General features: G+C 44.3%; 5 protein-coding genes and 1 long non-coding RNA gene across 10 annotated transcripts; 5 read left to right on the top strand and 1 right to left on the bottom strand.

The window, feature by feature from the left end:
- Positions 1-2,990: 2,990 nt before the first annotated feature.
- LOC311098690 lies at positions 2,991-4,469 on the bottom strand. Its single transcript, XR_014609657.1, has 3 exons — positions 4,322-4,469; positions 3,859-4,179; positions 2,991-3,090 (listed from the first exon to the last, which is right to left on the bottom strand). It is a non-coding gene; the product is annotated as an uncharacterized lncRNA (long non-coding RNA).
- Positions 4,470-7,977: 3,508 nt separating this feature from the next.
- On the top strand, positions 7,978-18,592 carry LOC311098669 (protein phosphatase 1 regulatory subunit 7). The gene is made up of 10 exons (XM_084139203.1): positions 7,978-8,054; positions 8,853-8,948; positions 9,516-9,571; positions 9,677-9,742; positions 9,904-10,034; positions 10,276-10,438; positions 13,553-13,669; positions 13,895-13,999; positions 14,385-14,471; positions 16,219-18,592. Exons 1-10 carry the CDS (start codon positions 8,015-8,017, stop codon positions 16,393-16,395), a joined length of 1,038 nt encoding a protein of 345 aa, XP_083995329.1. The 5' UTR covers positions 7,978-8,014; the 3' UTR covers positions 16,396-18,592.
- A 327-nt stretch (positions 18,593-18,919) lies between these two features.
- On the top strand, positions 18,920-25,922 carry LOC311150748 (UBX domain-containing protein 7-like; the record flags this gene model as incomplete). The annotated part of the gene is made up of 11 exons (XM_084188272.1): positions 18,920-19,019; positions 20,491-20,644; positions 20,833-20,900; positions 21,057-21,122; positions 21,272-21,384; positions 21,586-21,732; positions 22,437-22,527; positions 22,627-22,760; positions 22,923-23,460; positions 23,773-23,852; positions 24,138-25,922. 11 exons carry the CDS (start codon positions 18,920-18,922, stop codon positions 24,297-24,299), a joined length of 1,653 nt encoding a protein of 550 aa, XP_084044398.1. The 3' UTR covers positions 24,300-25,922.
- An 8,854-nt stretch (positions 25,923-34,776) lies between these two features.
- On the top strand, positions 34,777-43,342 carry LOC311150476 (serotransferrin-1-like; the record flags this gene model as incomplete). Its single annotated transcript, XM_084187975.1, has 13 exons — positions 34,777-34,797; positions 38,605-38,713; positions 38,897-39,088; positions 39,973-40,037; positions 40,080-40,144; positions 40,419-40,474; positions 40,837-41,000; positions 41,455-41,605; positions 41,678-41,841; positions 42,560-42,650; positions 42,763-42,783; positions 42,929-43,069; positions 43,260-43,342. 13 exons carry the CDS (start codon positions 34,777-34,779, stop codon positions 43,340-43,342), a joined length of 1,323 nt encoding a protein of 440 aa, XP_084044101.1.
- A 12,037-nt stretch (positions 43,343-55,379) lies between these two features.
- eif4g1a (eukaryotic translation initiation factor 4 gamma, 1a) lies at positions 55,380-87,943 on the top strand. Of its 5 annotated transcripts, none has more exons than XM_084188363.1 (32): positions 55,678-55,768; positions 58,085-58,203; positions 58,387-58,473; positions 58,697-58,729; positions 59,402-59,422; positions 59,631-59,810; positions 60,086-60,185; positions 68,580-68,740; positions 69,579-69,668; positions 70,254-70,332; positions 70,500-71,561; positions 71,693-71,781; positions 72,249-72,429; positions 72,751-72,884; positions 73,123-73,278; positions 77,341-77,739; positions 78,599-78,745; positions 79,066-79,299; positions 79,496-79,600; positions 79,912-80,253; positions 80,569-80,698; positions 82,311-82,413; positions 82,569-82,840; positions 82,952-83,076; positions 83,243-83,415; positions 83,672-83,797; positions 84,011-84,092; positions 84,211-84,309; positions 84,934-85,071; positions 85,208-85,289; positions 85,706-85,846; positions 86,381-87,943. In XM_084188363.1, exons 2-32 carry the CDS (start codon positions 58,129-58,131, stop codon positions 86,560-86,562), a joined length of 5,328 nt encoding a protein of 1,775 aa, XP_084044489.1. In that variant the 5' UTR covers positions 55,678-55,768; positions 58,085-58,128; the 3' UTR covers positions 86,563-87,943. The 5 variants fall into 5 exon arrangements, with proteins under 5 accessions (XP_084044492.1, XP_084044489.1, XP_084044488.1 ...); XM_084188362.1 differs by having other exon boundaries at positions 58,357-58,473; XM_084188364.1 differs by lacking the exon at positions 58,697-58,729 and having other exon boundaries at positions 58,357-58,473.
- A 26,234-nt stretch (positions 87,944-114,177) lies between these two features.
- On the top strand, positions 114,178-118,091 carry LOC311150475 (uncharacterized protein; the record flags this gene model as incomplete). The annotated part of the gene is made up of 4 exons (XM_084187974.1): positions 114,178-114,265; positions 114,630-114,815; positions 117,045-117,179; positions 117,592-118,091. 4 exons carry the CDS (start codon positions 114,178-114,180, stop codon positions 118,089-118,091), a joined length of 909 nt encoding a protein of 302 aa, XP_084044100.1.
- Positions 118,092-122,922: the final 4,831 nt, after the last annotated feature.

Raw genomic sequence — 122,922 nt, 5'->3', positions numbered from 1 at the left:
CTCTCCTATCTACCTAACTTCCCCTCACAGTCCCTTCAGTTTCCCTTAAGTCCCGTTAGTTTGGCTGCTCAGCCTACCTAAGTTACCCCTCTCCCATCATAGCCCTGCCATTCCCAACCAATCAGAGTGCTTGGAAATGCGCATCTGGACACTGCACCCGCCCACTCAGGTCAGAGTGTTATCGTTGTCCGAAGGGAGAAGACGCATGTTTCTGAGGTCTTTTTGTTGTCGACAGTAACACGAATGTCTAAATGTTGTGCATGTATCGAAATAACCACAACAATAAGATTCAAAGTCATTCCGATTAACAAAATCATATAAACATCTTCAAAGGAAACAGCTGTGTCTGTGTGTGTGTGGTGGTGACTATCAAGAGTACAGTGATGGGCCTCAACATCATGTTCTAACCGGACAGCACTATAGAGGGCAGAACCAAACCAAACAGTTATACAGTGCATTCGGATAGTATTCAGACCCTTGAATTTTTCCACATTTTGTTACGTTACAGCCTTATTCTAAAATTGATTAAATAGTTTTTTTCCCCTCATCAATCTACACACAATACCCCATAATAACAAAGCATAAACAGGTTTTTAGAAATGTTTGCAAATTATTTTAAAATAATAAACGGAAATATCACATTTACATAAGTATTCAGACCCTTTACTCAGTATTTTGTTGAAGCACCTTTGCCAGCGATTACTGCCTCGAGTCTTGGGTATGACGCTACAAGCTTGGCACACCTGTATTTGGGGAGTTTCTCTCATTTCTCTCTGCAGATCCTCTCAAGCTCTGTCAGGTTGGATGGGGAGCGTTGCTGCCCAGCTATTGTCAAGTCTCTCCAGAGATGTTAAATTGGGTTCAAGTCCGGGCTCTGGCTGGGCCACTCAAGGACATTCAGAGACTTGTCCCGAAGCCACTCCTGCGTTGTCTTGGCTGTGTGCTTAGGGTTGTTGTCCTGTTGGAAGGTGAACCTTCGCCCCAGTCTGAGGTCTTGAGCAGGTTGTCATCAAGGATCTCTCTGTACTTTGCAACATTAATCTTTGCCTCGATTCTGACAAGTCTCCCAGTCCCTGCCGCTGAAAACATCCCCACAGCATGATGCTGAATCCACCATGCTTCACCGTAGGGATGGTGCTAGGTTTCCTCCAGACGTGACGCTTGGCATTCAGGCCAAAGAGTTCAATCTTGGTTTCATCAGACCAGAGAATCTTGTTTCTCATGGTCTGAGAGTCTTTAGGTGCCTTTTGGCAAACTCCAAGCGGGCTGTCATCTGTCTTTTACTGAGGAGTGGCTTCGTCTGTCCTCGTCTGTACCATAAAGGCCTGTTTGGTGGAGTGCTGCAGAGATGGTTGAAAAAAAACAATTTAATCAATTTTAGAATAAGGCTGTAACCTAACAAAATGTGGAAAAAGTCAAGGGGTCTGAATACTTTCCGAATGCACTGTATAAATATATATGGGGGGTTGGAAATTATGCAGACAATTACACTGATTGACGCCACAATCGATCTGCAATATTAAAGCTGATCTACCCCATAAAAAAAGACAAAAGAAGAAGAGAACCCAATGTACATATCAAGGTTGGATTTACCATTTAGTGGTGATGGAGGTGACATGGATGAAGATGCAGGAGACATGGTGGTCACCGTGGTGGTCTTGGGTGGCGCTAATGGATATGAGAGTCATAGATTGTCAAGAGACAACACCAAAAGACAACACAAATACGTTGTATACACTATTCATATAGACATATTCATATTCACATATACAGTCAAATTCACAATTAAATGAGATGTTATTTGTCTGTTTTTTTTTAGCTAAACTTGCTGGGCCCACATACAATAGAGGAATATTATAGAGGTGCAATACATAACATCTTCATATGCAAATCGTACTTGATTAATTTTTTATATTTGTAGTGCGCACTAACTTGACGGTAAACATTATTTGTTCACAACGTCTCCTATGAGAACAAACTATAAGCAATGGAGTAATAGGCCCACAGTTCCCTACACTCTTAGAAAAGAATGTGCTATCTAGAACCAATAAAGGTTCTTCGGCTGTCCCCATAGGATAACCTTTTGAAGAACCCTTTTTGGTTGCATGTAGAACCCTTTTGGTTCCAGATAGAACCCTTTTGGGTTCCATGTAGAACCCTTGAACCCTTTTGGGTTCCATGTAGAACCCTTTCCAAAGAGGGTTCTACATGGAACCCAAAATAGTTCTACCTGGAACCAAAAAGGGTTCTACCTGGAACCAAAAAGGGTTCTACCTGGAACCAAAAAAGGTTATCCTATGGGGACAGCCAAAGAACCCTTCTGGAACCCTTTTTCTAAGAGTGTACTATTGTAAGACAGTTCATTGGTTGAAATGACCAATAGGCTAAGTAGCTGGAAGTGTTAAAGAGTGTGCTTTGATAGTAAGTCGTTGGCATCATAGAGCAAAGATTACAAGCTAATTGTAAAGTGGACTGCCAAAATCACCAACTCCTTCACAGACCACAATGTCATGACTAAGCATGCCCAGATCTCACAGCTAGGTCACCACAAAGAAACTCAACACAGGAAGTGACAAAAGGAAGTGCTCTTTCCCAATTTGTCTTTCCTTGATTCCTTGCATCCTTTGTGACCAAGATACTAGTAGGCCTTGCTCCATAACCTGGATGGTATTACTATTTATCTTTTGTCTAAAAACAAAATAAATTGGTGAAAAAACGGTGCTTGGAGTACATGATATGAATAACAATGCTTACACTCACCATTAACTATGAGTCGTACTTCAGTGATCAGGGTGGTGTAGACATTCGTTTTCCCACCACACCAGTATACCCCTATATCGTCCACAGTCAGGTTGGTGAAGGTCACAGTGAAGGCTCTCTCCTCTCTGTTATCAGACACAAATAATCGACCATGTTTGTTTAATATTTTGTCAGATTTGAAAGTGATCTTGGATTTGCAGATGAAGCGATCATCTTGTTTGCAGAATTACTTGATGCGATTCACATGGTCCTCTGGATACTGGCAGGTGATGGTAGCGTTTCCCCCCAGATAGGCTGTCATCTCTGTGACTGAGTTCTTACAGCAGTCATCTGTCAAGGGAAACACAACCTCAGCCTTTATTACCTCAGTCTCTCCTAAAGTTTTACAGGTGAAACGTACATGCAGCATCTGCATACCAACCATTTGATCTCATATGCATTTAGATCTTCTTGAGTTACACAGTGTTGTTTGAAGTAGCCTACAGTGTTGTTTTGAAATATGTACTGTGGGCGAATTTTAGAGCAGATGGTGTTAACAAACTATAACATAGCCCGTATGTTTATTTTGCCTAGTGGCACACGCTGTTGAGTTTTGGCCACATGAGAGAAAAATGCTGTGGTGTTTTTGTCTTACAATAACTATTATATTCAGTTCTGTTATGTAGAATTCTATCATTATGTCATCTTGCAGACATGGATTCAGCTTTGATCTAACTTTATTCTAGCACCATTCGCCAGAGTAGCCTGTTCTTTACGAGTAGAGCAGAGAATATAATATATATACAGTATGTAAAGTAGCGAATACACATGCGCAGAACGTGATCTGCACATGCAGAAGCTTCGGAATCTTTAGTTCTGAAAAAAAGGTATTGGAAAAGTTGGATCTACAGCCACTTTTTTACTTTGAATCCTACCCTGTGATGTCACAGAGAAGCATTTTTTAGGACCTTTCTTCTTATAATTTTAACCACAGATCATAGAAACACGCAATTTGCACATATGTAGACACTGGTTTGGTGCTGAAGATAATGAATATGAGGTTGAAAAGTAGCGGAGTTAAATTCATTTTTTGGCCAAATTAAAGTCAAAGTCTTTCACCTTCCTTTACTTTCAGCTCCACCTTAGTAAAATGGCCACTTGGTGTATCTGGTGTGTTCACTTCACATTTGTAGTTCCCTTCATCACTTTTATCCAGTTTTCTGATGGCCACTGTGAAGTGATCCCCGTCAGTGTCACACAAAGATCATCTATTCTTGTTCTCCCAGGTGTTCTTCATCCCACTTCTTATTTTCTCCTCACAACTTTGAGTTGACTCCTTGCAGAAATATTTCTGGTTGGATTGATATTTGACTGGGTATTTACAGCTGAAGATGACAGTTCCTTCTGAGAGTCCTTCCACTTCAAGGCAGCTTACACAACCTGAGATGACATTTGAAAACAGTGGTGGCATCATCATATTATCCATACACACTGGTATTCCAGACTCTTGAGTAGAGGTATTTTAAAGAATACTAACTGGGTGTTATTACATTGCTATAGAGTGATATAACAAGCGTATTACCTGTCATGAAGGACAGGATGATGAATATCAGTAGATTCCTCATCTTATGGGTTCTGGGGTTCTCAGCTCTCAGTCAGAGTGTTGGACTCAGTACCGTCTGGTTGGTTCCGCTGTCTCAAGATGTAGTTCCTGATGTAATGCTATGTGTATTGAACTCATCCTGTGCTCTCTCTACTTCTCCAAACTTAAGTGCAAACGTTATGTAATTTCCTCCTCTCTTCTGAACCCTAATTCTCTCTCACTCTTTGCACTCAAACAAACTATTTACTTCCCCTTTTCTGCATCTTTCTCTCTCTTCATTTCGCTGCATGTTACATGTTACATGTTGCATGTTGCATGTTGAGTTTATATTTTTGTTCAGTGTAGCAACTTTGCAACTACTTAGCATGTTAGCTAACCCTTCCCCTTCCCCTAACCCTAACCCTAACCCTAACCCTAACCTTAATGCCTAACCTTAACCCCTAACCCCTAGCCTAGCTAACGGTAGCCACCTAGCCACCTAGATAACGTTAGCCACAACAAATTGGAATTGGTAACATATCCAATCAAATCAAATCAAATTGTATTTGTCACTGTCACGGATTCAGCCTCCTTGCTCGGGCAGGCTTCAGCGTTCGTCATCACCGGAGTACTAGCTGCTACAAATCTATGTTTCTGTGTTCTACTTGTTTTGTCTTCATTGTACACACCTGGTTCCCATTAGGCCTATGATTAGGTCCCTATTTAACCCTCTGGCTCCCACTGTGTTGTGTGCGTGTTTGTTCTATGTTTGGTGTTATCGACTGGTGAGCGGGATTGTCCTCCCTGCGTGGAGTTTATGTTCATTTGTTAAAAACTAGTAAAGTACGTTGTCTACTAGCTCTGTGTCCTGCGCCTGACTCCGTCCTAATGCTACACACTGACGCCTGACAGTCACATACACGTGTTTAGCAGATGTTATAGCGGGTGTAGCGAAATGCTTGTGCTTCTAGCGCCGACAGTGCAGTAATATCTAACAAGTAGTATCTAACAATTCCACAACATATACCTAATACACCCAAAACTAGTAAGGAATGGGATTTAAGAATATATACATATATGGACAAGCAATGATAGAGCGGCATGGACTAAGATACAGTAGAATATTATAGATGCAGTATATACATATGAGATGAGTAGTGCAAGATATGTAAACACTATTAAAGTGACTAGTGTTCGAATTGCAATCTGTAAAATATCATACAAATTGTAATTCGTAACATACACGAAATGGAAAATGGACGTCCACAAATGAATACATACCATACGAAACGTAATATATCAAACTAATTGGAGGGAGACAGATTTACGTTTACTATGTTAGGTCTACCCCTGAGTCCAGGATGTAGCTACCCTCTTCCTCCTTATGAGCCTTAAATAAAGGTATGAAGCAGCTTTTGCTGTTGAACTTGGAGATTGGATATGGTAAGATCGCTGGAGACTCTCCAGTTGGAATCCATCCTATGCCAATGTCTCAACTTTTCAATTTCTCAGCAAGGTATCCTTCAAACATACTTGGTTAACCATGTGTGGATTGAAGAGCATTTTCATTCATGTTTTTTATGACCATCTGTAATATCTTTGACTCAACCTCAAGAACTGAGCCCAGTTTGCTGTACAATGCCACTTTCATGTGTACCATCCCAAGAGCCATTAGCTGACCATTTACACGGTAGCACAAATGGTCTACTACAATTCACTCTGAAGATTATGTTCATTGTCCCTTCTCTGTTTCTATGTGATTAATCTTGATCATAGTTTGTCTTGTGTTCTGCTATATTTCTACGGTTTTAATAATCACACTATAGTAGCCTACACACTACTGCCAAAGTTACATTGTATTCCATCATTTTAGAGCATAAGCCTACTTTTATTTTGAAAGCAGTTACATCCCACTGAACATGTAGCTTACAAGAGGGAAGATACATAGTAGAGGAAGTACCCCTATCAAACCACAGTGCTCAGTAAGTGTGTGCGTGTTTGCTCTTGCTCTTGCTTGTGTGTGTGTGTGACTCACCTGTGTTATATGTTACCTGACCTGTTGCAGTAGGCTATTTACACTAATTATGTTAAGACAACAACAGTGAAGTGCATTGTATAACAAGACAAACAAAATAGGTCAAGGAGGCAGCCGCTCATATGAAGAAGTGTTCACAGAGCATGATGCATGATCTAAATGGAAAGTATATTATGGTATCCATGTGATACACAGGGAGTATATCAAAGATTGATCCCTCATATGCTTCAGAGAGTTTTGCCACTGTGTGCTTCAGACAGCACTACACTGAGTTGGGAGTAAAGTAGTCCCATTCACCAGCAGTGTGTCTGAAGAGACCCTATAATGCCTGGCACGCAATGGAGGGGAATATTGTTTTGGGTGTCAACATAACAAGAACAATAGTGTCTCGGTTTCACTCTGTGTACTTCACTTCAAATGGAAAACCAGAAACCAGACAGGAAGCGACTTTATAAACATTGCCTGAGAGAGGGGGCAGTAGGTAGCACGAGAGAGAAAGGAGCTGAGGACAAGAGAGGGGGGAGAGTGTGAAAGGATAAAGAAGGGAGGATGGGGCAAAGAGAGAGATAAAAGGAGAGTGAAAGGGGAATAATGAAATACAGAAAAATACTGAACATGTTTCGTCACAATCTATGATTATTACAACTGCTGACATTCCCATGACAGACCCAATAGAAAAACTGCATTTTGGGCTTTGAAAAACCACTGTATTCGAATGAAGCAGTGTCAGGGGTTAACTTTATGACCTTTTGACTTTTGGGGACTGTTGATGGAAATGTATGCATCAGTTGCTAAAGCCAGTGAAGCCACCAAAAGGATAGTTCGCCTTTACATTTTAGTCATTTAGCAGACGCTCTTATCCAGAGCGACTTACAATTAGCGAGTGCATACATTATTATTATTATTTTTTTTTTTCATACTGGCCCCCCGTGGGAATCGAACCCACAACCCTGGCGTTGCAAACGCCATGCTCTTCCAAATGAGCTACATCCCTGCCGGCCATTCCCTCCCCTACCCTGGACGACGCTGGGCCAATTGTGCGCCGCCCTATGGGTCTCCCGGTCGCGGCCGGGAACGTTTGATTTCATATCATAAAATGGAGCTCATGCTGGAGTTGTGCCAGGCAGGTCATGCCATATCATGTGCATATCCTTGTAGGTATTACTGTTTTCCATAGCCCAGGCATGGTCACACAGGCCTACCAGGGAAGTAGATAAAGTACATCAACTCATTGTTTTGAAAATATACACCATCCACCTATAGTATGTTTCTGATATGGATGATTGTCCCTGGAACACAGTATTCTTATTCTATTTATCTGTCCTTGTTGAGGGGCTATGTATGTCCTCTTGCGCACGTGTGATTGTGGTGTCCTGTTGTGCAGGAATATGTGTGATTGGCACCATCCTGTGGTCAAAAGGTGCAATTAAGCTGCTCTTTATGATAGTGTCGCAGTTCTTATATTTTCCATGGTAAACCTGAATGGTTTGTCTTTCTTTATGCAAATGTATTCTTGAATATCGCACACAAACGGATAAATGGTATATTGTGGCCAGTGACGCATCCCTTCTGAAGGCAGAGCCCGCACCAAATATGCAGCCTGCTGATTGGCTGAGGAGTTTGTCAATGTAAAAAGGGAGGGTTATCAGGAAACAAATATGGCTACCCTGTCTGTTGGAGAGCCTCAAGAGATGGAAGGTGAGTGACAATCTAATATATGGCATCGCAAATAGTTTATCATGAGGGTGGTTAAATGTATATTTACCTATATATTATTGAACCTTTCCCCCAAACTGTACGCCGCAGGGGATGTTATTTTGTGCTACTTTGCCCTTCCCTCCCTGGTCATGCTAGCTAGCTAATGTTGTTAGCTATGTCATTCAATAAGAAGTTGTTTACGTTTGCCAGCATTTATCTAGCTACTAGCACTAGATAACTAAACTAACATGTTTTTTCTGTACCTAGCTAAATGTCATCCTCCTGTGTTTATTGTAGTTAGCTAACATTAGTTAGATAACAAATAATGACCGACTCATCCACTTAATACAAGCAAGTTAGCCTAGCAACTGAGTGTGGTTGAAATGGGAACATCAAGCTACTCTAGCTAGCTGGTTGGTCCTTGCTGGCCAGTCAGCTAGCGTGGAAAATTTACTTTCAATATTGTCAGATTCTTCAACATCTAAAATCAAAATGTCAGACAGACACAGTCGAAAATAGCCTTACTAGTTCCTGTATATAGCTTACTTCAAGACAAGGTGTAGCTAAATATAAATATGTTGCTACTGATGAACGTGCTACTGATCAGCTAGCAGTAGTTTGCAGACACAGCCATCCATAGGAAATTAAGAGGCGTCAAAGCAGGTCAGATCATGTGAGCCTGCTACTACATGGGCGCTTTAGTTTTATTGACTCCTCCATGGCTACAACTGTGATAATGTCCAAACTACATTGAACTGATTGACCAGGGCTGTTCCTTCCCATCTGTTCTGTGTGCAGTGGATCGGAAGGGAGAGTCAGAGGAGTCAGGAGATGATGAGACCAGGAGGAAGAGCATCAACGGGGAGGTAGACCCCAACCAGCCTCCTGCCACAGGTGGGGGCTATACACAAGTTATACCTTAAGGCCCTCAAGGGTGATGCACCCAGCATGCTCCGTACAATCATCAGACTCAAACAGCCTGGTCATACCAGCCACAACCCTGCACAGCATGGGTGACAGGTCCTTCTCACATGTTGCCCCTCAGCTCTGGAACACTCTACCTGTACATGTCAAGGAGGCAGCTTCAATTTCCTCATTTAAAATGTCACTAAACACCTACCTATTCAAGCTAGCTTTTACTGTTCTATCACTTAATTTGCCTAAAGTCTCTTTTGCATTAGTAGTTAATGTATTGTGAGTTTTTCTACTTTTTGATGTATTGATGCTGTTTTTGTTATTGTTTTATTTTTGTTTGATACCTTTTGTGCAATGAATGTGGGAAATTATGCAAGAATACAGGGTAAGGTTAAACACAAGTATAGTGTCACATCATACTCAGGTGGCACAAAATGAAGAAAACATGTTGTACTGTGGTAGCTAGTACATACTAGTCTAGTTAGGCCTAGATGCTGTGGCTGTGTTAAAAATTACCTCTTGAAATGTCTCTCTTTTTGTACACAGTTAAAGAGGAGTCTCCCGTTGATATGGATACCATAACCCTGGACCCAGAGGAAGAGGTGATGGAGGGATGGAAATTAGTGTTGCCATACAATTAGCCTCAGGGTATTATGAATGTTGTTCCAATTTAGTTCTCTACCTAACACACCTACCTCTCTTCACAGGATGTTGATCTTGTCCACTGTAGGATTGGGAAGATTGAGGGACTGGAGGTGTTGAGGAAGGCTAAGGTCAGTAGGTTGACTATTGTCTGTCATTCACCCATATGATTGTAAAAACATCATATAGCTATTTATAGAAAACATAGATGACAATCACCCTGGAGTAAAGGAGACTGTGTCTGCACAAACAGTATGACTAGATTAACTCATGTTTGTGTGTGTGTCTCCAGACGCTCTCTCTAAGGCAGAACCTGATCAAAAACATTGAGAACCTGGAGACGTTAGTGACTCTGAAGGAGCTGGATCTCTACGACAACCAAATCCGCAAACTTGAGAACCTGCAGACCCTCACAGAGCTGGAGTGAGTCTGATGGGACCACATACATACATGGATGTATACACACCGGTGTTCCCTCCCTATCAGCTGACCTTGTGGTTGCCTCGATGACCAGCTTTTACTAACCATTAATAAGTGCATTCCTCTCCCCATTTACACTGACAGAACTGAATGAACTGTGTTACTCCATGTACTATTTTACACAAAATGTTTCCTCACAGTAAAATTGAATTAAACCTGAATGTATTTTGACTCTGATCTCTAGCCAGCTGGACGTGTCCTTCAATCTGCTGAGGAAGGTGGAGGGTCTGGAGCGTCTGACGGGGCTGAAGAAGCTATTCCTACTGCACAACAAGATCAGCCACATTGCCAACCTGGACCATCTCACAGGCCTGGAGATGCTGGAGCTGGGCTCCAACCGCATCCGGGTGAGACAGAGGCCAAGGGTCACGGATCATGTGCGACTAATTACATAGGGTGGCTGGAGCCTTTGACAATATTTAGGGCCTTCCTCTGACACCGCCTGGTATAGAGGTCCTGGATGGCAGGAAGCTTGGCCCCAGTGATGTACTGGGCGGTACGCACTAACCTCTGTAGGGCCTTGTGGTTGGAGGCCGAGCAGTTGCCATACCAGGCAGTGATGCAACCAGTCAGGATGCTCTCGATGGTGCAGCTGTAGAACGTTTTGAGGATCTGAGGACCCATGCCAAATCTTTTCAGTCTCCTTAGGGGGAATAGGTTTTGTCGTGCCCTCTTCACGACTGTCTTGGTGTGCTTGGACCATGTTGGTGATGTGGACACCAAAGAACTTGAAGCTGTCAACCTGCTCCACTACAGCCATGTCGATGAGAATGGGGGCGTGCTCGGTCCTCTTCTTTTTCCTGTAGTCCACAATCATCTCCTTTGTCTTGATCACGTTGCGGGAGAGGTTGTTGTCCTGGCACCACACGGCCAGGTCTCTGACGACCTCCCTATAGGCTGTCTCGTCGTTGTCGGTGATCAGGCCTACCACTGTTGTGTCCATGCAGGCCATGCAGTCATGAGTGAACAGGGAGTACAGGAGGGGACTGAGCACGCACCCCTGAGGGGCCCCCGTGTTGAGGATCAGCGTGGCGGATGTGTTGTTACCTACCCTTACCACCTGGGGGCGGCCCATCAGGAAGTCCAGGATCCAGTTGCAGAGGGAGGTGTTTAGTCCCAGGGTCCTTAGCTTAGTGATGAGCTTTGAGGGCACTATGGTGTTGAATGCTGAGCTGTAGTCAATGAATAGCATTCTCACGTAGGTGTTCCTTTTGTCCAGGTGTGAAAGGGCAGTGTGGAGCGCAATAGAGATTGCATCATCTGTGGATCTGTTGGGGTGGTATGCAAATTGGAGTGGTTCTAGGGTTTCTGAGATAATGGTGTTGATGTGAGCCATGACCAGCCTTTCAAAGCACTTCATGGCTACAGACATGAGTGCTACGGGTCGGTAGTCATTTAGGCAGGTTACCTTAGTGTTCTTGGGCACAGGGACTATGGTGGTCTGCTTGAAACATGTTGGTATTACAGACTCAGACAGGAAGAGGTTGAAAATGTCAGTGAAGACACTTGCCAGTTGGTCAGCGCATGCTCGGAGTACACGTCCTGGTAATCTGTCTGGCCTTGTGAATGTTGACCTGTTTAATGGTCTTACTCACATCGGCTACGGAGAGAGTGATCACACAGTCGTCCGGAACAGCTGATGCTCTCATGCATGTTTCAGTGTTACTTGCATAGAAGTAATTTAGCTCATCTGGTAGGCTTGTGTCACTGGACAGCTGACGGCTGTGCTTCCCTTTTTAGTCTGTAAATTTGTCTCCCAGTGTCTGTTGGAAAGCAGACTGAACCAGGTTTTACTCTAGGATTTTGCCTGTGCATAGCGCTATTCAGTTTATTTAATCATAAACTCCCTAGTCCTTGCCGGTGACAAGCATACCCATAACATAATGCAGCCACCACCATGCTTGAAAATATGATGTGGTACTCTGTGATCTTGTGTTGGATTTGCCCCAAACATAGCACTTTGTATTCAGGACATAAAGTTCATTTCTTTGCCACATTTTTTGCAGTTTTACTTTAGTGCCTTATTGCAAACAGGATGCATGTTTTGGAATATTTATTATTCTGTACAGGCTTCCTTTTCACTCTGTCAATTAGGTTAGTATTGTGGAGTAACGACAATGTTGTTGATCCATCCTCTGTTTTCTCCTATCACAGCCATTAAACTCTAACTGTTTTAGTCACCATTGGCCTCATGGTCATTGATGAAATCCCTGAGCGGTTTCCTTCTTTTCCAGCAACTGAGTTAGGAAGGATGCCTGTATCTTTGTAGTGACTGGGTGTATTGATACACCTTCCAAAGTGTAATTTCATAACTTCACAGGGATATTCAATGTGTGCTTTTTTCTTTACCCATCTACCAATAGGTGCCCTTTGTGAGGCATTGGAAAACTTCCCTGGTCTTTGTTGTTGAATCTGTGTTTGAAATTCACTGCTCGACTGAGGGACCTTATAATTCTCTGTATGTATGGGGGACAGAGATGAGGTAGTCAGTCAAATCATGTTAAACACTATTATTGCACACAGTGTGCAACTTATGTGACTTGTTAAGCTTTTGTTAAAAGCAGACATTAAATATCCCTTTGAGCATGGTGAAGTTATTATTTACACTTTAGATGGCATCCTTCCTAATTCAGTTGCCGGAGAGGAAGGAAACCGCTCAGGGATTTCACCATGAGGTGATTTTAAAACAGTTTAATGGCTGTGATAGGAGAAAGCTGAGGATGGATCAACAACATTGTAGGTACTCCATAATACTGTAGATCATTGACAAAAAATGACAATAAAATCAATTTAATCCCACTTTGTAACACAAACAAATGTGGAAAAAGTCTAGGGGTGTCACTTGTTAAATCCACTTCAATCAGTGTAGATGAAGGGGAGGAGACCGGTTAAAGAAGGATTTTTAAGCCTTGACACAATTGAGACATGGATTGTGTATGTGTGCCATTCAGAGGGTGAATGGGCAAGACAAAATATTTAAGTGCCTTTGAATGGGGTATGGTAGTAGGTGCCAGGCACACCAGTTTGTGTCAAGAACTGCAATGCTGTTGGGTTTTTCACACTCAACAGTTTCCCGTGTGTATCAAGAATGGTCCACCACCCAAAGGACATTCAGCCAACTTGACACAATTGTGAGAAACATTGGAGTCAACATGGGCCGGCATCCCTGTTGAACGCTTTTCGACACCTTGTACAGTCCATGCCCAGATGACTTGAGGCTGTTCTGAGGAGGGGTGCAACTCAATATTAGGAAGGTGTTCTTAATGTTTTGTACACTCGTTTAGATTTGGATTAAGCAGAGCATGTCTCACAATTGGCAGCCACTTGGAACTCGTGAAAAATCTGTCGATGTGCCCTTGAGCAAGGCACTTAACCCTAATTGCTCCTGTAAGTCGCTCTGGATATGAGCGTCTGCTAAATGACTAAAATGTAAAAATGTGTGTGGGTCTTTGTTTTTCCAGGTAATCGAGAATTTGGACTCGCTGTCCTCCTTGACAAGTCTGTTTCTGGGCACCAACAAGATCACACAGTTTCAACATCTGGAGGGCCTACACAACCTGACAGTCCTCAGCATCCAGGTACACACACATACTGTGGCTTGATAGTTTCTGTGACTTCCTCCATCTTAAGTTTTGTGTTCAGTGTGACAACGAGTCATATAGACTGCAGTATTTTTTACACACAAATGCTTGTGTTTAGTGAAACTACTCAGTAGAAGTACATCTACTCATGAAGACAGTACAATATAAAAGACAAGTGGATGTTTTGGTCTCTGAGTATATGTTGTGTTGTCTTTCCTCCAGAGTAACCGCATCACCAAGATGGAGGGTCTGCAGGGTCTGGTCAACCTGAAGGAGCTCTACCTGAGTCACAATGGCATCGAGGTCATCGAGGGCCTGGAGAACAACGTGAGTCAACGGCAACCTGCACGACTGTAGGGCCATGCACATTGCCATGGCGACCAATAAAATCAGAGCAGGAATGCAATGTTTATGGATCCCTAATGAATTAATGTGGTGGGAGTCTGCTAGATGACTGAATGTAATGTAAATGTTGAGCGGCTTCACTGCAGGTAGATTGTATGTTAAATATATATATATATAAAATTCAATAATACATTTTTTTATAAAATATGTGGCATAATGCTCCAAACGTAGTCAATACATGTTGTCATTGCGATTATATGTAGTTATTGCAAAATCAAGACTTGCCGTGTCTGCGTGCTAGTTTAATGGCAAGTATTTAAAAATATTTAAAGTGGTGACTAAATTTATGCTGTTTGTCCACATACAGAAAAAGCTGACAACTCTGGACATCGCAGCCAACCGGGTAAAGAAAATTGAAAACATCAGCCATTTAACAGACCTACAGGAATTCTGGGTAAGAGGGAAGGAGAGATTGAAAAGAGGGATGTGGGTCGCATGGATGAGTCATTTTAAAGTAGATCACTGTCAGTTGTTTGAGAAATGGATATGTCCAAGGTTGCAGATAGGAAACTTCTCTATCATACACTACCGGTCAAAAGTTTTAGAACACCTACTCATTCCAGGGTTTTTCTTTATTTTTACTATTTTCTACATTGTAGAATAATAGTGAAGACATCAACACTATGAAATAACACATATGGAATCATGTAGTAACCAAATAAGTGTTAAACAAATCAAAATATATTTTATATTTGAGATTCTTCAAATAGTCACCATTTGCCTTGATGACAGCTTTGCATACTCTTGGCATTCTCTCAACCAGCTTCAACTGGAATGCTTTTCCAACAGTCTTGAAGGAGTTCCCACATATGCTGAGCACTTGTTGGCTGCTTTTCCTTCACTCTGCGGTCCAACTCATCCCAAATCATCCCACTTTGGTTGAGGTCGGGGGATTGTGGAGGCCAGGTCATCTGATGCAGCACTCCATCACTCTCCTTCTTGGTCAAATAGCCCTTACACAGACTGGAGGTGGGTTGGGTCATTGTCCTGTTGAAGACAAAAAAGATAATCCCACTAAGCCCAAACCAGATGTGATGGCGTATCGCTGCAGAATGCTGTGGTAGCCATGCTGGTTAAGTGTGCCTTGAATTCTAAATAAATCACAGACATTGTCACCAGCAAAGCTCCCCCACACCATAACACCTCCTCCTCCATGCTTTACGGTGGGAAATACACATGCAGAGATCATCCGTTCACCCACACCGCGTCTCACAAAGACACTGCGGTTGGAACCAAAAATCTCCAATTTGGACTCCAGACCAAAATACAAATTTCCACCGGTCTAATGTCCATTGCTCATTTTTCTTGGCCCAAGCAAGTCTCTTCTTCTTATTGGTGTCCTTTAGTAGTGATTTCTTTGCAGCAATTCGACCATGAAGGCCTGATTCACACAGTCCCTTCTGAACAGTTGATGTTGAGATGTGTCTGTTACTTGAACTCTGTGAAGCATTTTATGGGCTGCAATTTCTGAGGCTGGTAACTCTAATTAACTTATCCTCTGCAGCAGAGGTAACTCTGGGTCTTCCATTCCTGTGGCGGTCCTCATGAGAGCCAGTTTCATCATAGCGCTTGATGGTTTTTGCGACTGCACTTGAAGAAACTTTCAACGTTCTTGAAATGTTCCGTATTGACTGACCTTCATGTCTTAAAGTAATGATGGACTGTCGTTTCTCTTTGCTTATTTGAGCTGTTCTTGCCATAATATGGACTTTGTCTTTTACCAAATAGATCCATCTTCTGTATACCAACCCTACCTTGTCACAACACAACTGATTGGCTCAAACGCATTAAGAAGGAAAGAAATTCCACATATTAACTTTTAAGAAGGCACACCTGTTAATTGAAATGCATTCCAGGTGACTACCTCATGAAGCTGGTTGAGAGAATGCCAAGAGTGTGTAAAGCTGTCAAGGCAAAGGGTGGCTATTTGAAGAATCTCAAATATAAAATATATTTTGATTTGTTTAATACTTTTTTGGTTACTACATGATTCCATATGTGTTATTTCATAGTTTTGTTGTCTTCACTATTATTCTACAATGTAGAAAATAGTAAAAATAAAGAAAAACCTTTGAATGAGTAGGTGTTCTAAAACTTTTGACTGGTAGTGTATATCAAATCTCTCTTTCTCCCCCTCCCAGATGAATGATAATCAGATAGAGAACTGGTCAGATCTGGACGAGTTGAAGAATGCCAAAGCCCTGGAGACGGTGTACCTCGAGAGGAACCCCTTACAGAAGGACCCCCAATACCGCAGGAAGATCATGCTGGCGCTGCCCACCGTACGCCAGATCGATGCCACCTTCATCCGCTTCTAACCGGCCCCCGCCCGCAGTGCCACGACACATCTCGCTCCCCCACTTCAGTGTTCCCCCACCTGCACTCACCGTCCTTCCCCCGCAACCGCAAAATTAACCTCCGCTCACTGCACTAATTCCCCACAGGCACACACATACTGATACACACAGACAAGGGTGCCCTTGTATACCACGCACACACACATTCTGACCATCACTTCTCTCCTTACCCTCTCTCATACACATGTGCATGCACGCATGTACACACTAACTCACGCGCACCACTTGACCTATGCTATTGTGTGAACGTTTATTAATTTATTCCCAGAATTGGACTGGATACGGGCTAGGAGGAGTGGGAGCTGCAGGGATGTCAAAAAGACCCCATCTTTCCCCACTGTCCTCCCTCCCCTCCCTGTCTTTTCTCCCGCTCTCCTCCCTTTTCCTTTCCATGTGGAGTAGGGAATGATTGCCCCGCCTGATTGGCCTTTGTCTGGATGATAAAAAAGAGAAGGCAGGCCGTTTTCTATTTGTTATTGAAATTACTGCACCTGGCGGAGAGGGGGATGAGGGTCTTTTTGAGTGGTCGTGCGAGTGTTTATCATATTTTCTTCAGGAAGGTCTACTACGCTCACCAGATATCAAAGTCTTATTTTTTTTATATTCTTTTAATGAATTTTAAATGATCAAATGTGTAAAAAAAAAAATAACATTGACTACTGTAACTGCTGTCCTCTGGTGCTGACACAGGGTCCATGTTGGTGTATGATACTTAGTGTTTGCCATAGGGATATTTAGATCATAACACTGGACTGCTTACATACTGTAGCTACATTACAGACACTGTCTCGTGCACGTGGTGTCTTGTTCAAAGTGAAGGAATTAACTTAATCCCCACCCTGTCACATCAAAGAAGCGTACTCTTTGTACTCGATCTGAAACTGGTACGTCTTGGGACAATAAGGCAAATGTACTGTTCTGAATGCTAATTCATGGTCACCCGAAGGAACAAACCAGGTTTTTTTTCATTTCACGCAAAAAGAAAATTTATGATTTTGCATTGGACAAGTTTAGATTGTTTCACTCTGTTTTGTGCCGTTTCTTGCCTAATGAACATTACCCAGTTACCATAGACTGGAGAGTAGGACCACATGTCAAGGGGGAGGAGTGGGATTTTGCCATAGGATTTGCCCTCAACGATTTAACTTGTTTTTGTGTTATTGATTTCTATTAAGTTTCTTTTAAAACATTTTTGAATGGTAATCCTTGGGCAAACATCCCCAGGAGATCATCGTCTGCTTTTGATTGTAAATAATCAAACTTTATCTTAGACTTTGACTCAACATCCTAATTCAAATAAGTCTGCAGTCTGAGCTATTAATCCATATGTCAATCTTGCTGCTGTAAAATGCAACTAACATTCAGTGATGGTGGCATTCAGCACTCCTTTCTTTTCAGGCCATGATCCTAAAATATTTGAAGTTGGGAGATAATGTAAAGAAAAATATGACAATCTGTTATCATATTTCCAAGTCAATACTCCATGCATATACATGTATGGAGTAACCTATAGTTGTACACTTACAGGGAAAGTTTAACAGAAGTGAACCGTGGTTGTGAACAGAAATGGACTCCGATGACCTATTGACCTGAATCAGTGGGGTCTGTCAGAGTGAAGGTGTGTGGTATGTGGAAGGGAAGGAGTGTGTTTGTGACGTAAAGCGCTTTTAATCACATTGCTCAGGACCTTACTATCGCCATGTAGTGGACCAACAGGCTCAGAAGTTGCCCCTAACCACAGATCTAGGATCAGATAACCCTTCTGTACCCCCAATCAGATTTGAACCTTAATCAATAGTGTAATGACCCTGTATCAATGGTTAGGGAAAATGTATATTCCCTCCTGCAGAGCGAAAGGTGACCCATACAACTGGGACTTATTCAAGAGGGTGCAACATTTAGAATGTTACAGATAAAAATGCAATGTATATAATTTCAACTATTGACTCCTCCCGTTGCTAGACAAGTTGGCAGTTCTATACATTACATTTTTATCTGCCCCACTTGTCCCAGTCCCTCAGATGGGTTCAGAGAGCAACGCTACACAACTCAATTGTATTTTTTTGCTTGTTTTTAATTACGCTTGGCAAAGCGCTTGGTTGACCGTTCTTGAACTGAATGTATTATTAAAGACTAAAGAATAAAGTTACTTAAATTACATGTTTTCCCACAAATGCTTACACCACTAAACTGACATATTAGTGAATAGATTGTAACTACTATTGCATGCACTGTATAAATTAGATTACATGTATTGACTAAAACTACTGTACTATTGTCAGTACTGTGAAGAGAAGAAAATATAACTGTTTCACTTGAAGGGATACCCTTGTATGGGCCACTGGTTGGGGCGGCCTACTACTCAGCCAACGTAGTCAAACCAGAGACAGGGCAATGAAATACATTACCCACAATCCAACACGAGTCTGTGTGACGCAGGCATCCAGGCAAAGCTCGCGAGTACAGAACGGCGGTACGCACGCGCATGATTTGTGTTGTTGTTGGTGGCGGTAAGATGGCGGCGCTCGGGGACGCATCAACTCCGGGGGTGAATGGGTTAATTCAACAGTTCACATCTATTACAGGTAAAATGTGTTACCTTTTATTGTTAGAATGTTCATTTTTCATGAGTTATCTTCCGAAAATAATCATGTCGCCCCAGTATCACAGAAAGCTGCGCAGGAAAATCAGACGGGGCATCAGTGCTTACTTACTGCCCCCTCTGTCATACAAGGGAAAATATTACTGGAGGTAGCTAACTAGCAAGCTAACGACCGTCAAGTGTGTGGTCACCAGAATGCAACATTAACTTTTAAACATAAAATGACCCCCAGGAAAGACTACTCAGAATTGTCCTGGGATGATGTCTGACGCAAAAACGGCTTTCTAGAGTTTCCCCAAAAGTCATTTTGAGTACCTGGAGGTGCAATAACTAGCCTTATTTTCTCTCATTTCTGTGGAATGGACGTTGGGTGCAACATTTTCCTCTTGTCGAGCTAACCTAGCCTAGGCTCCACCTAACCATGCAATGGTGGCTGAAACATCTCCCGCCTGTCATGTTCAAGTGATCGGAACGGAAGCACCACACCAGCCTCCCTCTGCTATCATTACTGTTACACAAAGTTTGCGTTCAAATTGTAATTTAATTATGCTATGTTTAATGTTATATAAATGTAGATAGCAATTTGGCCAAATCCATCCCATTTTTTGTGTGATCCTATCATGTTCTGTCGAGAAGACATGAAAAGTGAAACAGACATGCGCAGTAAACATGACAAACTCTAACCGTCTATATATGCAGCAATGCTTGCATGCAAGTTTAGATTGCATGTAAATTGCACATTATTTTACGCAGTTCTTGATTACAATGCATGGAGATAAAACGTATAGTGAAAGTGCCATTATCCTTCTGCCAGTGCGTTTAGCTCTAACCGTTCGCTGCAGCTAGCGACTGGGACGAGCTGCAAAGAAACACTCAAACTGGACAGTTATCTCCATCTCTTTTTAATTCAAAGACTCAATAATGGACACTCTTACTAACAGTTGTGGCTGCTTCGCGTGATGTTTTGTTGTTTCTACCTTTGTGCTGTTGTCTGTGCCCAATAATGTTTGTACCATGTTTTGTGCTGCTACCGTGTTGTGTTGCTACCATGCTATGTTGTTGTTTTAGGTCTCTCTTTATGTAATGTTGTGGTGTTTCTCTTTTCGTGATGTGTGTTTTGTCCTATATTTTTATTTGTAATCCCAGCCCCCGTCCCAGCAGGAGGCCTTTTGGTAGGCGTCATTGTAAATAAGAATTTGTTCATAACTGGCTTGCCTAGTTAAATAAAGGTTAAATAAATAAATAAAAACAAGACTAATGCATGCACATAAATCAGGTTTTTTTGTGAGTGATCCTAGTTGGGGTTCAGATCTCGTAAAACATTTAATAAAATGGCTTATGTCAACCAACCAATAAATTATTAAATGCATCAAAATATATTTCAGATGTAAAACATCAGGTCACTTTTTGTGTGTGTGTGTGTGTCATCCATATTATTTATGACCTTTCCCCAGGTGCCACAGAGAGTGTGGGGAAGCATATGCTAGAAGCATGCAACAACAATCTAGAAATGGCAGTGACCATGTTCCTGGACGGAGGGGGGATCACAGAGGAGCCCAGCACCAGCTCCAGTTCAGCAGGGGCCTCCAGCAGCAAAGCCCCCGCAGAGTAAGTCAATGGCCTGCTCCACCACACCAACCACTGCAGGGTCCTAAGAGATGGAGCCGGTGTTGAAACAAACCCAAACTTTGAGAGATCGCCAATCCTGGTCCTGCTGTTTTCATTGAAAGCACATTAATGAGAAAGAAAAAGGTCTCCTGGAATTGAAGTTGAATATTGTCTGTCTGTTTTTGCAGTGACGAAGTGCGGGCGCCTATCCCACAGAAGCAGGACATACTGGTGGAACCAGAGCCTATGTTTGGAGGTACAGTACTGCAGAGCAACCCCATAATATAGCCTACCTCACTACAACTTAATTGTAATGGATCTCAATGAAGAGCCCATCTGCTCCCTCTGTCTCCCCCTCTCTGTCTCAGTCCATCTAACAGTCTCTCACTCTCTCTCCATCTATCACTCGCAGCGCCAAAGCGACGAAGACCTGCCCGCTCCATATTTGACGGTTTTAGGGACTTCCAAACAGAAACCAGTAAGTAGCCTACATGTGTATGTGTCTTTATGCGTGTATGTGTTTGCGTAGAAAATAGTGCCACTCAGGCATCAGGCAAAGCACTACTTGTGTTGTGATCATGGTCAGGTTGTGGTATATACACTATCGGCTTCTCTGCCCTCTTTAAGTCCGCCAGGAACAGGAGCTGAGGAACGGCAGTGCGGCGGACAAAAAGCTCAGCACCCTGGCGGATCTGTTCCGGCCCCCCGTCGAGCTCATGCACAAAGGCAGCTTTGAGACGGTGAGGAGCCCCCTCCCCCCTGGACACCCAAGCTCCCTAGACCTGGAGGACTGTCAGTCGACCCTCATCCAAACCACCCTTAGCTGAAAGGATAGAATAGGTCTCTAAGCAGTACGGCAACAATTCCACCTAGCCTGCCAGAGGGCAAGGTGGAGCTTTTACCATATTGATTATACCTATCTGGCTCCTTTCTCTCTCTAGGCGAAGGACTGTGGTCAGCTGGAGAGCAAGTGGCTGATGATCAACATCCAGAATGTGCAGGACTTTGCCTGCCAGTGTCTCAACAGAGACGTGTGGAGCAACGACGCGGTCCGGACCATCATCAGGGAGCACTTCATATTCTGGCAGGTATGAATGTGCACTCACACATGAAATATCACCTTCCCATTCAGAAAAAAATACTTTGTGGTTCAGTAGCTAGGTTTCCATCCAATTTGCGACAGATTTTCATGCAAATATTCAAAAATCTGCATAAAACATTTTTCCACCAGAGATGTGTTTACATCAAACAGACTTTTTGTGGATAAAAGGCTGTGCGTGATGAAAAAACGGTTTTATAGCAAATGGGCCCATTCTGGTCTTTGCACATGTGCTCTAGCCAACAGCTTGCAGATACAGTGCGGGTACTCTACCTACATTATAAGATTATTATGGATAAGAGCAATATTATTTGAAGTTGTAAAACGGCAGCCAAGCATCAATCATCATGTCACCAGACTAAGACCCTCAATATTTATTGGAAAGGAGCATCAAGTTTTTTACCTTGCACATTCACCACCCTGTGAAGTTATTCATAAATTATTTCATCTGTACCGGCATTTCATGTTTCCATCAGCCCGGTTGTGACTTTTTCCATGTCAGGTAATTCATCTGCATGAAATGGTTGGATGAAAACGTGGTTACTGTCACAAAGTTTTTCTCCTTCTTGTCATAACTGTACACAGTACACACGCTGTCACTTACACACACACACACACACACACACACACACACTGTGTGCCGTAGAGGCGTGTTGAGAGGAGCTGACCTGCTGTGTGTGGGTGCGTTGACAGGTTTACCATGACAGTGAAGAGGGACAGAGGTATATCCAGTTCTACAAGCTAAACAAGTTTCCCTATATCTCCATTTTGGACCCCCGCACAGGTGAGGCCTGCTCTGGGTTTCTGAGTGCTTGATCAGTTACTAACACTAAAAAGGTTTTGAAAGTCTAACTGACGATGTTCGTGTTTGACTGTTCTGCAGGTCAGAAGATGGTGGAGTGGAACCAGTTGGACGTGGCTTCATTTCTTGAACAGGTGACGGGCTTCCTGACGGAACATGGCCAGCTAGACGGCCCGGCGTCCAGCCACCCGCCCCCTGCCAAACGTGCCCGCTCCGTGAGTCACGGTTCACTCTCTTTTTCACTCTCTCTCTCTCTTCATTTCATATTTCACTTTCTCTTCTTTGTATTTTCTTAAATAATGTCCATATTGCTCATTCCAGTCACTCTTTCACACCTCTGTTTGATGTATTCTCTCTCTCCTCTCTCTCTCTCTCAGGAGAGTCTGATAGACGCCAGTGAGGACAGCCAGTTGGAGGCAGCCATCCGAGCCTCTCTCCAGGAGACCCACTATGAGTCATCCTCCGCCCCCGAGCTCCCTGACTCCCCCCATTCTGCAGATGCAGACTCGGACGGAGACTCAGAAGCGGAGCCCTTCTCTGACAGCGAGGGCCTAATCTCTGTCGACGGCTCGGACAACGAGACAACAGAACCCAGGGAGGGTAGTTCCTACTCCACGGGCGGACACACCCCTCCGGGTCCAGCCCCTCCCACGTCTGCAGCCGCAGCCCCCCAGCCCCCGCCACAGCCGGACAGTCCCCCCGCCCATCACAGGAAGTCCCCCCACAAAGAGAACAGCCACAGGAAAGAGGAGAGCAAAAAGAACCACCTGGAGCCTCCGGCGGCCGCCATGGCCCGCTCCCAAGCCGACCCAGACTCAGAGCATCGTTCTGGGGAGAACCATCGCACCTCAGCGGGCCAAAGCTCCAGATCTGTTAAGACGGAAACCTCTGACCTCGACTGCCTTGATGACAATGGTATTAAAACTACTGTGTGTTTCTGCGCATCATGTTCAAGTGTGTGGATGTGACTGTTACTCTGAGATTGTAGCCTAGCGGTTAAGAGCATTGGGCCAGTAACCAAAAGGTTGCTGGTTCGAATCCCCGATCTGACTAGGTGAAAAATATGTCAATGTGCCTTTGAGCAAGGCACTTTAGACTAACTGTTCCTATAAGTCGCTCTGGATAGGAGCATTTGCTTAATGACCAAATGTAAATTGTGTGTATATTTGTGGCTACGTCTTCATCCATCTCTACCCTGACTGCATTCTTCCTGTATTGTGTCGCCAGGTCCCAAGGCCAGACTGATGCTGCGCTACCCAGACGGACAGAGAGAGCAGATTGCCCTATCGTTCAAGGCTAAGCTTATGGTGAGAATGTACTCTTGTGTTAGGTCTTCAGTTCAATTCATGAGCTGAAATAAGTCTGCATAGAAAATCCTGGTCAATTTTCAGTTCAAGAATAGATTTTCAATTAATCCTCTGAGTTGAAATGCAACTGACCCCAACTCCCTGGGACATTAACATATTATAGGACATTATAAAGGCTCATACATGCCTATAACTAATTATAAAGCCGTTATAAAGCATTATTTAGTAAGCTGTTACCATGACTTGTTACTTACCTTCTTCCTCTGTGTCCTCCACCCCATCCAGGCTCTGGTGAGACACGTCCAGTCGAAGGGTTACCCCAATGAACGCTTTGAGCTCGTCACAAACTTCCCCCGGCGGAAGCTGGCCCACTTGGACTATGAAATCACACTTCAGGAGGCGGGGCTGTGTCCACAGGAGACTGTATTTGTGCAGGAGAGGAACTAAGCCCCGTCTTTTCTATCTCTTCAGACCACGCCCATATCACCAATGACCCAGGAGGACGTTACAGGCCGCGACCCCTGACCTTTTGGAATTACACCATACCCCTGTTCCGGGACACCGAACAGTGGATGGACTCAATTACCCATCATTCCACTGGGAGGAAGTTGCTGGCCTGTGTACTTTGTTAGAGGGCATTGTTGTTCATCATCAATTACCGAAGGCATTCTATTCTGATTTTAGTTTTATTCTGAGGTAATAAACCAATCGGAGTAGAATACATTAGAGATACAGTTAGAAATAAGCTGAGGGCCCGAATAATAAGCAGAGCTGGCATCAGAGTTGGCTCAGGAAGACTTAGCAGACAAAATACTTTTATCCCCCCGAGTTGGTAATACTTCTTTTTTTGAGTCATGGACACCTACAGCCGGGTAAAGGAGGGGCTTGAACTCTGACCCTGAGCTCAGATGGGTCCCAAATTTGCTCTTCTACGTGTTGATTGGGCGAGGAGGTGTTGCAGCAGTGACCGTGAGAAAGTGGGTGATTTTGAATATGGGAATTGATGTAGAGGGGAGGAGGGTCGTTCAAGGGATTTTGGGGGAGGGGGATGAGGTGTCCTTAACTGTCAACCTGCACTGTACAGGGGTGGTGTAGCAATTGACATTTAGTCTAGTTTTTTTCTTATTTCATTAATTTTTTTATATGCTGCCACATTTCCAAGAAAAGATGCTGATGCTTAAATATAATCATCAAAACAAAGGGAACTTTGGCTTGTTTGTTCTATTCCATTTCTACCATGTTGTGTATCTGCAATCTGTCTATGTGACCACGACCTCAGAAGTATAGTGTTAGTGATGATGCAGAGAAACCCAAATTGACCCCTTGAATCTACAATATCACTCAGGTATTTCTTGATACCCCCACCCCAATGACCTGAACGATCTGGGTAGGTGTAAACAATGGGTTGTGGTGTTATCACTCTTTCTAGCCCAGGGCTGTTCAATGTTGGTCCTGGAGGGCCAAAACACTTCTGCTTTTCATCCTCTCCTTCTAATCAGGGACTAATTCAGACCTGGATCACCAGAGTGGTATAATATGAAGCAAGCTAGATCTACTCAGGCTTTTTTTTAAAGCTAACCAGCTTCAGTTAGCTTCACATTCCAGGTCAGGCTTTATCCGTACTACGACGGTAGATATTTCTCGTTAAGCTGCCAGCTAACTTTTGCAGGCTTGTAACTGCGCTTTAATGACGCACATGGCTAGTCGAACACTAAACTCTTCATTGAGACAATGCTGAAACATCAATCCATGGGCGAGTCAGTGCCACATTTTCATTGGTGCCGAAATCAAAATGAAAGAAAAGTTCTTAAATTCAGCAGGCTATGGGGTGAAATAGGCTTTTAGACTTTACGTCTTTATTTTATTATCCAATCACTCCTTCTATCTGTGGAACAGCTTGTTGCATTGTGGCCATACACATATAACCCATAGAAGGGTTTTTGAACCTCTAACCCTGCCAATTTGACTGTTAAACTCATGGGTACACTAGCAATGGCTGCCAGTCTTGGCTTGAATGGGAAATGCCATCCTATGGATTATACACTGCTCAAAAAAATAAAGGGAACACTTAAACAACACAATATAACTCCAAGTCAATCACACTTCTGTGAAATCAAACTGTCCACTTAGGAAGCAACACTGATTGACAATACATTTCACATGCTGTTGTGCAAATGGAATAGACAACAGGTGGAAATTATAGGCAATTAGCAAGACACCCCCAATAAAGGAGTGGTTCTGCAGGTGGTGACCACAGACCACTTCTCAGATCCTATGCTTCCTGGCTAATGTTTTGGTCACTTTTGAATGCTGGCGGTGCTTTCACTTTAGTGGTAGCATGAGACGGATTCTACAACCCACACAAGTGGCTCAGGTAGTGCAGCTCATCCAGGATGGCACATCAATGCGAGCTGTGGCAAGAAGGTTTGCTGTGTCTGTTAGCGTAGTGTCCAGAGCATGGAGGCGCTACCAGGAGACAGGCCAGTACATCAGGAGACGTGGAGGAGGCCGTAGGAGGGCAACAACCCAGCAGCAGGACCGCTACCTCCGCCTTTGTGCAAGGAGGAGCAGGAGGAGCACTGCCAGAGCCCTGCAAAATGACCTCCAGCAGGCCACAAACACCTGCTCAAACGGTCAGAAACAGATTCCATGAGGGTGGTAGGAGGGCCCGACGTCCACAGGTGGGGATTGTGCTTACAGCCCAACACCGTGCAGGACGTTTGGCATTTGCCAGAGAACACCAAGATTGGCAAATTTGCCACTGGCGCCCTATGCTCTTCACAGATGAAAGCAGGTTCACACTGAGCACATGTGACAGTCTGGAGACGCTGTGGAGAACATTCTGCTGCCTGCAACATCCTCCAGCATGACCGGTTTGGTGGTGGGTCAGTCATGGTGTGGTGTGGCATTTCTTTGGGGGGCCGCACAGCCCTCCATGTGCTCGCCAGGGTAGCCTGACTGCCATTAGGTACCGAGATGAGATCCTCAGACCCCTTGTGAGACCATATGCTGATATGCTGGTGCGGTTGGCCCTGGGTTCCTCCTAATGCAAGACAATGCTAGACCTCATGTGGCTGGAGTGTGTCAGCAGTTCCTGCAAGAGGAAGACATTGATGCTATGGACTGGCCCGCCCGTTCCCCAGACCTGAATCCAATTGAGCACATCTGGGACATCATGTCTCGCTCCATCCACCAACGCCACGTTGCACCACAGACTGTCCAGGAGTTGGCGGATGCTTTAGTCCAGGTCTGGGAGGAGATCCCTCAGGAGACCATCCGCCACCTCATCAGGAGCATGCCCAGGCGTTGTAGGGAGGTCATACAGGCACGTGGAGGCCACACACACTACTGAGCCTCATTTTGACTTGTTTTAAGGACATAACATCAAAGTTGGATCAGCCTGTAGTGTGGTTTTCCACTTTAATTTTGAGTGTGACTCCAAATCCAGACCTCCATGGGTTGATAAATTTGATTTCCATTGATATTTTTTGTGATTTTGTTGTCAGCACATTCAACTATGTAAAGAAAAAAGTATTTAATAATATTATTTCATTCATTCAGATCTAGGATGTGTTATTTTAGTGTTCCCTTTATTTTTTTGAGCAGTGTATGTCTATGGTTAGTTGTGGCTTTGGCAAATTTTAAAATACAATCGAGCAAAAAACGTACAGTTTGGAAAGCAAATGCTGTCATTACTAAATGTGTGATGTGATTAGGTATTTTAATATTACAATTTTTTAACACAAACAGTTGATTAATAAAATATTTAATCAGTTGTCTTTCTCAAATGAAGGGGATGATGACGTGCTTTCCTGTAGCTCAATTGGTAGAGCATGGTGCTTGTAACACCAGGGTAGTGGGTTCGATCCTCGGGACCACCCATACGTAAAAATGTATGCACGCATGACTGTAAGTCGCTTTGGATAAAAGCGTCTGCTAAATGGCATATTATTATGACACAATATTTGCGAGAGGGAGGGTATCTGAGTTAATTGGTACGCAGTCACTTTATTCAGGATAAATTGAGTTTGCCCTGAGTTAGCCTGCCCCAGAACAGGTTAGTTCTAAACGGTTTGTTGCCATTGAAATGTACCTGGCTAAAAGGTGAGCCACTTTCATTGTACCGATTTATCCCAAGTTGAACTTAAAATTGACCAAAGTTGCCTCGCTAACTCCTCCTCGAACCTGATTCGTAGTATAGGGCTCAGGTGAGTGCAACTAACTACCAGGTAGTATCTAGCCCAGCAGATGGTTCGCTAGGGGAAGCTGTCGCAACGTAACTAATATCTATCTAGTCTAGTCAGATATTAGAGGGAGAGATAACAAGTAGCTTGTGATTGGGGGCATGTACAATATCACTAATCTAACTTTGACCCTTACTCACAGTTTGGATTTGTCTGTCACAGGGTTCATCAACTTTGCAGTTAGCTAAGAATCTTAAAAGTGGGAGAGCTATCAAGCTGTTGAGTTCTGATCTGAGTAAGTAGTTTAACATGGGGTCTTGTTGCATACAACTGTCCTGAATAAATGTTGGCGTATTTGTATGATGATTTCTAGATTCCCAGAACCCATGAGTCCATTTAATTTCACCCAAATCTAATTAAAATCTGCTGGACAAGGTTAGTCATTTTGGGAAATCAAAATCCCCACTTTAGTTATGTAGACTACCCAGAGGTTGGGCCTCCATAGAAATACTGCAGAGATACATACACTATATATACAAAGGTATGTGGACACCTTTCAAATTAGTGGATTCAGCTATTTCCATTGCTGACAGGTGTATAAAATCGAGCACACAGCCATGCAATCTCAATAGACAAACATTGGCAGTAGAATGGCCTTACTGAAGAGCTCAGTGACTTTCAACGTGGCACCGTTATAGGATGCCACCTTTCCAACAAGTTAGTAAGTCAAATTTCTGCCCTGCTAGAGCTGCCCCGGTCAACCTTAAGTGCTGTTATTGTGAAGTGGAAACTTCTAGGAGCAACAATGGCTCAACCGCAAAGTGGTAGGCCACACAAGCTCACACAACGGGACCGCTGAGTGTTGAAGCGTGTAGCACGTAAAAATCGTCTGTCCTCGTTTGCAATGCATTACTGAGTTCCAAACTGCCTCTGGAAGCAACGTCAGCACAAGAACTGTTAATCGGGAGCTTCATGAAATGGGTTTCCATGGCCGAGCAGCCGCACACAAACCTAAGATCACCATGCGCAATGCCAGTGGTGTAAAGCTCGCCACCATTGGACTCGAGCAGTAGAAACGCGTTCTCTGGAGTGATGAATCCCACTTCACCATCTGGCAGTCAGAGGGACTAATCTGGGTTTGGCGGATGCCAGGAGAACGCTACCTGCCCCAATGCATAGTGCCAACTGTAAAGTTTGGTGGAGGAGGAATAATGGTCTGGGGCTGTTTGTCATGGTTCTGGCAGACCCCTTAGTTCCAGTGAAGGGAAATCTTAACGCTACAGCATACAATGACATTCTAGACGATTCTGTGCTTCCAACTTTGTGGCAACAGTTTGGGGAAGGCCCTTTCCTGTTTCAGCATGACAATGCCCCTGTGCACAAAGCGAGGTCCATACAGAAATGGTTTGTCGAGATCGGTGTGGAAGAACTTCACTGTCCTGCACAGAGCCCTGACCTCAACCCCATCGAACACCTTTGGGATGAATTGGAACGCCGACTACGAGCCAGGCCTAATCGCCCGACCTCACTAATGCTCTTGTGGCTGAATGGAAGCAAGTCCCCACAGCAAATGTTCCAACATCTAGTGGAAAACCTTCCCAGAAGAGTGGATGCTGTTATAGCAGCAAATGGAGGACCAACTCCATATTAATGCCCATGATTTTGGAATGAGATGTTCGAGGAGCAGGTGTCCACATACTTTTGGTCATGTAGTGTATATATACACTATCTAACTTCTGTTACATCCATAATTCTATGGGCCCCCCAATGTTGATACTTTTTGGCCTTTCAACCCTTGTTGACCTCCTTGCACCTAGTTTTGTGAGAGCAAAGGTCAGAGTTGAAAGAGCGGTATCTGCAGCTGATCAAACAGGTGAGGTTGTTGACCTTACTTCACTCTTTTTGTGCAGGGAGTGAAGGGCATCCCTTACTTCCCCTCTTCTCATTTCTAGGAATGGAACAGTGCCAGATTGAGAGGACTGAAGGGAGAGGAGGCTGATGCACACAGGAGCAAAGAGAGAGAAATGAGGATATCCTAAATAGGACATCGTTTTATAGGACTTGAGGATGTCCAAAAATTTACACCAGAAACACGCTCTTACCTTTATGACAACATTATTTCCATATCTAAGAGACCTGAACACTATTTGCAGGTAATTCAGTAGAATATGCCAAGTAGACAGGGCGGTTCAGTCATTCTGTCTCCAAGCAAGTTGATTTGCTGATTTTAACCATTAGACTTTCAAATAGCTCTTTGTTGACTGTTGCTGGTGTTATCGTCCACCATCAGCACCGGCCTGTACCCTACCTGCCCTAAGCTCTCTCCTGGCCCCTTACACTAAGTCTGAATTTGTCCTGCTAGGTGACCTAAACTGGAACATGCTTAAACCACCTGACCAAATCCTAAAGAAATGGGACTCCCTAAATCTTTCTCAGAGTATTACCAATCCCACAAGGTATGACTCCAAACACCCAGAAAAGGCTACTCTCCTTGATGTTATCCTCACAAATCATCCTGATAGGTATCAATCTGGCGTTTTTGCTAATGACCTTAGTGATCATTGTTTTACACCCTGTGTTCGTAATGGCTGCTCAGTTAAACGACCTGTCCTGATTTGTCATAGACACTTCCTAAAAAACTTTAATGAGCAAGCCTTCCTTCATGACCTGGCCTGTAAATTGGTATAGAATCAGCTTGATCCCCTTTGTCGAAGACACTTTGACCTTTTTTTGATATTTTTAGTGGTATTGTTAACAAACGCCCCCATAAAGAAAATGAGAATTAAAAACAGGTTCAGCCCCTGGTTCAACCGTGATCTGGCAAAGTTACTCCACCTCAAGAATTCCATTTGGCGAAAGGCTCGGCACACACATACTCAGGCTGACTGGCTCTTGTTCAGGCAAATGAGAAATAAGTGAACTCAGGCTATCCAGAAGGCCAAAGTTAGTTACTTTAAAGGAGCAGTTCTCTCTCTGTGGGTCTAACCCCAATGAGTTCTGGAAAACGGTTAAAGACCTGGAGAATAAATCCTCCTCCTCACAGCTGCCCATGTCCCTTAATGTTGATGATGTGGTTGTTACTGACAAGGAGCACATGGCTGAGCTCTTTAATCACCACTTCATTAAGTCAGGATTCCTATTTGACTCAGCCATTCCTCCTTGCCCGTCCAACATTTCCTCATCTCCCACCCCTTCTAATGCGACTAGCCCCGATGCTCCTCTCTCTTCCCCCAGTCCTGCTACAAAGTTTCTGCCTGCAGGCGGTCACTTAGTGCAAGGTGCTAAAGGAGCTCCTTAAAATTGACCCCCAAAAAACATCTGGGTCAGATGGTTTAGACCCTTTCTTTTTTAAGGTTGCTGCCCATATCATCGCCAAGCCTATCTCTGACCTTTTTAACCTGTCTCTCCTCTCTTGGGAGGTTCCCATTGCTTGGAAGGCAGCCATAGTGCGTCCTTTATTTAAAGGTGAGATCAAGCTGATCCTAACTGTTATAGGCAAGTTTCTATTTTGCCCTGTTTATCAAAAGTGTTGGAAAAACTTGTCAATAATCAACTGACTGGCTTTCTTGATGTCTATAGTATTCTCTCTGGTATGCAATCTGGTTTCCGCTCAGGTTATGGATGTGTCACTGCAACCTTAAAGGTCCTAAATGATGTCACCATTGTCCTTGATTCTAAGCAATGTTGTGCTGCTATTTTTATTGACTTGGCCAAAGCTTCTGATATGGTAGACCATTCCATTCTTGTGGGCCGGCTAAGGAGTATTGGTGTCTCTGAGGGGTCTTTGGCCTGGTTTGCTAACTACCTCTCTCAAAGAGTGCAGTGTATAAAGTCAGAACATCTGCTGTCTCAGCCACTGCCTGTCACCAAGGGAGTACCCCAAGGCTCGATCCTAGGCCCCACGCTCTTCCCAATTTACATCAATAACATAGCTCAGGCAGTAGGAAGCTCTCTCATCCATTTATATGCAGATTATACAGTCTTATACTCAGTTGGCCCCTCCCTGGATTTTCTGTTAAACGCTCTACAACAAAGCTTTCTTAGTGTCCAACAAGCTTTCTCTGCCCTTAACCTTGTTCTGAACACCTCCAAAACAAAGGTCATGTGGTTTGGCAAGAAGAATGCCCCTCTCCCCACCGGTGTGATTACTACCTCTGAGGGTTTAGAGCTTGAGGTAGTCACCTCATACAAGTACTTGGGAGTATGGCCAGATGGTACACTGTCCTTCTCTCAGCACATATCAAAGCTTCAGGCAAGGTTAAATCTAGACTTGGTTTCCTCTATCGTAATCGCTCCTCTTTCACCCCAGCTGCCAAACTAACCCTGGTTCAGATGACAATCCTACCCATGCTAGATTACGGAGATGTAATTTATATATCGGCAGGTAAGGGTGCTCTCGAGCGGCTAGATGTTCTTTACCATTCGGCCATCAGATTTGCCACCAATGCTCCTTATAGGACACATCACTGCACTCGATACTCTTCTGTAAACTGGTCATCTCTGTATACCAGACCCACTGGTTGAAGATTATTCATAAAACCCTCTTAGGCCTCACTCCCCCCTATCTGAGATACCTACTGCAGCCCTCATCCTCCACATACAACACCCGTTCTGCCACTCACATTCTGTTAAAGGTCCCCAAAGCACACACATCCATGGGTCGCTCCTCTTTTCAGTTCGCGGCAGCTAGCGACTGGAACAAGCTGCAAAAAACACTCAAACTGGATAGTTTTATCTCCATCTCTAATTTCATGGACACTCTTACTGACAGTTGTGGCTGCTTCGCGTGATGTATTGTTATCTCTACCTCCTTGCCCTTTGTGCTGTTGTCTGTGCCCAATAATGTTTGTACCATGTTTTGTGCTGCTACCATGTTGTGCTGCTGTCATGTTGTGTTGCTACCATGCTGTGTTGTCATGTGTTGCTGCCATGCTACGTTGTTGTCTTAGGTCTCTCTTTATGTAGTGTTGTGGTGTCTCTTGTCGTGATGTGTGTTTTGTCTTATATTTTAATTATTTATTTATTTTTAATATTTTTAAATAATCCCCTGTCACCGCAGGAGGCCTTTTGCCTTTTGGTAGGCTGTCATTGTAAATAAGATTTTGTTCTTAACTGACTTGCCTAGTTAAATAAATAAAATTATGCCACGTAAAAAGGGATGGCGACCCCGTTCATCTTGACGCAACTCCCAGTGCTTTCTCAGAAACCAGTCAATGGATGTTAATGGCTGTGTTCGAGTGCATCAAAACCATAACGTATCATGGATTAATTGTGACCGACTGACTGATCTACAAATAATATTGAGTAGTTATTTATGATGACATATGGAAGCCACATGTTTGACTCACTTCCATTCAGTCCATTACAGCCATAACAAAAAGCCTGTATTCCTATAGCTCCTCCCAGCAGCCTTCACTGGTGACCACTGACCTGTCTGGAGGCTGAGCAGTTCAGTCATACACCCACCACAGGAGCAGCTCAGACCAACACAATCAGATATATTTTCTAGGATCAGATTAACCTACCCACAATCCTAACCTTAGCCTTTAGGGGGATAAAAGTCCCTAGGGGGCAATTTAGTTATAAGTTCAGTGCAGGTAGAGTTTGCAAACTCCGGTTTCAGTGTTGCCAACCCATGCACTACACTCGAGCAAGAGGCTAGCTTGTCGCTACTGTGACCATAGTTGACTTCTGGTCTTATCTTTTTCTCATGAAGGTGTCTCTCCATGGACTTTCATCTGTGAACAGTCCCACATTTTTCTGAGAGAGAAATGGATAGATGAACACTGTTCGGGTAAAAGGTAAATTAAGTGCATCACATGTAACATGCTTTCCACAAACTCGTGGCTGTATGTTGTCTATGTTAGTGATATCTATTTGCCAAGAAGAGCAGAAGGGTATACTACAAAGCAGGATCAAGGAGTTAGCTAGCTAACTTGCCTAAATATTCTCATATTACTTTGTATTTTTTAGAGAAATAATCTTGAAATGGGCATGGTCTATTTCTGGTTGCTTATCAAAGTTAGCTGGCTAACTCATTGATCTTGCTCTGTAGTATGCCCCTCTGGTGCCAGCAGGTACGCCTTGCTGAATACACACTATGGCTCACATTTGCCATATAATAATATACATACAGCACTCCCTACTCTGCTCATAAGATATCCTTGTTGATAAGCATATCTGGTTCTGTACAGTCAGAGAGGCCTAGTGGACCACTACTTTTAGACCCTCCTCTCCCACTCTGCCTTATAGTTAAACAGCGGGATGACGCAGCAATTTCCCTTCATTATGTGCACATGGACATGAGCCAAAAGTTGGTGTAGATGAAGAATAAGAATAAAGAGTCAGTAAATCTTTCAGTGAAACTCGAGTTCTATACATGGAAAGGCTGTTCTCCATGTTGACCCAGAGCACCAATTAATGGTGTGAACTTGTGCAAGTTGGCCCAGTAACTAACATAAGTCTTTATTGCTGGCCGTGTACCAGGAGCTGTCACTGCACTCTGACACTGCTGACTACTCAGAGGTCACAGGGTCAACGTTCACATGATACTGTGTGTGTGTGTGTGTCAGAGAGATAGCAAGAGAGTGTGTGGGTATTTGTCCAGCTGTGGTTATGTATTTGACCAGCCACTTGGTTCAAATCAATGGTCATGTCCTTGTCAGAATGTTTATAGTTTGAGTGTTTCTTTCTCAGAGTGCACTGCGGACACTGTTATCCCAATCCCCTGAGACACACCCATGGATAGGTTGGAGCACAAGGTCAGTCGTAGTGCAGCACGCATGGTGCAGTTTTGCACAATGGCCCTTGGCATCTAGGATTTAAACTGGCAAACCTCTGATTGCTGGCTCTAACTTTTAGGCTACCTACATTAGACTAAAGAGCCCTGGATGTCTCTAATTCCATGGTAGACCTTGTTTTCACTGGCCAGTCCTCTACATGAATGAGGAAATAGGGCATGGGTAAAGAAATACAGTATCTGTAGCCACTGGCCACTTTTGATTATTGAGAGGCCAGAATGGAAAGCCCTGTCCCATTTCAGGGCCCAAAGGGTGCTGATCTAGGATCAGGTCCCCCCCTGTCCATATAATCCTAAAAGGCTAAACTGATGTTATATCAGCATTCCTACTCCAAGACTCTTTATGAATACAGGGCCAGAAGGTGTTTTGGTGAGGGGGTTGTTTGTTTTTGTTGTATTTTTCTGCAGCAGACTTGGAGATTCCAAAATGTCACCACTTGCTGCTCATCCAACCCCTCCCAATACACTCCCATACTATGATAAAGATCTAGGAAATAAAGGCACTTCCAGTCAAGGGAGGTTATAATAACACTGACCCATTGTGAAATAATAGTTGATTTTAATAAGTAAGCGTTGGCAGAAAAGGACAAAAAAGATTGACAAAGGCAGGTGCAGGACTTCAGAAATCAAAGGCACTCCCATATAAAGTCGTTTTTGATGAAAATGAAAACGTGTCACTTTCATGTTCAACTACTTAAGATATTGTCTCGAATCTAGGTTGTGCCTTTAGGTTTGGAGAAAATTAACAACTAAGGAAGAACTTTTCACTGGTCTCATTGACTTCTCAAACCCCAAACCCGATTTGGTCTGTTTCGCAAGCGATCCCAGAAGTCTCGCGATGTTGCGCCTCTGGGTTTAGAAACATAATGGTAAGAGTAGGGCGGTCCTAAGGATTCCGGATAGCGCCAACCATTTCTTCTGTACTTAGCTACAGCGTATGCTGCCCCATCTGAAGAAAAGGTGAAATGGTGCGTAAATTCGGACCAAGAGTGGAAGACATGCAACCGCCTCACAGCCAAGTCGCCAGTGTTGCCATGTTCGCTGTTTTCCTGGAAATTGGGCTACTTTGAAAACATTGTCGAAGGTGAAAATGTATTGGCCGCGAGTTGCGGGTTTTTGGGCTATTTCTAAATTGCACCGCAGCCCCCATGACATTTCTCTTAAAATATATATATATTTCACTGTGACAGTATTCCCTCCCAAATATGCACCCCTAGACACAACTATGACAAAACAACCAACAAAAATGGGTCACAACTCCTGCAGCTCTGTCGCATGCTGGGTCTGAACATAGTCAATGGTAGGCTTCGAGGAGACTCCTATGGTAGGTACACCTACAGCTCATCCCTTGGCAGTAGTACTGTAGATTACTTTATCACTGACCTCAACCCAGAGTCTCTGAGAGCGTTCACAGTCAGCCCACTAACACCCCTATCAGATCACAGCAAAATCACAGTCTACCTGAACAGAGCAATACTCAATCATGAGGCATCAAAGCCAAATTAACTGCACAGTTTTAAGAAATGCTATGGATGGAAGGAAAGTAGTGTAGAAACCTACCAAAAAACAATTAGGCAACAACAAATTCAATCACTTTTAGACAACTTCCTGGACAAAACCTTTCACAGTAATAGTGAAGGTGTAAACTTGGCAGTAGAAAGCCTAAATAGTATATTTGACCTTTCAACTTCACTATCTAAAAAATTCAAGCAGTCAACATAAGAAAATGAAAAACAATGACAAATGGTTTGATGAAGAATGGAAAAACCTAAGAAAGAAATTGAGAAACCTATCCAACCAAAAACATAGACACAGAAAACCTGAGTCTACGCCTTCACTTTGGTGAATCACTAAAACAATACAGAAATACACGATGGAAAAAGAAGGAACAGCACGTCAGAAATCAGCTCAATGTAATTGAAGAATCCATAGAATCTAACTAACCACTTCTGTGAAAATTGGAACACACTAAACAAACAACAACACAAAGTGTTATCTATCCAAAATGGAGATGTGTGGATAAACCACTTCTCCAATCTTTTTGGCTCTATAACAAAGAACAAACAGCAAAAACATATACATTATCAATTACAAATCTTAGAATCAGCTATTAAAGACTACCAGAACCCACTGGATTCTCCAATTACATTGAATGAACTACAGGACAAAAAGGCCTGTGGTGTTGATGGTATCCTACATGAAATGATCAAATATACAGACCATAAATTCCAATTGGCTATACTTAAACTCTTTAACATCCTCAGCTCTGGCATCTTCCCAAATATTTGGATCCAAGGACTGATAACACCAATCCACAAAAGTGGAGAAAAATTGGGCCGTGGTATATGCGCCAACAGCAACCTTGGGAAAATCCTCTGCATTATCATTAACAGCAGACTTGAACATTTCCATAGTGAAGACAATGTACTGAGCAAATGTCAAATAGGCTTTTTACCAAATTACTGTATGACAGCCCACGTATTAACCCTGCACATCCTAATTGACAAACAAACAAACAAACAAAAACAAAGGCAAAGTCTTCTCATGCTTTGTTGATTTCAAAAAAGTTTTTCACTCAATTTGGCATGAGGGTCTGCTATACAAATTGATGGAAAGTGGTGTTGGGGGAAAAACATACGACATTATAAAATCCATGTACACAAACAACAAGTGTGCGTTTAAAATTGGCAAAAAACACACACATTTCTTTCTACAGGGCCGTGGGGTGAGAAAAAAACTATACATACCTCGGCCTAAACATCAGCGCCACAGGTAACTTCCACAGAGACAAGGCAAGAAAGGCCTTATACGCCATCAAAAGGAACGTCAAATTTGACATACCAATTAGGATCTGTCTAAAAATACTTGAATCAGTTATAGAACCCATTGCCCTTTATGGTTGTGAGGTTTGGGGTCCGCTCACCAACCAAGAATTCACAAAATGGGACAAACACCAAATTGAGACTCTGCATACAGAATTCTGCAAAAAATATCCTCTGTGTACAACGGAAAACACCAAATAATGCATGCAGACTAGAATTAGGCCGATTATCTTTTCTCTTGCCACATATTCAAATTCCTTTATTACGTCATGTCATACCATAGCTTGCAGTAATTATTATTTTGAGGAAACCCGAGTTTTGCTTCTAACGACGTTACAAGTTACTATGATATTCCTTCTTAATTAGCTCGATAACGTAATGGAAAAAAGGTTTAGTGTATAGATAAGGCAACACCTCTTTTGCTGTGAATTTTTTTTCAGGCCTTTTGGGTAGATTTTGAGTGGTCATTGGGCTAGAAATTTAAGCTTGACCTGGCAACCCTGCAATGCGCTGCAGTTTTCATGTGTAAAGAGAAATGGCTCTCTTTAACGCATCCAAGCCATCAATGTAAAAATCTCTACTATCAAACAGTATTTTAATTTCTGACTTTTGCCATTTCTGACTTTTGCAATAGCGCGCGTGTTCTTGTGTGTTTTACCTTTGCACCATCAAGGCGAAAAATAAAACAAAGCTTCATGGTTACGCACCTGGCACATGCATGGTTACACACAATGTAAAGAGAGCGTTTAATTTATGCATTTCATAGTTTGCATACTATTTTGACTGATAGTTTCTTGGAGTTCGACAAAAAGGTTCCAATTAGCCTCAGGAAGAATAATTTTAAGCGCAGCACCAGTTGAGATGCTTGCATAAAGTAAACAACCTTGCGAGGAGCACATCTAGTGTTCTTTCTCTCTTACCAACGTCTCTCTCTTTTTCTCTGCCAGGCAGGTGAGGCCGATGCCATCACTCGGGATGGAGGAGACGTCTACACAGTGACAGCGGGCCTCAACACTTACTACCTGCAACCCATCATTGCAGAGGACTACTGCGAGTGTTGGCATCTCACGACCAAGTTCAAGAATGGAAGAGACTGGGTATACAATGGCCCTTAGCACTTCAGTTGCACAGAAAGGCCTACAGAAAGTTGATGGTTCTATACTTTGAATCGGATCAAATGTATTCTGGCAAAATCTGGTTTCTGACTGTTGTATTGATGTCTCCTCTCCTGTCCATCAGACTCTGACATCTGCTATTATGCTGTGGCCGTGGCCAAGAATGACACTGGCTTCGGGTTCAACAATCTCCGGGGCAAGAAGTCCTGGCACACGGGGCTCGACAAATCTGCAGGCTGGAACATTCCCATTGGCACCCTGGTGACTGTGGGCCAGATCAACTGGGCCGGGATCGAGGACAAACTTGTGGAGGAAGGTGGGTGGGAATGAGTGAAACTTGATGATTGTGCTTGATGGTCTGTAGTTGACTCCCTGGGAGTGAGGAATGTGTGTTGGACGTACTTAATACTGTATCTCTGTCATTGCATGGTGTGGTTTTTCCTCTGTGTGTGTGTGTGTGTGTCAGATTATTTGTATACATATTGGGCTTTATATTTTGTATCTATCTATATACCCTAGTCATAGACTGTTCTCTCTGCTACCGCACGGCAAGCGGTACCGGAGTGCCGGAGTGCCAAGTCTAGGTCCAAAAGACTTCTCAACAGCTTCTACCCCCAAGCCATAAGACTCCTGAACAGCTAATCATGGCTACCCGGACTATTTGCACTGCCCCCCCACCCCATCCTTTTTACGCTGCTGCTACTCTGTTAAGTATTTATGCATAGTCACTTTAACTCTACCCACATGTACATATTACCTCAACTACCTCAACTAGCCGGTGCCCCCGCACATTGACTATGCAACGGTACCCCCCTGTATATATAGCCTCCCTACTGTCACTTTATTTTACTGTATATATAGCCTCCCTACTGTCACTTTATTTTACTTCTGCTCTTTTTTTCTCAACACTTTTTTGTTGTTGTTTTATTCTTACTTTTTTGTTTAAAATAAATGCACTGTTGGTTAAGGGCTGTAAGTAAGCATTTCACTGTAATGTCTGCACCTGTTGTATTCGGCGCATGTGACCAATAAAATTTGATTTGATTTGATATACATTATGTTTGTGTTCTGTTGCTATAGTTTTCATGGCCTGTCAGATATGGATAAATCAGATTTTTGTATGCAGCACATTAATTGATGTGCTTTGTCATATTGATGTACTTCGTCAGCCAGTTTCTCATGTGTTTATTTGTTTTGCAGTGGTGAGATTTGACTTCATGGCCAGCTTCGCTCCAGGCACCACTAAGGGTTCATGTCCTAGCAGTGCAGGGGCCTAGCCAGGCCCACCCATGCCTACACCCCTGTAGCTGGGTAAGGGAGACTGCTCCACGTCTCACAAGGAACCCTACTACGACTATGCCAGGGCCTTCCAGTGAGTAGCAACCTCATAGAACCTAATAGAAAACTCTAGAACCTCCTAGCCCTACTATGTACAGCCATAACCCAACAATCCCCTACTACACCCTAGATCTCACATATATGTCAGTTTTTGAACCTCTAACTTTTTCAGTCTATCCATGTTTTGCTCTGTCCTTCCTCATTCTATCAGTACTCTCTGCCTTTCTCTACTCACCTCCGATCAGTCACTGATGAGGTACCTTTGTGTGGTCATTGATGATGTAACTGTGTCGCTCTTCCCACACCAGGTGCCCGAAGGATGGAGCTGGAGAATTTGCCTTTATCAAGCACCTGACAGTACCTGGTGAGTATCAAAGCGTTAGCTAGCGTTCAGAATCAGTATTTCCCCTTAATGCATCCGTCGCCCCCCGCAGGAAGACCCCAGGAAGACCCCCCCCCCCCCCACTAACTGCCACCACTGCTGAAAAATCTCCTAGGGGAAACGCTGAGAATACTAACAAACCATTTTTACAATGCTAACAATGATATTGACTAATGATTATAGAATGGCTTTCTGTTCACGCTAGCAAGATTGTCATCGATAATGCTAGCAATAGCCCTGATGATTCAAAATCTCTTTCTGGCATCACAACCTCGTCAATGCTTACAGTGAAAAAGTTCAAGCCACTCACACCTCACCTTCAATCTCCTTTTACCTACCTACAGCCGCAGAGAAGGTCAACTACGAGCTGCTGTGCAAGGATAGCACCAGGGCTACCATCGACAGCTACAAGATGTGCCACCTGGCCAGAGTACCCTCCAGCGCAGGGGTCAGATGCAAGGACCCCGACCTGGTCAAGAGCATCTACAACAACCTGGATGCCGTCAAGGTCCTGGACATCACTGTCACCTGTCCCCCAGACAAAGACAACATCACTAGGAGCAGAGCAGGATTGCTGATCCACGATCAGTTTAGCATTTTAGATCATTATGAATAAGATCACAGACATGAGGGACCTGGTCCCAAACCAGCACTCCTACTCTGAGATAATTTTTTAATACAGGTGTTTTTCCTGACCATGTGATCTGACAGGAAAAACTCTGGAACCCTAAACATCACACCTGGCACTGGCAAAGATACAGCAGGATAGCATAGTCAAACACATCAATTTCACGGGGTGCTGGTACTGAGATTCAAAAGCCTGGCTAAAAATGCAACCAATCAAGGTTCTCACGCTTTTCTAGCTCAAGAAATTGATCATAACACATTGACAAAATCATACAAAAATGTTTGAAATCAGCATGTGACATGGATGGAGTGCTTACTCATTTTCTCCCCAACAGGGCTTCAACCTGTTCTCTTCAGATGGCTACGCAGCCAAGAACCTGATGTTCAAGGACTCCACTCAGAAACTGGTGCAGCTGCCCATGAACACTGACTCCTTCCTCTACCTGGGAGCTGAGTACTTGAGCACCATCCAGTCCCTGCAGAAAGGTGAGGCCACACACACACATTCTCTCTCTTGACCATTAGCTCATTGTTACCTCCCCAACCGTTGCTTCTCAGAGCAGGCCACAGGTGCCAACTTCAGGGCCATCAAGCGGTGTGCCGTGGGCAATGCCGAGACGGCCAAGTGTGACACCTGGAGCATCAACAACATCGGAGAGAGAGGAGCCATGATTGAATGCCAGAGTGCACCCACAGTAGAGGAATGCATCAAGAAGATCATGGCTCTATGGGAGAAAAGAGGGTGGGGCTGGAGAAAGAGGTGTATAAATCAGGCGTGATGTGTACTTTATAGTTTTCTTTCGATAATTTCCTTACTCTCATTTTCTTTGTGTGAGCCATCCAGAGGTGTGGGGGTCAATGGGAGACAGAGGGGCGGGAGCACTCAGGGAATCACCGCCGACTTCACAGGATTCCCCGAACACACCCCTTATTACCGGTGCAGGTGAAGGGACGGGGGCTAGTACGCATGGGGGGGAATGGAGACAACAATGGGAGGAACAAATGGACAAAGAAATAAAGAGAAATATTGAACAAAGAAACCAGAAAAGGACAAAATAGGACATTGAGAGACAAAGACAAGAACGGACTAAAATATGAAGAACGTGCGTGAGTGATTCCCGAAGCTGCGAGCCAAAGCCCAGCTTAGCCACAAAAGAGACTATTTAATTTGTTGATTATCGAAAGGATCTTTGGTTTGTAGGTGAAGTGCTCTGTAACGAGCTAGGATTTTGTTTCCCCTTTCTTGAACTGGCCAAGTGCCATTCTTTGAACGTTAAATATATAATTTAGATTTTTGCAACTTAAAAAGCCAACTCTTCCACCCCCCCGCTACCGCATAGATCGGAACCCCTCTGGACCGATCACATATGTTTTTTTGTTTGTTTCCTTCTTTCCTTCCTTCCTTCGTCTATTTATATGTTGTTGCTCTCCTCCCCACAGTGTAAAGAGGCAGCTGCGATGGATGGTGGGGAGGTATTCACTGCTGGAAAACATGGTCTGCTCCCTGCCATGGTGGAACAGTATGATGCAGGTATCACACACACAAACAATCATTTCCTAGATTTTCTTCTCCCTTTCTATCCCCCACCTCTGCTCTGCCTCCACACTGTTTACGTGCAGCATTTCACTTTCTCTCCTCACAGGTCTGTGCAGCGCCCCTGGTGGTAAGTACACTTGTTTAAATCTACTCCCTCACAAAACTTCCACCATGCGACAGTATTGCTAAGGTAACATAGTATAAAGTATTAATATACAATTTTAGTACTGCTGTCTTAAACCTCTTCCCTTTGTGTCTGTGTGTCCCCTCAGAGACGTCATCCTACAATGCAGTGGTGGTACTGAGGAAGGACTCTGGAGTGAATTGTAACAACCTGCAGGGCAAGAGGTCCTGCCACACCGGCCTTGGCAGAATGGGTCTCCTCCACAACATGACTAATGACTGCGACTTCAGTGAGTGGGCAGCTGTGTGTGTGTGTGTCATGCCATGGTGAATTCTCACACAATCTATCAAAATGCTGTGCTTATACGTGAGCTTCATGTATGAATCTGTGAGTGAGTTTAGAATACGTCTCATTCTATATTTGTGAATGTCTATGAATGTAGTATATCTCATACTGTGTCTCCTTCTTCCTGTGTTCAGCCAAATACTACTTCAGTAAAGGCTGTGGATCTGAGGCGGGCTCTCCCTTTTGTTCCCAGTGTAAGGGTAGTGGGAGGAGATGAAGCAATCTGCAAAGCCAACACTGACGAGCTGTACTACGGCTACACTGGAGCCTTCAGGTAGGGGGGCGCCAACACAATGGTGGCTTCAATAGTGGAGCTGATAATTGAGTTCTTAGCCAGGATCTCTTCTAATAGTGATGGTGGACTATACCAAATATCTTTGTTTTCTTACAGTACATTTTTCACCATCTTATACATTGAGTGTACAAAACATTAAGAACATCATCCTAATATTGAGTTGCTCCTGCCCCTTTTGACCTCAGAACAGTCTCAATTCGTCAGGGCATGGACTCTACAAGGTGTCGAAAGCATTCCACAGGGATTCTGGCTCATGTTGACTCTAATGCTTCCCACAGTTGTTGGCTAGATGTCCTTTGGGTGGTGGACCATTCTTGATACACACGGGAAACTGTTGAGCATGAAAAACCCAGCAGCGTTGCAGTTCTTGGCACAACCCAGTGCGCCTGACACATAATACCATACCCCGTTCAGAGGCACTTAAATCTTTTGTCTTGCCCGTTCACCCTCTTGCCATTCACAATCCGTGTCTCAAGGCTTAAAAATCATGATTTAATCTTTCTCCTCACCTTAATCTACACTGATGGAAGTGGATTTAACAAGTAACATAAATAAGGGATCATAGCTTTCACCTGGTCAGTCTGTCATGGAAAGAGCAGGTGTTCATAATGTTTTGTACACTCAGTGTATATCTGATAGGTGTGGTGTGGCGGAGGTGTGTCTACAGATAAACCGTATTCTGACCTTTACTTAATTCCCTCATAATTCCACCACTTCTACGCGCAAGGAAACCATGAATAAGGTCTAGCGAACCTGCCGGTTCCAAGTGGAAATTCTACACAGGGACACTCGAAGTCAATCTTAAATTAATTATTCTTTATTAACAGCAAGCTGGAGAGGTCACAGTCAAACTTAGATGCATAAAGTACCGGACTGAAGTGAGCTCTGCCGGGGCAGTCCCAATAGTTCTCTTATATACCGCTTACACAGACAAGTTATATTTGCATGATTTAGCTTATTAATTATTCATAATTCATTCATCATTAACGTTTGGTTCATGCATGTGACAGACCAATACCTCACAAGGTTTCTTCTCTCCAAGCTGAGACCTTGAAACTGAGATATCCCTTTCATTCTCAAAACAAGGTTCTGGGTGTACAGCCACATTTCAGATACTGATAGTGAGGATTCCTCCCAGGCACGAACAATCAGTCACTTGCATGAACCCAGTCGAATTGGTTATTAGAAAAGCATAAACATAAAATGTTCCTTCACATTCCCTCCTCAGACACTTCATCCTTTCAAACCCTTCACTCTGGGTTGTACAATCATTCTGGGTTGTACTTGTAAAACCATTGCAGTAGAATGTTTTAACTTAAGACCTTCGCTTCATACAGTTACACAATGCGTCATTACACAATTTCATTTAGGATTCTGGCAATGACATTTCAGCTGGAGCTTTTGACGCGAGTGGCATGTTAATGACAGATTGGTATCTCAATGCATTTTTTGTCTACATAACTATACATTTTGCAGTGTGCAGACCTCCGCAATCAACCTGATACCCCAAATAAACTATTTTGGACAAGCCTAAACCAATTACTGGCGCAGTTGACCACCCCCGTCTTTCACGGCACTCATTCTTCTGGCGTTTCTTCATTTTCTTCTTCAGATAGCAGTTCGTCCTCCCAATGGCACACATGTTCAAAGAGGATGGCCCTTGATAATGTCCCGATTTCAATATCTGGGGAATAATCTGATTTTCCCAAGCAGACGAAACTCTCACCTGAGCCGCCACCATCCTTTACGGTCCATTATGTCCATTTTCCTACCAGTACACCAGCAGCATGAGAGAAGTTTGGACGGGATCTCTCTCCATGCTCACTCCACATGGACTCATGTCGCAGTTGATAGCTTCGACTGGATGCTGTGTACAGGTTGCTGGCTCGGACTCAGGTTTCAGGTAAAAGTGATGAAGGACCATAGTGAACGCCATTGTCGCCATTACTTCAGCCGGTTAGAGGGGGTGAGGTTCACACTGTTCTTGGTCAAATTATCCCTTCCGTGCATATAGATACCATCTGTGGTCACCTTCGCCAGAACAACAGTTTAGTTTAGGGCATTTATGATTCAGGAAATCCAGACAAACTAAATTCACTGTATGACAAATTATTACTACTACCAACATTCTTAATACAAATGTCTAAGACAAATGTCAAAGAGAATAACAAGACTCTGGTGAAACAATTTTTTCAAATTGGCTTATACTCCTCCATCATATCGGCGACCTCACCGCAGAGTTACAGGGTCAGGGAGTCAGAGGGCTAACCCTTAGGGAGAAATCCTGACCATCCAACAGACCCAATCTGGTGAAATTTGTATTGAAGCAAGACAAAAACAAAACAACAACATCAATACACGTCTTCCCTTTTGACACATGACTCACATCGTGATTCATGCGTAAAAAACAACAACACTGCCGGTTAAATGAAAATAACAAATACAATTTGAATTACAACCCTTGATAACTCCATCCTAAAATAATTGTATCCCATAAGGTAATTCAAGGAATAGTAAAATAGACTAGAGACAGGTGTCCCTCATTCAGGGGCAGCGCTCATTCTCTCTCTTTCTCTCTCTCTCTCTCTCTCTCGTGGTCCGAATCACACATAGGACTATTGATAAATTATAAACTTCTACCTAATTATAAGTGTTTACATATTATATTTAAATCTCACCCAATGTCTAGCCTTTCTAGTGAGGGTGATCAGGCCTCACCAGAAAGTCAGAACAGAGGTCAGAGGTCAATCAACCCCATTAAGTGAGTGTTCTTTCCCTTTACTTCACTCATTATTTCAAAGATTCCAAACATTTTGTGTACCAGGTTCAAATTGGGTTTTTCAGTACATTTCTTATCAGGAGAATTTACATGTGTGCAACAAAAACTCTGACAATAGAAGCTTCAGAAAATATCATTTGTGTGCCCTTTAAGGTGCATCCTTTCTAACAATAAATCAAATACAGTATTAACACCACTAACAAATATTCATAACAGGTGTGTTGGTGCTGGCGTGTGTGGTAAAACATAGGATAAAAATAAACAAAATGGCGTGGCCTTACTTAATTTGGAAGCTCTCTTAACAGCCGGATCCAGGTACCTTTATACTGTATAGTGCACAGTCTCAATAACTGCTCTCCTAAGGCACCTGCCTCAGGAAGCCTTTCAAAGCGAGAGATACAGAATCATTGGTAAACTTATCAGAAAACTTGGTAGTGGACATTCCATAAGTCCTGGAAGAAAGAAAATAAACATCTTAATCAGTCCAAAAAATTCTTAATCCTAATCGAGTTTACTGCATCTTGGGCAGGAAGTCTTGATAAAACCATGTGTATATAGAATTATACTTCAGATGATAGTGTCCCGTAAAGCGGAATAGGCACCTTCTAAAGTAAACAATCCCAGAGCTCAATATTCTGTACTAAAAACATTTACTTGGATCTACTTCAATTCTGGACACAGTGCCTCGTAATGGAAACAGATTCTTGTTTTAGATGACATTACCTTCTTACTTAAATCATTTGTGTTACCCAAACTATAGAATTTAGTCATAATAATTGGAAATGGTCAAAAATGTATCTTATTATTCATACCTCTGTCCCAAATGTCCCACTATGTCCCTTACAGCCTGTTTGAGTTCAGTGAGTACTGTTAAGTTGCGTAATTCAAATCTGGTATCAGAACAGAATTTAACACTAAGTCACTGAATATATTCTCAGCTTTTTTATTAATATAATTAGTCAAGCGAATAAATGGTAAATGCAATCTTCGTATATACGGGTTCACTGTAACATCTCGCAGGGCAAAACAAAGAACTAACTGTCCCAACCCAAAGTTATTATTTTAATACTCTGACAGAGATAGTTCCCATTCAAAGCGGGCCTGTCAGAGTAGAGGCTGAGCATGGTTTAAACTTACTCAGCCTAATGACATTTTTAAGCTAGGCATAACATCTAATTATAAGAAAATAGATCCCAACAGTACCACTTATTTTCTTCTTCTTTATTATCTATTTGTCCACATGAAGCGTATCTCTAACCCAAATACCAGATGGTGGCCTCTAATTTAATGTCCCAAGGCTCAATCCCTCTGTTCGTCATGTGACCTTGTATTGAAACATTCACTTCTTCAAATTACTAAGATATTGCATTATTAGAGTGATATCTGAAAGCCACTAATATTACCATTCACTTTGTTACTTTCACTAGTCTCCATATCTGTTTCCTTCAACTAGGACTCCCTTCTTCCCAATAGGAAGACCTTCTCAATCACTACTGCTAATACACACGGATCACTTTCAAACAATGTTCTGCTTTTACCCCTATTGTAAGGTTTAAAAACAAACAAAACAAACATGATAACTTTCTCGTTATTGGAAGGCATTGTTTTCATTTTAGTCTACCCTAACAATGTTACTCTATATATTTATTACAAATTTCTGTTGGATGTTCACTTTCTGCTTCACACTTATTACATTTATATTATTTTAAGATTAACATGTAATGCGCCAAATTTATAAAATACATTGGCCAATTCAAAACGGGAGTGATAAACTTTGGAGGGAGCTTCCTTTTTTAAGGTAGCTCTCGAGACTAGAGTCTCTTTCTGCGATCAACTTTCACTATAACTGGGCTGGCACTGTCTATCAGTCCCCTGTAGATGGCATGCTCTGTCCATAATAAGTCTCTACCTAGCAAGTTAAACTCTAGTAATCCATTATACATTCATACATTGTTACTTTATCAAATATAGTAACCCATTATACTATTAATTTATCTTAATACTTTTTACACCACTTACATAGTGGTTGGGGTATTCCTTCAGACACTCACCTCTTTCACACCGGAGCTAGTCCCTTGACAGCTCTCATTCACTCAGTACTTAATAGTATGTCACACCCTGATCTGTTTCACCTGTCTTGCGCTTGTCTCCACCCCCCTCCAGGTGTGTCCCATTTCCCCATTATCCCCTGTGCATTTATACCTGCATTTTCTGTTTGTCTGTTGCCAGTTCGTCTTGTCTCGTCAAGCCTTCCAGTGTGTTTTTCCATACTCCTGTTTTTCTCTAGTCCCTGTTTTCTAGTCCTCCCGGTTCCGACCTTTTCTGCCTGACTTGATCATGAGCACACCTGCCATACCATTCTGCCTGCCCTGACCCCGAGACTGCCTGCCGCCCTGTACCTGTTGGACTCGGACCTGGTTACGAACCTCTGCCTGTCCTCGACCTGCCCTTTGCCTGTCTCCTGTGGTTTAATAAACGACTCTGTGTATTGAACTTTCTGCCTCCTGTGTCTGCATCTGGGTCATATCCTGAGTCGTGTTATAGTAATAATATATCTTATTATCAAAATTTCAAGCCTCTTATTATCAACATTTCAATCAATCCCAATTTCAAACATCAGCTTAATATACACATTTCAATCAGTTTATTATCAAAATTTCAATCAGCTTAACACGTCCTTTCCACACTCACACAACTCTCACATCCACATTCACTTAGTACTATTCCCAAACAAACTCAGTAATCTCCTTTATCACTCTCTCTGTGCAACTTCAACGATTCTCTTGTCATTACTTGCTATGCACCATATGTATCTTCAACGGTTCTCTTGCTGTTACTTGCTATACATATAAAAAACACCACATGCTCAATAACACCTCGTGCTATTGGTAGTGGCTGCAGACCACGTAGACACTTCTTCAATAAATGCCTACAGACAGCTGTCAGCGGGGCTTTCCATGGTACCGTTACTCGCCCTCGCTCTGGTCTTCTCACCATAAGACTAGTGAATAGCCTTCTCATAAGAATATGGGTACCTTTTTATTGTTCAGTTTTGTTGGTTTTATGATATATATATACACTACCAGTCAAAGGTTTGGACACACCTGCTCATTAAAGGGTTTTTCTTTATTTTTACTATTTTTTACATTGTAGAATAATAGTGAAGACATCAAAACTATGAAATAACACATATGGAATCATGTAGTAACCAAAAAAGCATTAAACAAATCAAAATATATATTTTATATTTGAGATTCTTCAAATAGCCACCCTTTGCCTTGATGACAGCTTTGCACACTCTTGGCATTCTTTCAACCAGCTTCATGAGGTTGTCACGGATCCCCCCGGTACTGCTGCTCATTCCATTCACCAGCTCCGGAGGTCTACGTCACTGGCCTTCTAGGCGTCACTGACCTGGTTCATTTCCACCAACCCCAGACTATCTTGTCTCATTACGCACACATGGTTCCTATTCCCCGTGATTAGTATGTGTATATATGTGCCCTCTGTTCCCCATTGTCTTTGTCGATTATTGTCCCATGTCCGCTGGTCTCGTGAGTACCGTGTGTTGTGCTCTTGTTATTACGGGTCTCGTCCCGTGTATTGTGTAGAGGTTACACCTCGCTCTTTTGTTTGGGTTACATCCCTTTGTTTATAAATATATATATATATATATATATATATATATATATATATATATATACAGTTGAAGTCGGAAGTTTACATACACTTAGGTTGGAGTCATTAAAACTTGTTTTTCAACCACTCCACAAATTTCTTGTTAACAAACTATAGTTTTGGCAAGTCAGTTAGGACATCTACTTTGTGCATGACACAAGTAATTTTTCCAACAATTGTTTACAGATAGATTATTTCACTTAGAATTCACTGTATCACAATTCCAGTGGGTCAGAAGTTTACATACGCTAAGTTGACTGTGCCTTTAAACAGCTTGGAAAATTCCAGAAAATGATGTCATGGCTTTAGAAGCTTCTGATAGGCTAATTGACATAATTTGAGTCAATTGGAGGTGTACCTGTGGATGTATTTCAAGGCCTACCTTCAAACTCAGTGCCTCTTTGCTTGACATCATGGGAAAATCAAAACAAATCAGCCAAGACCTCAGATAAAGAATTGTAGACCTCCACAGGTCTGGTTAATCCTTGGGAGTAATTTCCAAACACCTGAAGGTACCACGTTCATCTGTACAAACAATAGTACGCAAGTATAAACACCATGGGACCATGCAGCCGTCATACCGCTCAGGAAGGAGACGCGTTCTGTCTCCTAGAGATGAACGTACTTTGGTGCGAAAAGTGCAAATAAATCCCAGAACAACAGCAAAGGACCTTGTGAAGATGCTGGAGGAAACAGGTACAAAAGTATCTATATCCACAGTAAAACGAGTCCTATATCGACATAACCTGAAAGGCCGCTCAGCAAGGAAGAAGCCACTGCTCCAAAACCCCCATAAAAAAGCCAGACTACGGTTTGCAACTGCCCATGGGGACAAAGATCTTACTTTTTGGAGAAATGTCCTCTGGTCTGATCAAACAAAAATAGAACTGTTTGGCCATAATGACCATCATTATGTTTGGAGGAAAAAGGGGGTTGCTTGCAAGCCGAAGAACACCATCCCAACCGTGAAGCACGGGGGTGACAGCATCATGCTGTGGGGGTGCTTTGCTGCAGGAGGGCCTGGTGCACTTCACAAAATAGATGGCATCATGAGGAAGGAAGATTATGTGGATATATTGAAGCAACATCTCAAGACATCAGTCAGGAAGTTAAAGCTTGGTCGCAAATGGGTCTTCCAAATGGACTATGACCCCAAGCATACTTCCAAAGTTGTGGCAAAATGGCTTAAGGACAACAAAGTCAAGGTATTGGAGTGGCCATCACAAAGCCCTGACCTCAATCCTATAGAAAATGTGTGGGCAGAACTGAAAAAGCGTGTGCAAGCAAGGAGGCCTACAAACCTGACTCAGTTACACCAGCTCTGTCAGGAGGAATGGGCCAAAATTCACCCAACTTATTGTGGGAAGCTTGTGGAAGGCTACCCAAAACGTTTGACCCAAGTTAAACAATTTAAAGGCAATGCTACCAAATACTAATTGAGTGTATGTATACTTCTGACCCACTGGGAATGTGATGAAATAAATAAAAGCTGAAATAAATAATTCTCTCTACTATTATTCTGACATTTCACATTCTTAAAATAAAGTGGTGATCCTAACTGACCTAAGACAGGGAATTGTTACTAGGATTAAATGTCAGGAATTGTGAAAAACTGAGTTTAAATGTATTTAGCTAAGGTGTATGTAAACTTCCGATTTCAACTGTAAATACTTAGGCATTTGGATTAATAAGGATTTGATGTTTAAAAACATATAGATGAGCTGGTTAAGAAGCTCAGATTTAAAGTTGGCTTTTTCTACAGAAATAGATTGTGCCTTTCTCTAAGCAGTAGGAAGCAGATTATTCAGTCAGCCTTTTTATCTGTTCTTGATTATGGTGATATTATTTATCAAAGTGCAGCTGCTACTACTCTTAAACCTTTGGCTGCCCTCTACCATAGTGCCCTTGGTTTTGTTACAGGCAACAGTTTTGATACTCATCACTGTATCCTGTATCAAAAGGTTGGCTGGACTTCGCAAAAGACCCATAGATCTCTACATTACACCCTTTTTGTTTACGGCCCTACTTCATAAACCTCCTTCTTATCTAACTTTGCTGTTGAAGTATAGACACTTGAGTTGCCTAACCCCTTCACAGGATTGGTTAACTCTTGAGGTTCCCAGGGTCTCCACCGAGCTAGGTAAATCTGCTTTTAGTTTTAATGCACCGTATTGCTGGAACAAAATTCTAAATACATTTCTTCTTGGTGTTCTAGTGCCGTTTGGGCAATTTAAAGTATTGATTGGGGATTTATTTGTGGATGAATGTAACTGTTTTTCTGGGTGACTTGTGATGTTTTATTTGTGCTTACCATGACTGTGTTTTTGTATTCTAATGTGTTTATTTGTATTATTATTTGTATTTATTTATTTTGTGTTTAGTGTGTATTTCATATGGTATTATACAGGGCGCATTTGGAAAAGAGACCTACACTACCGTTCAAAAGTTTGGGGTCACTTAGAAATGTCTTTGTTTTTGAAAGAAAAGCAATTGTCCATTAAAATAACATCAAATTGATCAGAAATACAGTGTAGACATTGTTAATGTTGTAAATGGCTATTGTAGCTGGAAACGGCTGATTTTTTTATGGAATATCTACAGTACATTGGCGTACAGAGGCCCATTATCAGCAACCACCAGTCCTGTGTTCCAATGACACGTTGTGTTTGCTAATCCAAGTTTATCATTTTAAAAGGCTAATTGATCATTAGAAAACCCTTTTGCAATTATGTTAGCACAGCTGAAAACTGTTGTGCTGATTAAAGAAGCAATAAAACTGGCCTTCTTGAGACTAGTCGAGTATCTGGAGCATCAGCAATTGTGGGTTCGATTACAGGCTCAAAATGACCAGAAACAAATAACTTTCTTCTGAAACTCGTCAGTCTATTCTTGTTCTGAGAAATTAAGGCAATTCCATGTGAGAAATTGCCAAGAATCTGAAGATCTCGTACAACGCTGTGTACTACTCCCTTCACAGAACAGCGCAAACTGGCTCTAACCAGAATAGAAAGAGGAGTGGGAGGCCCCGGTGCACAACTGAGAAAGAGGACAAATACATTAGAGTGTCTAGTTTGAGAAACAGGCACCTCACAGGTCCTCAACTGGCAGCTTCATTAAATAGTACCCGCAAAACACCAGTCTCAATGCCAACAGTGAAGAGGCGACTCCGGGATGCTGACCTTCTAGGCAGAGTTGCAAAGAAAAGCCATATCTCAGACTGGCCAACAAAAAGAAAAGATTAAGATGGCCAGCCTGAGCCTGTAATTCTAACCCACAATTGTTGATGCTCCAGATACTCAACTAGTCTCAAGAAGGCCAGTTTTATTGCTTCTTTAATCAGTACAACAGTTTTCAGCTGTGCTAACATAATTGCAAAAGGGTTTTCTAATTATCAATTAGCCTTTTAAAATGATACATTTGGATTAGCAAACACAACGTGCCATTGGAACACAGGACTGATGGTTGCTGATAATGGGCCTCTGTACGCCTATGTACAAAGAAAGCGGCACAGGTCCTAATCCAGGCACTTGTCATCTCCCGTCTGGATTACTGCAACTCGCTGTTGGCTGGGCTCCCTGCCTGTGCCATTAAAACCCTACAACTTATCCAGAACGCTGCAGCCCATCTGGTGTTCAACCTTCCCAAGTTCTCTCATGTCACCCCGCTCCTCCGCACACTCCACTGGCTTCCAGTTGAAGCTCGCATCTACTACAAAACCATGGTGCTTGCCTATGGAGCTGTGAGGAGAACGGTACCTCCTTACCTTCAGGCTCTGATCAGACCCTACACCCAAACGAGGGCACTACGTTCATCCACCTCTGGCCTGCTAGCCCCCCTACCTCTACGGAAGCACAGTTCCCGCTCAGCCCAGTCAAAGCTATTCGCTGCTCTGGCACCCCAATGGTAGTGGAACAAGCTCCCCCACGACGCCAGGACAGCGGAGTCACTGACCACCTTCCGGAGACACTTGAAAACCTACCTCTTTAAGGAATACCTGGAATAGTATAACAGTAATCCTTCTACCCCCCCCCTGGGTATCCTAAGTTTGTAAGTCGCTCTGGATAAGAGCGTCTGCTAAATGACTTAAATGTAAATGTAAATGTAGATATTCCATTAAAAATCAGCCGTTTCCAGCTACAATAGCCATTTACAACATTAACAATGTCTACACTGTATTTTTGATCAATTTGATGTTATTTTAATGGACAAAAAAATTGCTTTTCTTTCGAAAACAAGAAAATTTCGAGGTGACCCCAAACTTTTCAATGGTAGTGTAGGTCTCAATATGTCTTCCCTATCAAAATAAAGGTTAAATACATTGAATTAAATAAATAATACCAATCTGACTCATAATCTCTGAACGTTGTACAAGTTCCTCTGAAGATGATTAAAGTGATTGCGACTGAAGAACCAAACCTGTATGGGTGTCTCAAGAACTGTGTGTGCTCTGGGGCCATATGTATCAAGCCTCTCAGAGAAGGAATGCCTTTTAGATTAATTCACAATTAATAAGATTACATGGACAGGGGCGACCAGATCCTAGATCAGTTCTCCTACTCTGAGACTCTTCGATACATACAGCTTCTGGTGTTTCTCACGTGTTTCAAGCACCATGCACCAATTCACTGAGCCATTAGAGTGCACAGAGGGAGCACAGTATGAGAGGAAGCGATTTTAGAATCTTCAGGCCCACAGCAACTAGGCAAATTGCCACTTATTTTGTTCTCCATAGGCTAAGTGTGTAAAGTCAAGTCAAATTACCCTTATTATATCAATACTGCAGTTGGAAATCCATTTGGCTGTCAGCTTCACAGTTGAAGTTTGAAGAGGAGGGGAATGAATCCACAATCTTGTGGGGTTTGTGTGACCCCTGAGAAAGATTGAAGGATATACATCAACCACCACTGACTGACTAATAATATAATATATAATATAATATATAATATGCCATTTAGCAGACGCTTTTATCCAAAGCGACTTACAGTCATGCGTGCATAAAAAAAAAAAATTGTGTATGGGTGGTCCCGGGGATCGAACCCACTACCTTTACAAGCACCGTGCTCTACCAGCTGAGCTACAAAGGACTAACTCTTATCGCTCTTTACTTCTGCATTGTGTCACCTCTTAATTGAAAAAGTACTGTATTATATCAATGAATAACTTATTGACTAAATTACCTTTTTCTTATATATGTAGACCTACTACAGACATGCCAAGTTATTGGCCTTGATCAATTAAAGACAAATATGTCTACTCTTGAGAAGATGTAATTTCCTTGTTTACTCACTATAATCTATGGGGGTGTAAGTGACAAATGAATACAAAATAATGGAATAATAGCTCTTAAAAATAATTTATACAACATGCATATGAAATTTGTGTACAAAAGTGGAAAATGCAAATTATTGTATCCACTGTCACATGACGGAGGATGCGGCATCAAATAATGATTTTCCCGGAAGTACCCATGCGACTTATCAGGCGCACGGTCCGGCCGGCTCCAGCGGACGAGAATGCATCGCAACATGGCCTCGCTGTAAACCGAACGAAACCCCAGTAGAGTGTATTTTACCCGCAATCCGTCACCATCGGCGCCTTGATCATGGACCTCCGGTCCAGAGGATTCTTTCGGAGGCATTGGAGTTGTCAATAATAATCTTCAAGTGCTATATTAATACATTTTGTGCCCTAGTCACTTTTGCACGCTCCAGGGATTTAAAGAACAAGTGACAGCAATAGCACTCACCCCAATAAGGGCACCACTTTCCATTTGGAGGAGAGGACAATAAACTACACTACCATTTTTAAGTAACGGACGATAGGGTTTAATATATATTTTCCATTGCTGATTCCAGTCTTCGCTCATATCCCTCAGACACTATTCATAACCGGTAAGAATCCAGTGTTCGCTACCTGCTTTCGTTCTTTGAAAGACAAATGGATGAAGGCCCTGCTCTGTCAGTCCATTTACAAGGTTAGCTAACCTAGCTAGCCAGCTTAGAAGAGTAGCTAATGTTCGCTAGCTACATGTTAAACCGCTAGCTAGCTAACTAAAATTAATATTGGCTTTTTCTGTGCTCGTCAAAACGAGCTTGATTTCTAACCTTTGAGTTTAAACTAATGTCGGGCATTTCATTATTGAAGTTAGTTAGCCAGCTCATGTCTGTGTTTGAAGTTGGTGAACGTATTGGTAAATTAGTTAGCGAGCTAACGCTAGCCTGGAACGTTAATGCCACCTCTTCCAAACTAGCTAATCTTCCCTGTTTTTTGAACGTTCAACTTGACAGTTCCAATCGAAACAAATTGCCTATCTAAACCATTTCGTTATCCTGTGTTTTACTTCAAAATGACGGTCTGGCAATTTACTCTTCAGTTTCTTAAACCACACTTTTAAAATATGTAACGTTGGTTAATCCGACCTGTCAACATAGCTAAATCTAGGTAAGGCAATGGTCATGCTGGTTTTTCAATGTGTGCGGCTTGGTTGGGCCTACAATGAATGAATTCTCCTCGCAAGACTAGCATGACAATTAACATATGAAAGTGCATCAACTATTTCAATTGGATACCAAAAAAGTAATATCTTTAATATTGCGATCCACAAATGATGTGTCGACATGTCACTGCAAAATGTATCATATGGGTTTCGGAATAAGTCAAGTTCAGTCACTCGACATTACTATGAGAGACACGTAGGCTACTGCACAGACTAGCTAACGCGCGTTAGTTAGTGGTGTGTGTGACATCCACCATTGGACCCCGGTGGTATTAGTGCGCTAGAAGGCCTTCCTTGCAATTTGATCCACCAGTAATGTTAGCTATACCGAATCAAACCACAAACCGATCGTGTTATCATACGGTTATTTCATGATCTTTATTTATATTTAGTGCCTAAAATGTGTTTACCGAAGAGTGGGCTAGCCACAGATGGGATAACATGGCTAACACCGGCTACTTGCTAGCTAGTAGCTAGCTAGCCATATGACACGTCTTCCTAATGTGAGATCGCCTCTTTAGACCATGTGATAACAGTTTGACACTACTTATTTTCATGCTTGAATTAATGGCAACACTAGCAATATGTCATGGGAAATTGCTGAAACTTCTTAAATGTCGCAGTAGTCCCATGCTTGTCTACAACCCACACCCCTCAAATGTGGAATATATTGTTTCACAGTAAAAATATACATGTTATTGAGAGTGTTAGAGAATCTCTAAGGAATCTCAAACATTGTAACCACTAACCAGCACATGTCTACAAAACGGGGACAATCTGTTACAATCAAATGGAGGCTACTGGCAAGTGAACTTTGATCTGAAACAAGACATTCTCTGATCCTAAATAACCAGTTAGTTCAATTGAGCGTGAGGCCAGCGTGAGCCTAATCCCCAATCACTCATGAAACGGATGCCGAGAAGCTCATATAAACCCCATGACCCCAGGAACTGATTTTTCGCCATTTCTAATCTGCATCCATGTGTCATGTCAAATTCATCTCCCCCATCAATATGTGTTGATGATAGTCATGGTGTGACATGTTTTTTATAGGCTAAACCTAGAAGGCTGCAAGTGGAAAGTGAAGGAGGGATACAGGGAGGTGAAAATAAGTGTGTATTGGCTTAAGGATACAGGGAGGAGGCATTCCTGTTATCAGGGCAGGGTCAGTAAACCCCACCCTTGCTGCTTGGCGGGACAACCTTTCTTTAGCGCAGACAAACCCACTAACCCATTTCCAATGTTGGAACTCGGCTCAACAACAACGCTGTCAAAACTTCTGACAACCCTGTTAGTGGAAGCCCATGAAATGGTGTTCTAACCCAAGGTCTAGCCTACCTACTGTAACGTTTCCTATTTTGTAACAGCAACTTTTGACCAGTGTCGGGTTGTTTGGCACTAGGCCTTACGTCACAACCTACTACAAACAGACAAACACTCAGGCTTTCTCATGACTGTCATATTAAGTACTGGAGCTTTTGTGAGGGCAGCCTCAAGTTAACTTCTTAGGGGGTTAACTTGAGGCTGCTCTCTGACCTTTCTGCTCTAAAGGTCACTGGGCATGGTGTCCAGGTTATTATTGTAAATCTAGTCTACTCACCCTAGCCTAGTCCGGCTTACCCAGTATCAAAATGGAGATTGTAGTCTTCGAGGGTTTTTTGTTGGATTTGAATTTTTAGCTCTTTTGCGAACTCTTCCTCCTTCTCCTCAGATCGGCTGGCAAGTCAGCGCCACCCTAATGCAGAACCAAGTGAAATGAACAAACCACCGCAGCCTATAACGGGACCCACCTCTGTCCCACATCCTTCCCCCTCCCCTGGACTGACACAGGTGAGAGTCAATGACAAGACCCAGCGTGCGTTGATGGGACAGGGTAGTGTCCAATAAGAATGCACAATTTTTTTTCCATTTTGAAACGTTTTGCTACATTGTACCCTATTGAACACAACCCATCTTTGGCAGGAAGTTAGCCGACTAACGTAGTTTTGTTTCTCTCCCTCCCCTCTCTCCCAGGCTGCCTATGCCCCAGGACAGCCCCCTTCTCTCGTCTTCGCTTCCCCACCACCTCAACAAATGAACTCTGCACCGCAACCGCGACAGGTATTGCTCTCTCCTTCTTCTTTTCCCTCTCCATCTCTCTTGTTCTATTTCCCGCTCTTTTGTTCACACTCTCTAAATGTCAAAGCATCTGTTATGCTGTTAACTCTAACTCTAGCTCAACTGTAACGCTTTGGTCCAACCTGTGTCTGTGTTTAAGTCTCTCTCCCTTCTCTCTGGCTACCAACCTTGATCTCTTGCTCTCTTTTGCTGCCCTCCCTCCCAGTTCGCTGCAGGGTCTCGTGCTTTACACCAACAGGTACTAACTCCCCTCACCTTCCCCAAAATGGCTGTCATCTCGACATGAAAGTAGACCGCTGTGCATGAATGCAATTTAACTTTAGAGAAGGATGAGGCTAAACAGCCATTCAAGTTCTGACCAGACCCAGCTGTAACTAGAAGCAAAACCACCTGATTTTAATGAAATATTTCAAAACATATCAATTCAGACCATGAGTAGAGTGCTGGACTAGAATCCTCAGCCCTTTTGTGGCTCTCCAGGACCAAGGATTCCCATAGTGAAGATGTTCAGGCTGGTAATTCCATAGGCTACCCTTGGTAACACCTGATATGATTCCACCCACTGTAGGACTATACAGTAAAGTTCCTAGGCACCAGGGTCCTCCTGTTTGTGTAAATTAGTTTCCCTAATCAGGCAAAGTGCCAGCCAACCCATCAGCTAGGCCTACAATCAAGAGGCTTGAATGAAACTAGAAGAAATGTATGGTAGTTCTTTGTGAATTTAAGTCTGTTGCTTTATATCTCTTTGATGGCTTCATATTTTCTGATAGTCAGCAGCTAACTGTTAGTGGCTGAGTGATATACTGCTGCTTCTCATTCTCTCTCATTCCTTCTGCTCTCTTTCTCCTTTTCTCCTGTCGTCCTCTCTCCCGCCTCTCTTGCTCTCTGCTCGTGTGTTGTGCGGCTGAAGGGTGGATACAGGGCACTGCAGGTAACGGAAACCCCGACAGTCATCGTGTGGTCAGCTCTCTGGAGTCTTGACCTACCTCAACCATCTGACAGTTTCAACATGTGACATTTTAACACCGCAGTAACACACAGCTCACCATTTAGATAATACACACACTCAAATATACTGTTTTTTAAAAATATATATATATTAATATTACAGATTTTCTCTCTCCCCTCCATCTCTCTAGCCCTACTATGCTAACAGGCCCGCCATGCCCACCAGTGCCCCCCGGGTCCAGACCAGCAGCGGGCCTCGTCCGGTGGGTCCCACACACGTCTACCAGCCCAGCTCCCAGATGATGATGATCCCTGGGCAGCAGTTGTCCTTTGCTGGCTCCCCTCAGGGCTACTTCATCCCCCCTGGACAGGTACCACAACCGGTCATGATGACTTTATGTTAATAGTCAACTTTACTTGAAATAGGGTTGCAAGATTCTGGAATTTCACAGGTTTCCGGAATTTCTGAAAAACCTAGCAATTTCGGGAATGTTTTGGGAATTTTGCAACCCTAATTGTTCAACACCTCTCATACGGTATTCCAGCGCCAAAAAGTCTAAAATCACCATAGAGGTAATGTTGCATACTGTTATAGCTATACCTTAACACAGCAAACAACTTTTTTTTTTCCCCTCTCTGTCTGTAGTACCGGGCTCCCTATATGCCACCCAGTCCACAATACCCCGTGACCAGCGGCACGGCAGGCTTCTACCCAGGAACCAGCCCGGCTGAATACCCCACCTATGGTAAGAGGCTCCGCTCTGGGCTGTGCCCCACCAGCCAAGTACAACCATGACCACAACCACAGGCACGACTAGATCAGCAGCTAGAACTCTAACCAATATTTTTAACAGCAAAAATATTACACCAACAAAACGCACGGAAAATGGATGAGCAAGCGTTGTAATGTTTCTAAAACAATAATGTATTACTAGTAAGAAGTAACTAAAGTGGTATATTTAATAATTTTATTTTTTTGTGACCTGAGTCTAACATAAATACACTTCATAACTAAAAGTATGTGGAGACCTGCTTGTCGAACATCTCATTCCAAAATCATGGGCATTAATGTGGAGTTGGTCCCGCCTTTGCTGCTATAACAGCCTCCAGTCTTCTGGGAAGGCTTTACACTAGATGTTGGAACGTTGCTGCGGGGACTTGCTTCCATTCAGCCACGAGCATTAGTGAGGTTGGGCACTGATGTTGGGGTGTTTAAGCATGGCGCGCAGTCGGCGTTCCAATTCATCCCAAAGGTGTTAGATGGGGTTGAGGTCAGGGCTCTGTGCAGGCCAGTCAAGTTCTTCCACACCAATATCGACAAACCATTTCTGTATGGACCTCGCGTTGTGCACGGGGGCCATTGTATTGCTGAAACAGGAAAGGTCCTTCCCCAAACTGTTGCCACAAAGTTGGAAGCACAGAATCATCTAGAATTTCATTGTATGCTGTAGTCTTAAGATTTAAGACTAAGGGGCCTAGCCCGAAATATGGAAAAAGAGCCCCAGACCATTATTCCTCCTCCACCAAACTTTACAGTTGCCACTATACATTGGGCCTGGTAGTGTTCTCCTGGCATCTGCCAAACCCAGATTCATCCGTTTGACTTCCAGATGGTGAAGCATGATTCATCACTCCAGAGAACACGTTTCAACTGCTCCAGAGTCCAATGGCGGCAAGCTTTACATCACTCCAGCCAACGCTCGGCGGTCCCGTTCTGTGAGCTTGTGTGGCCTACCACTTCGCAACTGAGCCGTTGCTGCTCCTAGACGTTTCCACTTCACAATAACAGCACTTACAGTTGACCAGGGCAGAACTTTGACAAACTGACTTGTTGGAAAGGTGGCATCTTATGACGGTGCCACGTTGAAAGTCACTGAGCACTTCAGTAAGGCCATTCTACTGCCAATGTTTGTCTATGGAGATTGCATGGTGGTGCGCTCGATTTTATACACCTGTCAGCAACGCGTGTGGCAGAAATAGCCGAATCCACTAATTTGTAGGTGTGTCCTCATACACATATACAGTGGGGGAAAAAAGCATTGTCAGCCACCAATTGTTCAAGTTCTCCCACTTAAAAAGATGAGGCCTGTAATTTTCATCATAGGTACACGTCAACTATGACAGACCAAATGAGATCACATTGTAGGATTTGTAATGAATTTATTTGCAAATTATGGTGGAAAATAAGTATTTGGTCATAACAAAAGTTTCTCAATACTTTGTTATATACCCTTTGTTGGCAATGACACAGGTCAAACGTTTTCTGTAAGTCTTCACAAGGTTTTCACACACTGTTGCTGATATTTTGGCCCATTCCTCCATGCAGATCTCCTCTAGAGCAGTGATGTTTTGGGGCTGTCGCTGGGCAACACAGACTTTCAACTCCCTCCAAAGATTTTCTATGGGGTTGAGATCTGGAGACTGGCTAGGCCGCTCCAGGACCTTGAAATGCTTCTTACGAAGCCACTCCTTCGTTGCCCGGGCGGTGTGTTTGGGATCATTGTCATGCTGAAAGACCCAGCCACGTTTCATCTTCAATGCCCTTGCTGATGGAAGGAGGTTTTCACTCAAAATCTCACGATACATGGGCCCATTCATTCTTTCCTTTACACGGATCAGTCGTCCTGGTCCCTTTGCAGAAAAACAGCCCCAAAGCATGATGTTTCCACCCCCATGCTTCACAGTAGGTATGGTGTTCTTTGGATGCAACTCAGCATTATTTGTCCTCCAAACACGACGAGTTGCGTTTTTACCAAAAAGTTCTATTTTGGTTTCATCTGACCATATGACATTCTCCCAATGCTCTTCTGGATCATCCAAATGCACTCTAGCAAACTTCAGACGGGCCTGGACATGTACTGGCTTAAGCAGGGGGACACGTCTGGCACTGCAGGATTTGAGTCCCTGGCGGCGTAGTGTGTTACTGATGGTAGGCTTTGTTACTTTGGTCCCAGCTCTCTGCAGGTCATTCACTAGGTCCCCCTGTGTGGTTCTGGGATTTATGCTCACCGTTCTTGTGATCATTTTGACCCCACGGGGTGAGATCTTGCGTGGAGCCCCAGATCGAGGGAGATTATCAGTGGTCTTGTATGTCTTCCATTTCCTAATAATTGCTCCCACAGTTGATTTCTTCAAACCAAGCTGCTTACCTATTGCAGATTCAGTCTTCCCAGCCTGGTGCAGGTCTACAATTTTGTTTCTGGTGTCCTTTGACAGCTCTTTGGTCTTGGCCATAGTGGAGTTTGGAGTGTGACTGTTTGAGGTTGTGGACAGGTGTATTTTATACTGATAACAAGTTCAAACAGGTGCCATTAATACAGGTAACGAGTGGAGGACAGAGGAGCCTCTTAAAGAAGAAGTTACAGGTCTGTGAGATCCAGAAATCTTGCTTGTTTGTAGGGGACCAAATACTTATTTTCCACCATAATTTGCAAATAAATTCATTAAAAATCCTACAATGTGATTTTCTGGAGAAAAAAATCTCAATTTGTCTGTCATAGTTGACGTGTACCTATGATGAAAATTACAGGCCTCTCTCATCTTTAAGTGGGAGAACTTGCACAATTGGTGGCTGACTAAATACTTTTTCCCCCCACTGTGTATGGATATATATATATATATATATATACACACACACACACACACACACAGTGGGGAGAACAAGTATTTGATACACTGCCGATTTTGCAGGTTTTCCTACTTACAAAGCATGTAGAGGTCTGTAATTTTTATCATAGGTACACTTCAACTGTGAGACGGAATCTAAAACAAAAATCCAGAAAATCACATTGTATGATTTTTAAGTAATTAATTTGCATTTTATTGCATGACATAAGTATTTGATACATCAGAAAAGCTGAACTTTATATTTGGTACAGAAACCTTTGTTTGCAATTACAGAGATCATACGTTTCCTGTAGGTCTTGACCAGGTTTGCACACACTGCAGCAGGAATTTTGGCCCACTCCTCCATACAGACCTTCTCCAGATCCTTCAGGTTTCGGGGCTGTCGCTGGGCAATATGGACTTTCAGCTCCCTCCAAAGATTTTCTATTGGGTTCAGGTCTGGAGACTGGCTATTTTTGTCTCATCAGACCACATGACCTTCTCCCATTCCTCCTCTGGATCATCCAGATGGTCATTGGCAAACTTCAGACGGGCCTGGACATGCGCTGGCTTGAGCAGGGGGACCTTGCGTGCGCTGCAGGATTTTAATCCATGACGGCGTAGTGTGTCACTAATGGTTTTCTTTCAGACTGTGGTCCCAGCTCTCTTCAGGTCATTGACCAGGTCCTGCCGTGTAGTTCTGTGCTGATCCCTCACCTTCCTCATGATCATTGATGCCCCACAAGGTGAGATCTTGCATGGAGCCCCAGACCGAGTGGGATTGACCATCATCTTGAACTTCTTCAGTTTTCTAATAATTGCGCCAACAGTTGTTGCCTTCTCACCAAGCTGCTTGCCTATTGTCCTGTAGCCCATCCCAGCCTTGTGCAGCTCTACAATTTTATCCCTGATGTCCTTACACATCTCTCTGGTCTTGGCCATTGTGGAGAGGTTGGAGTCTGTTTGATTGAGTGTGTGGACAGGTGTATTTTATACAGGTAATGAGTTCAAACAGGTGCAGTTAATACAGGTAATGAGTGGAGAACAGGAGGGCTTCTTAAAGAAAAACTAACAGGTCTGTGAGAGCTGGAATTCTTACTGGTTGGTAGGTGATCAAATACTTATGTCATGCAATAAAATGCAAATGATTTACTTAAAAATCATACAATGTGATTTTCTGGATTTGTGTTTTAGATTCCGTCTCTCACAGTTGAAGTGTACCTATGATAAAAATTACAGACCTCTACATGCTTTGTAAGTAGGAAAACCTGCAAAATCGGCAGTGTATCAAATACTTGTTCTCCCCACTGTATATATACACATACAGCTGTGGAAAAAATTAAGAGACCACTGCAAATCTTTCTTAAATCAGCATCTCTACATGTATGACAGCCATTCCATTCCAGTGTCTGTTGAATTCCAACACAGGCACACCTCATTCTACTGAATTAGGTACTGATTATGTGATCACCTGAACCAAATCTTATTTAACGAGGAAAAGTATAAAAAACACAATAGGACCAGCTGGATGGCAAAAACAGTGCTAATAGTACCTCCAAAAGTAATATTAATCAAAAAATAACTATTGACCATGCCAAAAGAGTTGAAAAGGAACGTTTTGAGTGAGGAAAAGAAGGGGTCAATTTTGGCTTTACTGGCAGAGAGATACAGTGAGGGTCAGGTTGCTTCCATCCATCCAAAATTTCAAAGACGGCGGTTCATAAGAACAAGGTCAAGCAGCAGACATTCGGGACAACAAAGCTACAGACCGGCAGAGGGTGAAAACGATTCTCTACTGACCGGGATGACCGCCAACTCATTTGAATGTCACTCAACAACCGTAGGATGACATCAAGTGACCTACAAAAATAATGGCAGACGGCAGCTGGGGTGAAGTGCACAGTGAGAACGGTTCGAAACAGGCTCCGAGGGGCAGGGCTGAAGTCGTGCAATGCTAGAAAAAAGCCCTTCATCAATGAGAAGCAAAGAAGAGCCAGGCTGAGGTTTGCAAAAGACCATAAGGATTGGACTGTAGAGGACTGGAGTAAGGTCATCTTCTCTGATGAGTCCAATTTTCAGCTTTGCCCAACACCTGGTTGTCTAATGGTTAGACGGAGACCTGGAGAGGCCCACAAGCCACAGTGTCTCACACCCACTGTGAAATTTGGTGGAGGATCGGTGATGATCTGGGGGTGCTTCAGCAAGGCTGGAATCGGGCAGATTTGTCTTTGTGAAGGACGCATGAATCAAGCCATGTACAAGGTTGTCCTGGAAGAAAACTTGCTTCCTTTTGCTCTGACATTGTTCCCCAACTCTGAGGATTGGTTTTTCCAGCAGGACAATGCGCCATGCCACACAGCCAGGTCAATCAAGGTGTGGATGGAGGACCACCAGATCAAGACCCTGTCATGGCCAGCCCAATCTCCAGACCTGAACCCCATTGAAAACTTCTGGAACGTGATCAAGAGGAAGATGGATGGTCACAAGCCATCAAACAAAGCTGAGCTGCTTGAATTTTTGCGCCAGGAGTGGCATAAAGTCACCCAACATCAATGTGAAAGACTGGTGGAGAGCATGCCAAGACGCATGAAAGCTGTGATTTGAAAATCAGGGTTATTCCACCAAATATTGATTTCTGAACTCTTCCTTAGTTAAAACATTAGTATTGTGTTGTTTAAAAATGAACATGAACTTATTTTATTTGCATTATTTGAGGTCTGACAACACTGCGTCTTCTGTTATTTTGACCAGTTGTCATTTTCTGCAAATAAATGCTCTAAATGACTATTTGGGAGAAATGTTGTCAGTAGTTTATAGAATAAAACAAAAATGTTATTTTTACCCAAACACATACCTATAAATAGTAACACCAGAGAAACGGATAATTTTGCAGTGGTCTCTTACTTTTTTCCAGAGCTGTGTGTGTATATATATATATATATATATATCTATCACAGATGAGACAAATGTTCACCTGCCCCTTTTTAAGGGTGGGAGGTTACCGGGGTAGTGTGACTCAAGTCATGTTTGTGCCTGTGAGATTTTAGTCTGACTAGTAGAAGCGTTGTCTTCTCTTCCCTAGCAGTTGAAACTCAAAGATAGGAAAAACAGGGGCCTCCCGAGTGGCGCATCGGTCTAAGGCACTGCATCGCAGTGCTTGAGGCGTCACTACAGACCTGGGTTCGATCCCAGGCTGTGTCGCGACCGGGAGACCCATGAGGCGTCGCACAATTGGCCCAGCGTCGTCTGTGTTAGGGGAGGGTTTGTCCGACCGGCATGTCCTTGTCCCATCGCGCTCTAGTGACTCCTTGTGGCGGGCCGGGCGCATGCACACTGACTTTGGTCGGCAGTTTTACGGTGTGTCCTCCGACGCATTGGTGCGGCTGGTTTCCGGGTTAAGCGAGCAGTGTGTCAAAAAGCAGTGCGGCTTAGAAGGGTTGTGTTTTGGAGGACGCATGGCTCTCGACCTTCGCCTCTCCCGAGTCCGTACAGGAGTTGCAGCGATGGGACAAGAAATTGGGGAGAAAAAGGGGTAAAAAACTATAGATAAAATATAGATAAACAGCAATGTAAATAGCGAAGAAACACAAGGACAAAGTCTCACTTCAGTAGACTTTCGTTTCAAGTAAATTAGACCAACTTTTATGCCTGTGCGCAGGCTTCTAAAAATGAGTATTTCACTCAGCTCTTCACGTGCCCACAGCCCCCAGCCAGGCTGTGTTGCAGCGCAAGATGGAATAGGCTATGTAGGATTCGTAGTTCTTTGACTTTGTGCGATTTTAATTTACCAGCTGTGAAACAAAACGGCGGAAGTAAAAACAGCTACTGCAGCATTTATTTTACTATAAATGTGATCATACTTTACTATTTTTGTTCACAAATATGAGTGAAATGCTCTCACTGTGGAGCCCTGACCACCCGCAAACGTCAGTTGACCTTAGTTGGTCAGTCAGTTGACCTTAGTTGGTCAGTCAGTTGACCTTAGTTGGTCAGTCAGTTGACCTTAGTTGGTCAGTCAGTTGACCTTAGTTGGTCAGTCAGTTGACCTTAGTTGGTCAGTCAGTTGACCTTAGTTGGTCAGTCAGTTGACCTTAGTTGGTCAGTCAGTTGACCTTAGTTGGTCAGTCAGTTGACCTTAGGTTATTTACCGTGTGGAATTGCTGGCTGTGTGTGGTGGTTTTGCCTGGCAGGTTGGGTGTGTATGGTGGTCTTTTGTTTATCTGAGGATCCAGGGCTGTATGTATGTATGTATGTATGTATGTGTTCTGGCTTTGGTTCTGCTCAATCAGTCTGTGTTCTGTCTTCTCACCTGCTGCCTCTTACTGCCTTACCACCCTGCTTACCTCTGGTTCCCTTCTCATTCACTCACTCTGCATCTGTCTCTTCCTGTCCTCCCTATCTCCCTCTTCTTTTTCTCTCTTCGCTTCCCCCCCCCCTCCCCGTCGTGTTGTGTTCAGAGCCCTCTCTGGCTGCGAGGGAAAGGCGGGGGGGTGGGGGGAGAGGGGGCGGGCGAGAGAACGGGCGTCTCTCTCTCCACGGCGCTCCTCTCACCTCCCAGCGCTACCCCGGTGAGTAAGTGTGTATGTGTGCGGGGCTGCATCTTTGTCTGCATAATGTGTTTGATTTGTAGTTTTGTATGTAGGTGTTTTTGTTTGGTTTAGCTGTTTTTTTTCCTTGTGTATAGGTAGTTTTACTTTGCTGCGGATGCATGTGGTTCAGGACTTGAAACAAACTTTATGAAACACAGATGAGCCAGCTTTGTAATGTTTCTAAAACAATACATGTATTATTAGTAAGAAGTGATGAGGTAAATTGCTCAATGTTATTTCATTATTTGTGACCTACATTATTTTTACCGAAATACTGTATCACAGGTGAGACAAAATGTTCAACTGGTCAGGAGGTTACCGTGGCAATGAGGGCACTCGAGCTGCTCCAGGTGACGGTGTACCTGTGAGATAGAGAATCTGACTAGTAGCCGATGTGTCTTCACTAGCAGTTGAAGCAGACACATTGAATAAAACCTAGCTTGTGAACAAAACAATGTAATAGGCCCACTTTAGTAGACTTTCGAGTAAATTAAACCAACATTTATGCCTGTGCTCAGCGCTTATAAAATCAATCTTACTTCAGCACTTTAATCAGTGCGCACAGCGCCCCCACCAGGCAGTGTTGCTGCGTGTGAGGTGGCATATTATAGGATTCAAGTAGTTCTTTGTGTGATTAGCTACCAGCTATTTATTTTGCTATAAATGTGCTCATTCTTTACTTCTAACGCTATTCTTATTTGCAAATGCGGGTGAAATGCTTGCACTGTAGAGCCCTTACCACCTGCCAACGTGGCTGGTGAAATAGACATCTTACCCGCCAATGCCAACATTTTAGGCCCTGATGTGGTTATTTTAACATGTTCATATTTTAGTGTGGTTAATTCAATGCTTGTTTAGTCTATATGGTATGTTTGTGGTTATTTTAGTGTGTGACTGTGTGTAGCTTTCCATGCTGTGTTTGACTTGTCTTCCCTCCCCCTACAGCAGGTGCCTACTACCCGGCCCAGCCCCAGTACAGCCACTCACCCGCGGTCCAGACTGCGCCCGTCATGATAAGCCCCGCCCAGCCCCAGCAGCAGGCCCTGCCCCCTCAGCCGCCGCCGACGCCGACCCAACCACCGGCACCCAAGAGGGAGCGTGTAGCGGTACTGTACCACACACTGTTGCATTTCCACTGAGACTATACCCCCGGTGTTTGGCTTGAAGATGCAGACTTTTGAGTTTCCACCTATGAGGCTTAGCCCCAAACAAAGACCCTGACATGGGGTCAGACTGGGACTTTTCTGGGTGCATAGACATGATAAAGGTTAACTGTTAACATAACAATTGGGCCTGTCCTCATAAAAAGCAATTGTTCAGGGGATTCAGAAGTTGTTGATGCTGCTTTTCACAAGTCCTTAGTGTCAGCCTACACTGTTGAAAATACTATTTCTCTAATATAATACAAGGGTGTATATTAGGAGTGGAAAAGCCCTATAAAGGTCAAAGCGCAGCTGGTATACTATGACCTCGCTGCTGAGGTCAATGCAGTGTAGGAGTAGGTCGAGTATATCTAGCCCCTTACTGCTAAAACGGGGTCAGACACGGATATCTTCTCACCCCCCTCTTTATGGTCAAAGATAGAATTGGGGGATGGTAATCCAAGAAGGCAATTCCAACCGTGTGCTACAGATGGAGGAGATTGGACAGCGGGAAAGAAGTATAGATTAATTGAGACTGTAGGAGGGATGACAGGAGAAGAGAAAAGGGGACTTGCATTTATTTAGGCCTATTTAACCAGGGTTGTATTCATCATAGCTAGTCCCACCCAGTTTTGGTTCATTTTCTTCCGTTGGTGTCTAGTGAATACTGCCCAGGCTAGTTGATTTAAGAATAAATTCTTATTTATGGTGACGCCTGGCGAGTTATGGTTAATATGCTAATTTCAAGTAGTCTTTGACTGTTCAACTTCATCCTACTCCCCCCTTTCTCTCCCCTCCTCAGATCAGAATACGAGACCCCAACCAGGGGGGCCGTGATATCACAGAGGAGATCATGTCCGGGGGAAGGGCCACCTCCACCCCCCCATCACAGGTACGCATCACAACCCACTGGGGCCTGTTCAGGACAATATGACATTACAGAACATTCAGAAACATTGTTGTCCAATGATTAAAACTCTATTGCTGTTCACATCCTGAAACTTTGTGATTGGTATTTATCATATGAGGACATCAAATACATTTCTGCTTTTTTTCATAGTTTATCATGTAGAACAGCTATGGATCTCAGATGGATCAGTGTCAGCTCTATACATTCTAGTTCTATACATTCAACGCTAAGTGTTTCACATCACTCAATACATCCCCTGAATTCTCCACCTCCTTGGGATCATTCCCAGTGATGAGCTCACAATGTGAGTTTGGAATCTTGTGGCTTATAGATTCCACAGAGATGATGTCATAGAGGAGACCAGGAAGACTGGAATGGAAGCCAACTGTTCCAAAACGGTTCCATTCAGTTAGTTTACTTTTTGATTGTTGTGTCTTGTCTCCAACTCTCAACTCGACTGGTTTTGATCAAGGCAATAGGATATCATTAGAAAACACTGTACCACATATTTGTGTTTATAATTGTTATAAGCTAGTTTTGACGGTGCTCCTCGTTTTCTGCCACTAGTCCTCCACTACAGAGGGAGAAGGTCCTTCCCAGACCAACGGAGAAGTTACAAAGCCCGTCACCATGATGACGAGAACAGGTGAGCGTCCTCTCAGGTCTTGTGGTACTACAATGTCTTTACAGGCTGAGATTTGCCACATTACATAGAGAGTAGGACAACATGAATTAAACAATGAACTTGATCTTCAATGATTGATCGTAGTACGTAGTAGTTCCAAAATGGTTCTGAACTGATTTCGTTCTTAGTTGCAGATGAAAACACAGAACCCGCAGTTTTCAAAGCGATGGCTGCCGTGACACCGCCACCTGCATTGGCAACCCCAGAGGCAGCCACCGCCACCGTCACAGCGGAGGCGAAACAGGAAAAAGATAGCCAGGCTGCCCCGCCTACTGAACAGGTTGTCAGCCAATCGGCTGCCCCCACGGCTGCAGTGAGGGCCGAGGTGCCCATTCCACCAGGGGAAGAACAGGCCCCTGCCCCCTCCCTCTCCCCCCCGGCAGCTCCTACCTCCCCTCCCCCTGCAGAGGTACAGACTCCACCCCCCACCACCATCGCTCAGGTCAGCGACACGGTGGATGCTGGTGTGACCCCGGCAGTGAAGGCAGTGACTCCCGAAGCTCCTCCCAAAGAGGAAGAGCCTCCGGCCGCCCCAGCAGCCGTTGAGAAGCCTCCTACCCTGGTAGCGGAGAAAGAGGAGGTGGAGAAGAAAAAGGAGGAAGTAGTAGTGGTGGAGGAGAAGGTAGAGGTAAAGGAGGAGCCTGCGCTTACCACCAAGCTAGAGATAGTGGCGCCTGTTACGGTGGCGGTCGCTAAAGAAGACACTAAACCCACTCCACGACCTGTGACCCCCGTCGCCAAGGCAACGATCAAACACTCCGCCCCGGCCGTGAAGCCCGTGGTGTCTGTGGAAGCTCCCACTAAAACTGAGAGCGTGGTCGAGCCGACATCGCCGAAACAGGAAGCAGCTGCTGCTGTGACAGTGCCCGTGTCTGCCCCCGTTCCCGCCGCCACTCCCTCTGTCCCGGAGGCGGAGCCCGCCATGGCCCAGAAGAGCGAGGAGCAGCCGCCCCTGTCCAACGGCCTCCCCCAGGACTACCCCGACGAGGTAGACGCCCCCGTGCCCGCACCAGAGCGCATTGCTACGCCCAACACCGAGCCTGCCGCTCCCCCACCTCAGGAAACTGCTACCCCTGTGGCTGCTACCGTGGCAGAGGAGAAGAAAGAGGAGGGGGAGAAGGAGGAGAAAGAGGAGGATGCAGCTCCAGTGCCCTCAGCCAGCAGCCCTTCAGAGGACACGTCTATGCAAGGTGAGAGGGTTTTTACTGGTCCGGTCACTTGGTCAGGAAATAGTATGTGCACCAAGGTTTTGGTTTGGCTGGGGCAGATGGGTTCTGGAGGGTGTGGCTTCAGGTTTTGATGTAACGCTCCTCTCTTCTAGCTGCTGTGTCTGTGCCAAAGAAGAAGAGGAACATGAAGGAGCTGAACAAGAAGGAAGCCATCGGAGACATGCTGGATGCCTTCAAAGAGGTGTGTGTATCTACTTGTGTGTCTGCGTGCATAGAACAGAGCGGCCTTCTAAAGTCATGAGCTATTCTAAACAGTTGTCCATGACCACTTCAAGTTGCACCATTAGTAAACCTTGAAAACATGTGTAAAATTGTTACTCACAGCACTGCATGGTATCTGCAGCCAGCCGCTACTCCGGTTGGACTGTTCATTAGTCAGTGCAAGAGCAACTCGGCATATGGCATCGTTGGTCTCCAGGCCTCTTTGTGCCTGGAGTCCTGGTATATCTGTCGAGACAAACATTTCACTTCCCAGCAAGTTTTCATGAAATTTCTGGTATGAAAATTTGTGTTCTCTTACAAAAAAAATATAAGAAGAAAAGATTGTCACCGCAAATCCTGAAAGCATGTAGTGGTCTAAACTTCATTCTACTTCTTCTTACACCTCCAATCGTCCTGTCCCTTCTCCCCTCTCTCTCGTCCATACAGGAGAAGGAGGCGGCGGCTGCCCCCGAGCCCTCGTCCACTCCGGCGGAGCCCAGCCCTGTGGCCCCTCCCCCTTTGGCGACCGCCGATGCGCCAGATGAGACATGGGAGGAGAAGGAGGACAAGCAGAATGCCGACACGCCCCCGCTCAAACCGGGCGACCTAAAGTACCAGTACAAAGGAGGTAGGTGGCCCCCTAGAAATAAAGGTCTGTAGGTGACCCAATTCATTTATTATCTTTGTTGACACCGGCTATTTCCTGTTATGTGAAATGTCTCATTATCGTTGAAATGTGCAGTGAACGGTTTGTCTGTTTCTTTGTCGAAGACCCCCATTATGCATGTGTATGGCCAGCATTATCCCTCCCGAAATGCATGTCTCTTCAAGAGTAGCCTGATAGATTTGGTTGGATGTGTTCCAATAACGGTTAAGCAGTATAAAGAGACCTTCATCGCCAATTCAACCATTCAAACTCTCCCACTCCTCCACCCTTTCCTCCCAACAGAGCAATGGAAGCCTATTGACCCGGAGGATAAGAAGAGGTACGACAGAGTGTTCCTGCTGGGCTTCCAGTTCATTAGTGCCAGCATGAACAAGCCCGAGGGCCTACCTCTCATCAGCGATGTGGTGCTGGATAAGGTAAACTATACCATAGAAGAAGAAAAAAACCATGGTGATTTTTATAGGCATCCCGTTAGAAATGTATTATTCACAACAAAGTAAAATGAAGTAAAAGCGATTATGCTCTAGTGATGATTTTTTTTTGTGTGGATTTTAACACTTATCCCATAGCTCATTCATGTGCTTTTCTAGTCTGTCCATATGTTAATTTCAATGTCAAATTCATAGGTTCTTAATTCTCTCCTCCTCTGTGTAGGCCAATAAGACCCCCATGCGCCCAGCGGAGCCGGGTCGCAACATGATGAACGCCGGGCCAGACTTCACCCCCGCCTTCATGGGTAACCTGGGCAGACAGTCCACTGGAGGAGGTGGGGGAGGGGGACCACGGGGTCCTGGAAGGGACCATATGGGAGTGAGTATGGTAGTGTGTGTTGGGCGTGTGGGTCAGTGTATAGAGGACACTATATATATCAAAATAATTAGGGGGTAGATCATCTTTAATATGCAGATAGATTGTGGCTTCCATCAATGTAATTGTCTGCATCATTTCCAATCCCCATATATATATTTTCTTAGTAAATATAGATATTATTTTAAATATACACTATATATACAGAAGTATGTGGACACCCCTTCAAATTAGTGGATTCGGCTATTTCAGCCACACCCGTTGCTGACAAGTGTATAAAATCAAGCACACAGCCATGCAATCTCCATAGACAAACATTGGCAGTAGAATGGTCTTACTGAAGAGCTCAGTGACTTTCAACATGGCACCGTCATAGGATGCCACCTTTCCAACAAGTCAGTTCATAAAATGTCTGCCCTGCTAGAGCTGCCCCGGTCAACAACTGCTCAGCCGCAAAGTGGTAGGCCACACAAGCTCACAGAACAGGACTGCGAGTGCTGAAGCGTGTAGCGTGTAAAAATAGCCTGTCGTCAGTTGCAACACTCACTACCGAGTTCCAAACTGCCTCTGAAGCAATGTCAGTACAAGAAGTGTTTGTCGGAAGCTTCATAAAAATGGTTTTCCATGGCGGAGCAGCCGCACACAAGCCTATGATCACCATGCGCAATGCCAAGCTTCGACTGGAGTGGTGTAAAGCTCACCGCCATTGGACTCTGGAGCAGTGGAAACGCGTTCTCTGGAGTGATGAATCACGCTTCACCATCTGGCACTCCGATGGATGAATCTGGGTTTAATTAATGCTCATGGTTTTGGTATGAGATGTTCGACAAGCAGGTGTCCACATACTTTTGGTCATTTCTTTTTTTAAATATACTGAACTAAAATATAAACGCAACATGTAAAGTGTTGCTCCCATGTTTCATGAGCTGAAATAAGACACTAGAAATATTCCGTAAGCACAAAAAGCTTATTTCTCTCAAATGTGTTTACATCCCTTTTTAGTGAGCATTTCTCCTTTGCCAAGATAATCCATCCACCTGACAGGTGTGATATATCAAGAAGCTGATTAAACAGCATGATCATTACACAGGTGCACCTTGTGCTGGGGACAATAAAAGGCCACTCTAAAATGTGCAGTTTTGTCACACAACACAATGCCACAGATGTCTCCAATTTTGAGGGAGCGTGCAATTGGCATGCTGACTGCAGGAATGTCCACCAGAGCTGTTGCCAGAATTTGAGAGATCCATTTTTTGTGCGTATGGAAAGTTTCCATTATTTCACCTCTTGAAACATGGGACGAACACTTTTACATGTTGCGTTTTATATTTTTCTATAACTTTCTATAAACATTTATTGTAGTGAGATCATTTATTTCTTTCGGGATATGAATACTGAATATGTCCACTTCACGATTGGACCATTTTATTGGTATTCTTTAGCGATCCAATACATAATATAGTGCGCTCATAATTCGGTTTTAATCCAGAGGTTAGAAAAAGTATCTAGATCCTCTGAGTCTGTGCAGGGATCCAAATTGTGGATTTAAAGAGAACATGAATCGTCAGCGTACAATGACAAGTTTTGTTTTTAATAGCTAACATTTTGATGGCCATAATAAATAGATATGCCGATAGTGGATAACCTTGTTTTACTCCTTTTGACAATTTAATACTTTCTGAAAAGTAACCATTATTTACTATTTTACACCTGGGGCTACTATAAATACAGTTGAAGTCAGTAGTTCACATACACCTTAGCCAAATGCATTTAAACTCAGTTTTTCACAATTCCTGACATTTAATCCTAGTAAAAATTCCCTGTTTTAGGTCAGTTAGGATCACCACTTTATTTTAAGAATGTGAAATGTCAGAATAATAGTAGAGTGATTTATTTCAGCTTTTATTTATTTCATCGCATTCCCAGTGGGTCAGAAGTTTACATACACTCAATTAGTATTTGGTAGCATTGCCTCCTTAAGCCATTTTGCCACAACTTTGAAACTATGCTTGGGGTCATTGTCCATTTGGGAGACCCATTTGCGACCAAGCTTTAACTTCCTGACTGATGTCTTGATGTTGCTTCAATATATCCACATCATTTTCCTTCCTCATAATGCCATCTATTTTGTGAAGTGCACCAGTCCCTCCTGCAGCAAAGCACCCACACAGCATGATGCTGCCACCCCCGTGCTTCACGTTTGGGATGGTGTCCTTCAGCTTGCAGTCAACCCCCTTTTTCCTCCAAACATAACGATGGTCATTATGGCCAAACAGTTCTATTTTTGTTTCATCAGACCAGAGGACATTTCTCCAAAAAGTACGATCTTTGTCCCCATGTGCAGTTGCAAACTGTAGTCTGTCTTTTTTAATGGCGGTTTTGGAGCAGTGGCTTCTTCCTTGCTGAGCGGCCTTTCAGGTCATGTCGATGTAGGACTCGTTTTACTGTGGATATAGATACTTTTGTACCTGTTTCCTCCAGCATCTTCACAAGGTCCTTTGCTGTTGTTCTGGGATTTATTTGCACTTTTCGCACCAAAGTACGTTCATCTCTAGGAGACAGAACGCGTCTCCTTCCTGAGCGGTATGACGGCTGCGTGGTTCCATGGTGTTTATACTTGCGTACTATTGTTTGTACAGATGAACGTGGTACCTTCAGCCGTTTGGAAATGGCTCCCAAGGATGAACCAGACTTGTGGAGGTCTACACATTTTTTTCTGAGGTCTTGGCTGATTTATTTTGATTTTCCCATGATGTCAAGCAAAGAGGCACTGAGTTTGAAGGTAGGCCTTGAAATACAGGTACACCTCCAATTGACTCGTATGATGTCAATTAGCCTATCAGAAGCTTCTAAAGCCATGACATCATTTTCTGGAATTTCCCAAGCTGTTTAAAGGCACAGTCAACTTAGTGTATGTAAACTTCTGACCCACTGGAATTGTGATACAGGGAATTATAAGTGAAATAAACTGTCTGTAAACAATTGTTGGAAACATTACTTGTGTCATGCACAAAGTAGATGTCCTAACCAACTTGCCTAAACTATATTTTGTTAACCAGAAATTTGTGGAATGGTTGAAAAACAAGTTTGAATGACTCCAAACTAAGTGTATGTAAACTTCCGATTTCAACTGTAACTAACCCATTGTATAAGAGATTCGCCAAAATGAAAATGAACCAGGCATTTATATATAAATTCCAGTCCTACTTTATCAAAGGCCTTTTAAAAGTCAGCTATGAATACCAGGCCTGGTTTCCAAGGTCTTTCATAGTGTTCTATTGTTTCCCGTACTTCACTTCTCCAATGTATTGTCCATGTAAACAACATGTCTGATTTACGATGAATAATATCCCACAATATCTTTTTAATTCTATGCATTTTGCTAGGATTTTGGCATCACGACACTGAAGTGTAAGGGGTCTCCAGTTTTCTTTAGGTGGACTGGATCTTTATATTTACCACCTGGGTCCTGTTTCAGTAATAGTGAAATTAGACCACCTTGCTGAGTATCTGATAGTCTACACATCTTTGCTAAAACGGGTTATATCCATCCAGAGTCCTCTATCTAACTCTATGGTCAGTGCATAGAGATCCTATAATTCAAGACTAGTTGGACAATGTTTTGGGTCACGTTAATAGGATGACAATGTCCATTATTGTGTTCTATGTATTTGGCAGTATTTGTTGAAATTGTGGGCTGTTTTCTCGTGTCTCTTGGAAAGCATTAGTTATAGTTCAAAGTATGTCATAGTACATCACTCTCCAAATGATAGAAATCAATAATTTATTGTCACATGTTGCTTGAAAACCAATGATTTAATTGGTCATCAACCAGTGATTTATTGTGAGCATTTAAAGATGACCATTGACTAGGGTTATAATACTGCCAATGAGTGGAACTGGTGCTGCTCTCTACATTGTTTATGTCTAAAGCTGGGCTCAAGTCGTCAATGATTGACAGCCCAGTGTGTTTGTAGAGTTCATAGACCTCATTTCCCTCTATCACCTCTACACCCACACCTCTCTTGCTCCCCCCCCCCCTCTCTCCATCCCTCCTCCCCTCAGCCCCCCGGACCCCGGCGCTCCCAGCAGGGCCAGCGCAAGGAGCCCCGCAAGATCATCACCATCTCCTCATCGCTAGGTGGCGACGTGGAGCTCAACAAGGCGGAGAAAGCCTGGAAGCCCACGGTAAAGATGGCGGGGACACAGGGCCGCGGGGCCGCCCCAGAGGAGGAGAGCGACGACCCCGAGCAGGCCAAGACCCAGGAGCTGTTCAAGAGGGTCCGCTCCATCCTCAACAAGCTGACCCCTCAGATGTTCCAGCAGCTGATGAAGCAGGTCACAGAGCTGACCATCGACACGGAGGAGAGGCTGAAGGGAGTGATCGACCTGATCTTTGAGAAGGCCATCTCTGAGCCCAACTTCTCTGTGGCCTACGCTAACATGTGCCGCTGCCTTATGGGGGTGAGTGACGTGACTGACGTTGTTTGGCCGTTTTGTGTTAGACTTTTTTCTTTCATTCTCTCTGCCTCTACTTTGAGCCATGTGTTTGGACCACTGCAGTAGGGATGTAACCAGTCACCGGTACGCATTGGTCCCCGATTCAAATGTTGAAGATACAAGTGCATCAGTCCGGGCACCCCAAGCCGATCCAAATGCATCAGTCAGAAAATCGATTGAACCGTTACGAATCGCCACAATTTATTTTTGCTCATATTACATTCTGCATTCTGAAAAAAAATCATATTTTATGACAACTTAGTTGTGCTGTTCATTGGCTATGTCATAGCAAATGTTGTAAACGATAAATATTGACACAAACGCTTACTGTGCAAAAATGACAAGGTGATGGTGATTTCAGAACTGAAATGGGTGGGGGAAAAACAGGCTACATTGCCCACCCTGCCGCCCGGCCCTAGTCCTATAGTGTCTGTGGGGTGGTAGATGCCTAGTCTCCCTTATGGCTCAGATCAGTTGACTACATAGTATATACACCATAGACGTACATAATTTACTTACACACACACAGAAGTCAGCTCAGACAGATCCAGTCGAGAGGCACAGCTCATGAACTCCATCAGCAGCAGATTATGGAGAATGTATGTCTTTATGCAACAAATGGACATTCATACACTGCAGTATAGTGATGGAATTGACGAACTCGAGGAGCCCTCTTTCGTTCCTTTTCTCCCTCTGTTTTGATTGTCTTCATCCATTTGTTTGAGTATGCTTTTTCTAAGCCAGTCCCCTACTGAACATAAACGAAACAGACCTTGAACTAAACATATCTTGTTCCTTGTTTCCTTTCCTTGTGTCCTCCCAGTTGAAAGTGCCCACCACAGACAAGCCGGGAGTGACTGTGAACTTTCGTAAGCTTCTGCTGAACCGCTGTCAGAAGGAGTTTGAGAAGGACCAGGACGATGACGTGATCTTTGAGGCCAAACAGAAGGAGATGGAGGCCGCCAAAGAGGTACGACTTAACTTCCTGTTTACACAACCTCATAACAGATGCATTCTGTTATATTCATATCCAACCCTTGTTCATATTGCCAATGTCACAAGATTGGTCTGCGATATCCTCATAAAATCTAAATCCATCTATTTGGCTATTCATTTGACTAGGATTTGCTATTTTTCGCTTTAGATGAGGTCTATGTCTGAACTAGCAAAGAGAGAAAATGGTGAACCAATCACATTCTGTTCTGTCCCTAACCATCAAAGAGCAGGCGCATTTTGGACAATAAAGCTTTCTTAACTTTCAAATAACCTTTTTGACCTTACGTCTCCCAGGAGGATAAAGCCGGTCTGAAGGCGGAGCTGGAGGAGGCCAAGGACAAGGCACGGCGGCGGTCGCTGGGCAACATCAAGTTCATCGGCGAGCTGTTCAAGCTGAAGATGCTGACGGAGGCTATCATGCACGACTGCATCGTCAAGCTGCTGAAGAACCACGATGAGGAGTCGCTAGAGTGCCTCTGTAGACTGCTGTCCACCATCGGCAAGGACCTGGACTTTGAGAAGGCCAAGGTATGCAGAGAGAGAGATGCCACACACACACACACAAAGGCATGTGCACACACTAATGCACAGGGACACACACACACACACACACACACACAGGCACTCACTCAGTACCGACAAAAAAACACACACTTAGTGATACCTGACATATTTACTCTGCAGAAACACACCAGTCTGAGTGTCCCTCTGCTTGTCCCCACAGCCCCGTATGGACCAGTACTTTGCCCAGATGGACAAGATCATCAAGGAGAAGAAGACCTCGTCTAGGATCCGCTTCATGCTGCAGGACGTCATCGACCTCAGACGGGTACCTCCATCCCTCTCTATACAATCTTCTCTCCTCCTTTCTCGTTCTGTTTCTACAAATGTCTCTCTTCCTCCCTCCATCTTTCTGTGTCTTCCTCTCTTTCTCTCTGTCTGTCCTTCACTCCATCCCCCCCCCCCCCCCCTCTCTCCTCTTTAGCTCTCTTTCGCTTCTTCTTTCATCTCTATTTGTGTTCTCTGCAATAGTATCATTACGATCATGGCGTCACGGTAATAACCATACTGTAATTCACCGTATGGCTCTAAAGCCTCTGCTAAGACTTTAAAAGAGTACTCCCTCTCTCCCTCCCCCAGAGTGGCTGGGTGCCCAGGCGAGGGGAGCAAGGCCCTAAGACCATAGACCAGATCCACAAGGACGCTGAGCTGGAGGAACAAATGCAGCTGGTCAAGGTCCAGCAGCAGCTTATGTCAAGGAATGACGGTGGAGGTGGAGGAGGAGGACGAGGAGGTGGAGGAGGAAGAGACGGGAGGGGGGGAGACCGAGACAGAGGAGGAAGGGATCAGGGGGGCCGTGGGGTCCAGCACGGGGGCCAGGGGGGCAGGGGCAGCCAGCCCCAGGATGAAGGCTGGAACACAGTGCCCATCTCCACCAAGAACAGACCCATCGATACCAGCCGGCTCAGCAAGATCACCAAGGTGAAGGGAGAGTTAATAAAATAAAATAAAGTTTACAACTAATAAAGGAATGTGTTTTTACTACTAAACCAACACGAATGGGGTTCTTAATTATGAGTGGTAATGTAAACAATAGCGTATTTATTGTATTTTTGTGACTCATAAGGATGCTTTTTGCAATAGCATGACCAGATGAAGAGTTGTCAGGGATTTTACTTGCGTCACTTTATTAGTAGCCATTTTTCATCAATTGTTTTACCAAGTCGAGTCCCCATTGAGATGGATATAATTCTGTTATCACCTCTGCTCTTAACCTTTGACCTCCCCCCGCACTAGCCTGGTGCCCTGGACTTCAACAACCAGCTCCTTGCGCCCCAGCTCGGGGGTAAGGGCATGTGGGGCAGCTGGGGCAAGGGCAGTAGTGGAGGCACCACAGGAGCCAAGCCTGCCGCCGGAGCTGAACCAGGTAGGGGCACATACGGACGTTCAAACACACGGCAACCTGAACAAGGAGTCGGGTAGAAGCCTACTTCATACAAACCTCATACTCATACCGACATCCCTCACACAAGGGCAAAAACCCAACAAATGTGTCACACTGTACTATACACACTTAACACACACGCATGCACACTTACATACAGTACCAGTCAAAAGTTTGGACACACCTACTCATTCCAGGGTTTTTCTTTATTTTTACTATTTTCTACATTGTAGAATAATAGTGAAGACTATCAAAACTATGAAATAACACATATGGAATCATGTAGTAAACAAAAAAGTGTTAAACAAATCAAAATATATTTTATATTTGAGATTCTTCAAATAGCCACCCTTTGTCTTGATGACAGCTTTTCATACTCTTGGCATTCTCTCAACCAGCTTCATGAGGTAGTCACCTGGAATGCATTTAAATTACCAAGTCCATATTATGGCAAAAACAGCTCAAATAAGCAAAGAGAAACGACAGTCCATCATTACTTTAAGACATGAAGGTCAGTCAATCCGGAAAATTAAAAACGTTGAAAGTTTCTTCAAGTGCAGTTTCAAAAACCATCAAGCACTATGATGAAACTGGCTCTCATGAGGACCCAAATAAATACTTCACAGAGTTCAAGTAACAGACACATCTCAACATCAACTGTTCAGAGGGGACTGTGTGAATCAGGCCTTCATGGTCCAATTGCTGCAAAGAAACCACTACTAAAGGACACCAATAAGAAGAAGAGACCTGCTTGGTCCAAGAAACACGAGCAATGGACATTTGACCGGTGGAAATGTGTCCTTTGGTCTGGAGTCCAAATTGGACATTTTTGGTTCCAACCGCCGTGTCTTTGTGAGACGCGGTGTGGGTGAATGGATGATCTCTACATGTGTAGTTCCCACCGTAAAGCATGGAGGAGAAGGTGTTATGGTGTGGGGGTGCTTTGCTGGTGAAACTGTCTGTGATTTATTTAGAATTCAAGGCACGCTTAACCAGTATGGCTACCACAGCATTCTGCAGTGACACGCCATTCCATCTGGTTTGGGCTTAGTGGGAGTATCATTTGTTTTTCAACAGGACAATGACCCAACACACTTCCAGGCTATGTAAGGGCTATTTTACCAAGAAGGAGAGTGATGGAGTGCTGCATCAGATGACCTGGCCTCCACAATCCCCAGACCTCAACCCAATTGAGATGGTTTGGGATGAGTCGGACGGCAGAGTGGAGGAAAAGCAGCTAACAAGTGCTCAGCATATGTAGGAACTCCTTTAAGACTGTTGGAAAAGCATTCCAGGTGAAGCTGGTTGAGAGAATGCCAAGAGTGTGCAAAGCTGTCATCAAGGCAAAGGGTGGCTATTTGAAGAATCTCAAATACAAAATATTTGGTTACTACATGATACCGTATGTGTTATTTCATAGTTTTGATGTCTTCACTATTATTCTACAATGTAGAAAATAGTAAAAATAAAGAAAAACCCTTGAATGAGTAGGTGTCCAAACTTTTGACTGGTACTGTATACACACTTGGAATTTGTGTAATATGCGTGTATTGTCTCTCTCTCTTGCTCATTCCTTCTTTCCTTTGTTCTCTAGCAGTGGAGACTGGCCGTCCGGCCACCGGCAACCGCTTCTCTGCCCTGCAGCAGTCTGCTCCACCAGCATCCTCCTCAGACGCTGACCGCAGGGTACCCCAGAGGTCAGTACGGCTCTTCCTTCCTGATCTTTCTCTCTGCCCCCTGACTCTCGCTTATACGTGTCTATTTTCTACCCCTTCTTTCCCCCCTCTCTCCCATCTCTTCTTTCCCTCCTCCCTCTCCTCTCTCTCTCCAACATCTCTCTCCTTCTCCGTAGGTCCAGCTCCAGTCGTGACCGCGGCGGGGACCGGGACCGCTTTGAGAGGCGCGACAGCAGTCGCGACGAGCGCGGCAGCAGTCGGGATGCCCGCCCGCCTGTCACCAAGCGCAGCTTCAGCCGCGAGACAGAGGAGCGTAGGAGCGATAGTCGCACCCCTATGGAACCCCCCGTCCGGCGCGTAGCCAGCATGTCTGACGACCGGGACAGAGGCAGCCGAGACCGAGGAGGCAGCGGTAGCCGGGACAGGGCTCCTAGCAAGGAGAATGTTGGTAAGAGACTATAGACACACACTGGATACACGTACACCCACCTTAGTGTATAATGCGTTTTTATGTTTAATAGTGTGTGAAACTGTATAACGTTGTGTTGTGTCTGTACAGTGAAGCGTGAGACAGACCCCACCCTTCCTCCTGCTGCTCCGGCCAAACCGGCCATGACAGAGGAGGAGCTGGACAAGAAGTCCAACGCCATCATCGAGGAGTACCTCCACCTCAACGACATGAAGGTACACACAGGCCACATCAACAACATGAAGACGCACACAAACACACACACCATCAGTTTCGTGTCAATGACAAAGGTGTACACACACACACACACACAATCGGAGGCCATAGCAAAGCTAACTGCTGTAATACTAAACCCCTTTCCTTCCCCGTCCGGCCCTGTAGGAGGCGCTGCAGTGTGTAGTGGAGCTGAACAGTGCCCCGCTGCTCTTTGTGTTTGTGCGGAACGGCCTGGAGAATACTCTGGAGCGCAGCGCCATCGCCAGGGAACGGATGGGCCTGCTGCTGCACCAGCTCCTCAAGGCTGGCACCCTGCCCACAACAGAGTACTACAAGGGGTAAGAAGCAGAGAGCGAGTGTAGTACTGCACTAAAGACCAGGTTGTGTGTTTTGAGGAGGAAGCATGCAATCCTGTCTACGGAGCCCAAAAGTAGTGTGTGCTTGTTAAAGAGAACCATCTCTCAAAGGGTTAAAATGTGTGTTCATGTGTTCGCCCATATGTCAGACTGTTGGAAAATAGTCCACACAAGATAGTTCTCCAAATTATTAGTTTTCCTTGTTTTAGTGTGTTTACTTGGTTATGTTTAATCATAGGCTCCAGGAGATCCTGGAGTTGGCTGAGGACATGGCCATAGACATCCCCCACATCTGGCAATACCTGGCTGAGCTCATCACACCCATGCTCCACGAGGGAGGCATCCCCATGGGACAGCTCTTTAGGTGAGGCCCAGGCTTTATAGACCGCGTCGGCCCCAACTCTGGAGGTCACTGGCCTATAACAGCGTTGATGCCAGAAAGGCTTTGACTGATGCTTCACTTATGGATGAATAGTGAAGAAGTGATCGGCAAAAATATACAATTTGAGACTGATGTAATGAATGAGAAATTTAAAGGAACGCTCAATAACCTTTCCTACTGTATGTGTGTTTACAGGGAGATCGCCAAGCCCCTGATTCCCCTGGGTAAGGCTGGTGTGCTGCTGGTGCAGATCCTCAACTTACTCTGCAAAGGAATGGTAAGTGTCTCTGTGCACGCAGCTCTGTGGGGTTTGTGTATGTCCATACAATATTTATGTTGGACTTGTGAGTGTGTGTGTGTAAATGAATTGTGTGTTATTTGTTTTATATTTTCAGACCCATAAGAAGGTGGGCGGTCTGTGGACTGAAGCAGAGCTCAACTGGAGAGACTTCCTGCCAGAGGATGAGGACGTCAATAAGTTTGTGACTGAACAGGTCAGTGGGGGAGAAGGGGTTAAACACTTTTTAGTTAGGACCACTCAATCTGAATGCCATTTAAGATTGGTGGACTGAACATGCGACTGCCCTTCATAAATGAGAGGGTGATTTTATTTTTTGGGTTAAGAAAATATGGGTTTACTGTCTCGTTCTATTGCTGTGTTTAGCAACAAAACCCATCCGTGCACAACTTTGGGGAAAACCAGAACTTGTTGGCTTAGAATCAAAGGATTATTGACAACATGTAAACTATATGTTGTCTCCAAATGTTTATTGAAAACAGAAAAAAGATTGCACAATAAGCACTTGTTGACTCAAATTGCATTGTTGCAGTTGTTGGTTAGCTAGCAAATGTTTGCCATATTAGCGTAGACATAAGTCAAAACCCCTGAAAACAATACATGATATCAAGAACAAGATATAACTAACTGAAACAAGCCACCTATGATTCACCACATGGCAGCTTCTTTTCCTTGTTGATGGCTATCTGACCATTCAGAATCATAACATTCTGCCTCTGTGTCGCACGCGCATAATTTCGTGACGTTGTCAGGCAACCCATATGAGCGTGTGTTCCATAGTTTTCCTAACGTAATTCTATGGTGTGTTCTCGCTTTCCAGAAAATTGAGTTTACCCTGGGGGAGGAGTCAGAGGAGACCAATCAGAAGAAGCCCATGGGTGGAGAGGAGCTCAGCAAACAGCTGGACAGACTGATCCAGGACAAGGCTAACAACCAGCGTGTCAGAGACTGGGTGGAGGTATGTTCCCGTGTGTGTGATGTGCGTGCGTATGCGACTTTGTATCAGCAAGGTCAATTGAATGTTTAAACATTCCATGCTATCCTCATCTAACTCTTTGGAAAGCTTTGGTAACTATTTGCCCTCTCATTTACAGGCCAACCTGGACGAACAGCAGGCGGCTGCCAACCAGTTTGTGCGCGCTCTGATGACCTCCATTTGCCAGTCAGCCGTTATATGTGAGTACCGCAAAGCCCATATATCTGGCCCTTCTGTTTGCATACCTTTAAAGATGCTTCCAACCTCCTTTGTTGGCATGCATGCTGTTGCCCTGTACATCGCATGTGAGTTATGGAGAGAAGCCAAGTCCAGTGCTATGTTTTCGGTGCCAGAATGTTCCTGACTTCTGGTTCTATCCTCAATCGCTGGTACATTCTGATATCTCTGTCTGATTGGCAATGGGGGCATCAAGTTGGGTGTAGAAGGAGTGTTGGTAGTTTGGTGATACTCTAGGTTAATGGTTTTGGGTTAACATTCCTATGAATAGGGTTGACTGGTTGGAGACTGTACATTTGTAATATGCATCCATCCTTTCCCCCTCTCTCTCTGTCTTCACTCACTCGAATGCTCTCTCTCCTTCCCTCCCTTCGTCCAGGTGAGAACCCATACAAGGTGGACGTGGAGCAGATTACCCAGAGGGCCAAGCTGCTGCAGCGGTACCTGAGTGACGAGCAGAAGGAGCTGCAGGCCCTGTACGCCCTCCAGGCCCTCATGGTGCACATGGAGCAACCAGCCAGTGAGTACAGCGCAGTACTGTAGTGTGTGTGTGTGTGTGTGTGTGACGCCTCAGTTCTGTGAAGGTGTGTGTATGATTGTGGATAGCGAGGCTAGAGTCACGCCTTTACAATGTCATTGTTCTGGTGTGCTAGAGTGCTCGCAGAGTCTACATCTTTGCCTATTCATTGGCCGTAGTCTCTTGTGGCCCAGCTAATCACCAGCTCAGATACAGAACCTCCATTTTGATTATAATTTTTTTTTTTGTCGTGAACATCCACGTCACTACAGTTGCTTCCCATTCTGTGTAGATTTTGTGATTGTCGTTCACATTCTGCCCCACTGGCTTTGTCTCCTGTCTCGCAAAAAAAAAAAGGATTGTGTAAAATGAGCTTTGGTTGTTTGTGTGAATTAAAAAGGGTGCGGAGGGAGTATGTATTTATCCACATTTCTCTCGTATCAGATGGTGTTGTGGCTAGATTCATAGTTCATGAATCATGATTATGAATGTGTAGCTTAACCACCCTCTCTGCCTGTGGCATCCTCCCTCCACCAGATCTGCTGCGGATGTTCTTTGACGCGCTGTACGACGAGGACGTGATCAAAGAGGAGGCCTTCTACAAGTGGGAGTCCAGCAAAGACCCTGCCGAGCAGACTGGCAAGGGCGTGGCCCTGAAGTCGGTCACCGCCTTCTTCACCTGGCTCCGCGAGGCCGAAGAGGAGTCCGACAAGGACTAAATGGCCTCTCTAAAACTATCACCGCCCTCTATTGCCAGGGAGGGGTATTGCAAGGGGCGTCGAGGAGAGAATTGGACTATATGGCCCTTTTTAATGTGGCGGACTGATACCGATCCTCAACGAGGCTATTGAGAGAGGGACCTGACATGCAATCACTTTCTCTCTCTCTCTCTCTCACTCTCTCTTTCTCCCTCCCTCATTCTTATTTTCCCTCTTTTGTGATGGCGAGTGTCCGCCGAAAAATGAAATAAATGATTCAGCCGGATTTTGCTTGTGTAAACGCGTGGAATAACTACTACGGTCATTGCGTAAAAAACCCCTTTGACTTCTTGTTCTTGAGAAAACAATAACAAACCAACAAGCTGCTCTTTGTGGTTGTAGACAAAATTATATTATGCAACATACTATATGACACGCAAATGCATAGAGACAATGGTAGAGGTGTCATGTAGCATGTTTTTCCCCAGGAGTGGGGTATCATGCCATGCGTGTGACGTCCGATCGAACACAGCGCTCTTATGTCTTCTATCTCTTTTTTGTTGTTGTTGTGCAGCATGGTTGACGTGTCTCTCTATTAATGATGATGTACAATGAGGGAAACAAGATGCAGACGAGGTATGTTTGCTGATCAGCTGACATCAAGCGTATGTTGCCGACTGTATGGAGACGCTGAATGGCTTTCTGAGCGACGGTTCTTTTCCTTTTTTCACTTCCTGTTTACCGCAGTACTGGGACTTGTGAGGGAAGAGAAACAAAATGGGGGATGGATTGTGACCTTTGACCGTTAGCCTCTGACCTTTGCTGTGGGGGGGGGGGGTCTTCTATATGCTTCCTTAAAGCCTACCTTTCACTTCCTCTCCCAGTAGTCATCCTGACTGAGATTCTGCATCTTTTACCTCTCCTGTACTTACATGGACTGTTGGGTGCGTTTTCTTTCGACCCATGTCGAATGAGAAAATAAACCCCATAACTAGAGGACTCTTAATGACAAAATCACCATTAAAACTTGAAACCTACAGAAATCAACTTGATAAAAAAACAGAAATGTTCCGAAAGCCTTTTCTACTCTAAGTGGAATCACATTTCAGGAGCGTTCTGTACATATATATTACAAAACGTTTTTTTTGTCAGTTTTATTTTTCGGAAATAATAAAAAGAAATTACTGGTGTAATATAAAATGCAGTATCTTTTTCCAACAGAAGTGGCAGTTTGTCCAGATGCAGAGAGGGGTGCTTTAGGTGATCCATTGATTTAGTTTTATTGGAATTTTGTAAATATTTTTGTTGCTTTATTATTTAAGGAATTTCTGCTTCTTTTTGCATCGGAAACTGGAAAAGATGAGGAAACAGAAAATTGCAAATAAAAGACTTATCAAGTTGCTGAGCAGAGTTTGTGCGTGCATGTCCCAGGTCTTACATTATGGGTACTGTAGAGCAGGGGTTTTCAAATGTTTCTTGCCCAGGCAAAGCGGCATCCCAGGGACCCCATCATATGATAGAAACAAAAAAAAACATATATTGTCTTATCAGGTGAATGATAATGGCAAGTAGAAGTAATCAATTTCAAAATGAATAGATTTGATAGACAGTTTCATTATTTTCACCTTCCCACAGTTCATTGGTGGCGCAAAGAATTTTGCTGTTGTAAATCACATTTTCTGCAATTTAAAAAAAAAAAAAGCAGATTTGGAGCTAATTTCCTGCAATTCTATGTATGTTGTCATGGCTAATGCTGTGTTCCTCTGCTCAGACATAACAAAATCAATGGGCATGTGCCCTGAATGCTCAGTTTTGGGAATTTATGACTCCCTGAGCTGTAGCTTTTATTTGATTGTTAGTCCTCAAAGATGGTATTATAAAAAGTGTGTGTGTATATATATATATATATATATATATATATATTTCAATATCGTTTCTGCATGCCTTCTTTCTGGTTTATCTATCCTGAACATTACCACTTAGACAGCCCGCCTTAGAATTTTCTATACTGAAAAAAGAAAACGAATTAGCTCCATTGACAGAATTCCTTCATATTCATTTGTAACATGTTGGTGCCTGTATACATAGGCTTTATTACACTTACAACCCTTATGACATCCTTATGTTACGTGAAAATTAATGAATTTAAACACATGTCCATGTGCAATTCAGGTACTGTTATGTAGTCCACTGCATATACAGTGGCAGAAATAGTGTTTGTTTGGTCAGTAACATACTTCCTATGCCTTGCTGCTCTAGGTTCTCGTGTGAGGATTTTACATGCCCACTAGGTGTAGCCTTTGTATGGGCTTGAAATGTTTATCAGAGAGCCACATCAACAGGGGGTTTATTGAAGTCTCAATTGTGCTATTTAGTATTTTTTACGCAATCAATTTTTTTTGGTTGCACATGTTTTCGCCATAGTTTCCTGTGACTGAAAAGAGCTTCTGACCTCGACATACTGCTCATCCCGGACCAGGTATAAATCCTTGGCGAACGTGCAATAACTGGAGAATAAACTGGACGAGCTCCATTCAAGACTATCCTATCAATGTGATCATGGAAAATGTAAATCCAGCTCTGTTTTTCTATACATCGACAGGACAGAACGGTAGCTGCAGGTAAATTCAAGAGGGGGTGGTGTAAGTCTCTTCGTTAATTACAGCTGGTGCGCAATCTCTAATATTAAGGAAGTCTCGAGGTTCTGCTCACCTGAGTTCGAATACCTCATGATAAGCTGCAGACCATACTATTTACCAAGAGAGTTTATCTATAATTTTCGTAGCTGTCGCTAGAGCCCCACAGTGGAGGTGTCATAATACCCATAAAACCTAGCGGTCAAACAGTGAAATGGTTCCATTAATTTTTCCTATAGGGAATTTTAGAAACACAAGGCTGTGTTTTGTTCATGCTTACCCTGGAGTAACGTTTTGATAAACATGTAAATCTCTATCGGACAATAACTTTTAGTTCATTGACTACATTTCAGTGTTCAACACCATAGTGCCCTCCAAGCTCATCACTAAGCTAAGGAGCCTGGGACTGAACACCTCCCTCTGTAACTGGATCCTGAACTCTGTGACGGGCCTCCCCCAGGTGGTGAGGGTAGGCAACAACACATCTGCCACGCTGACCCTCAACACTGGGGCCCCTCAGGGGTGCGTACCTAGTCCCCTCCTGTACTCCCTGTTCACCTACGATTGCGTGGCCGCACATGAATCCAACACCATCATAAAGTTTGAAGACGACACGACAGTGGTAGGCCTGATCACTGACGACGATGAGACAGCCTATAGGGAGGAGGTCAGAGACCTGGCAGCAACGTCAGCAAGACAAAGGAGCTTATTGTGGACTACAGGAAACTGAGGGCTGAGCACGCCCCCATTCACATCAGCAGGGCTGAAGTGGAGCGGGTCGAGAGCTTCAAGTTCGTCAGTGTCCACGTCACTAAGGACCTAAGGACCTATCATGGTCCAGATACACCAACACAGTCCCCCTCAGGAGGCTGAAAATATTTGGCATGGGCCCTCAGATCCTCAAAAAGTTTTAAAGCTGCACCATTGAGAGCATATTGACTGGCTGCATCACGCTTGGTATGGCAACTGCTTGGCATCCGACCGCTAGGCGCTACAGAGGATAGTGCGGACGACCCAGGACATCACTGGGGCCGAGCTCCCTGCCATCCAGGACCTCTATAACAGGCGGTGTCAGAGCAAGGCCCTAAAAATTGTAAAAGACTCCAGCCACCCAAGTCATAGACCAGGGGTACTCAACTCTTACCTTACGAGGTCCGGAGCCTGCTGGTTTTCTGTTCTACCTGATAAATAATTGCACCCACCTGGTGTCCCAGGTCTAAATCAGTCCCTGATTAGAGGGGAACAATGAACAAATGCAGTGGAACTGGCTTCGAGGTCCAGAGTTTAATTTGAGGGTCATAGACTGTTCTCTCTGCTACTGCACGGCAAGCGGTAACGGAGTGCCAAGTCTGGGACCAAAGGGCTCCTGAACAGCTTCTACCCACAAGTCATAAGACTGCTGAACAGTTCATCAAGTGGCTACCTGGACTATTTACATTGACCCCTTTTTTTTGCACTGACTCTCTTGCGCTGGCTCTATGCACAGTCACTGGACTCTACCCACACACTCACACATACTACAGTCGTGGTCAAAAGTTTTGAGAATGACACAAGTATTGGTCTTCAAAGTTCGCTGCTTCAGTGTTATGAGATATTTTTGTCAGATGTTACTATTGTAAACTGAAGTATAATTACAAGCCTTCCATAAGTGTCAAAGGCTTTTATTGACAATTACATTAAGTTTATGCAAAGAGTCAATATTTGCAGTGTTGACCCTTCTTTTTCAAGACCTCTGCAATCCGCCCTGGCATGCTGTCAATTAACTTCTGGGCCACATCCTGACTGATTGCAACCTATTCTTGCATGATCAATGCTTGGAGTTTGTCAGAATTTGTGGGTTTTTGTTTGTCCACCCGCCTCTTGAGGATCGACCACAAGTTCTCAATGGGATTAAGGTCTGGGGAGTTTCCTGGTCATGGACCCAAAATGTTGATGTTTTGTTCCCCGAGCCACTTAGTTATCACTTTTGCCTTATGGCAAGGTGCTCCATCATGCTGGAAAAGGCATTGGTCGTCACCAAACTGTTCTTGGATGGTTGGGAGAAGTTGCTCTCGGAGGATGTGTTGGTACCATTCTTTATTCATGGCTGTGTTCTTAGGCAAAATTGTGAGTGAGCCCACTCCCTTGGCTGAGAAGCAACCCCACACATGAATGGTCTCAGGATGCTTTACTGTTGGCATGACACAGGACTGATGGTAGCGCTTACCTTGTTTTCTCCGGACAAGGTGTTTTCCGGATGCCCCAAACAATCGGAAAGGGGATTCATCAGAGAAAATGACTTTACCCCAGTCCGCAGCAGTCCAATCCCTGTACCTTTTGCAGAATATCAGTCTGTCCCTAAAGTTTTTCCTGGAGAGAAGTGGCTTCTTTGCTGCCCTTCTTGACACCAGGCCATCCTCCAAAAGTCTTCACCTCACTGTGCGTGCAGATGCACTCACACCTGCCTGCTGCCATTCCTGAGCAAGCTCTGCACTGGTGGTGCCCCGATCCCGCGTCTGAATCAACTTTAGGAGACGGTCCTGGCGCTTGCTGGACTTTCTTGGGCGCCCTGATGCCTTTTTCACAACAATTGAACCTCTCTCCTTGAAGTTCTTGATGATCCGATAAATGGTTGATTTAGGTGCAATCTTACTAGCAGCAATATCCTTGCCTGTGAAGCCCTTTTTGTGCAAAGCAATGATTACGGCACGTGTTTCCTTGCAGGTAACCATGGTTAACAGAGGAAGAACAATGATTTCAAGCACCACCCTCCTTTTAAAGCTTCCAGTCTGTTATTTCAACTCAATCAGCATGACAGAGTGATCTCCAGCCTTGTCCTCGTCAACACTCTCATCTGTGTTAACGAGATAATAACTGGCATGATGGCAGCTGGTCCTTTTGTGGCAGGGCTGAAATGCAGTGGAAATGTTTTTGGGGGATTAAGTTCATTTTCATGGTAAAGAGGGACTTTGCAATTAATTGCAATTCATCTGATCACTCTTCATGACATTCTGGAGTATATGCAAATTGACATAATCAAAACTGAGGCAGCAGACTTTGTGAAAATTTGTTTTTGTGTCATTCTCAAAACCTTTGACCACGACTGTACACTGACACTCCAACACTCACATATAGACACTCTTTCACACTCTTCGCATACGCTGCTGCTACTCTGGTTATTATCCATCCTGAGAGAACCAAGCCTATGGATTCGTAGCTTCAACCCCGCAGCACACGCACACACTAACAAATACCAACTGATTCATGGATTGCAGAATGTATATATTTTTTCTCTTGCTTTGTTTGCTGTTTTCTATATTATGTCTATCTCTGATGAGAGGAAAGGGCTGAAAATAGCCCATATGAATTATATGTAGCCTTAGAAATAAGGTTAATGAAATCAATAACTTGCTAACATCAGATAACATTCATACAGTATATTAGCCATTTCTGAGACTCACTTAGATTATTCATTTGATGATACAGCAGTAGCAATACAAGGATATAACATCTATAGAAGAGACAGGAATGCTTATGGGGGAGGTGTTGCTGTATATATTCAGAGCCATATCCCTGTAATGCTTAGAGAAGATCTTATGTAAAGTGTTATTGAAGTGTTGTGGTTGCAGGTTCACCTGGCACATCTAAAGCCTTTTCTTTTGGGGTGTTGCTATAGGCCACGGAGTGCTAACAGTCAGTATCTAAATAATATGTGTGAAATGCTTGATAGTGTATGTGATGGGGACCTGAATATTGACTGGCTTTCATCAAGCTGTCCGCTCAAGAGAAAGCTTCTCACTGTAACCAGTGCCTGTAATCTGGTTCAGGTTATTAATCAACCTACCAGGGTGTTTACAAACACTACACGAACAAGATCATCCACATTTATTGATCACATTTTTACTAATACTGTAGAACTTTGTTCTAAAGCTGTATCCGTACCCATGGGATGCAGTGATCACAATATAGTGGCTATATCCAGGAAAGCCAAAATTCTAAAAGCTGGGCCTAAAATTGTGTATAAGAAATCATACAAAAGATTTAGCTGTGACTCTTTATGTGGATGATGTTAAAAATATTTGTTGGTCTGATGTGATTAATAAGGAGCATCCAGACGCTGCACTTGATTGATTTATGAAATTGCTTCTTATTATTATTATTGATAAACATGCACCTTAAGAAATTGACTGTTAGAACTACTAAGGCTCCATGGATTGATGAGGAATTGAAAAACAGTATGGTTGAAAGAGATGGGGCAAAAGGAGTAGCTAATAAGTCTGGCTGCACATCTGACTGGCTGAATTACTGCAAATTGAGAAATGTGACTAAACTCAACAAAAAGAAGAAGAAACTGTAATTATATAAAGAATTATGGAAAAAAAACTTGAGTACTTCAAATGAAATTATGGGCAGAAAGACAAATTCAACTCCAGCTTTCATTGAATCCGATGGCTTATTTATCACAAAACCATTTGATGTTGGCAATTATTTTAATGATTACTTAATTGGCAAAGTGGGCAAACTTAGGCAGGAAATGTCAATTAACTTCTGGGCCACATCCTGACTGATGGCAGCCCATTCTTGCATAATCAATGCTTGGAGTTTGTCAGAATTTGTGGGGTTTTGTTTGTCCACCCGCCTCTTGAGGATTGACCACAAATTCTCCATGGGATTAAGGTCTGGGGAGTTTCCTGGCCGTGGACCCAAAATGTTGATGTTTTGTTCCCCGAGCCACTTAGTTATCACTTTTGCCTTATGGCAAGGAGCTCCATCATGCTGGAAAAGGCATTGATCGTCACCAAACTGTTCTTGGATGGTTGGGAGAAGTTGCTCTCTGAGGATGTGTTGGTACCATTCTTTATTCATGGCTGTGTTCTTAGGCAAAATTGTGAGTGAGCCCACTCCCTTGGCTGAGAAGCAACCCCACACATGAATGGTCTCAGGATGCTTTACTGTTGGCATGACACAGGACTGATGGTAGCGCTCACCTTGTCTTCTCCGGACAAGCTTTTTTCCAGATTCCCCAAACAATCGGAAAGGGGATTCAGCAGAGAAAATAACTACCCCAGTCCTCAGCAGTCCAATCCCTGTACCTTTTGCAGAATATCAGTCTGTCCCTGATGTTTTTCCTGGAGAGAAGTGGCTTCCCCGCTGCCCTTCTTGACACCAGGCCATCCTCCAAAAGTCTTCACCTCACTGTGCGTGCAGATGCACTCACACCTGCCTGCTGCCATTCCTGAGCAAGCTCTGCACTGGTGGTGCCCCGATCCTGCAGCTGAATCAACTTTAGGAGACGGTCCTGGCGCTTGCTGGACTTTCTTGGGCGCCCTGAAGCCTTCTTCACAACAATTGAACCTCTCTCCTTGAAGTTCTTGATGATCTGATAAATGGTTGATTTAGGTGCAATCTTACTAGCAGCAATATCCTTGCCTGTGAAGCCCTTTTTGTGCAAAGCAATGATGACGGCACGTGTTTCCTTGCAGGTAACCATGGTTAACAGAGGAAGAACAATGATTTCAAGCACCACCCTCCTTTTAAAGCTTAAAGTCTGTTATTCTAACTCAATCAGCATGACAGAGTGATCTCCAGCCTTGTCCTTGTCCTCGTCAACAGTCTCACCTGTGTTAATGAGAGAATCATTGACATGATGTGAGCTGTTCCTTTTGTGGCAGGGCTGAAATGCAGTTAAATGTTTTTTGGGGATTAAGTTCATTTTCATGGCAAAGAGGGACTTTGCAATTAATTGCAATTCATCTGATCACTCTTCATAACATTCTGGAGTATATGCAAATTGCCATCATAAAAACTGAAGCAGCAGACTTTGTGAAAATACATATGTGTCATCCTCAAAACTTTTGACCACGACTGTACACACTGAAACGGAGTAAGGCGGAGAGATGAATGAATGAGTGAGTTCTGAGCGTATTCGGCCCAGGCCATATACCGACTCCAGTCGTGTGGAGAGGCAGAACATTGTTGGCGGAGGTACTTCCCTATTTCTTGGTTCAGGCGTTCCGTCTGCCAGTTGGTCTGGGGATGGTACCCGAAGGAGAGGCTGAGGGCGACCCCCAGTCGGTCACAGAAGGCTCGCCACTCCCGGGAGACAAACTGGGGTCCGCGGTCAGAGACGATGTCCTCCGGAATCCCATACAGACGGAACACCTGCTGGAACATACACTCAGCCAATTCCATGGCGTTAGGCAAATGAGGAAGAGGAACCAGATGACACATTTCTGAAAAACGGTCTATTATGACAAGGATGGTGGTGTTACCAGAGGATTCAGGAAGGTCTGTGATGAAGTCAACAGCTATGTGGGACCAGGGTCTGTGAGGGATTGGAATAGGTTGAAGCTTACCGGAAGGGAGATGACGAGGGCTTTTGGTTTGGGCGCAGACTGGACAGGAGGATACAGTGGGGAGAACAAGTATTTGATACACTGCCGATTTTGCAGGTTTTCCTACTTACAAAGCATGTAGAGGTCTGTCATTTTTATCATAGGTACACTTCAACTGTGAGAGACGGAATCTAAAACAAAAATCCAGAAAATCACATTGTTTGATTTTTAAGTAAATAATTTGCATTTTATTGCATGACTTAAGTATTTGATCACCTACCAACCAGTAAGAATTCCGGCTCTCACAGACCTGTTAGTTTTTCTTTAAGAAGCCCTCCTGTTCTCCACTCATTACCTGTATTAACTGCACCTGTTTGAACTCGTTACCTGTATAAAAGACACCTGTCCACACACTCAATCAAACATACTCCAACCTCTCCACAATGGCCAAGACCAGAGAGCTGTGTAAGGACATCAGGGATAAAATTGTAGACCTGCACAAGGCTGGGATGGGCTACAGGACAATAGGCAAGCAGCTTGGTGAGAAGGCAACAACTGTTGGTGCAATTATTAGAAAATGGAAGAAGTTCAAGATGACGGTCAATCACCCTCGGTCTGGGGCTCCATGCAAGATCTCACCTCGTGGGGCATCAATGATCATGAAGGTGGTGAGGGATCAGCCCAGAACTACACGGCAGGACCTGGTCAATGACCTGAAGAGAGCTGGGACCACAGTCTCAAAGAAAACCATTAGTAACACACTATGCCGTCATGGATTAAAATCCTGCAGCGCACGCAAGGTCCCCCTGCTCAAGCCAGCACGTGTCCAGGCCCGTCTGAAGTTTGCCAATGACCATCTGGATGATCCAGAGGAGGAATGGGAGAAGGTCATGTGGTCTGATGAGACAAAAATAGAGCTTTTTGGTCTAATCTCCACTCGCTGTGTTTGGAGGAAGAAGAAGGATGAGTACAACCCCAAGAACACCATCCCAACCGTGAAGCATGGAGGTGGAAACATCATTCTTTGGGGATGCTTTTCTGCAAAGGGGACAGGACGACTGCACCGTATTGAGGGGAGGATGGATGGGGCCATGTATCGCGAGATCTTGGCCAACAACCTCCTTCCCTCAGTAAGAGCATTGAAGATGGGTCGTGGCTGGGTCTTCCAGCATGACAACGACCTGAAACACACAGCCAGGGCAACTAAGGAGTGGCTCCGTAAGAAGCATCTCAAGGTCCTGGAGTGGCCCAGCCAGTCTCCAGACCTGAACCCAATAGAAAATCTTTGGAGGGAGCTGAAAGTCTGTATTGCCCAGCGACAGCCCCGAAACCTGAAGGATCTGGAGAAGGTCTGTATGGAGGAGTGGGCCAAAATCCCTGCTGCAGTGTGTGCAAACCTGGTCAAGACCTACAGGAAACGTATGATCTCTGTAATTGCAAACAAAGGTTTCTGTACCAAATATTAAGTTCTGCTTTTCTGATGTATCAAATACTTATGTCATGCAATAAAATGCAAATGAATTACTTAAAAATCATACAATGTGATTCTCTGGATTTTTGTTTTAGATTCCTTCTCTCACAGTTGAAGTGTACCTATGATAAAAATTACAGACCTTTACATGCTTTGTAAGTAGGAAAACCTGCAAAATCGGCAGTGTATCAAATACTTGTTCTCCCCACTGTACGTAATCCCTTACGTCGGATGCCAGTGCGGACCACCAGAAATTACGGGCTAGAAGTTTGGTGGTTCGTGAAATGCCCGGATGTCCTGACCCCAAGGACGTGTGACACCATTGCATCAGTTGGAGTCTAACAGCTGCTGGTATGTAACTCTTCCCAGCTGTTGTCTCAGGAGGAGCCGGGTCTGAGGTTAGGGCTTCTTGTATGGCAGAGTGAACCTCCCACTGTACCGGTCCCATAATGCAAGATCTGTTAGGACGAGAAAGGGATGTTGTGTGCCCTCCAACCAGTGGCGCCACTCCTCGAGGGCCAGCTTGATGGCGAGGAGTTCTCTGTTCCCCACATCGTAATTCCTCTCAGCGGCGGATAACTTCCTGGAGAAGAAGGCACAGGGATGTGATTTTGGAGGTGTTCCCACCAGCTGAGAGATTATGGCTCCTACTCCTACTTCGGAGGCATCCACTTCCAGAGTGAAAGGAAGGGTCGGATGAGGTTGGCGAAGGACAGGAGCTGAGGTGAAGAGGCGTTTCAAGTTGTTGAAAGCAGTCAGGGCGGTATCAGTCCATTGAAGGGTCCGGGTCTTTTGGCTGGTAAGGGCAGTAGAACTGAAGTTCCAAATGAACCGGAGATAGAAGTTGGAGAACCCAATGAAACGTTGGAGTTCCTTAACGGTGGTGGGTTTGGGCCAGTTACTGACGGCGGTAACTTTGTTCTCATCCATGCTGACCCCGCCAGGTGTCAGTACGAAACCGAGGAAGGTTACCGAGGTTACATGGAAGGTGCGCTTTTCAGTCTTCACATAAAGGTTATGGTCAAGGAGCCGTTGAATAACCTTTTGTACATGCTGTATGTGTTCCTTCAGGGAGTGGTAGTAAATCAGGATGTCATCAATGTAGACGATGAGAAAGCGGTTGATCATATCCTGGAAAACGAGTTCATAAAGGATTGGAAGACGGTAGGGGCGTTAGTAAGGCCATAGGGCATGACCATGTATTCGTAGTGCCCTCGTGCGTTGATAAAGGCAGTCTTCCATTCGTCGCCTTCATGTATACGGATAAGGTTATATGCACTTCGCAGGTCGAGTTTTGTATAGATGTTGGCGCGGCCCACTTGTTCAAGGGTCGCTGAGATCAGAGGAAGAGGGAAATGGTTCTTGACTTTGACGTCATTCAGGGAATGGTAATCAATACATGGACGGAGACCACCATCCTTTTTTTCAATGAAGAAGAAGCTGGACGCAGCCGGGGAAGAAGAAGGATGAATGAAACCGTTTGCGTGCTTCAATGTAGTTCTCCATTGCCTCATTTTCCGGGATAGATAGGGGGTAAACACGGCCCTTCGGTGGGGACACTCCAGGGAGTAAGTCAATAGCACAGTCCCCTGGGCGATGTGGTGGCAGAGTGGAGGCCTTGATTTTGCTGTACTGGGCGTATTCAGATGGTATGGTGGGAAGCACTGCAGAGGCCTCAATGGTGGTGGCTCTGCAGGGTAGGCTGAGACAACTGGTGAAGCAGGTAGAAGACCAGGACAGTAGTTCACTTTGTCGCCACGAGATGGCAGGGTCGTGACGACAAAGCCAGGGGTGTCCGAGGATGAGTGGCAGTTTGGGGGATGATAGTTCCATGAGTTGAATGGTTTCGGTGTGGAAGACTCCAATCTGGAGGGGGACGCTCTGTGTCAGGTGCGTAATGAAGCCTGTGCCCAATGGCTGCCCATCCAGGGTGTTAATCCTTAAGGGAGGGGTGACAGGTGTTAGATCAATGTCAAGCTCTTGTACTAGCTGGTGATCAATAAAATTACCTGCTGCTCCCGAATCTATCAAGCCCTCTATGTACTTAGTAACCCCCTTCACGGTTATCAATACTGGGATGGAGAATTGGTTCTGGGAGATATTTAGAAATAAGGACACGCCTACCTGCATAGCAGCGGAGGGACCCTTCTCATCTCTCCGTGGGGGGCGAACAGGGCAATGGCTGAGTAGATTACTTTATACTATAGAACAAGGGTGTTGTCCAGGGTCACACCAAGGTTCTTTGCACTCTGGGAGTAGGACTCAAAGGAGTTGTCAACCGTGATGGCGAGATCATGGAGTGGGCAGTCCTTCCCCAGGAGGAAGAGCAGCTCCGTCTTGCCGAGGTTCAGCTTGAGGTGGTGATCCGACATCCACACTGACATGTCTGCCAGACATGCAGAGATGCGATTCGCCACCTGGTTATCAGAAGGGGGAAAGGAGAAAATTAATTGTGTGTCGTCTGCGTAGCAATGATAGGAGAGACCATGTGAGGATATGACAGAGCCAAGTGACTTGGTGTATAGAGAGAATAGGAGAGGGCCTAGAACTGAGCCCTGGGGGACACCAGTGGTGAGAGCATGTGGTGCAGAGAAGTTCTATGAGGAGGTCTCCTATAGGACAACCGGAAGGAGAGTGATCAAATACCTCTTTGAAGAGGGTGTGGAAATGTGTCTCGGATCAGAGTTCTGTGCTGTTGGCAGTCCATATGGCGGTGGCCCAATCCAGGGCTTTGCCTGTGAGTAGAGACACAACAAAATCCACCCTGCTCTTGTCGGTGGCGAAGTTAGTGGGGTTGTGCTCAATATATTTGATCCCTGACATTTCCCAGGTGAACCGTAATATTTTCCAGGCATGGATATGAATGAAGGAGGGCTATGGGTTACGATACCTGCATCGGAGGAGTAGGGAAAGGCTGGCGGAGAAGATGGCAGATTTCCTCCATACGCTCCTCTTGCTGGGTTAGGCGCTGCTGTAATTCCGCTGAATCCGTTCCGTTTTTAGGTGAGGTATTCTTTAATAAATACTCAGGGAGAAAAAGGTGTAGATTCCCGCGCAGAGCGCAGCAGGTGTTTATTTCGCCTTCGCAGAAGGCAGGAATTGTGGTCGCAGGCAATGGTCATATACAGGTAGGCAAACAGGCAGGTGAATCAAAACTAGGACTGAAGGCTATAACGGGTTCTCACAAACGAGCTAGGAAAAGGATTAGTAGAGTCAAAACGAACAATACCTCACAAGGCACAAACAGAATGAACTGAACTAAATAAGGAGCTGATAAGACCAGGTGAGTAACTAACACAGGTGAAATCAATGAACAAAAATGAACGACAGGGCTACGTACAAGAACATTAGGTGAACTAAGAAAATAAATACAGAACCTTACACTTAGATTGTAACCTGTCATGATCAAAACATATAGATTAAATGGTTGTAAAGATGGGGTGAGGTCTGTAAAGATAAAGATAAATAAAGATATGCTCTGCTTTTTTGACACCACACTCCACAAAGCAAGTCCTGCAGGCTCTAGTTTTATCTTATATTGATTATTGTCACGAATTCAGCCGAGGCTGCCCCTGCTCCTTGCTCTAGCAGGCTTCGGCATTCGTCGTCACCGGAGTACTAGCTGCCACCGATCTATGTTTCTGTGTTCCACTTGTTTTGTCTTGATTTTACACACCTGATTCCCATCACGTTAATTTATTTCCCTATTTTACCCTCTGGTTTCCTCATGGTGTTGTGCGTGATTGTTCGTTGTTTTGCTGTCTTTCTTGTGAGCTGGTATTTTCTTCCCTGCGTGGAAGATATGCTCTGTTACTTTTGTTAAGTAAAGTACGTTGTTTACTAAGTTCTGTGTCCTGCGCCTGACTCCGTCCAACCGCTACACACTGACGCATGACAGAATCACGGACCCATAATGGTGTCAGCAGGCACATTCATTCCTCCAGGATCAGTGGAGGAACGCATCCAACAGCACTCGACCATGCTACAGACTCTCGGCACAACCATGGATCGAGTACTACAGTCGATGGAGCAATGGGAGAGAGGGGGTTTGCCTACAACTCCTCCCACTACAAATCCCCCCACATCGCTGTCTACTCCTTCACCACCTGGATCCAGTGGGATTCGGCTCTCGCTCCCGAGGGCATTTGATGGAACAGCTGCCGGGTGCCAGGGGTTTCTGCTCCAGGTGAAACTTTACCTGGCAACCATCCACCCGGTTCCCTCGGGATACGAGAGCGTGTCCGCCCTCATCTCCTGTCTGTCGGGGAAAGCGCTCGAGTGGGCCAACGCTGAGTGGGGAGGTATAGACGCAGCATCGGTACGCTATGATAATTTCACCCGCCGCTTCCGGGGGAGGAAGAGCGCACAGGACTTCGCACTGGACTTCAGGACCTTGGCAGCCAGCGCGGGATGGAATGAGAGGGCCCTGATCGACCATTACAGATGCAGCCTACGGGAGGACGTTCGTCGAGAGCTGGCCTGCAGGGACACCACCCTCAACCTGGACCAGCTGGTGGACTTATCTATACGGCTGGATAACCTGTTGGCCACCAGCGGACGTCCAGATCAGGTTCCGTCCAGTCCATCTCCCAGCACTTCCGACCCTACACCGATGGAGCTCGGAGATGCTGATTTAAGGGTTACCGGAAGGAGGGATGTTTCCTGCACCAACTGTGGCTGCAGAGGACACACTGCTGGTCAGTGCTGGAGAGGGTCCTCAGGGAATCGAGGCAGCAGGCAGGGCACTGGAGGACCATCCCAGGTGAGTAGACACCAGACTCACCCAGAGCTCCCTGTTGCTCACATGTGTGTTCATGTCGAATTTCCTGAGTTTTCCCAGCATAAGGCGCTCGTAGATTCAGGCGCAGCTGGGAATTTTATAGACCGTCTATTTGCACATAGATTAGGGATTCCTTTTTGTCCTGTTGATGTGCCCTTCCCTATACATGCCTTAGACAGTCGCCCTTTAGGGTCAGGCCTGATTAGCGAGGTCACAGCTCCACTCTGGATGAAAACGCAGGAGGGTCATGAGGAGAGAATCAGTCTCTTCCTGATCGATTCTCCTGTGTTTCCCGTGGTGTTGGGGCTTCCCTGGTTAGCCTCTCATGACCCCAATATTTCGTGGCAACAGAGGGCTCTCAAGTGATGGTCACGTCAGACCTCGGGGAGGTGTGTAGGTGTTTCCGTAGGTGCAACGACGGTGGAGAGTCCAAACCAGGTCTCCACTATGCACATTCCCCCCAAATATGCCGATTTGGCTCTCGCCTTCTGTAAAAGGAAGGCGACTCAATTACCACCCCATCGACAGGGGGATTGTGCGATAAATCTCCGGGAGGGCGCTGCACTTCCTCGGAGTCACGTGTATCCTCTGTCACAGGAGGAAACGGCGGCTATGGAATCATATGTCTCCGAATCTCTGGGACAGGGATACATTCGGCCTTCCACTTCCCCTGCTTCCTCGAGTTTCTTTTTTGTGAAGAAGAAGGATGGAGAGTTGCGCCCGTGCATTGACTAAAATAAAATGCAAATTAATTACTTAAAAATCATACAATGTGATTTTCTGGATTTTTGTTTTAGATTCCGTCTCTCACAGTTGAAGTGTACCTATGATAAAAATTACAGACCTCTATATGCTTTGTAAGTAGGAAAACCTGCAACATCGGCAGTGTATCAAATAATTGTTCTCCCCACTGTAACTGTTAAGGACAGTTATCCACTACCGCTCATTGCGAGTATGACGGAGTCATTGCATGGGGCGCGCTTCTTCACCAAATTGGATCTCAGGAGCGCGTACAACCTGGTGCGTATCCGGGAGGGGGATGAGTGGAAAACGAAATTTAGTACCACCTCTGGGCACTATGAGTACCTTGTCATGCCGTAAGGGTTGATGAATGCTCCCTCAGTCTTTCAAGCCTTTGTCAATGAGATTTTCAGGGACCTGCACGGACAGGGGGTAGTGGTGAACATAGATGATATTCTCATCTACTCCGCTACATGGGCAGAGCATGTGTCCCTGGTGCGCAGGGTGCTTGGTCGACTGTTGGAACATGACCTGTACGTCAAGGCTGAGAAATGTCTGTTCTTTCAACAGTCCGTCTCCTTCTTAGGATACTGCCTGTCCGCGTCAGGGGTGGAGATGGAAAATGACCGAATTTCAGCCGTGTGTAATTGGCCGACTCCAACCACGGTAAAGGAAATGCAGCAATTCTTAGGGTTTGCCAACCACTACCGGAGGTTTATCCGGGGCTTTGGTCAGGTAGCGGCACCCATTACCTCCTTGCTGAAGGGGGGACCGGTGCGCCTGCAGTGGTCAGCTGAGGCGGACAGGGCTTTTGGTCACCTGAAGGCTCTGTTCACCTCGGCTCCCGTGCTGGCTCATCCGGATCCTTCCTTGGCATTCATAGTCAAGGTGGACGCGTCCGAGGCTGGGATAGGAGCTGTACTGTCTCAGCGCTCGGGTACGCCACCAAAGCTCTGTCCCTGTGCTTTTTTATCGAAGAAGCTCAGCCCGGCGGAGCGAAACTATGATGTGGGGGACCGGGAGCTGTTAGCTGTTGTTAAGGCTCTGAAGGCGTGGAGACATTGGCTTGAGGGGGCAAAACCCCCTTTTCTCATTTGGACTGACCACAGCAATCTGGAGTACATCCGGGCGGCGAGGAGACTGAACCCTCGCCATGCAAGGTGGGCCATGTTTTTCACACGTTTTATTTTCACCCTCTCGTACAGACCAGGTTCCCAGAATGCTAAGGCAGACGCTCTGTCCCGACTGTATGACACAGAGGAGCGGTCCAGGGAGCCCACTCCCATACTTCCGGCTTCTTGTCTGGTGGCACCGGTGGTATGGGAGGTTGACGCGGACATTGAGCGGGCGTTACGCACGGAGCCTACTCCCCCCCAGTGTCCAGTGGGTCATGTGTACGTTCCGTCTGATGTCCGCGATCGATTGATCTTTTGGGCTCATACGTCACCCTCTTCTGGTCATCCTGGCATCGGTCGGACAGTGCGCTGCCTCAGTGGTAAGTACTGGTGGCCTACTTTAACTAAGGACGTGAGGGTTTATGTTACCTCCTGCTCGGTGTGTGCCCAGTGCAAGGCACCTAGACACCTGCCCAGAGGGAAATTACAACCTCTACCCGTTCCACAACGGCCATGGTCACACCTATCGGTGGATTTTGTTACAGACCTCCCCCCGTCACAGGGGAATACCACGATCTTAGTCGCTGTGGATCGGTTTTCTAAGTCCTGCCGTCTCATTCCTTTGCCCGGTCTCCCTACGGCCCTAAAGACTGCTGAGGCTCTGTTTACACACGTCTTCCGGCACTACGGGGTACCTGAGGATATAGTGTCTGATCGAGGTCCCCAGTTCACATCAAGGGTGTGGAGGGCGTTCATGGACCATCTGGGGGTCTCGATCAGCCTGATCTAAGGGTTTCACCCCGAGAGTAATGGGCAGGTGGAGAGAGTAAACCAGGATGTGGGTAGGTTTCTGAGGTCATATTGCCAGGACCGGCCGGGGGATTGGTCGGTGTACATCCCCTGGGTAGAGATGGCCCAAAACTCCCTCCACCAATCCTCTACTGACCTGTCTCCATTTCAGTGTGTATTAGGTTATCAGCCGGTCCTGGCACCATGGCATCAGAGCCAGATCGAGGCACCTGCGGTGGATGAATGGTTTCGGCGCTCGGAGGAGACCTGGAACACTGCCCATGTACGCCTGCAACGGGCTATCAGGCGACAGAAGGCGAGCGCCGACCGTCAACGCAGTGAAGCCCCGGTGTATGCACCGGGGGACCGGGTCTGGCTCTCGACCCGAAACCTGCCAATTCGCCTGCCCTGCCGGAAGCTGGGTCAGCGGTTTGTGGGGCCATTTAAAGTCCTGAGGAGATTGAACGAAGTATGTTATAGGTTACAGCTCCCTCCTGATTACCGTATAAACCCCTTGTTCCATGTGTCTCTCCTCAGGCCGGTGGTAGCTGGTCCGCTCCAGGAGTCTGATGTGCGGGAGGTTCCTCCGCCCCCAATGGACATCGAGGGTGCACCGGCGTACTCGGTCCATGCCATCCTGGATTCGAGGCGTCGGGTGGGGGGCCTGCAGTATCTCGTGGAGTGGGAGGGGTACGGTCCGGAGGAACGGTGCTGGGTTCCTAGGAGGGACATCCTCGATCCCTCCCTGTTGAGGGTTTTCCACCGTCGTCATCCGACTCACCCTGCTCAGCGTCCTCCTGGCCGCCCCCGAGGCTGGTGTCGGTCAAGGGGGGGTACTGTCACGAATTCAGCCGAGGCTGCCCCTCCTCCTTGCTCGGGCAGGCTTCGGCGTTCGTCGTCACCGGAGTACTAGCTGCCACCGATTTATGTTTCTGTGTTCCACTTGTTTTGTCTTGATTGTGCACACCTGATTCCCATCACGTTAATTTGTTTCCCTATTTTACCCTCTGGTTTCGTCATGGTGTTGTGCGTGATTGTTCGTTGTTTTGCTGTCTTTCTTGTGAGCTGGTATTTTCTTCCCTGCGTGGAAGATATGCTCTGTTACTTTTGTTAAGTAAAGTACGTTGTTTACTAAGTTCTGTGTCCTGCGCCTGACTCCGCCCTACCGCTACACACTGACGTATGACAATTATTGTCCAGTCATATGGTCAAGTGCTGCAAAGAAAGACCTAGTTAAGCTGCAGCTGGCCCAGAACAGAGCGGCACATCTTGCTCTTCATTGTAGTCAGTGGGCTAATATTAATACTATGCATACCAGTCTCTCTTGGCTAAGAGTTGAGGAAAGACTGACCGTGTCACTTCTTGTTTTTATAAGAAACATTGTGTTGAAAATTCCAAGTTGTTTGCATAGTCAACTTACGCCCATCACTGACACACACACTTACCCCATCAGGGGTCTTTTCACAGTCCCCAGGTCCAAAACAAATTCAAGGAAACGTACAGTATTATACAGAGCCATGAGTGCATGGAACTCCCTTCCATTTTTTTACATTTTAGTCATTTAGCAGACGCTCTTATCCAGAGCGACTTACAGTTAGTGAGTGCAGACATTTTCATACTGGCCCCCCATGGGAAACGAACCCACAACCCTGGCGTTGCAAGCGCCATGCTCTACCAACTGAGCTACAGGGGACCGTCCATCTTATATAGCACAAGTGAACAGCAAACCTGGTTTCAAATAACAAATAAAGCAACACCTCAAGGCACAACACCTCTTCCCCATGTGACCTACTTGTTGTGTGTATGTACTGACATGTATGTGTAACTGATAGATGCACACACACACTACATGTTCATGTTTTTAAATGTATGTAAATTGTAAAGTATTTTGTCTCTAATGTATTTTTCGTTATGTGTTGGACCCCAGTTAGACTAGCTGTCGCCATTGGCATTGACTAATGGGGGGTCCTAATAAATCCAAAAATCTAAAACACATACACAGACACACACACACACACTACATACGCTCACACACACACACACACTCACATATAGACACACTTTCACACTCTTTCACACTCTTCATATATGCTGCTGCTACTCCTGATTTCTAGTCACCTTTACCCCTACCTACATGTGCATATTACCTCAATTACCTCGTACCCCTGCACATTGCTTCGGTACCTGTACTCCTTGTAAATAGTAACCTCATTATTGTTATTTTATTGTGTTACTAGTCCTATTTTATTTTGTTAATGTTTCTTACTTTTTAACTCTGCATTGTTGGGAAAGCGCTAATAAGTAAGCATTTCACGGTAAAGTCTACAGTCGTGGTCAAAAGTTTTGAGAATGACACAAATATTAAGTCTGCTGCCTCAGTTTTTATGATGGCAATTTGCATATACTCCAGAATGTTATGATGAGTGAACAGATTCATTGCAATTAATTGCAAAGTCCCTCTTTGCCATGAAAATGAACTTAATCCCAAAAAAACATTTACACTGCATTTCAGCCCTGCCACAAAAGGACCAGCTGACATCATGTCAGTGATTCTCTCGTTAACACAGGTGAGTGTTAACGAGGACAAGGCTGGAAATCACTCTGTCATGCTGATTGAGTTAGAATAACAGACTGGAAGCTTTAAAAGGAGGGTGGTGCTTGAAATCATTGTTCTTCCTCTGTTAACCATGGTTACCTGCAAGGAAACACGTGCCGTAATCATTGGTTTGCACAAAAAGGGCTTCACAGGCAAGGATATTGCTGCTAGTAAGATTGCACCTAAATCAACCATTTATCAGATCATCAAGAACTTCAAGGAGAGAGGTTCAATTGTTGTGAAGAAGGCTTCAGGGCGCCCAAGAAAGTCCAGCAAGCGCCAGGACCGTCTCCTAAAGTTGATTCAGCTGCGGGATCAGGGCATCACCAGTGCAGAGCTTGCTCAGGAATGGCAGCAGGCAGGTGTGAGTGCATCTGCACGCACAGTGAGGCGAAGACTTTTGGAGGATGGCCTGGTGTCAAGAAAGGCAGCGAGGAAGCCACTTCTCTTGAGGAAAAACATCAGGGACAGACTGATATTCTGCAAAAGGTACAGGGATTGGACTGCTGGACTGGGGTAAAGTCATTTTCTCTGATGAATCACCTTTCCGATTGTTTGGGGCATCCGGAAAACACCTTGTCCGGAGAAGACAAGGTGAGCGCTACCATCAGTCCTGTGTCATGCCAACAGTAAAGCATCCTGAGACCATTCATGTGTGGGGTTGCTTCTCAGCCAAGGGAGTGGGCTCACTCACAATTTTGCCTAAGAACACAGCCATGAATAAAGAATGGTACCAACACATCCTCAGAGAGCAACTTCTCCCAACCATCCAAGAACAGTTTGGTGACGATCAATGCCTTTTCCAGCATGATGGAGCACCTTGCCATAAGGCAAAAGTGATAACTAAGTGGCTCGGGGAACAAAACATTGAAATGTTGGTTCCATGGCCAGGAAACTCCCCAGACCTTAATCCCATTGAGAACTTGTGGTCAATCCTCAAGAGGCGGGTGGACAAACAAAAACCCACAAATTCGGACAAACTCCAAGCATTGATTATGCAAGAATGGGCTGCCATCAGTCAGGATGTGGCCCAGAAGTTAATTGACAGCATGCCAGGGCGGATTGCAGAGGTCTTGAAAAACAAGGGTCAACACTGCAAATATTGACTCTTTGCATAAACTTAATGTAATTGTCAATAAAAGCCTTTGACACTTATGGAATGCTTGTAATTATACTTCAGTATACCATAGTAACATCTGACAGAAATATCTAAAAACATTGAAGCAGCAAACTTTGTGAAGACCAATACTTGTGACATTCTCAAAACTTTTGACCACGACTTGTTATATTAGGTACATGTGACAAAGAAAATGTTATATATGATTTGGTACCCCTCTGTGATCATTAGGGTCCTGGTGAAGGGATGTCTTCATTAATTAACCATCAGGTTTACAGGTTTGTTGGTTATAAAAGTGATAGCCTATAATTAGTGCTAATTTTTGTGACCAATTAGATGATATCAACTACGTAGCCTACATTGACAGACAACAGACCAGTAACAGTAGGCAAAAAACATTTCGCAACATGTTATCAAAGGGGGGAAGAGAATTGGATGGAGGAGGACAGATTTGGTTATGACACAGCCTTTCGCTGATGACGCGTGCCAACAATTTGGACAGAGCGCATATAGGTAGGGCTATAGCAGCCCATATCTACGGGCGACAACCCGAGGCTTGAAGCGTGAAAGCAGGGCGTTTTGTACTAGGCAACAAGACAAGAAAGTTATAAAAATACGGGGGTGGGGTGGGGGGGTGGGAAACAACACGGGGCACAACGGTAGCATCTGTTAATGGGATTTGAGACAAGCTCATTGTGATCATGTGCAACGCTCGACGGTGCCGCCACCTCCAAACGGTTTACAGGTAGGTGCTAATGTGTGTGACCGACATTTACTGGTATGCCTTTATTCCCTATATAAAGTCGTATTTTGTTTACCGATCGATATACTTGCTATCCCTTTTAATTGGCTTTTTATTACAATGCGGCAGTCTCGGTAACGAGTCAGGGTCATTGATATGCAGATGTTGTTTCCCGTTGCTTGGAGACATGCTGCATCCTCTGCTCGAGCCGCACTGTGTACACAGACACCAGCACCGGTGTTATTTATTTCTCCTGGCAATTACCGTGCCATCAATCACAGTATGATGTCCGCTGTCGGTCTCATTCTTTGTTAACGGCCATGTCACGTCACCGGTGAACAGGCACGTATCTGGCAGGGGCCTCACAGTAAATCAATCCTACTCAGAGACAGCATGCTTATCCCTTTCTCTGGTAGGCCTACTGTAGGTTAAACACACCTCGCGGTGTGAAAGAGAAAAGTAGCCCATATGCCCTATATAGCCTATCGATCCCCTATTCCATATTATAATGACCGTGTTTGCTAGTATGATTTCCAAACACAACAGAACAAATGACATATTACCTATTGGGCTATATAAATGTGGGTTGTAGGCCTACCACACAATAGGTCGTTATTGTAAAAGAGAATGTGTTCTCAATTACTTACCTGCTTGATTATATAAGGCAATAGGGCCATTAGGACGATCAAACCCAAGAAAGCAATAGCATGGATGGAATTAGCCTACATTGAGTCTAGGCCTAAACCCAGGCTGTGTGACTGTGTAATATATATACACTCATTGTCATTCATGTCAAACACATTTGCTTTTGTACTCTGGTCATGATGCTCAAAGGAGTGGATTTTCACTGGAGCTGTCCTGGTGCTGAAAAGACACGTGGGTGCTGAATAGGCGAGTGGGAAGTCACATATAGCCGTCTTTCCCTGCTGCTCACTCTATGCCAAGTCGACCATATGGCTAGGCTCATGTTTATCCAAGAATACATGTAATCCCCTTTATAGAGTGGTGATGTTGCCTATCAACAAGGACAGCCATGTATGTTGTTCTATTGCGTTATTTGTTTAAATGCTCCATCCTTTTGGCTTAAGGTTCTATATTTACGCTCTATATAGGCCAATAGGCTATTAGACTATGGTGTATGTTTTGCTCTCATTCTATAGGCCCAATACACACACACACACACACACACACACACACACACACACACACACACACACACACACACACACACTATACTTGTAAGGACTTTTTGAGGACCAATAATTGACTGCCATTCAAAATCCTATTTTCCCTAACCCTAAACTTAACCCCTAACCCTAATTGTAACCCTAATTCAACACTAACTAAAATAGCTTTTTTACAAGTGAGAACTGGCAAAAATGTCCTCACTTATAGGAATTTTAATTGGTTTACTATTCTTGTGAGGACTTCTGGTACTCACAAGTATAGTAAAACGTGTACACACAAACACACACTTTTGTTTTACTATCCCTGTGGGGACAAAAGCCTTTTTTCACATTCAAAATCCTATTTTCCCTAACCACAAACCTTAACCCCAAATCCCTAACTCTAACCCTAAAACTAAACCTAACTCCTAACCCCTAACCCCTAACCCTACCCATAACCTTAATTCTAACCCTAAACCTGCGAAATGGCCCCACTTGTCCGAATTGTCCTTGTTTTACTATGAGGGCTCTTGGTTCCCACAAGGATAGTAAAACCAAACCACACACACACACACACACACACACAGGCAGAGAGAGAGAGACATCCAAAAACATAAACATGGTCATGGTGGTCTTGGTCCACTTTGCATTTGACCCACATATCATCAGCATGAATGTCATTATACAGTGCATCTGTGCATTCCATGGTCTCAATAGTGGCAGCTTTTCTGTTAGAGGTTTAAGCACAAATCTGCTTAGGAATGTATGGTATTAGCGTGGTCATGTCAAGCACGTGTAGCCTACTTTAGGGCCGACGGAATTCCAGCCAATTCCTAAAGTCTCGTTCATGATAGGTCTTCTTTGTCCCCCAGGGTCAATAAAGCTCATCATCATTGTCGGTGACCTTGTCTCATTTTCAACCTATTGCACCTAGAGGGCCAAATAATTATACACTTGGGTAGACCACAGCCCTCTTGTGTATTGGACTGTGCACCAAATAAGAACTTTTGTTACTGAAGTATAAATAAAGGAGGCAAAAATCGCTGACCCACTGACTCCAGACGCACACATGCATCTCTATTTCACAGCAGGGCCTTTCACAGCAGGGTGAGCAGATAGGGGGTCTCGAGCTGCTCACACAGCAGTAACCTATTGAGCTTGCCTCGGGACAAATGTTTATCCGGTCTCGTGGACTCCCTCAGTTTAACCATTTGAGCCAAACGGTTTCACCGGCTTACCGTGGCTTTGGCATCTGTCGCGGCAGTATAGTCATTAGCAGCGTTAAAACTTATAGAGCTGTGGGGTTGATTAATGCGTTGTCTTGTTCGGCGGTGATACGTCGTCTCTTCATGCCCAAGATGTGGTTGACTTTTCGTGGAGGAGAAAGAGATGGACGAAAACGAGAGGAGGTAGGGTGTAATCATCCTATGCAGACTTCGCACCAACGATTCCATGGTTCCTTCAGGGAAAAAGGCAACGCGTTTTCATAGGTGTTATTGTTAATTGACCACAAATTATGATGGACCCTACTTTCTTACAACACGCAACAACGTGCATAGCCTACTGCTGGCTTTTAAAATACACTATCGCAGAGGCAATATGTAAAATTATTTTAACTGTTTTAAATGGTTAGTGCAAAGTCATGGAACTCCTGCGCCATCACACGCTCTGGGGAGCGGTCGCTGTCCAGGTGCTGAAAAGCACACGGGATTGTCTCTCGTCTTTTCGCCATTCACACTCGCGTGACGCGCCATTGTCCGCTGCTTCATAAAATAATCGATTTCATGATGTCTTATTGGGCTCTGAGCAACATTTGAGTCCAATAGCCTGCAACAGGGATGGGCAACTGGCGGCCCCGTCCAATCTTTTGTAGGCCCATGGATACATTTCCAAAGACAATATATATACAGTACCAGTCCAAAGTTTGGACACACCTACTCATTCCAGGGTTTTTCTTAATTTTTTAAACTATTTTCTACATTGTAGAATAATAGTGAAGACATCAAAACTATGAAATAACACATATGGAATCATGTAGTAACCACATTTTTTTTAAACAAATCAAAATATATTTTATATGTGAGATTCTTCAAATAGCCACCCTTTGCCTTTATGACAGCTTTGCACACTCTTGGCATTATCTCAACCAGCTTCACCTGGAATGCTTTTCCAACAGTCTTGAAGGAGTTCCCACATATGCTGAGCACTCATCCCAAACCATCTCAGTTGGGTTGAGGTTGAGTGATTGTGGAGGCCAGGTCATCTGATGCAGCACTCCATCACTCTCCTCTTGGTCAAATAGCCCTTACACAGCTTGGAAGTGTGTTGGGTTATTGTCCTGTTGAAAACCAAATGATAGTCCCATTAAGCGCAAACCAGATGGGATGGCGTATCGCTGCAGAATGTTGTGGTAGCCATGCTGGTTCAGTGTGCCTTGAATTCTAAATAAATCACAGACAGTGTCACCAGCAAAGCACCCCCACACCATCACACCTCGTCCTCCATGCTTCACGGTGGGAACCACACATGCGGCAATCATCCGTTCAACTACTCTACTTCTCACATAGACACTGCGGTTGGAACCAACCATCAGACCATAAGACAGATTTCCACCGGTCGAATGTCCATTGCTTGTGTTTCTTGGCCCAAACAAGTCTCTTCTTATTATTGGTGTCCTTTAGTAGTGGTTTCTTTGCAGTAATTCAACCATGAAGGCCTGATTCACGCAGTCTCCTCTGAACAGTTGATGTTGAGATGTGTCTGTTACTTGAACTCTGTGAAGCATTTATTTGGGCTGCAATTTCTGAGGCTGGTAACTCTAATGAACTTATCCTCTGTAGCAGAAGTAACTCTGGGTCTTCCTTTCCTGTGGCGGTCCTCATGAGAGCCAGTTTCATCATAGCGCTTGATGGTTTTTGCGACTGCACTTGAAGAAACTTTCAAAGTTCTTGACATTTTCCGAATTGACTGACCTTCATGTCTTAAAATAATGATGGACTGTAATTTCTCTTTGCTTATTTGAGCAGTTCTTGCCAATAATATGGACTTGGTCTTTTACCAAATAGGGCTATCTTCTGTATACCACCCCTACCTTGTCACAACACAACTGATTGGCTCAAACGCATTAAGAAATTCCACAAATTAACTTTTAACAAGGCACACCTGTTAATTGAAATGCATTCCAGGTGACTACCTCATGAAGCTGGTTGAGAGAATGCCAAGAGTGTGCAAAGCTGTCATCGAGGCAAAGGGTGGCTATTTGAAGAATCTCAAATATAAAATATATTTTGATTTGTTTAACACTTCTTTGGTTACAACATGATTCCATATGTGTTATTTCATAGTTTTGATGTCTTCACTATTATTCTACAATGTAGAAAATAGTAAAAATAAAGAAAAACCATGGAATGAGTAGGTGTGTCCAAACTTTGGACTGGTACTGTATATATATATACATATTTTTTAGGAACTCAGTCAGGAGGATCACAACTTACTGTTAGTTAGAAGAGTAGAATGCACAAGGTGCAATTTCAAAATGTGGTTGTGCATCAGCAGCTTTTCTCTTGTTACATCAGTCACTGTCATTCACTTAATTAGCCCATGCTAGCTAACATTTGGTAAGCTAGTCTAGCTGCCAGCTATCTAAACTTGTAGTAATCATGGTTGAATTACCAACCTGGCTCCGGTTGATTTTGTTAGTCACTCTCACTCTGATATCATATTAAAAACTGCTAACATTTCTTGCCGCCCCATGGCAAAATGTGTAGAATTGCATGAAATTAGTTAAAACATTTCCAAATCTTCCAAAGACAAATGGCAAAATGTGTAGATTTGCAGCATTCTTGCTTTAAAACTGCAACATTTTCTCTACACCCCATTGTAAAATGTGTAGCATTGCAGGAAATTAGCTCTAAAACGTCCATTTTTTTCTCTTCGCTGTCAAGAGAGGAGATGCTGAAATGTTTTGCTCACAAGGTGGGGATATGGATGTGGGTGGGTATGCAGAATCGCGAGCCCCTGCTGCCCAACATGATGAGTTCAGATGTTTTGTGGACCCCACCCCATCCCTGACCTACAACATTAATATAGAAAACACTCAAGTGCTGTGGTGTAAGTGACATACTGAGAATGACTGCTTTTCTTTCCAGGTAACATTTTTAGAAGCTGAAATGATCCCCAAATCTAGAAAAGCTTCAGACAGTAGAAAGGCAGTAAGCATCCAGGAGATTGCTGCTCTGGCCAGATCCTCCTTAAATGGTAAGAGACAGAAAGACAGACAGATATACACACACAAACACACACACACACTGATTCACTTTCATCTCACACATACAAATCATGCGTCCACTTAGGGTTCGATTCAATCCGTAGCGCTGAAGACCTTTACTACAGCACCATGGAAATTTAAAGGCAATGTTCCCTCTTTAGCAGAGACTGCATTCACGGTAAAGGCTGCATATGTCGGCTCAATCGGAAATTACCTTTACATTTCAATCGCTCTATAGTGCTGATCTTCAGCGATACAGATTGAATCGAGCCCATATACATAGGATTCAGGACCCATCATTTTTAGAGGTCACACACTCTCTTTAACCCAGGCCTCCTACTTCTCTCTCTCCAGGCATATCCCAAGCGATGAAGGACCATGTCACCAAGCCCACGTCCCTGCAGGGTGGCAGGGTCGCCCACCTCATAGAGTGGAAGGGTTGGCCCAAATCCACAGACTCCCCCACGGACCCTCTCCACACACACTTCAAGTCCTACTGCCACCTCACTGAGGGAGAACAGGAGGCGCGCTTCGCTGCAGGTGCGTGTCCCTCCACCAACTCAGCCAGTAAAGTAGAGCCACTGTCAGGTGATACACACCAATTTAAAACAATTGAATGTTGTCCTCTTTTAATATATTTTAATGTATCTTATCTCATCTTATCTCTTTTAGTTTATTTTTCAAGAGGACGTATACACCTTCTGTTTCTATTATTCAACTAATTCTGCAATCAATGGTGTTTAATCAATGGCTCAGATAGGATCGTATCAGGAATATGTCCTCTGTACGGTACTTTACTCTGTGGATTTCAGTCATTAGCATATGACGTCCATGCTGACAATTTTTGGGTCAATTGGATCAATTTGTGTGCGTACGTTCGTACATACTTGTATGTGTGTAGTCCTGACCCCCTCTTTCATCCCTACACCTGTCCCACAGCTCTTCTCTAACCCCTTCATATGTCTCAGCTCAGATCTGTGCCCCTCCTGCGTCACCTACGTGATGACGGCCTGTCCTATGAGAGCCCAACAGATGGTAGCCAATTAGAGACTCTCCTCCAACTGTCACTTCACTGTCCCCTAGTGTCCCCATGGGGATACAGCCTCTCTCATGTTCACTTTCTAACTACAGTTGAAGTCAGAAGTTTACATACACCTTAGCCAAATACATTCCTGACATTTAATCCCAGTAAAAATTCCCTGTCTTAGGTCAGGTAGGATCACCACTTTATTTTAAGAATGTGAAATGTCAGAATAATAGTAGAGAGAATTATTTATTTCAACATTAATTTCTTTCATTGCATTCCCAGTGGGTCAGAAGTTTACATACAATATATTAGTATTTGGTAGCATTGCCTTTAAATTGTTTAACTTGTGTCAAACATTTTGGGAAACATTCCACAAGCTTCCCACAATACGTTGGGTGAATATTGGCCCATTCCTCCTGACAGAGCTGGTGTAACTGAGTCAGGTTTGGAGGCCTCCTTGCTCACACACGCTTTTTCAGTTCTGCCCACAAATGTTCTATAGGATTGAGGTCAGGGCTTTGTGATGGCCACTCCAATACCTTGACTTTGTTGTCCTTAAGCCATTTTGCCACAACTTTGGAAGTATGCTTGGGGTCATTGTCCATTTGGAAGACCCATTTGCGACCAAGCTTTAACTTCCTGACTGATGTCTTGAGATTCCTCATGATGCCATCTATTTTGGGAAGTGCACCAGTCCCTCCTGCAGCATAGCACCCCCACAGCATGATGCTGCCACCCCCGTGCTTCACGTTTGGGATGGTGTTCTTCGGCTTGCAAGCTACCCCCTTTTTCCTCCAAACATAACGATGGTCATTATGGCCAAACAGTTCTATTTTTGTTTCATCAGACCAGAGGACATTTCTCCAAAAAGTACGATCTTTGTCCCCATGTGCAGTTGCAAACTGTAGTCTGGCTTTTTTATGGCGGTTTTGGAGCAGTGGGTTCTTCCTTGCTGAGCAGCCTTTCAGGTTATGTCGATATAGGACTCATTTTACTGTGGATATAGATACTTTTGTACCTGTTTCCTCCAGCATCTTCACAAGGTCCTTTGCTGTTGTTCTGGGATTTATTTGCACTTTTCGCACCAAAGTACGTTCATCTCTAGGAGACAGAACGCATCTCCTTCCTGAGCGGTATGACAGCTGCGTGGTCCCATGGTGTTTATACTTGCGTACTATTGTTTGTACAGATGAACATGGTACCTTCAGCCGTTTGGAAATTGCTCCCAAGGATGAACCTGACTTGTGGAGGTCTACAATTTTATTTCTGAGGTCTTGGCTGATTTCTTTTGATTTTCCCATGATGTCAAGCAAAGAGGCACTGAGTTTGAAGGTAGGCCTTGAAATACATCCACAGGTACACCTCCAATTGACTCAAATTATGTCAATTAGCCTATCAGAAGCTTCTAAAACCATGACATCATTTTCTGGAATTTTCCAAGCTGTTTAAAGGCACAGTCAACTTAGTGTATGTAAACTTCTGACCCACTGGAATTGTGATACAGTGAATTATAAGTGAAATAATCTGTCTGTAAACAATTGTTGGAAAAATTACTTGTGTCATGCACAAAGTAGATGTCCTAACTGACTTGCCAAAACTATAGTTTGTTAACAAGAAATGTGTGGAGTGGTTGAAAAACGAGCCTAAGTATATGTAAACTTCTGACTTCAACTGTATTTCTGAGACAACTCTCTGTCTGTCTGTGTCCCCAATTTTTTTTGTGTGTGTGTGTCCATTTCCAGGAGTTGCAGAGCAGTTTGCTATTGCTGAGGCAAAGCTGAAAGCCTGGGCTTCTGTGGATGACGATGAGGAAGAAGCTGATGAAGAGTTCCTCCAGAACAACAGAAACACACTCACACTCTCTACCCAGAGCTCAGGTAAACACATACACCCACTTTGCACAGAAGTACACCCAATATCTGTGTCATGCATCTCATCATGGGTGTTTCGATCATCATTGCCACCTAAGGCTTTCAATCCGCATCGTGGAAATTCAGCGTTACAGCGTGATTTAAATTTAAAAGCAATGTTCACGCTTTAGTGGAGACTGCATTCACGGTAAACACTGCATATTTCGGCTTAATCGGAAATTAACTTTACATTTATATTGCGGAATCTGTAACGCATCAGTTTTACAGATTGAATAGAGCCCCTAGACTCGGTGCTATGCCCCAATATCCCTCTCTCTTCTTTCTTTCCTTCCCTGTCCGTCACTCGTCCTCTTCTCATCCCTCCATCTCTCTCTTCTCATCCATCTCCAGGTGTTCTGACTCTTTGCTCCTCCCTCAGACACTGCAACGTCCAATCACAAGCCTCGAGTGCCATTCCAGGCTGAGATTGACAGCATTAAAGTTCCGCCCTCTATCAGCTCAACCAGTCCTGTGGGCTCTAGCAGCAATAGCCTGCACTGTGATAGGCCCACATCTCAGAATGACCCGGCTCCACAGCAAAACGACCAGCCTACTCTAGAGAGTGACCGGGCTAGCCCTTTCCCCAGAGAGGGGGAACTAGTGGATGGTGAGGATCAGCCTGTACCACTGCTAGAGGCCGGCGGGGGTGTCTGTATCGTCCACAAGCCTGACTGGAGGCCGAGAATCAGAAGCAGTAGGTTTGACTCCTGCTATTCAACCTCTCACTCTGAGTCTCTTGGAGAGGAGGAAGCGGAAGAGGGGGGTGAAGAGGGGAGTGTGTTTCAGGAAGGTAGAGAGTGGCACTCCTGCCAGAGCCAGAGAAGCTTCTTCTCCGACAGAGGCTCGTCAGGAGTGGCGTCATTCGATGAGGAAGAGTAGGAGGTGGAGGAGAAGAAAAGAGAGAGCATTTGATGTTATGTGTTTTTTCATCTTGTAGGTGTACCCCTTGGATAGTCTGTTGACTCTTAGATATGTAACTTAGTGATGGCTAGCCTTTACCCATCTTCCATCCTTCCTTCCTTCCTTCCTTCCTTCCTTCCTTCCTTCCTTCCTTCCTTCCTTCCTTCCTTCCTTCCTTCCTTCCTTCCTTCCTTCCTTCCTTCCATCCTTCCTTCCTTCCTTCCTTCCTTCCTTCCTTCCTTCCTTCCTTCCTTCCTTCCTTCCTTCCTTCCTTCCTTCCTTCCTTCCTTCCTTCCTTCCTTCCTTCCTTCCTTCCTTCCTTCCTTCCTTCCTTCCTTCCTTCTTTTTTTATTTCCTTCCTCCAATCCTTCCTTCCTTTCTTTTCTCAGCTCGTCTCTCCCTGCACTTGTTTTTCTCTTTGTCTCTTCTTCTTTTTCACACACTTCCATTTCTTTCATGTTATGCTGTATTTGAGAGTTGAAACTCCATTCCCGAGTATTGTGTTGTTCAAACGGAAAGGTTTTATGTTGTTATTTCATAGATTTTCTATGGATTTTTATTGTAGTGTTTTCCCAGGGCCATGATGTGAAGTCAAGTAATGGGGTTTGTCCTGGATGAATAAAACATAATATTTTTTAATCGATTTTCACCGTTTGATCATTTTACCCATCTCTGATATGAGATAAGAAGGGAAAGAAACCACCCCCCCACACACACAGAATAAACAACAAGTTTTGAAAAACAGATTTACATCTCAAAGTTTTGTTGAAATTTAATGTACAAAAAACAATTAGTATGTTCTCTGAAAAATAACAATGGCTGTTGATCTCAAATGCATATTCTCCTATGTACAATGCGTAGATTTCCGTCATAACGTATTTTCATATTTACAAAGCATATACAGGCCGGAGCCATATAAAGGGAGAAACTACAGATTTATTGCTTAACTAGATGCGCTGTTAATTACCTTATACACTCTCTACATTAGACTCATTTTACATTACATCTTGTATGGCGAGCACTACTTCACATTCTATGTGTATACAAAAGTAAGACAAAAATAAATGATTGCACAACTGACATTTTACAGCCGAAAATGAACCATTAAATTGTAGTTGTTTGGCATGGTTTTACATAGAATTGAAATATATAATGGCTCAAATCTGTCAATGGAGCTAAGAGCAGTTATTGAAGTGACAAATGACATAACATCCGTTTGATGAACTCATTTTTATAATGAGACCACGGAGAACAGTCACACACTTTCTCTACAACAGTTGTTTCAGTTCTCTATAGAGGCTTCTATTGCTCATCTGTGGACTTGGAGAGTTATCACTGTGCTTCTAAGTTGGTAGTACGTATTTCTAAACTGGTTTTGAGGCCAGGCAGGCTGTATAAATAATTTTCAATGTAGGTGTGTGTGTGTGTGTGTGTGTGGTGTCTTTTCCAGGATATCATTTTCCATGTTTAGGTTTATGAATGTGTATGGTGTTCATTTACTTAGGGCTCGATTCAGTCTGTATCGCTGAAGATCCACAGTATAGCACAATTGAAATGTAAAGGTCATTTCCAATTGAGACGACATACAGTGGGGAGAACAAGTATTTGATACACTGCCGATTTTGCAGGTTTTCCTACTTACAAAGCATGTAGAGGTCTGTAATTTTTATCATAGGTACACTTCAACTGTGAAAGACGGAATCTAAAACAAAAATCCATAAAATCACATTGTATGATTTTTAAGTAATACATTTGCATTTTATTGCATGACATAAGTATTTGATCACCTACCAACCAGTAAGAATTCCGGCTCTCACAGACCTGTTAGTTTTTCATTAAGAAGCTCGCCTGTTCTCCAGTTATTACCTGTATTAACTGCACCTGTTTGAACTCGTTACCTGTATAAAAGACACCTGTCCACACACTCAATCAAACAGACTCCAACCTCTCCACAATGGCCAAGACCAGAGAGCTGTGTAAGGACATCAGGGATGAAATTGTAGACCTGCACAAGGCTGGGATGGGCTACAGGACAATAGGCAAGCAGCTTGGTGAGAAGGCAACAACTGTTGGCGCAATTATTAGAAAATGGAAGAAGTTCAAGATGACGGTCAATCCCCCTCGGTCTGGGGCTCCATGCAAGATCTCACCTCGTGGGGCATCAATGATCATGAGGAAGGTGAGGGATCAGCCCAGAACTACACGGCAGGACCTGGTCAATGACCTGAAGAGAGCTGGGACCACAGTCTCAAAGAAAACCATTAGTAACACACTACGCCATCATGGATTAAAATCCTGCAGCGTATGCAAGGTCCCCCTGCTCAAGCCAGCGCATGTCCAGGCCCGTCTGAAGTTTGCCAATGACCATCTGGATGATCCAGAGGAGGAATGGGAGAAGGTCATGTGTTCTGATGAGACAAAAATAGAGCTTTTTGGTCTAAACTCCACTCGCCGTGTTTGGAGGAAGAAGAAGGATGAGTACAACTCCAAGAACACCATCCCAACCGTGAAGCATGGAGGTGGAAACATCATTCTTTGGGGATGCTTTTCTGCAAAGGGGACAGGACGACTGCACCGTATTGAGGGGAGGATGGATGGGGCCATGTATCGCGAGATCTTGGCCAACAACCTCCTTCCCTCAGTAAGAGCATTGAAGATGGGTCGTGGCTGGTTCTTCCAGCATGACAACGACCCGAAACACACAGCCAGGGCAACTAAGGAGTGGCTCCGTAAGAAGCATCTCAAGGTCCTGGAGTGGCCTAGCCAGTCTCCAGACCTGAACCCATTAGAAAATATTTGGAGGGAGCTGAAAGTCTGTATTGCCCAGCGACAGCCCCGAAACCTGAAGGATCTGGAGAAGGTCTGTATGGAGGAGTGGGCCAAAATCCCTGCTGCAGTGTGTGCAAACCTGGTCAAGACCTACAGGAAACGTATGATCTCTGTAATTGCAAACAAAGGTTTCTGTACCAAATATTAAGCTCTGCTTTTCTGATGTATCAAATACTTATGTCATGCAATAAAATGCAAATTAATTACTTAAAAATCATACAATGTGATTTTCTGGATTTTTGTTTTAGATTCCGTCTCTCACAGTTGAAGTGTACCTATGATAAAAATTACAGACCTCTACATGCTTTGTAAGTAGGAAAACCTGCAAAATCGGCAGTGTTATAAATACTTGTTCTCCCCACTGTATGCAGCGTTTACCGTGAATGCAGTCTCCACTAATGCGGGAACATTGCCTTTAAATGTCAATCGCGCTACAAAGCGGATCGTCAGCACCACGGATTGAATCGAGCCCTTGTGCGTGTACTATAGGACTATGTGCATATGTGTGTGAGCTCACAACAACTGTGATGTAATCTAAGCTCCACTGTTGTCTCTCTCCACATAACCAACATTTTCTGTGCAATGTAATGTGTCATTAACACTCAAATCATTCCAGAAACATGCTGAACACGGTACAGTAGATAGGATACGATTATTCACATAACATCCTATCTCAAGAAATGTAAGAGACAAAATGCACTGTGACCAAAACAACCTGTTACAAGACAAGAAACTCTCTCTCTAACATCCGTCCGCCCTCCTACCTTAATGCCAGACAAGGCTACATGTACTTTGAGTTAAATGCATGTTAATTACAATGTGCTTCACAAATGCTCTTAACCCTGTGGGATGCCATTTTATGACTGAGCGATGTCAATGTGTTGGCCTTTTCGCAGCTGCCTTTGGTTAGTAACTTATTGTTTTTATCTTAATATCCCATTTCAGTCGCACTTTAAAGTCCCACCTCAGATATGACTGTACATGCACTTATACTGTAATTACAGAATGTACTTTAGAATGTAGCTACCATGTAAATACGTAGATTTTATAGGCCACTTAATCTAAAGTGGGACCCTCCCTTCTCTTTTGCTCTCTCTCTCCTTTGCTCTCTCTCTCTCTCTCTCTCTCTCTCTCTCTCTCTCTCTCTCTCTCTCTCGCTCTCTCTCTCTCTCTCCTTTGCTCTCTCTCTCTCTCTCTCTCTCTCTCTCTCTATCCTTTGCGCTCTCTCTCTCTCTCTCTCTCCTTTGCTCTCTCTCTCCTTTGCTCTCTCTCTCTCTCTCTCCTTTGCTCTCTCTCTCTCTCTCTCTCTCTCTCTCTCTCTCTCCTTTGCTCTCTCTCTCTCTCTCTCTCTCTCTCTCTCTATCCTTTGCGCTCTCTCTCTCTCTCTCTCTCCTTTGCTCTCTCTCTCTCTCTCTCTCCTTTGCTCTCTCTCTCTCTCTCCTTTGCTATCTCTCTCTCTCTCCCTCTCCTTTGCTCTCTCTCTCTCTCCTTTGCTCTCTCTCTCTCTCCTTTGCTCTCTCTCTCTCTCCTTTGCTCTGTCTCTCTCTCTCCTTTGCTCTCTGTCTCTCTCGCTCTCTCCTTTGCTCTCTCTCTCTCTCTCTCTCTCTCTCTCTCTCTCTCTCTCTCTCTCTCCTTTGCACTCTCTCTCTCCTTTGCTCTCTCCTTTGCTCTCTCTCTCTCCTTTGCTCTCTCCTTTGCTCTCTCTCTCTCCTTTGCTCTCTCCTTTGCTCTCCTTTGCTCTCTCCTTTGCTCTCTCCTTTGCTCTCTCTCTCTCCTTTGCTCTCTCTCACTCCTTTGCTCTCTCTCTCTCCTTTGCTCTCTCTCTCTCTCCTTTGCTCTCTCTCTCTCTCTCCTTTGCTCTCTCTCTCTCTCCTTTGCTCTGTCTCTCTCTCTCCTTTGCTCTCTGTCTCTCTCGCTCTCTCCTTTGCTCTCTCTCTCTCTCTCTCTCTCTCTCTCTCTCTCTCTCTCTCTCTCTCTCTCT

This window comes from Coregonus lavaretus (assembly GCF_964263955.1).
Source record: "Coregonus lavaretus genome assembly, chromosome: 23".
In the NCBI taxonomy this organism is placed as follows: domain Eukaryota; kingdom Metazoa; phylum Chordata; class Actinopteri; order Salmoniformes; family Salmonidae; genus Coregonus; species Coregonus lavaretus.
Note: the sequence above shows the minus strand (reverse complement) of the source record. Positions and strands in the feature narration are given on the sequence as shown.

What these genes read in the sequence shown, in the direction of transcription:
- LOC311098669 (XM_084139203.1), top strand. Translation starts at nt 8,015, where the DNA reads ATGGCTACCCTGTCTGTTGGAGAGCCTCAAGAGATGGAAG. An exon ending in CAGACCCTCACAGAGCTGGA is followed by an intron (nt 10,035 to 10,275) that starts GTGAGTCTGATG and finishes TCTGATCTCTAG; the next exon opens with CCAGCTGGACGTGTCCTTCA. An exon ending in TGACAGTCCTCAGCATCCAG is followed by an intron (nt 13,670 to 13,894) that starts GTACACACACAT and finishes TCTTTCCTCCAG; the next exon opens with AGTAACCGCATCACCAAGAT.
- eif4g1a (XM_084188362.1), top strand. Translation starts at nt 58,129, where the DNA reads ATGAACAAACCACCGCAGCCTATAACGGGACCCACCTCTGTCCCACAT. An exon ending in GGCTGAATACCCCACCTATG is followed by an intron (nt 60,186 to 68,579) that starts GTAAGAGGCTCC and finishes CTCCCCCTACAG; the next exon opens with CAGGTGCCTACTACCCGGCC. An exon ending in ACAACAGAGTACTACAAGGG is followed by an intron (nt 83,416 to 83,671) that starts GTAAGAAGCAGA and finishes GTTTAATCATAG; the next exon opens with GCTCCAGGAGATCCTGGAGT.